Raw genomic sequence first — 144,179 nt, 5'->3', positions numbered from 1 at the left:
CTTTCGGCCTGTCCTTGTCCCCTCGCGTCTTCACGAAGGTCACAGAGGCAGCTCTTGCCCCGTTAAGGGAAGTGGGCATTCGCATTCTCAACTATCTCTACGATTGGCTAATCCTAGCTCATTACTCTCATTACTACTCCCGGTTCAGAGCATCTCTTTTCTCGGTTTGGAGTTGGACTCAGTCTCTTTGACAGCGTGCCTCATGAACGTGCGCGCACATTCGGTGCTGGCCTGTTTGAAGGCGTTCAAGCAGAAAACAGCGGTTCCACTGAAACTCTTTCAGAGGCTCCTGGGGCATATGGCATCCTCAGCGGTGGCCACCCCACTCGGGTTGATGCATATAAGACCGCTTCAGCACTGGCTTCAGACTCGAGTCCCGAGATGAGCATAGCGCCGCGGGACACATCGCGTGGTCATCATGTCGGTCTGTCATGGTCTCTTCAGCCCTTGGACCGACCTCTCATTTCTACGGGCAGGGGTTCCCCTAGAGCAGGTCTCCAGGCGTGTTGTGGTCATGACAGACGCATCCAAAACGGGCTGGGGCGCTGTTTGCAACGGGCACGCAGATGCCGGCTTATGGACAGGCCCGCGGTTGCGTTGGCACATCAACTGCCTCGAGTGGTTGGCAATTCTGCTCGCCCTGCAGAGGTTCCGTCCGTTGATCCAGGGCAAGCACGTGTTAGTTCGGACAGACAACATGGCAACAGTAGCATATGTCAACCGCAAGGCAGTCTGTGCTCTCGTTGTATGTCACAACTCGCCCGCCGTCTCCTTCTCTGGAGTCAGCAGCACTTCAAGTCGCTGCGAAACACTCATATACCGGGCGACCTCAACACTACAGTGGACGCGCTGTCACGGCAGGTTACCCTCAGGGGAGAGTGCAGACTCCACCCTCAGGTGGTCCAGCTGATTTGGAGTTGATTCGGACAGGCACAGGTAGACCTGTTCGCCTCCCAAGAATCCTTCCACTGCCCGCTCTGGTATGCCCTGACTGAGGCACCCCTTGGCATAGACACGCTGGCACACAGCTGGCCTCCTGGCCTATGCAAATATGCGTTTCCCCCAGTGAGCCTACTTGCACAGACTCTGTCTTCCCCCAAGGAGGAGGCAGACCCAGCCCTGACATTGCTGTGTCCGGTGCGCGCTTTACGCATCTATTTGGATCACACACAGAGCTTTAGGATCTCTGAGCAGCTCTTCGTCTGCTTTGGTGCACAGCGGAAAGGAAGCGCTGTCTCCAAGCAGAGGATCACCCACTGGCTCATTGACGCCACAGCTATGGCATATCATGCCCAGGACGTGCCGCCCCCGGTAGGGCTACGAGCCCATTCTACCAGAGGTGTAGCGGCCTCCTGGGCCCTGGCCAGGGGTGCCTCTCTAAAAGACATTTGCAGAGCAGCAGGCTGGGCAACACCCAACACCTTTGGAAGATTCTACAACCTCCGGGTGGAACTTGTTTTGTCTCAGTTAGTGGCATGCAATACAAGCGGATAAGCCCGGGATAGCTGGCCGGGTGTATTGCTTGCACATAGTGCCTTTCACCTCCGCTGAGCTGAAGATGCGCCATTAATTCCCAGTAGTGTTCACCAACTATGTTCCCTGATTGACTTCCTCCGAGCCCTGTGGCAGTCGAGTTTTCGGAGAGACTCACTGCCGGTCCAGTACACATGCTAACTAAGAGCCCTGTTCTGAGGTAGGTGCTTTGCATGTGGTGGTTCCCTGTAAGGTAACCCCATGCAATGTATATCTTCCACTAATTAGTTTCCCTGTTGGCAAACTGCATCTTTCTTGGGCAGAGCCCCCTCTGCCACAGTCTTCATGTTTGTAGCAACTCCTCCCCCGTTGGGTAGGATCTACCATGAGACTCTCCACATGGTCGGCAAGACCAATATATCCCCCCCTCTCTTTGGGGAGGTGTGGTCTCCGCGGTGTCCTCCCCTTGGGAGGGACACCCCCCGACTAGACTTGGCGGCCCAGTCGGATAATTCCCGTTGTTTTCTAGGGAATGGAAAAAAAGAAGGGGAAAAGAGGCCACGACTGGGTTAGCCCATCTCTATCTCTTGGGTAGTCGACTTGTCCCCAAAGGGCCGTTCGACATTCATAACTATGTTGGGGGAGGTTACGTGTTGGCCTGGTGTGCTGGCTACGAGGCATACAGCTGTCTGCCCATCACACACTGCCAGTTCACGTAACACAGTTCAGCCAGTTGCGGCGTTTTGTATAGGGACCACTAGTGTCACTACATCGACACAACGTCAAGTGAGTGACAGATAGGGAACGTCATGGTTACTTGTGTAACCTCCGTTCCCTGATGGAGGGAACGAGACGTTGTGTCCCTCCTGCCACAACGCTGAACTACCCGCTGAAATGGCCGGACCTTGTCTCGGCTCCTCAGCATAAAACCTGAATGAGTGGTTGCATACCAGCTCCTTTTATACCCGTATGTCCGGGGGAGTGACATGCAAATACCACTTGCCAATTTTCATTGGCCTTTTATCAAAGACCAGAGGTGTCTCGGGCTCCCAAGAGTGACCCCTAGTGTCACTACATCGACACAACGTCTCGTTCCCTCCATCAGGGAACGGAGGTTACACAAGTAACCAGGATGTTTCTTACGGAAATGGAAATTCAAGTGATCATATCATTGTGGGGCACTGGTGGATTCAGAGAAGCCTATTTGTATTGTAGCTTATACGGTTCCAGAGTTATGAGCAAAAACATGAATTAGCTGATTATAATGCAACTGTGTGGCCGATTGTCACAAAATTTGATATGCTGCTTTGAGTTGAGACCCTGCTTGTGTATAGTAATTTCCATAACCCTTGGCCATTCCCAGTATGAGTTATAAGGTGCTGAAATTTGATTGGCCATTGGCAGCCATTTTTAATTTGTCGAATTGATTTTTTTTAACAATATGTTAGCATTTGAACCAAAGAAGTTACATATTTAATTTGAACTTGACGCTCAAACAGCTGTAAAGTTATGACAATGTTTTAGTTGTAGCGCCCCCTAGGGGTGAAATTGTACTAAACTTTTCTGACATCTTCTAAACGTCCTGTTGACTATGTGTACCAAGTTTGGTTACTTTTGGAGTTTGCGTTGGGTAGATATTGATAAATTACTCAAATCGCGTTAAACTGAAGGAATTTAATCACTTAATTTTCTCTCTCTCTCTCTCACTCTCTCTCGTACTAACCACACACACACACACACGCGAACCCTCACAAACATTCTGGCACACATTTTTGGCTAGTAGATAGCTTCGTGATTAAGTTCAGCTTTGTCCCTAAGCTACCATTGACTGGTTTCTCTCCGCCCACATTCGCGGTCATATTCCCTGGCCGGAAGTCTCGCGTGACATACTCTCCACGAGAGTCACATCCGCCATTTTGTGCGCGTCCCTCCTTACACACACACACACACACACACACACACACACACACACACACACACACACACACACACTCATGTGTTATAGGATTATTTTGATTTCCATATCTAATCATATCACTGTTTAGTTTGTAGTTGTAAGTGGGAAGTTTATTGACTGCATTGTATTAATTATTAATTGATATTACTGCATAAATAATCTTTGTTATATTACAAAGAGAAGTGTTTTGGTTTGTTTTGCATACACCTGTGTCAGGCTGACAGGATGTCAGTGCTCGGATTCAAGCCTTCATTCATTGTTTTTTCCCGAAAATCGATATTCTTCGGATATCGATTTCCCTAAGAAAACGATCTAATATTGAGACTGTTATACTATCTGGTTATTAGTCCCTGGTTCCAGGGTGGTGCCCCGTCAATGTTAATCCTTATTAATATTCTATTGATTTTTGATAATTGGTAATTATGTTTGATGATTGTTGAATTTGAATGATCAATAAGCTAGTGTTAATTTTAATTAATGTTTCATCGATGTTAACAATTAACGATTATCTTTGATAATTGTTGATTTAAAGGATTAAAAAAAGCTAACACTGATTCTCATCAATGTTCTATTGATTTTAATAATTAATAATCATCTTTGATAATTATTAATTATTGCTAATAACCAAACTTGCTCCTAAACGTAACGCACTACATATACTGGAGCCCCGTATGAAGTTTTAATGAGTTAGATTCAATTAATTAATTTAAATATTAATTAATAACTAAAGAAATAATTATTAATTATTTTTGATAGTAACACTGATCTAAACAACCAGTAAAGCCCCACACTCTTAATTAATCTACAAACAGAGAAAAACTAAAAGTTTATTCAGTCAGAATTTATTCCTTGATGCTAACAAGCGAAGCCTGACAACTGTTTCACAAATCACATGCCCAAAGCCGAGCTTGTTAGCAGAAGCAGCGCGTGAGTCTGAGCTCCACCCCCTCAGGCCTTCAGAATTTCCACAGAATCCCTCAACAGTGCAAAGGAATGGGCAACTAAAGTCAGATTGTCAGATTCATCAGCCAATCAGATTGACTTATTTGTTCTTGTTGGGTGTGATCATTAGGATATTTCCCGGTCAAGGCCTTCTAGCTGGCCTTGAGTGACGCATTCACACTTTAAGTGACGTAATTGAAAGCGAGCGCAAGATCTTGCTGACGAGTTGACTGTCATTACTGCCGCTATCGCCATTGAGAAAGAGATCCTTATGGATTTAAAAACACGAGATGTTCTGCATGACCGTGTGATTGCTTAATTTATTAAACAGGAAAGGAGGACTGATTTTCACTTCAAGTAAATTGGTAAGTGCTTTTTGCATTGTTATAGCAACATCAGGAGTTTTCTAAGTGTAAATTAGGCTGCTTGAGCATTCAGTGTCAGATCAAGTTTTGAAAAGTAATGTTGCGTTCCATTCAACTCAGAAAGTCGGATTTTACAACTTCCTACCAGGAAAAGTGTAATGGAATGCATCTTAAAGTCAGAATTACAACTTGTAGGCTCGTGCAGAAATTCTCAACTCCGAATTCGCCGAGCAGGGGCATGATGTCACACAAACATGTCGACACTCAGGGAGATATTCAAAGTAAGTGATAAACATTCACTTTATTAAGTAATATTGATAAATGAGTTAATTTCCACATTACATGATATTAAAGCTTGTTTAACCATTGCCTGCAGAAACAGGTGTATAAAACATTATAATCTCTTTTGATAATCGTACACCTGAAGCACAAATGCTAGTGATGCAACATTGTTTATCAGTTGGGTTGCAAGGAGACATCTGTAATGAGAGTCAAACCCCTGCAAAGCTAACGGGAGCATTGCAGTTTTGTTTCTTAAACGTCATCTTCCGAATATCGGGGAATGGAATGCATTTATGGTCGGAAATATCAAGTAGGAATATCCCACATCCAACTTGAATGGAACGCAGCATAACCGTGTACCCTGACAAAACTAAATTTATTGCAAGCAACATTTAAATAGCAAATATTATTTGATTTTTCTAGGTATCATTGACCTCAGTAGATTCATATGAAAAATTAGGCTTGCTTGAGCATTAAGTGTCGTTTCAAGTTCTGGCTTTCGTGCGTGGACGTGTTTTTAAAATGTCAATTGGTATTATTAGTTAGCTGCGACATAATGTATGATGCCCAAAGGCATAGGGTGTCTTATTCATTATGAAACTGTGTTTTATTAATGGCATGAATCAAACTGAAGGCCTAGACTTTTAATGCACGGCCCGCCACTGATGAAAACATGAAAAAAATTTTTTGCTAACAAATATTCTAAATGATAATTTGTTTTATAATTACATTATTATTTTATGACAAGGGGTCATGAAATGGAGAATCAAATTTTCCTTGATATTTCCTTGAATTTCAGAATTCCAAACTACCTCCCCAGTCTAAAAAGTGAATTTATATTTGCCACCCTGCTGAAATGTCTCATTTTTAAATTTGTCTGTTTTTGACGTCATAAAACATTGCTCATTTGCATTTACACATCCCACAACATGCGTCATTGCACCCTTGGCCCTGGCCACTGGTGCATATCAAATCAAGAGAGCAGGCCTTGTGTGGCTAACTATTCCAAACAAAGAGCCTATTTTAAAAGACGCAGTGTCAAGTTACAACTCTGAAAATGAGAAGCAATTCTCTTTCATTCAGCTGCTGCCTCTTGTTCGTCATGGACTTGTTCTTTCACTGATCTGCGCTATTTTTAGTTGTTGGTGTATGAAAACATGATAGAATGATACTAGAAAATGGATGTGGATGTGTCTTCAGCGTGTTTTAGCATGGTTTTGTATGTTCGGCTCATATCATACCAGTCATAATACGATTCAAACTTTGCAAAATATCTGTTATTGAAGTGTAGGGCTTTACTGGTTGTTTAGATCAGTGTTACTCTCAGAAATAATTAATAATTATTTCTTTAGTTATTAATTAATATTTAAATTGATTAATTGAATCTAACTCATTAAAACCTCATATGGGGCACCAGTAAATGTAGTGTGCTACGTTTAGGAGCAAGTTTGGTTATTAGCAATAATTAGTAATTATCAAAGATAATTATTAATTATTAAAATCAATAGAACATTGATGAGAATCAACGTTAGCTTTTTTAATCCTTTAAATCAACAATTATCAAAGATAATCGTTAATTGTTAACATCGATGAAACATTAATTAAAATTAACACTAGCTTACTGATCATTCAAATTCAACAATCATCAAAGATAATTATCAATTATCAAAAATCAATAGAATATTAATAAGGATTAACATTGACGGGGCACCACCCTGGAATCAGGGACTAATAACCAGACAGTAAAACAGTCTCAATATTAGATTGTTTTCTTAGGAAAATCGACATCCGAAGAATATCAATTTTCGGGAAAAAAACAATGAATGAAGGCTTGAATCCGAGCACTGACATCCCGTCAGCATGACACAGGCGTATGCAAAACAAAACAAAACAAAACACTTCTCTTTGTAATATTAACAAAGTTTATTTATGCAGTAATATCAATTAATAATTAATACAATGCAGTCAATAAACTTCCAAATTACAACTACAAACTAAACAGTGATATGATTAGATATGGAAATAAAAATAATCCTATAACACATAAACTGCAAACAAAGTTGCTGGAAGCAAATCTCGGAAGCATTTCAGAGGTATTTCAGCTCCTGATGATGTCATGTTTGAGGGACGTTCTGTTGTGTGCCTCATCCAATAGGAGTTGAGAGTTCGATCCTATAGTGAGCAAGGCTTCATGGGATTTGTAGTCTGTTTTGGACTCCCATTGTTTGATATTGGCGCGATTTTTATCAGTAAGATTTACGACTTGGTGTGTGGGGGCTGAGTTAGGTTTTATGACTTGTGTTAGGCCTGCCTTTGTCTTCTATCTGAATACATGAGGCCCAACAGAAGGATGGAGTAGTTAAAAACACTTGGACCCAATTGCAAAAACTGAAAGTAAACCTTTTCATTCATGAATATTTCATATGTCATGACTGTTTTATAGTTTATGCTGCTGACACCCTGTTTACAACGGGTACGTCCGTTGACCTGATGCAACGGCTTGAGACTCTCTACACCGGGTGCATCGACACTTTAAACTTTATAACCATTTTTTTGTGTTGTTGGCAGTTGTAGCACCAGCGTGTGCAGGTCAAAATGGAATGGGACATCTGTTTACCATCGGCGCAATGTGACGCCACCATGGACGCTTCCATGGTAGACAGCATTATTGATTATAATAGGTTCTATTGCTTTTGACGCGATGCGACTCTCACATCCAGTGTAGATAGGGTGTGAGTGTTAACAGTTGTGTTTGAGATGAACAGCTTAATATATTCGGATGCAATGTGTTGGATGTGTGTTATGTGTAAACCCTGAAAGTTTGTTTTTATAATGTTTTGGTACTTATTAATTTTCTTTCGACTGAGTTTAAAAAATGGCTCTATTTGAGGGGCTGCACAATGTTAGCCAATCATAACAGTGGGCGTTTACATTAAAGTTTAAAGGAGGCACTTAGTCCAAAACTGAGCATTTCAGACAGAGGGCCAGAGAAGGTGCAAAATGATCATATGTTACTAAATAATGAAAAGCAAACAAACAAAAAAACTTTACTAACATTATCAGTGGACCTCAGGTAAGATAATGTAACTATCAAAAAGAGCATTTCATGACCCCTTTAAAACACGTGCCCAGATAGAAATGAGACAACATGCCCCAACTTGATTTTCAACAAATATCTTTGTTCTAAGAACACATTTAAACCTTTTGGTAAAAATCTGCATACATAATATAGCTGACCCTTGTCTAAATGTATGCCAGTGTGGTTTGATTATGTTTGTTTGTTTACCCAAGAGCTATGACAAACAATTGTGATAGTGTATATTTACTGCGGAGGGTAGAATTGACAAAAATTCTAATCAGTAGTGTTTTGATGAAGATTTCTGCAGAATAGGAATGACCATCATTCATAAAGTTCTACACATACTTTGCCTAATTTGATGATGCTTTCAGCAACCAGTACAACTGTAGTCTCAGCTCTGTTTAACACTTTTACCACATTTAAATCCATTCCAGAGAATTCTGAAATATTCCCACAAAATCACCATATATATATATATATATATAAAAGATTTTATCATGGCCTGGTTGTGGATCTTTTAAATTGAAAAAAAAAAAAAAAAAATGCACCTGTACATTATGTCCAGCCTAGCAAATGTGACTGGGCCAATTCAGCGTTGAACTCTACCTATTGTTCATAAGCAGACTATGATGCACAAGTGTCTTGAGACCGCTTGAGTGGATAACCATATGCTGTCACAAAAGACCAACAGAGCCTTGTATTGAGTACTGAGCTGAGCTGGGAGTTTTGTGGGAGTTGGGGAGTGGGAGGATGGGGAGAGATGAGGGATGGCTGGGGTGTGGGAGGGCTTGTCGATGTTTTTCAGGAAAGATACAATTCATGGATTTCTGAACCAAGCCTTCTTCTTGGATTCATTCTCTGGAGTGGAAGTGTGTGTGAGAAGAGAGCATGATAACTGGGCCGTCCGGCTCTTTATTGCAGTGCTGGTTAAATCAATGGCATATGTTGAGCGTGACTGCCTTGCTGAGCTGTCAGAATCTATGCTGCGCCTTCTTCAACTGGCACCAGTCCATTCAGCCACACTCTATCCACCACAACCAGCAAAGAGGTAAACAAACTCACCCCCGCAAATGTCAGAGATGTCAAAGGATGAAAAACCTGTGGGTTGCTCAATGATCACAAGAGATTATGACCCAAATAAGAGATAAAGACTTCAAATGTATTTTAATTGTTGCTTGTGTGCTCCAGAGCATTGAAATACTTTGTACACATTATAAACCCCTCATAATCTGTCCATGTAACTGTAATGGAGTACCACCGTGTTGGAACCACAATGCAAGCCAGTGACCAAATCTCATGTGGCATTGCTTCACAAAAGTAGCAATTCCATAATTTTTTTTTTTTTTTTTTTTTTTTTACAATTTCAGGACCTATTTTAGCACAATAGTGATGTTGTCAATCTAAACTTTAACCTCTGTCAGGTGCCAAAGAATAATGCGAAATTCTGAGACATCCAGTTACCTCAGAAATGAGCACTAATCAATTTTCCTCTGTAGATGAAGCACTCACTGTAATGATGATGATTTGTACTTTTGGTTTGCCAATTTATGTCTCAATGGATTGATTATCATTTGGGGAGATAACTGTATAATTCTAACTTGTTTATGGAAAGACAGATAGAACACAAATTTAATTTTTTCATTTTTCTTCAAATCATGATTAGATCTCAATGAAATACAGCCCTTGATTTTTCACTTCTCATGACTGTGATTTTGTTAATTACGTAAAAGTTGATTTTTTTTGTGCGCGCTGCATATTTGGACCCAACAGCCTAAATGGTATTCAATTAGTTCTGCACTGCTCTTTTCGATGGATAGGCCTCCAGCCTGATTACACTGAATGGTGGGTATTTCCTGTGTTTAAACCCACATATGGACTGAGTCACAGGCAGTGGCTGTAAAACTACTGTTTCTCTCCACTACATCTTCATTTCTCGTTCAAAAAGCAAAAAAGTATTCTGCTCTCTATCATTATTTTATTTCACCATGTCTGCTGTCCAAAAACTGTGGGAGGTTTTCAGCTACAGGCAGTTGTAGGGTGCAGCCAATGCAAATTTCAAGTGTGGCTAAATGTAGTTTTATTCCCAGGATCCCTCATTGTTTGAGTCTCTGAGCCACACCTACTGACCCATGGCTTGCCTTATCTTTTTCATTAGCTTATTCTAATTTGAAAAAAAAAAAAAAAAAAAAATGTGTGTGAAACATAAAAGGGTTCTGTTGGAAATCCTCCTTATGCAACCAGAAGCATAACAATCAAGTTTGTTCCACAGCGTGTGCTGACGTTGGGTTTTATGACTTGATTGATAAATACTGTGCCTATCCCATGAGTCAGTAGTCTAGGAACAGCCCACCATAAAATTCAGTAGTCTAATGATTAAAAATGATGGTACATATTTATAATTTTTTGCAAAAGGCAAAATATGTGTTTTGGACAGAGAGAGGCGAACATGACGTGTATGGTAACACTTTAGCCACAATTCACCTGTAGGCTTTGTGATTTTAGGTGGATCATGTTTACATTGTTTTTCATATGTTGTACACACATAATGCAAATCGCTTGGTAGAGTGAAATGAGAGATTGAGGGTGGGTAGTAGAGCCATTTTGGTTGCAAAAACCTCCACAAGGTCATTCAGAAGTAAAACTGATTTACACACACACCCACACATACTGTCCCAATATTTAAAGATTTTTATTTTTTAATTATAATTATTTTATTTTTTTATTTTTTATTTGGAATTTCACTGTTGAAATGAGCTTTTAATTGCCAACATGTTTAACTGTGTAATTACAAGCTATAAAAAATGAATAGTTCCAACTCTTAAATCTGTTTGAATAAGCTGCACTCAAAGCCTTTGTAGAATGCCAATAAACACACCTGTGACCACACATTCTGAAGAGTTCAACAGTCTGGTTCCAGAAGTAAAAATCCCAATAATGTTTTCCATAATGCAATTGATTATTAACAATAACATATAAACTCTTAAAGATAGACCTACTGTGAGCTTGTTACTTGGAGGTATATGCTTCTGTTGATGCCATTAATATGTGATATTTTAGCTTCATTTTTTTTAAATTTGCATTTAATAGAATTTCTGGTGGAAAACTACACTACCCATGATCCTGTTAAGAAAAATCCATCAATCAGAGAATTGCAGCACACAATGCGCCAACAGAGCTGTGCAGCGGCCACAGACTTCCAAAACGCATTGTGAATGGCGCAATCTAAAATCAAATCTAAAGACTCTCAGACTACTTATACATACAGTATATATGAATATTTTGTATAAAAATTTAAATATTTAGTTTCAATACTTACTCTCGCTGAGCACTTTATTAGGAACACCAGTACACTTACTTATTTATGCGATTGTTTAATCAGCCAATCGTGTGGCAGCAGTGCAATGCATAAAGTCATATAGGTATGGGTCAGGAGCTTCAGTTAATGTTCACATTAACTATCAGAATGGGGGGAAAATGATTTCAACTGTGGCATGATTGTTGGTGCCAGATGGGCTGGTTTGACTATTTCTGTAACTGCTGATCTCCTGGGATTTTCACACACAACAGTCTCTAGAGTTTACTCAGAATGGTGCCAAAAACAAAAAAACATCCAGTGAGTGGCAGTTCTGCGGACGGAAATGCCTTGTTGATGAGAGAGGTCTACGGAGAATGGCCAGACTGCTTCAAGCTGACAGAAAGGCTAAGGTAACTCAGATAACCACTCTGTACAATTGAAGTGAGGAGAATAGCATCTAATAATCCACAACATGTTGAACCTTGAGGCAGATGGGCTACAAAAGCAGAAGATCACGTTGGGCACTTTATTAGGACCATAGTGTTCTTATTAAGTGCTCAGTGAGTGTCTAATCAACATAATCAACAAGCTGATGTAATTTTTTCAGTGTTAAAATATTTTCTATCCCAGCTTAATATGCAGAGACAACTATAAGTAAACCATAAATAGGTTAATTTTCTTGAAAACTGTAAACAGTGTGTTTCTGTAGCACTATAAAAATGTGTGTGTTTGTTTTGAGTGCCCCGCTTAAACCCGGCAAAACAACATTACTCAACCAATGGCATGAGTTTGGGGCAGGACTATCTGACTGTTTGAACAACTGCAAGCGAGGGCCGTATTCGGAATGTTGTTTTAAAAAAAAAAAAAAAAAAAAAATATATATATACATATATATATATATAAATATATATATATATTTTTTTTTTTTGCAATTCTATTCAGTGGCGCAGAAATTAAATCAGCTTTAAATCTATAGTTTTATATTTTCTCATCACATTAACTCCATTACATCATTCAGAATGCTTCATTAGATTGTAGTTCATTCCTTCATAAAATGCGTTGAGAAAACTTGTATCTTTGTCTTCTTGTTAAATTTTCAAATACTGTACTTTTTTGCTTCAAATAAAAGTTTTTGATGTGATTCACCTCAGAGCTGGTTGGTTTGGTTCATGACTTGGAACAAGTTTATGAAGGAGTTTATGAAATCACTATGGTAAAAATGAGTAGGAAAAATACTTCCGGCTGAAAAAATGGGCGAGCACTGTTGCGCTCTAACTTTGCTGCATTACTCCAGGCTAATGAATTATTATAATACTTGAGGTATATTGAAGAATTGTTTATTCCAATTATTATTATTATTATTATTATTATTATTAATAATAATAATAATTGTATTTGCATTGTGCCTTTGAATATTTGTGTTTAAATCACTAAAATGCGCAGCCTCTCGTGGCTTTTTAAACTGATACATATACAATTCCAATAGTATTAGCTCTTGGATATATATAATGTCTTCAGGGTAAAAAGTGTAATCATTGTTAGCAACTAAGGAACATTAATGTCCTTCAGTCAGTATGTCAATATGGTTGGGTTAGGATGCAAACGTCACTGTCTACCATCTCCCATGCTATCTAAATGAGACATTGTTAGCTAAGGGTTGGGCTCATGAACATTGCCAGTCAATGCCTGGCTGTCATTTTCATCACTTTATTGTGGTAAACAGGAACAAGGGGAAGGGTCAAACACAGTTCACTGCTGACTCATCAAGACTTTATAATGGAGCAGAATTCTCAGGTAGATTTTTAAAATTTTAATGAGTTTTTCTATTGTCTTTTTGATTGTATTGTTTTATAGCTTTGCACACTGCAAAGGATACTCACTGCTCAATGTAGCAAAGATTATACATAAACAGCACCCTATTATTCTTTTTCACTGGGCCAAACAATTATGACACACTATTAATTTGTGGAAAGGAATCTGCTGTATGCAGTACATATTGAATTAGAATTCAAACTCATCTCCTCCAAGATGAAAATTCCTAAAAAGCATACGTTTATTGCATAATATTGTTGATTTAAAGCATATACTGCAGCAGTGATATTTGGTTAAGGTTTGCAGCTCTTTATTTTCCAGTATGGGCCTTGATGAGGTCAAACTGAAGCACGCTTTCTGCTGTGTTTTTTGCCCCTACCTGTGAAAGTATTTACTTTGGCTCTCAACCTTTATACCACATTTCAAAACCCAAACTAACAGAGTATTTGGATAGGCAAAGCAACTTATTAACATTTCTCAGTGACCTCAACCGTCCAAATGTTCTACGTTACCTTTTTTAGAAAATCCCTAACATAGAAATAACATGCTCAGCAGTTGAAAAAACTTCTTAAATGTTCTAAAAATTAAAGGCAATACAACACACATTACATGAGTGCTACCAGTTATTATTTTTACATTCAATTATAAAATGCAGGTTTTGCTCATTTTTCATTTTTTTTTTTAATTGTTTTTAGTCTGTTGTTTGTTTGTTTTTTCCTCTTATTAAGTCATTGTGTTACAAAGAAATGTATAAACTTTTGATGCTAAATATTAAAGTGACCGCATATTTTTTTGGTCTACATCAGCCGTTATCTTATGTCCAATCTCGTGATAACGTTATCACAAGATTTTAAATTTATGTTTACATCCTTATGTTGCTGGCAGGTATCCTGGTACGATATACGTGCATGTTTAATAAAAAAAGAATGGACTGAAACAGGACAAAATAACAAGGAGTGCTGAAATGACAAACTGATTACTAAAAAAGCGGATTTCTCCCTTTTGTGTATGGAAAGAAAACATACTTTTCGCTAGGTGTATGTTATTTTATATGTTCAGAAATTTGATAGATCACTCATTTAAAAAACATGCGTTGAAAATAATATGCAGCATAAAAAGTTATAACTGTGTTGTCTGATTGGTTATGGTAATTGCTCTATTTAGCCACAATAACTCAGGAGTCTTTGTTGCAAATGCAAACAAAGTCACAAAAAACAGATGGTGCTTCATATCCCCAAATTAAAAAATGCATGTTACTGAAAAAGGCATGTCCAAAACTGTCCCTATCCACTGAAATATATATTGCCATAACTTTGTTATATTTTTACGATTTCATATAAATCAAAAGTTATAGACAAGCTGAGACTAAAAGCGTTCATTCCGCCGGTGCTCCATTTAAGTAGCAGTCAGAGCACTGGGTGATACTTCTGTCAATATAACTACCTTCTGGTCTCCTCCCCTTGAAAAGAGCTGATACAGCTGCAGGAAACAATAAGATACACACCAGATCAACAAGAACGAGGGAAAAGAAATGAAAGGAAATTCACAAGTCTTTTTCTGCTTTCCTCACACTCTCTCTCTCTTTCCTTTTCCCTCTCGAACGTCTTTTGCCTTTGACACATCTGTATATCAACACACAGTAGTAGCGCATAGGAGTATTGCAGACTCGGAGGCCTATAAGCGATATAAAAGCACTAGATCAGTCATCTAACACTAAGAGGATGGTCTGCAATTGGATCCCTGAACATCTCTGAGAACATGCAAACATGCCCACTGATCACATCAATAACAAAGTTATTGATCATAAAGTTCAGACTAATCAAATCGAGACTTGCTTTGTTTGAAGTTAAATATGTGCTGCAGTGCCGATTATCTGTTCTGCTTTTGGACTTTGGTGCTGGCCACCCACTCAAAAGTACATGGAGGGAAAGTGTTATTTGTATTGTTAAATTTACATTAAGCCCATTTTAATTGCATCAGCTGCTAAACAGATCTCACAATAATGGCCCCAACCGAGAAAATAGCGATCATCTGTGGAAGGGCCTGCAGTATAATGGACAAACCCAATTAATCTAATCTTGTTGTGTTCCATTATGGCTGCACTTTATCATTTCAACAGATGGAGCATGAAGAAATTAAGAATGTGCTCCTGCCAAGCAGTGCTCACTCACAGACACATTTCTTTCTATGGTACAGTGTTTGCATCTGAGGCTGTCTGTATATCCTTCTAAAGAAGTGATCCACTTACAGATGAATAATGCAATCTTAACTGATTCTTTGACAAGAGATTAATTGAAGAAAACTTTTAGTTAGATAAGGCAAGTGGTAGAAAGTTATATATCTATGATAAAAATGACTGGAACTGCTGGGTTCATGCCAGGTCATCCAAGCGGCACTATGCTCAGCTGTAATTGATGAGGTCTGTTTGAATCGTGATGTGATGAAAAAAACAACTAAACACATAGAAATAGGTCAGTTATGTAGGTTACATATTGTGCAACACATTTTAAAGGAACAATCTCTAGGGGGCACATTTCATTCAATGTTACATACAGTAGATGGGCAATAGCTTGAAGGCAAGTAGCATACAAGTAGGATATTTTAGCAATTAGAAACATTTTTGCGATTATTTGAAGTCCCGAAGGCCATAACTTTAAATATTGATTCAATAATATTTAAAGCATAAATAAAATAGCTTTTTGTTTCTAAGACTCTACACATGCATGTGAGGAGCAAATTGGTAAATTTAATTCAATTAATTTAACCTATCAGAATTACTATAGGATCAGCAGGTCTGAATAAAAAAAAAAAAAAAATGTCAATGTTCTGTATCAATGTAAATTATAAAAAAGGACAGAAGCAACAAGTCACAACAAATCTGCCTGCTCTCAAAACACTAACCATAACCACTTTACCGTAACGTGAATAATTAAGGAATAAACATTGTAAATTGAGTAACAACCTGGTTGAAAATTGTATCACATGCAACTAATTAAGCTGGTAAGGGAACCACTTATATAAAGCACAAATTAAGACTATTTTTAATCTTGTGAAGCAACTCTTCTCAGTAGTACTGCCTGTAATGTCCTGCCATGTTCTTTGAACAACCCCTCAATTTTCAGCTTCCCTTGGTAGTTTGTACTGACATGGTATTGAAATTATTATTTCACCTAGAAGTGTAGTTCTTTTCTCATTTTTAAAATAGCAAATCACCCTCCCTAAAGCAACATACAGTTTTTACATAAGACTAAACAAGACCCCCTCAAACCTATTTCTACTTCTCTTGACAGATAAAAATTAATTATGTTCTAATTTAAAAAGATACATTTGAGCAGTCTTTGAGTCTTGAAAAGTATTTTGCAGTGGTAATGAGATGAGTAAATGGTGTACAGATGAGCACTGATAACTCAGACCCCTTATGGAAAAACTTTGAATAATAAGGAGGATTGAATTTAGGTTATTTGTAGAAAACATTAGGAAAACAAGGCCTATAGTCTCACACCAGACAATGTATCATGAGCCTGTACATAGAGTAGGCCTAGTATAAAAGTAAATATTTAAATTGCTAACTTAAAGTATAAATAAAGGGGGGAAATGTGAATCTGTGAATGCTGCATAGTTGTAGTTTTTCCAAGACCAACTGTTCCAGTATACCTTTATTTTCCATTTACTTCAGTGACAGTATCAATTTATAAATGTAAGTCTTAAATTTAAAAAGTCTTAAAAAGGCATTTTTTTTTTTATGAATTTTGAGTAAATATTGTCTAAAAATGTTTTTATTTATTTATTTATTTATTTATTTATTTTTGTGTAGCTCAGTTGCAATCATTTACTTGTATTGCATATTAAAATTATATCAGTCATCAGCCACCCTTCTCTCTAAACTTTGCATTGCTCATTGAAAAAAATGGCAGTCGACAGCTATTTTCTGTATTTTTATTTGACTTTACTTACAACTTTGAAGGACCTCAGGTTAAAAACAGTTACATTCACCTGGTCCTTTACATAATTTTGCCATGTGAACTAACTGGTAATTGTGCTAGAATATTTGTGTTCTCTCAAATTAGCATGGCATAGGAAGATTTAATTCATGGTATCAGTTTAACTAAACATGTTTTGTCCCACTGTAGCAGTGGTCATTAGTTTTGGTCTCACTGTACCATGTGTGGTTGACACTCTAGCCCTCCTTCTGGTTAGGCGTGTAGCGTCATCAAGGCTATGTGGTCTCATTACCCGGGTGGTGTCATTATATTGAGTTCAAGGTTGGGCTGCAGTAGAAAAGGAAATGTGCAATAATTTAAATTAAGAGCTGAAAGGCCTGGTTTTCTACTTGATCAAACTCAATACATTACTGTCATTTTACTGTTTTTGGTTTGTTTGGTAATACAAATGTCAGGCATAACAAAATTCATAGACTTTACAAATGTTATTAGTAAAAGACTTCAATGACACGTAGCACTTTAGAGTATAATGGGAATTGATAATATTGTTAAATCAGTAATTATTTATTATTTGTTTATAACCATAAAACACTGTATTTAAGACCTCAGTATTGCAGAATAATCACAATGGGACAACATTTGCATCTCCAAAAGAGCTCAACTCATAGCGACAAACATTTGGATTCTCCATGTCAACTATTAATGCATTGCAAGTTTTACATTTACATTTAAATGCAGTATATCCCAAAATTTAATTTAAGTTTTCAGACCTTTTTCTGTATATGGACCATTATGTTACTTTATCATTAAGGGTAATATATGGTGTTATTCTCTATTGGTGTGTAGTTCCGTTTTGGGGAGGGATATACTTGAAGCACTCAGAGTGATAACTGAATCAATTCCAAGACCCACAAAGCATTTCATCAAATGAATGATCCTAAATCAAAATGTGTTTTGGTACTACTTTGAAGTTTCTTCTTTTTACGCTTTTACTGGCTTGCTCTGTTCTCTCTTTCAGAGCAGTGTCCTTGGGCAGCCTTTCATGTACTGTGAAAATAGCATGCTCAATTTATCTTGAATTGTCTTCATATGTTGGGTCTAGGCCTCGATTCTTAAAGACCTCTTCTCTCCACCACTCCACGTCTGTGATTTAGCGTCTCAGTCAATGTTATGAAGACAATGGTTAGCCATTTTCATCAACTTCTGTTGTCAAGAACTGATACAATTTAGAGTTTTACCTAAACATTAATCTGAGCTCAATAGTGGACAGATATGTTTGTTACTCTCTGATATGATGTGATACTGCGTCAATCACAATTCAAATCAAATTGAAGCTAGTTTTGTTATACAGTGGCCCCAAAAGCAGCCTTGTCTCATAGAATGAACGTTACTATAACTACATTTTTGCAAACTGCCTTTTACGTGCCGCGTTCCACATTTAGCTGCAGTTTACCAGTGAAATTAACACTAGAGTCATTACAACAACTGTGCGTTTTATCCACTTTCACACAAATCACAACTACAATGGCTAATTATGACTTTATAAACACTTATTTTTCACTCTATTACTCACACCCTGCTATTTTATTATATCAATTCACTTTTACTCTAACGCATCATTTGGAAAAAAAACTAGAAATTTTAACGCTTGTACAGATACAGAGTAACCTACATTTACACATTTAAATTCCGTGCTTCTTACACATTTGGCTGCATTTTCTCTGTGAATTGTCCAGTGGGGTGTGCCAAAAATGAGTGAAATGGTGTGGTAATCAGACGAGGTTGTTAAGGTATTAATGAATGAATATTAGATGGAGGCTTTAATGAGTAAAACATGCTTTCCTTATCTAAAACATTAACCTAAACCTAACCAATAGTGAAATGAGAGGTAGATACAAAACAGACTTCCTTACCATTAAACAATGCCTAAATGGTTATGGGTAAGGATGTCTGTATTGTGTCTACCTCTCATTTCATTTAAGATCACTATTGGTTAGGTTTAGGTTAAAGTTTTGTATTAAGAAGGTATGTTTTACTCATTAAAGCCTTCATCTATTATTCACCATAAAAACCTCTTCTGATTATGACACCATTTCACTCACTTTTGGCGGCCCCCGCTGGACATTTCACCGGGAAACGGCAGCCAAATGTGCATTGAAGCACATCATTTAATTGTGCAAAAATGTTGCCACGGTTACATAATTTTCATGAGACTAGGCTGCCCGAAATGTACAGTAAGTCACACTTTATAATGTATGGATGATATTACATTGGATAGCAAAATATCAAACCAAGTTGCATCTGCTTACAAATTATACTAGATCTTTACCCAGAACTAACATTGCTTTTCTGAGCCATTTTTGCAATGTCTTTTAACCAACTCAAGGAATTGTATCCAAATGTCAAGGTGATTTTTAGTGGATGTATGAAGTCAGTTCCCCTTAAGTTCACAGGAGTCCATGTAGAGTAACCACAGTTGTTGCTCATCACAATAACCATAGGCATTTTCCACCAACGTTTAACAACTAGGAATTTTCCAGAAAGTATGTCTTCATTTTGAACAGTATTTTTGTAAAATATTTTGCTTGAAAATTGTGTTTGTGCTATCTTTCTTTAAAATAAATGGCACTTTGATATTTTGTTATCTAATGCAATGGCATTCATACATTTTAAGTGTGACTTAAGTGTTCAGATAAAGTATTTGTGGTCACTGTCTGTAGCCTGTGAGAGGTTTATGGTAATGTGGTGTTTATGGCAATTTTCTAAGTTTTCTACTTTTTCGGGGTGAGATCAGAGCATTGGCACTGGGCAAAGGAAACTCAATGTCCATTACATGTCATGGTTTATTCTTACACCCATGTGATCAGCAATAATTCCCTCAAACTACTATTATGATGTTCAGTATGGAAAACTATGTACCAAACGCCAGATGTATGTTTCAATATTGTGTTATATCTCAATTCGTAGTATTGTCCACGCCATCTTTCTTCCATGGTGTTTTCTTTCAGTCTTAAAGTCTGTTGTTTCAGTGAGACTAATTTGCTGTCAGACATGCGATGCTTTTGCAAAAGCAGGCAGACTCCAGAAATTATTTTATCCAAATAACCAAGCCCTCCTGGGCCATTGAGATGGGGACACAGAATGGCCTAAGAAGACAAAGCCCTCTTTTGAAGTCTGGAATGTTTTGACTGACTTAAAGCAGGCAACTGGAATGAACAGATCATTTTTACTGACCCATGGGATTTTTAACCATTTTCAGACTCTGTGAACAAAACATAGAGTAAATGCCTTGACTGATATGTGTAGGGTTGGCAATCACAAGGCAATGAGAGCAATGTGAAATTGATTTGGAGTGGAGAGTTGAGGATATTTTGTGGGTTTTGTCAACAACTGGGGTATAAAAAGCATTTTGTGTGGAGATAATGTGTTCTGTAGAACTTTTTTAGAAACATTGCATGTGCTTAAACCTCAGTAGAGAAAGTATTCACGCAAATTTACAATTGAAAAACAATTTCTGACACTTGATAATTACTATGGTTAGCACATATTATCAACTATATTTTGGAATATGTTCCTGTGGTTTGTTTATTCGTGATCTAGTTCTAGTACTGCACTGTGACTGCTAGTCTATAGGCACTTTTCCACCATTGGTCTGAACATTTACCATTGTTGAATTATGCCATTCTGTAACGATCTGGGCTCGTTGACAGTTATAGTTTCTTTTTTCCATTGTGGTGCTGCAAAATCAGGATTAGAATGGACTGACTGAGTGAGTGACCAATCAAGGGTCGACGCATCACTAAAGTGGTACCACCAGCATGGCTATCTGTCCTGAGTCTGGTTAGCTAACTGTGCCTAGTAATCCCACTTGGGAACGGCAGTCACAAGGCAAGTAATTGTACCGTACGTACCGAACCATGCTAAAGGGTAAATGCTACTGGAACCGTTTCTGTTCTGTGGAAAAGTGCTATATGTTTGCAATTAATTTGTCATTTTGATCTTTTAGTTTGTTTTGTTCTAATATTAGTACTTAACTTTTATCCTTATCTACCTGTTTAGTAGTTGTCAAAAATGCATTAAATATAATCCCTGTATTGTAGTTGCTTTCGCAAGAAAGCATCTGCCAAGAAAATAAACTATTTTGAAAACTAAACTAAAATCAAGCGTAGCATAAGTTCAGACAGGTCTCATGAGTCAAGCTCGCAATCAGCTGACGCTCAGCTGATCATGAGGTCTACCAGTACAATTCAGATGTTTATTACAGCAGTCCTATTAAATTCCTCCATTTATTTATTGCCTTAGCTGCCTTTCCATTGCATGGATTCAAGCTGAACTTAAAACCTTCCTCCATCCCCAGTTCCACGTCTTGTATGGCAGCTTTGCTTTTGAGTTTTCTCTACATCTGTCTTGTTGTTCTGCACTCTAAGACTACAATTGTTCACCAGTTTGGAATTCCTACCTCCTATGTTTTATTGCGCATTTTTCCTGATTTATTAAATTGATATACAGTATTTAAAATTCTTTATGTGTCCCTTTAATCTATTATGCAGTAAATTATTGTACCATTTTGCACTTTCAGAATGTTTAAAAATGGAACAATGTTGTAATAAATCTGTTCTGTTACCACTGGGGGTTTTTATTTGCTGCACTTCCTGCTCTGTCCATGCATGGCTGCATGGATGGGTGGAGAGCTTACCCAGAACAGAACCATACTGCTAACACCAACAGATTGCTTTAATTGTCTATAAGTGAATAAAGTGTTTATTCAAGTCAATTATTCATTTGACGGAAGTGGTCCTGACTGAACATAACTTAATGTTGTTACAGTATTTTTGAAAATAATTAATTTCTATTAATTGTTCATTTAAGAAACTTTTGGAAATTTGCACATACCGTATTTCCTAATGATAATCAACTGTGTTCAGCAATGTGAAAGCGTATTTTCTAAAGGTATTCATTTATTATTTTTATTTAACAGAATTAGTTGGCAGCAAAGGAATAACAATGAACGTCATGCTAATAAATCATCCTTATTAAAACTTGTATATGTGACAATTATTGGCAGAGTAGTTTAAACAAGCTTGAAAAGGCAGCCTTGAGTTAGGGGCACTTAAGTTTCCACCTTAATAAATAATTCACTACTCTACTGTCATGAGTTGCAGTGGGTTGAAATCCCTAATGACAGCTTTTTATAACCTATGACTCAGCAAGCCATTATGCTCCTGACATCTCGACACAGACCACATCCCTTCAGCCAGATCACTGTTCTCCCTTTCTCTCTACACAGCTCCTTATTCTTGAGTGCATCAATAAATTAGCTAAGCACTCCACTCTGTATATGAACTGAGTGTGAACACTTGCCATTAACACAGTGAATGATTAAGATGGATGTTTACAGGTTACCAGTACTCTGCTGAGGTTTCAACTTTATTTTATATGAAATGTAAAAAATGAATTATACAATATTAATTACTTGTTTTAATCTACAACAGAAAGCCAAAAGACTAATTTTGACCAAATTGTCATCTTGCTCTTTTAGTTTGTTTCACGCAAAGGTTTGTAAGTCTTCCCACAGGAAATTTTCATTGTTTAGATCATAGCTAAGGAGACTTATGGAGCTCTCTATTGTTTCACTTAAGACAATTGTTGACAGTAAAAGTAGAGCTACTAATTTCAAGTGGATAGTATAGCTCAGATAGTTTGGTCTTGGAAGAATTTGATGAGAAATGTTTGAGAGTGTGCTGAATTCTTTACCTTCTGATTGCAGACTTTGGTATCTTGGCTAATCTGAGCACAGTTTGAGACCTCTTCTGAAACTCTAGAGGAGACAAGAGAGATAACTGGGGTTTGAAGTTGTTCTCTATTTAACCTCATTGCTGTCTAGGACAATTCATTGAGATTTTAAAGAGATCTCATTTGTTAATTTTATTTGCATTGGTTCAACCCATACTGAAGTCACTTTGAGGCTAAAATACATCCCTGAATAGGTTAGTGTAAATATTTTCTCTGTTCTCTATTGTACCATAAAGTAGTCTTTACTTCCCACTGTTTCTATTTCTATTTGATGCATATCAACATAATTAATGTATCAAATTAATTATAGTAAAATTTTAAATGTGATAACCCACTGTTGGTATATCACTGTAAGTTTGCAAATTTTTGCCTTCTAAACATATAGTGAAATAATTGGCTATAAAAAGAACAAATAACTCTGAGCTTAATTAAGCCATTCCCACAAGTTAACTCTAGGATATAAATCTGGTGGTGGCAATTAAGCTTTTGACAATAAAGTTAGCACAGTGTAGCAGACATGGGCAAATTGGCCTGCAGAGTAATTTACTGTACAGTTTGCAGGTGTGGTCTCCTACTGAGCAGGAGACCACCGTAGGACCTGACGAAACTATTTGCTAGCATAACAGTTCTGGGAGAAGTCTACGGTCAAAGCAATCACTGCTACCGTGCCTAGGTATATATATCGCTACTGGCTATTACTGATTTTATCCAGTTTATTATTATCTTATTTTTTTTTCATACGAGAGATTGATGACTATTTTTTCAACTTTTTATTGTTGACCTATTTACGTCATTGACCTCTTTCCCTCGCTGCTAACTATTAATTATGAAATACTGTAGGTCTCGGCTATTTCGTTTTACAGCCTCTTCCTGTTAAACTTGGTGTGAAGGGCTGCTGTTTTAAATAGGTGTGTAAAGTCAATGTCGACTTAGTGCCCCCAGCCTCCAATCTCTTGCCCATTATGTCATATAGGGGTGTTAAAAGCAATACACTCCTGCAGTTTTGTTGTTTACTTGCATTTGCGTGATATCAATGTTCAATTAAAAAAAAATTACGGAACTGTCAGCAACTGCTGGCAAGAAGTTTGTTTGCTTTTCCTAAATCGTATTGTTCATTTTATGCCATAGTTTTTATTGTTTTATTTTCAGATATAAATTCGATTTTGAATCCCAAATTTTCAGTGTAGATTAATTTGCCATCTCTTATGAAGTGTGTATTTTGCCCACTGAGAAAATTGTCCCAGAGCACACTGCCCCCTCTGCTGCCCCCCAGTGCCTTTCATGAAGCAGTCAGCTCATGCAGATGAATATATTGCTGGAGGTAGAGCAGGGATTGTTTCCCTGGATGTCACAGGCTTATCAGCTTCTTGTTTAGGTCACTTCATTTGCTATCCTGCTGAGACCTCTGGAATAACTTATGCAGCCTTGATCCCTACTGTCAGCACCTCTCTCAAAGTGTGAAGTGATTTCAGCAAGGACTCTCGCAACTAGAAATGCCTGTGTTTCTCTTTACATTTAGTCTTTAAAACAGGAGCGTGCCCAAAATAATAAATGTCATTTCCACCTACTGAGTTGCAAGGAACATTTTCAGCAAACTGTGTACAAACAGTGAAGTCAGCATAAAGGTAGAGTGTGAATAAGTGTGTGGTACTTTGCTGTTACCACTTTTAGCTGTAAAACTGTAATGTGGATGTGAGGCATTTCACCCATTTCATTTCAACCGTGTGTGTGTGTGTGTGTGTATGTGTGTATACAGGTTTGGGTGGTTTACGAGGACATTTTTCTTTTTTTTGTAGGTTACAAACTGGTAATTACAGCATAAGGGTATTATGCTATAAATGTGGTTTATGAGGACATTTCTAGTGTCCCCCAGTGTTCAAAATGCTTAAAAATATACTAAACAATGTTTTTTTGAAAATGTAAAAATGCAGAAAGTTTTTTGTGAGGGTTAGTGTGAAAGCTCTAGGTTTGTGGGCAATGGAGGAGCCAGGAGACAGCGAACAGTTCAGGTCAGTGTCTTTATTTTTCAGTGGAACTGACATGGCTTATAGCCAACTCAAACAAAGGGACATTGGGAAGCAGCTTTCTTGCTCGTCCCTGGTGCTCTCTCTCCCCGCTCTGATGCCCTGGCGTACCTTTCAGGTCTCCCTCCACCATCACTATAATCAGAGACAGGTGTTAGAGTAATCATAACCCAGGTGATGATCCTTACCGCTCTCCCTCTCCCGCAGACCGACACATGACCATGCCCCCCCATGCCACAGTTAGGTTTAGGTGTAGGGTTAGGGTTAGGGGATAGAATCTATAGTTCATACAGTATAAAAATCATTATGTCTATGGAGAATCCTCATAAAGATAGCTGCACCAACATGTGTGTGTGTGTGTGTGTGTGTGTGTGTGTGTGTGTGTGTGTGTGTGTGTGGGCTGCGTTGTGTTGTAAAAAGAGACTTTTATCAGTACATAAATATAAAGGCCTAATATATAGCAGGGTATTCAATTAAAGTTCTGGAAGTCCACTCACTAATTTTCCTTTCCAGCAAAGATCAGAACAGTCAAAGGTCCCAAAATAACTGAAATTACATTTGCGTTTCAGGAATCAATATGTTGTACGGCTATAAAAATTTCTTTAAAATTCATTGTACATTTTCAAGTTGGCAACCATAATGCCTTAGTCTGTCCAAGACTGCTGATTTGTCCAGTATCCAGAATAGCAAATAATTAATTAAATTTATTCCTACATCGCTTTTCACAATACAAACCATTCCAAAGAAGCTTTACAGAGAATAGTGAGCAAGCCAAAATGAGCAGTGACCAAGACAAAGGTGAGTAGTCAGTGGCAAGGAAAAACTTTCTTTCTTTGTTTTCCATTTAAAAAATTTTTTAGTTTATAATGATGATATATAATTTGCATCCAGATGGAACATGTCTTCAGTCTGAATCTGGATCGTGGTCTGCTTATTGGTGACCTCTGATATTAGTATTGTGCATACATTTTTAAGTTCCTTTTTAGTCTAAATCTCCACTTTCACTTTTACTTTTACATCTGAATGTCACATGTGATGCCTGTTTAGTTTCCCTTTCACATCTGAAAGTGAAAGTAGAGATTTAGAGTAAAAAAAAGGACTTAAATAGATGTTTCTCACCCACATCTATCATATCGCTTCTGAAGATATGGATTTACCCACTAGAGTCATATAGATTACTTTTATGTTTCCTTTATGTGATTTTTGGAGCTACAAAGTTCTGACCACCATTTACTTACATTGTATGGACCAACAAAGCTGAGATATTCATCTAAAAATCTTTGTTTGAGTTTTGCTGAGTTTTAAAGTCATATACATCTAGGATGACATGAGGGTGAGTAAATTATATGATAATTGTTTTATTTTTGGGTGAACTATCCCTTTAAGACTAACATAAGTCATAATAGGAGGTGGAACTATCACTGTGCTACATTCTCACTAAAACCCATGTCTAATATTTGATCTTTATGGTTGTTTGAGTTGTGTAAATCAGGTTTGGTTATTATCATCCAATTGTTCAAACTTATATGGGTGGATCCTTCACACCACATCTCACAACACAGAAGGTTATCTTTAACACTAAACTGTAGTTACATAAGGAGTTGGAACATGGAAGAGCTATAGACACAACTATTTTACATCTTAACCATGAGTGTTGTGTTCTCATTAGCTCTTAAATTGGGCAAATACATACCACTACAAGCCTTTACTACACCATAATGTTGACTGACAAGTGCAGAGTCTATTTATCCCTTTTGCAACCCCTCTGACCACACTCACACACACAGACTGGCTGTTGCTGCCTGCTAACTCACAAATCAGGGACCAAAGGCAGCAGTTTAGAAGTTCACTTTTTGGAAGCCAGCCGGAACTGCTTAAGGGTTATGTCGTTTATCAGGAACAGGTGGTCCAAGTGACATCATTTTGGCCCAGTTTTGAGATCCTGAGATATTACAACCACATCATGCTGACAAAAACTCTACCATCCTGTCAATACTGTACAGGTGAATAATCTGTTATTAGAACATTTGCTAATGTGTGCTTTTAGAATGGGGACAAAATCATCTCTTCAACCATTAATAACTCATTTATTTTGAAAGTTGCACTTCCGCAGTTGAAGACCCAGCTCGGTCGTGAAAATGCTTTGGCTGAGATAACTATTTATGATCATACACTGTTAACTACTGGCACGTATGCTTTGGACTGGAATGCCATTCAGAATGCAGAAAATATATTTAGTTCTCACCAACAGACAGCAAAAGGCACCAGTGGGTCTAGCTCAACTCGAGAACAGTTATTTTTACCACAGTATGGACTTTCAATTATGGTAATGTGTTTTCTAGCCCCTTTAAGAACACTTAATGTCTCGCCATTTGCTGAAATGAAATATGACTGAAGATTTTCTGACAGATGCAAACACAAATCAAAGACAGAAATCATCAGAGATACAATGTTGCATTTTTACTGCGACAGACAGGATAATACTGTATGTCGTTATTTGTAAAATTAAATTAAAGGAATATTCAGAGTTCAATACAAGTTAAGCTCAAACAACATCATTTGTGGAATAATATTGATTACCACAAAAATACATTTTTATATGTTTTAAAGCAAACATCTGGGCTCCAGTGAGGCACTCACAATGGAAGTCAATGGGGGCCAATCCGTAAATGTTAACATACACACTATTTTAAAAGTATAGCAACAAGACAAACAATATGCGTGTTAACATTATTTTAGTGTGATAAAATTGCTTACTTACCTTTTCTGTGTAAAGTAATAGCCAATTTTACAACTTTGTTGCCATGATGATTTAATGCCAACAAACCCTAAAACAACTGTAAAAATTACGATTTAATAAACTTTACAACTCAAATAACACATTAATTTTAACAGTAGAATTAATGTAAGTGCTTTTATAAAATTATAAGCTTCACATTTCTGCTTTTAAACCCTCCAGAAATTGGCCCAATTCACTTCCATTGTAAGTGCCTAACTGACCTTGATTTTTGCTTTTTTTTAAAGAAAAGGAGGGACAAGTCGAAATTACTTTTTTGTGGTAATCAGTATTATGCCACAAATGCTGTCAACTGAGCTTAACTTATATTGAACTAGGGATATTCCTTTAAAACATTGTAATGTATTTCTATATTTTATTACAGGAGTCTTCAACCCCAGGGGGATCCACCAGTTATTGATCTCAAACTATTTTTTTTTTTTTTTTTTTTTTGGTAAATAAATAAATATCTAAATAAATAAAGTGTTAAACAAAAATGCAATATAATTTGAACTATAACAAAGATAATGAAGCTTATTCAGATAAATTTCTCACTGTCCCTCCCTCATTATAATGCATTAAGTAAAAAATATAAGGCATGTTTTAGTCTTTGTACATTTAATAATGATTATTTTAATGGCTTGCAATGTAAGCATCATAACAAAGTATGTAAATGCATTATGGTTCACATGTTATTATAGGCCAGGCTTAAAATGCAACACTCAATTTTATACCTGTAACAAGGAGTCCCTGCTTTGTTTCTCTATCCTTGGCCAGGAAAGGGTTGAAGACCCTATGTAAAACAGTATGTAAAAGGATTATGTTGACATATTTTATAATATATAAAACTCTAAATAAATGACATTTTTGCATACACAAACTGTTTTATAAGAGATGTTCATTGATTAGAGGCAGAACAAGGAACAGGAACCAGAATGAAATACACAGCAAACAAAAACGAAGGTAATGCTCAGCTGCTGCCAGTCTGAATGTACTGTACAGTATCAGGTGCATTTACTGCCCATTACATTAAGGTGCCAAGGAAGAAGCACAACAATGTCAGAAATTGGTTGCCTGAACAACAATCAATTATGCAATTTAGTGGTCAATATAAAAAAATATTTGATCATAGAATGCTGTGATTGACCAATTAAAATCAAGTATTTCAGGGTGTCATGCGTAAGAATGTCTGATATTTCTATTCTTACAACTGACACATGCAGTGCTTTTAGCTATTTCTATTTAGCTATATAATTTTATATTGCTTTTCTTTTTTAAATAAGACAATCAAAAAGATGCATAAATTGTTGAGCTTTCAGTTCATTCTCTTTTTTTTTATGTCATTCTTCCTTATTTTCATCCTTTCTAATTTAATTTTTAGTGAACTGACAGGGCGACAACAACAAAACAACAAATCCTTGCATATTTTAACTGCACCTGTAAAAGTGTTGTCAGTTCTCTCTGTTCTATTCTCCAAAGCCTAGCAAGACCACAGGTCAAACATGGATAAAATGTGAACAATGCACAGACTAACCTGAATGGCAGGAACACACTACTGCGTAACGTGTACCTAAGCAACTGAAATCCCTGTGTTTGTATTGACTCACATTCAAGCTATTCTCAAACGTCTGTCATTCTATTTATTTGCTGTAGTAATTGCATTAGACTTGTCATATTGGCCTGTTTGGTTTGTGTCAATGGCAAGGCAAGTAGGAAACAGAGATCTACAGATTTCAGTTAATTCGCAAGTTCTCACAAAGTCTAGCAACCTAATATCAATCTTAAAGTCATACAAACCTGTAAACCTGTATGATTTTCTTCCATGGAGCAAAAAAGGAGATATTCGGCAGCATGACAGTCTCAGTCACCATTCACTTTGATAGCATGGAAATGAAAGGGAATGGTGACTGTAGCTAAGGCCACGTCCACACTAATACGTTTTTGTTTTAGTCCACACTAATTATTTTCTCTGCGTTTTGGCCTTCCATCCACTTTGAGACAGCATTTTTGACAGAGAAAACTGAGCTTTTCGAAAACACACTCCCAAGTGGATACATTTGAAAACGCCATCTTCACATTGTAGTGTGGATAGGGAAAATGGAGATATCTGAAAACGATTATGTATTTATTGTCATGTGATGCAGTCATCTGATCCATTCAACCCAAAACAATCAAGATGGGGGCCCATGTTGTAGCCGCATTGTTGTGCCTGCATTTCACTTTGATAGCATTGTTAAAGATAATTGGTACTATGTACAACCTTCACATTGCATTCCTTCAAAGGCGACAAGAAGTTTTCTCGAAATTGTTTTCCAGCGATGGAACACAAGGACAATTGCATTTCAGACCGTACATGGAACGGCGATTTTTCGCATACGCAGTAAGGGGATTAATAGTTTTGATAGTACAGTTTTAGTGTGGACGAGCAACTTTTGGAAAATGCATGAAAATGTCAGGGTGGTTGGAGAGCGTTTCAAAAACACAGTTTTCAAATGTGTCAGATTAATGTGTACGTAGCCTAACATTCTGCCTATCATCTGGTTTTGTGTTCCATGGAAGAAAGTCATACTAGTTTGAAACATCATGAGGGTTAGCAAAAGACAACATTTTAATTTTGGGGTAAACTTCCCCTTTAAATCTATATATTTTTTTTCTTCTTTTTTGGGGGGGGGGGATTTTCTCCCCTTTTCTCCCCAATTTGGCATGCCTAATTCCCAATGCGCTCTAGGTCCTCGTGCTGGCATAGTGACTCGCCTCAATCCGGGTGGCGGAGGACAAATCTCAGTTGCCTCCGCATCTGAGACAGTCAATCTGTGCATTTTATCACATGGCTTGTTGAGCGCATTACCGCGGAAACCTAGTGCATGTGAAGGTTTATGCTATTCTCCTCGGCATCCATGCACAACTCACCACGCCCCCCACTGAGAGCAAACCACATTATAGTGACCATGAGGAGATTAACCCAAAGTGACTCTTCCCACCCTAGCAACCGGGCCAATTGGTTGCTTAGGAAGCCTGACTGGAATCACTCAGCACGCCCTGGATTCCTACTTGCGACTCCGGGTGTGGTAGTCAGCGTCTTTATTGCTGAGCTACCCAGGCCCCAAATCTATATTTCTTAAATCTGCATTTCAGATTAATGTAGAGAAATTACCAAATTGCCAAAGAAAATACCAACTTTTGGACATTTCCTTGAAAAACAGAGGCAATGCAACACTGTCACAACCTGAAATAATAAAAGGGTTTTACTAAACACATTGAGAAGTCATACAGACTAACTGCCCGAGGAGTTTAAATATAGTATCAAGATTCAGAAAGCCTTCATGCAAGTTAGATCAATTTCCTGTGATTTATTTTCAAGTTTTAATTGTCTTGGTGGAGCCTCCTTATTAGACTTCCAAACCCATTGAGATAATGAAACCTTTACCCTCCAGGCAGGCATCTTTTTTCCAATGACAGTAATTTACATATGATTTATTTAGAGAACAAGAGGCTCGGCTAATTTTATTTGGAGATTTTCCTTTGTTTTAAGAGTCATTAGCAGCTCAGCCTAATCTAATTTTGAAAATTTCATCAGGCCATTTTGGAAAACCTCTCTGAGCTCATCAGAAAGATGCATTTATTGCTAAGTGTGCTCTATTGCATTAGCTCACAATAAAGCGACCAGGGATTGCTACAGACGTTTGAGTGGAATTCAGTTAACACTCTGCCAATTCGTTTTTTATTGGGACGCAATCAATTTTTATTCATTTTAAAACCAAAAGGCCTTCTTTCATTGTATGCCATCTCCAGCTTATTATGAGGCTAAACAAATTACGCTGTTGTTTGCACAAAATGCTAATGTTTATGGCCATGATTTCCTCTTTTAAATTGAAGCCTATGCTTGAATATACATTGTGCTGAAATGAGATTCAAAGGCTTATTGCTTAATATGAAAAGTATAATAAATTTGTATATCACACAAAAATAAGCTTATACTTGCTATATACTTATACAATATACTTCAACTGATTGAGCACTTATAAAGAGAAAGCCTGGCCCAAACCCTTTTCATAGTTGTTTTCTCTTCAACCATGTGCTCAATTAAAACATTATATGCAACGTTATCCAGGTATTGTAATGTGTCATGGCGTGACATTCTCAAACAGTCATGCGTGACTCATTTAAACATTCCTCTATTTGAGCAGTGGTACTGTGACTCGACGTAAATCCACCTGTGTTATGATATAATTTCATTTGGGGTGAGATTGTGTGTGAGTGTGTGAAAAACCTTTAACATTTGATATCTGGAAGGCACAAAATGGCTTCAGCCGGAACATTACCTAGATGTGTATCACAGGCTCAGAGGAATTCCTCGGCTTCTTAAGTGCTCCTGAAGACAAGAGACACAAAAAAAGCTCCCTGCAAAGAAAGCTTCCTAATGGCTCCCACAAGACTGTGATATCATTTATTTTTCGGATCAGATGTACAAGTTGTACCCTTCATAATTTGTACAAAGCCACATTTGACCTCGGTGGAAAAGTAGTTCCATCATAGTATATTCGTCATTTTTGTTAATGTCGTTTTTTATAAAAAAAATTTTTTTTTATTTTATTCAGCATGTTGGCATTTAGCCCTGATGCACTGGTGTATCATTCCAAAGAACAATAGTATTCATATATTTTAAATAAGTGGTTCTCAACTGGTTTTGCTTCAGCACTCAAATTTTACGTTTGACATCAAGTCAGTGGCACCCCAAAATATATTTTATATTTAATTGAATTGTATGTTATTTTACCTTGCATAGTTTTGTGGCTTGTTTTTGAAGGGATAGTTCACCCAGTCATGAAAATTATCTCATCATTTACTCAGCCTCAGCCATCCCAGATGTGTGTGACTTCCTTTCTTCTGCTGAACACAAATTAATATTTTTAGAAGAATATTTCAATTCTGTAGGTCTGTAGGTCCACACAATGCAAGTGAATGGTGACCTCTCAAGCTCTACACAAAGGCAGAATAAAAGTAAACCATAAGACTTCAGTGGTTAAATTCATGTCTTCAAAAGTGTGGGTGAGAAACAGATCAATATTTAAGTCCTTTTTTTCCTATAAATCTCCACTTTCACTTGCACATTCTGAAATGTAAAAAAAAAGTATTGAAATATTGTTCTGTTTCTCACCCATTTCCATGAAGTGATTGCATCACTTCAAATAGATATATTAAACCACTCAAGTCGTATGGATAACTTTTATGCTGCCTTTATGTAATTTTTGGAGCTTCAAAGGTCTGGTCACCATTCACTTGCATTGTAAAGCCCTACAGAGCTGAAATATTCTTCTAAAAATCTTTGTGTTCAGCAGAAGAAAGAAAGTCACATCTGGGGTGAACTATCCCTTTAAGAATGAGGGCATTTCAAGAACCTGTTCATGTTGGCATCTATCTAATTTGGCTAGCTTCTACCAAGTAACAAATACATTTTCGCCAAAAAACAGTAGAGTTTTATTGGACTTTGATGTCAGCAACAAAATGTGTTTTCTGTATAAATATTATTATTATTTAAAAACAACTAAATATAATACGATTTTTAGCTACAGTATTTAGTCACACAATTAAATATTTCATTGCATTTTATTATTTGCATTTAGCATTGTTTTTCCCCTTCAGTCTGTAACCCTATTACAACAGACCTATGACCAATTTTTAGGTCGCAACCCACCATTTGAGAACTACTGTTTTAAATTAAATATATAGCCTGCCTGATAAGCCAGGGCTTTGGAATGCTTTTAATACACTGATGAGATGACAACTTATTATTGATTTGTTCTTATTCAGAAGAATCCATTAAATAATGTATGTGCCCATGTGTATAAGTTCCCACTCATCTGCCCCCTCAGCCCATTAGCAAGCACAAGTATCTCACAGACCTTCGAGGTCCTTGAGCTTTCATTTAATTAAATTATCTCATAATGAAATCTCCTGTAATGTGATTAATTTTAATTATTCATCAAGGGCTGATTTGAGTGAGAGACAGCGTGAATAATTGATTGCGCCTCTAAACATTTTTCAATTCATCACCTTTTGCTTTTGTAAAATGTACAATTTATTATTAAACAGCTGACTGAGCTTGGGGTCACAGATGCTGGGTGTAGGTGCCCTAAGGGTCAAACAGAGGCAGGATTGGTCAATTTAATGTTGTACAATCTAAACTGTGTTTGATTATGTGTTCAAGAGCTACATCAATACATTGAGTTAGGCTTTGTTTTTGTGAGGTGGCATGGCTCAGTAATCTTTAATTCAGTGTTTATTATTTTGTGTTGGGATCTATCTGTTTGAATTAGCTTTTATGAAAAAAAAAAAGGGGGGGGGGGAATAGTAAACATATTTTTAAATCATCTAAAAAAAGGGAAACATTTGTTTTGATATCTCTGCATTGTGTTGTTTACAGTATATCATAAATATGCTGTTTTGTGTTGATCATGTTACTCCATGTGGCAGGGAGCTCTAACTAGTTGGCACTGGAACCGGTTGGGCGTGTTCCCTTTGCATGACAGATTGCACCACGGTAACCTAATCTTATATTTCAAATTCTGCTCTCCTAGAGGGATAAAAATAAGATACAACTTTTGCACTCTTCTGCCTAATCAGCCACTTTTCTTCATGTATTAGAGATGTGTCTATGGTGGCCGTAGACAAGAATGTTGACTGCATAGCAGGCTGCCTCCTTTTATTAGAGGTTTTCAATATCTGTTCAATTATTCAGGCCCAAAGCAGCCGTTTGGTGGGACAGGATTTCAGCTAGCTTGTAATTTTGTAAATAGCATAGGCATCATGTGATGGGTCATTCGTCATGGTGGTAAATGCAGAAGAACCTCAGGAGACAGAGAACTGAGAGAGTGAGGTGTCACTTTGTCAAAGACTTGATTGTGTATGGTCACAATACTTTGCTATATGTGAAATATAAGGGATAGTTCACCCAAAAATGATATGTCATCATTTACTCACCCTCACGTCTTTCCAAACCTTAATTAATTTCTTTCCTCTGTGAAACACAAAAGGAGAAGTTCAGCAGAATGTTGACACGGCTCTTTTCCATACAATGAAAGTGAATAGTGACATGGGGCTGTCAAGCTCCAAAACTGATGAAAAGCTCAATAAAAGTAGTCCACATGATTTGTGTGCTATGGCAAGGTCCCTTTCATGGCAAATCAGTCCACTTAGCCACCATCTTGGGAACGCTTCCGGGGCAGCTATTTTCTATGGATACAAGCGGCATAAAAGTACAGCTCCTATCTACTTGAATGGGGAAAGACCCAAATCTCCAAAACTATTGGTCAATATTGCGATCAAAGAACATATTTCAAATCAGAAGTAAAGTATGATAACAATTGTGCTGCTTTAGCTCAAATCAAGCAGAAACCACAATTTGTCAGCTGGTCCAGCTACTATGCATGCATGTTCTCAAGTTGACTGACAAGTGATGTCTGTATCTAAAAGGTGATTTGCTCTTTTACTGTAAGAGGTGTTGTCCTTTTCTACATCCACCATATTGGGTGTTCCCATTTCTCCCATTTATTTGAATATAAGTGCTCCATCTCAGGCTAAATAATTTCTCTGGCCACAATAGCTGTTTGTGAAAAAAAGACTGAAAATGTCATTTTTATTCACTGATAATCCAATCTGGTCTCAAAGAGTCACATTACTATACCCTTCTGTTTCTGCAAAATTTATGTAACACATTGTATGTATCGTGGCAGTTTATTGGTGAAATAAACACTAGAGGCACTACAAAAACTATGAATTTTATTGCACACAAATCATGAGTAAAACGGCAGATTATCAGTTCATAAACATGTACTTTACGGCCTGTTCCTCACACAATACTATCTTATGACATCAAAGCACTTTTACTATAGCACTTGACTATCACTTCATTTCACCTCAGAATTGCCGCAATTCGTGTAATGAACCACATAATGCCATTTTGCAAAAATGTAGCCACAGTCATGTCATTTTTATGAGATCATGCTGATATATCCAAATATGGTGCATCAAGACATGACATGACATGCCAGGATTGACATCACTGATGCCAAACATCATTTGTTCTTGTATGTCTTGTAACTGATAATGAGCCGGCAAATTTGAATATGCGCTTTTTCAAATCGCATAAATGAGATTTGAGATCTACAGGCAAAGGGCAATATGTTCCATGAATAACGGCTTAAGTTTCAGTCTGTTCCTCCCAAAAAGCTATGAAATGATTCAGAAGACCTGGAAATAGCCCACAAGTTATATGAAGTACACTCATGGTCATCATTCACTTTCATTGTAATCACCATTCTACCTTTCATTTCACTTTGTGGTCAATTGAAGAAAGAAATTGGATTTTTGTGTCAGATTTGGAACAACACGAGGGTGAGTAAATGACATAATGACATAATTTTCATTATTGAGTGAACAATCCCTTTAATACAATTCTGTTTGGAGGGCACTATGTAAGAGGTAATATTTGCACATAGGTATGGTCCAGCAACAGGTAGATATCATGTTATTGTCTCAAATAGAATTAACCCTTTTCATCTTTCAAAATGTATTTCCAATCTCAAAATTGGCCTTACCTCACTAATCTACTATTCTGATATGCTTCTAAAGACAAAAATGACAGCTGTCTATGCTGAGTACCCATTAACATTAAAGCTGGGTGTCATTTCCATTCTTTTTGCGAATCTAAGCCAGGTGTGGCCAAGAAAGAGAACAATTCCAGTTCAGTGAATGAACAAACCCTCAATTACCCTGAATGTCCCTCTGGTAGGTTTCATTCAAGCAAATGGCTCCTCTAATTGGCCTGACCAGTCCTACCTGTTTCACATCCAAAGCCTGGACTATTCTTCTGCATTGTATCCACGGCAACAGGAAGTTTTGCAACCTATAAAAAGTTGCGAGTCATGTAACCGAGACTTGGCAGGGAGTGTTACCATGGTTCACTATTTATAGACCAATCTAGCAGGGAGCACCGACTTAGGCATATAGCTCTCAGCTGCTCAAAGGCGACACTTTGAATAACCGTTTTCTCAGCATTTGTTTAAAAATGAGCTGTTTTGCAGTGTTTTATTGTTAAGGATTAGAAAATGCTAATGCAATGTAACATTAAACGATTACACAAAGAATAAGATGACAGTTTAAGTCCCTCACTTGACTTGTTTGTATAGAATATGATATTTGTGACAAATACATTTTTCCTGTAGGCCTTGAATGTCTTTTTAGGTGTCAGTAGCTATGAGTGTACGGATTCATATGTTAGCCATCTGAGTGCAAATTTAGTCATCCTTCTCCTAGTTTATCTACATTTATGAAAGCCAAAAAATTGGCATGTGGACAGGCTGGTTATGTTATTGGATGCAGGGGATTTTATAACCCTTTCTGAAGGCATTCAAGTTGGCCAGGCATCATCCTTATTTTATTTTTATTTTCCTGTGTTTTTCCACAAAATGAAAAGTGTGACTCAACATCTCCAATAAACATTTTACCCACAATAATTCAAATGAAGAGCAGCAGGGATTCTGTGAGCCCCATTATTCAAACTCCCAAAAACGTTTTGGTGTATTGTAATGGAAGTGTTTCATAGTGTCTCTCAGTCGTGTTGAACCACAAGCGTGATCTTCAGTCGCCTGTTTTACTTATCTTTTTTGTTCGTGAAAAGGTGAAAAAATTATGCTTCTTTAATATTTTTTTTTTTTTTTTCCATATTAAAACATTTATCACATGTCCTCGAATAAAGACAAGATCATGGCCTTGAATAACTTTCCTGTAGATTTTGGTAGAATGTGTGATGGTGTGTATTTTGAGTGTGGTGCTAATGGCAGCAGTATTGCAGACAATAATTCTTTGGTATAAAATGATTAAATAGTACACATACTGTATATACTAAATTAATTCAAAATCTGGGGACAGATTCACAGAAGTATTAAGAAAAAAAAAATCCTGCATAAATTATAAGAAGTTTGTAAGAAGGTGTCTAGCGAAATGTTGATAGTTCATGAACATTCGTAAGTCTTTTCAGGAGTACAAAGATATTAATAACTTTTTTAGTTAGAAAATAAGAAGAAAATGGTTAAGAAGAATTTGTTTCATAAATCTGAAGTTCTCAAGAAAATGTAAAGTAGAAGTTCCCTGTTTTTAACACTTTTTTTTATTTATTTGTTATAGAGAAGGTTAAGAAGTCTGGCTATGGCACAATCCCAAAATTCTGAAAATGTAACATTTCAACAACAACACAAAAAATACTTTTTTTTTTAGTTAATCATGATTAATCACAGGGGTGGGCGATATGACCAAAATATCTTTTCCATACAATGAAAGTGAAAAGTGAATGAAAAGGTCGCTAAAAGTAGTCCACGTGATTTGTGTGCTATGGCAAAACAATATGAGTCATTTTATATCACGATAAAGATATACAGTATATCACGATATAGTATTTTTTGGGGGGGGGTCAATAGAACATTTTTAATATATTAAATAACCATATTGTACTGCCTATTTTTGGATTATCCTGTCAGTGTATTAAATACTTCTAAATACTTCCTCTTATATAATTTTCTCTTTATTTGGAACTTGACAATAGTCCAAGTAAAAAAAAAAAAAAAAAATCGATTTTAAATCATTCTTACCTTATGCTTAATTTCACATTATGCCACATTTCAGTCTGATATGTTGTTCAAATGTTCATATGTTATCTTGTTTATAAAGATATATGTCATATATCGTTTGGCTTTCATAATATTATTTTGCGTGCTTCATTTTGTGGTGGTAAAACAGATTGCTTGTATTACAAGTGATTATCATCTTGTGACAGTTTGCAGACAACATTTTCTGCTCTGTGTCGGCTTTTGTGAACCTACACCACAGATGTCACATCTGTTTTAATAACTACTCCTCTTGTTATTAAAACTTGACTTGTTTGGGAGTCATCCCGTTCTGTGGAGATGTTTTTCAGGATTTTTTCTGAGTCAAAAATTATTGAGAAGCGCAAACGATCCTGCTTTGTGCTGAAGCCTGCTGGACTCGCTCGCACTTATGTGCTCCAGAGATAGCACATGAAACACAGATGCACGTTTCAGATGAGAAGCATATTAAGCGCTTATGAAGTGCCAAAGTTGAGATAAATGTAATTGAATTGCTTTGGCGGCTGCAAAATTATCTTTTTATGCCATAAAATCTCTTTTCATGTTTCTTAAATTAAAGTCTCAAATGAAGTCCTGTCCACTGATAGATAAGCCAATACTGCACAAATGGATCTTTACATATCACGATAAACGCGATATAGCAAAATCTCTATCGATTGACATTTTATATTTTCGCCATGATATATATCATGGTATATCGTCATATCGCCCAACCCTATGTTGAAAGTACTGGAATTAGACACCATATATACTTTTTCTTTCAAAATGCATGTATTTCCATCTTAGAAAAAAAAAAAAAAAAAAACAGTATGTAACATTGTGGTTACTTGTGTAACCTCCATTCCCTGATGGAGGGAACGAGACGTTGGTGTCGATGTAGTGACACTAGGGGTCACTCTTGGGAGCCCGAGACACCTCTGGTCTTTGATAAAAGGCCAATGAAAATTGGCGAGTGGTATTTGCATGCCACTCCCCCGGACATACGGGTATAAAAGGAGCTGGTATGCAACCACTCATTCAGGTTTTATGCTGAGGAGCCGATATAAGGTCCGGCCATTTCAGCGGGTAGTTCAGCGTTGTGGCAGGAGGGACACAACGTCTCATTCCCTCCATCAGGGAACGGAGGTTACACCAATAACCACGACGTTCCCTATCTGTCACTCACTCGACATTGGTGTCACTAGGGGTCCCTACACAAAACGCCACAAGGCTGAACTGTGTTACGTGAACTGGTGGTGTGTGGTGGGCAGACTTGCTGTGTGCCTCATAGCCAGCACACCAGGTCGACACGTAACCTCCCCCAACACAGTTATGAGTGTCGAACGGCCCTTTTTGGGGACAAGTCGACTACCCAAATATAGAGACAGGCTTAACCCAGTCGTGGTCTCTTTTCACATTTCTCTTTTTCCACTCCCTAAAAAAGAAGGGGGATTTTCCGACTGGGCCGCCAGGTCTAGTCGGGGGGTGTCCCTCCCAAGGGGAAGACACTGCGGAGACCACACCTCGCCCAAAGAGAGGGGGGATATTTAAGTGGAAAAATACGTCACATGGTCTTACCAACAATGTGGAGAGCCTTCAAGGTAGTGGAGTTACTACAAACATGGAGACTGGGGCAGAGGGGCTCTGCTCAAGGAAGACGCAGTTTGCCAGCAGGGAAATGAACTAACAGAGGATATAGATCGCATGGGGTTAGCCTTACAGGGAACCACCACATGTGGAGCACCTACCCCAGAACAGGGCTCTTAGTTAGCGCGTGTACTGGGCTGGCAGTGAGTCTCTCCGAAAACTCGAATGCCACAGGGCTCGGAGGAAGTCAACCAGGGAACAAAGTTTGTGAACACTACTGGGAATTAACGGCGCACGTCTTCAGCTCAAAAGGAGGTGGAAGGCGCTATGTGCAAGCGATACACCCGGCCAGCTATCCCGGGCTTATCCGCTTGTGTTGCGTGCCACTACCTGGGATGAAACTGGTTCCACCCGGAGGTTGTAGAACCTTGTGAAGGTGTTGGGTGTTGCCCAGCCCGCTGCTCTGCAAATGTCTGTTAGAGAGGCACCTCTGGCCAGGGCCCAAGAAGCCGCTACACCACGGGTAGAATGGGCTCGTAGCCCTACCGGGGGCGGCATGTTTTGGGTGAGATATGCCATAGTTATGGCGTCAATGAGCCAGTGGGCGATCCTCTGCTTGGAGACAGCGCTTCCTTTCCGCTGTGCAACAAAGCAGACAAAGAGCTGCTCAAAGACTCTAAAGCTCTGCATGCGATCCAAATAGATGCGTAAAGCGCGCACCGGACACAGCAATGACAGGGCTGGGTCTGCCTCCTCCTGAGGCAGCACTTGCAGGTTCACCACCTGGTCCCTAAAAGGGGCGGTGGGAACCTTGGTCTCAGGATCACGTGAGAGTAACCCGGACCAAACTCCAGGCAAGTTTCGCTGACAAAGAATGCTTGCAGGTCACCTACCCTCTTGATGGAAGTGAGTGCAGTCAGGAGGGCAGTCTTCAAGGAGAGTGCCTTAAGCTCAGCTGACTGCAAAGGATCAAAGGGGGCTCTCTGTAGACCCTGAAGAACTATGGAGAGATCCCATTAGGGAACGAGGTGCGGTCTGGAGGGATTTAGCCTCCTGGTGCCTCTTAGGAACCTGATGATCAGGTCGTGCTTCCCTAAGGACTTACCGTCAACTGCGTCGTGGTGTGCTGCTATGGTGGCAATGTACACCTTCAAGGTGGAAGGGGACAGCCTCCCTTCCAGCCTCTCCTGCAGGAAGGAAAGCACTGATCCGACTGTGCATCTCTGGGGGTCTTCGCGTCGGGAAGAACATCACTTAGTGAAAAGATGCCACTTAAAGGCATACAGGTGCCTCGTAGAGGAGGCCCTAGCCTGAGTGATCGTGTCTACCACCGCGGGTGGTAGACCGCTTAGGTCTTCCATGTCCCATCCAGGGACCAGACATGGAGATTCCAGAGGTCTGGGTGCAGGTGCCAGAGGGTGCCCCGTCCCTGAGAAAGAAGATCCTTCCTCAGGGGAAATCGCCGGGGGGAGCTGTCGCGAGGAGCGTGAGGTCTGAGAACCACGTCTGGGTGGGCCAGTAGGGTGCTACCAGGATGACCTGCTCCTCGTCCTCCCTGACCTTGCACAGGGTCTGTGAAAGCAGGCTCACTGGGGGAAATGCATATTTGCGTAGGCCAGGGGGCCAGCTGTGTGCCAGTGCTTCTATGCTGAGGGGAGCTTTGGTGAGGGCGTACCAGAGTGGGCAGTGGGAGGATTCTTGGGAGGCAAAGAGGTCCACCTGTGACCGTCCGAATCGACTCCAAATCAGCTGGACCACCTGAGGGTGGAGAAACCTGCCATGACAGCGCGTCCGCTGTAGTGTTGAGGTTGCCCGGGATGTGAGTGGCTCGCAGCGACTTGAAGTGCTGTTGAATCTGGAGGAGGAGACGGCAGGTGAGTTGTGACATACAGCGAGAGCGCAGACCGCCTTGGTGGTTGACATATGCTACCGCTGCTGTGCTGTCCATCCGAGCTAACACGTGCTTGCCCTGGATCAATGGCCGGAACCTACGCAGGGCGAGCAGAATTGCCAGTAACTCGAGGCAGTTGATGTGCCAATGCAGTAGCAGACCCGTCCAGAGCCCGGCGGCTGCGTGCCCATTGCAAACAGTGCCCCAGCCCATCTTGGAGGCATCTGTCGTGACCATGATGCACCTGGAGACCAGTTCTAGAGGAACACCTGCTCATAGAAATGAGAGGTCGGTCCAAGGGCTGAAAAGACGGTGACAGACTGACGTAATGGCCACGCGGTGTGTCCCATGGCGCCATGCCCATCTCGGGACTCGAGTCTGGAGCCAGTGCTGAAGCGACCTCATATGCATCAACCCGAGCGGGGTGGCCACCGTAGAGGATGCCATATGCCCCAGGAGCCTCTGAAAAAGTTTTAGTGGAACCGCTGTTCCCTGCTTGAACACCTTCAAACAGGCCAGCACCCACCGGGTGCACTCGTTCGTAAGGCGCGCCATCAAGGAGACTGAGTCCAACTCCAAACCGAGAAAGAGATGCTCTGAACCGGGAGGAGCTTGCTCTCTTCCCAGTTGACCTGAAGCCCTAGTCGGCTGAGGTGTGAGAGCATCAGGTCCCTGTGTGCGCATAACACGTCTCGAGAGTGAGCTAGGTTTAGCCAGTCATCGAGATAGTTGAGAATGCGAATGCCCACCTCCCTTAACGGGGCAAGGGCAGCCGCTGCGACCTTCATAAAGACGGGAGGAGACAGGGACAGGCCGAAAAGGAGGACTTTGTACTGATACGCCTGACCCTCGAACGCGAACCGCAGGAAGGGTCTGTGTCGAGGAAGGATCGAGACGTGAAAGTACGCATCCTTCAGGTCTACCACCACGAACCAATCTTGATGCCAGATGCTCGCCAGAATGCGTCTTTGCATCAGCATCTTCAACAGTACTCTGTGTAAAGCCCGGTTCAGTACTCGCAGGTCCAAGATTGGCCGCAACCCACCGCCTTTTTTCGGTACAATGAAGTAGGGGCTGTAGAACCCTTTCTTCATCTCAGCTGGAGGGACAGGTTCTATCGTATCCTTCCGTAGGAGGGTAGCGATCTCCACGTGCAGGGTGGCAGCGTTTTCGCCCTTGATCAAGGTGAAGTGAATACCGCTGAACCTGGGAGGGCGCCTGGTAATTTGAATCGCGTAGCCGAGTCGGATGGTCCGGATCAGCCACCGCGACGGATTGGAAAGCGCAAGCCACGCGTGCAAATTCTGTGCGAGGGGGGCCAAGGGGACAACGTTGTCAGACGTACCGGCAGGTGGGGCCTCGCAGCGGGGCAGAGTGCGAGGTGCCACAGCACGTCGTGGCCGTGCTGAGTCTAGGGACATTGAAGCACTTACCTGGCTCCTTGTGACAACCCTCAGAACAGCCTGGGACGGGGGAGGAAGAGGCCTGTCCTCGTAACCCGTGGAGGCTGCCACATCGGGGGCGGCTGTGTGCCACAGCTGGGCGCTCAGGGGCGGTAAGGGCACCGCTGGAGCGCCAATCCTGCAAGAAAAAGCCTGTGGACGGTAGTTGTGGTGACGACCGTACACACCAGGTATGTGACCCAGGGAGGAAGGAAGCCGCTCTTTTGCTAAACTGTTGGGTACCGCAGCCACTTGGGCATGTTGCGAAATCAAACAAAAAGGCAACAAAAGATTTTCCACCTGGCCCTCCACCGGGGGATGGAGTGGTCTTCCTACCAGCTCCACGCGAGTGGGTTCCCTCGTCCCTGGGTTGCCCGTCTCAGGAGCGCTTCGAGGACCTCTGTGGGTTCTTCGGCGCCGGCTGTGAGACGGGTGGCATCGGCTTCCTGCGGTGGGCTCCACGCCGGGGCCGGGCCAAAGGGGCGGGCTGCGGCGGAGCCGGTGCAGTCACTGCAGGGGGACGCCCTTGGCGACGAGCAGACGGGGTGCGGGATTTTGAGCCGTGCCGGGACAGGATGTGCCGGATTGCCTCCGTCTGCTGCTTCACCATCGAGAACTGCTGGGCAAAGTCCTCAACGGTGTCGCCGAATAGGCCCGCCTGGGAAATGGGGACAGCAAGGAAGCGTGTCTTGTCGGCCTCGCCCATCTCAACCAGGTTGAGCCAAAGGTGGCACTCCTGGACCACTAGTGTGGTCATCGTCTGCCCGAGAGACCGCGCCGTGACCTCCATCGCCCGGAGGGCGAGGTCGGTCGCCAAGCGCAGTTCCTGCATAAAATCTGGGGCAGAACTACCCTCGTGCAGTTCTTTCAGCACCTTGGCTTGGTGGACCTGCAGGAGAGCCATGGCGTGCAGGGCAGAGGCGGCTTGTCCAGCAGCACTGTAGGCTTTAGCCGTCAGGGACGACGTGAGCCTACAGGGCTTGGACGGGAGCTTAGGGCATCCATGCCAGGTGGCAGCGCTCTGCGGGCATAAGTGCACTGCGAGCGCCTTATCCACCAGGGGAATTGCCGTATAGCCCTTGGCCGCCCCGCCATCGAGGGTAGTGAGAGCGGGGGAACTGCGGAGTCGGGGCCGGGCAGTGAAAGGTGCCTCCCACGACTTCATCAGCTCCTCATGCACTTCCGGGAAGAATGGCACTGGAGCGGGGCGCGGCTGCTTTGAGCGGTGCCGCGAACCCAGAAACCAATCATCAAGCCGTGAGGGTTCAGGGGAGAGTGGAGGGTTCCACTCTAGCCCGATGCTCGCGGCCGCCCGGGAAAGCATGTCCGTCATTTCGGCATCAGCATGTGACTGGGCGATCATCCCCAAAGGGGGAAGCCTGGCTGAGGCTTCTGCATCTGACTGGACAAGCCCATACGAAAGCAAGCCGCGACCGCAACGTTGCCATGGTCATGTTCTCGCAGTGAGAACATGAACCATTCACAAATGCTGCTTCCATGTGGGTTGCGCCCAGACACGAAAGACAGCGATCATGACCATCCGAAGTTGAGAGATAACAACCGCAACCAGGAATAACACACAATCGGAAAGGCATCTTTAGAAAGACGCGTCTTTAAAAAGACGTTCCGTGTGTGCGCTCTTTTAGAGAAATATACTCTTTTAGAGGGGAAAATTGCTCTTTCAGAAAATATACTCCCTAATTTTTCTGCTGAAGCGCCCAGGGGCGTTCTCTGCAGTGCACCAGTGCAGCGGAGGGAGAAGCCGCTGAAATGCACCGTCAGATCCAGCAGAGGTGAATGAACAGTGATATTCAGCTCAATGAGCATGACCGTTCGTCTCCGAAGAGAAAATCTGAATGAGTGGTTGCATACCAGCTTCTTTTATATCCGTATGTCCGGGGGAGTGGCATGCAAATACCACTCGCCAATTTCATTGGCCTTTTATCAAAGACCAGAGGTGTCTCGGGCTCCCAAGAGTGACCCCTAGTGTCACTACATCGACACCAATGTCGAGTGAGTGACAGATAGGGAACAATATAATGCTTTATTAACATTTTCCACACAAAGCCTTTTACAGTATAAAGATAGAAATTCACTAAAATAGCACCAATAAAACATGAAACATTTCCCAAAGTCTAAGTGGGTGTTTGACTAATTGAAAGAACTAGTCTCCCCAAAGGTTGCATATTCATTTCAACGCGCATTAAATCTCTTAAACTACCATCACCCACAATATTAATCTGCCGGTAGACTGTGGCTATCCACTTTGCTACAGCAATCGTGAAGCTGCATTCATGATTCGCATCAGAGCATCAACACCAGCATCAATCGTTGCTTCGAACTCCAAATGAAAAGCGCTTGCAGACAAAAACATCCATTCTTCGTTTTGGTGATAGTTAAGACTTGATGTGCTTCTGTGGTAATTAAAATGCGCCTTACATAGGCTAAGAAAAATACTTGATTTCTATCACAAGTCCCATCTGGGCTTGTTTTGTACATCAAATAGCGCTAAGAGCTCCTTTCTCCATCATTTTATCACTGGCAGGGAAGAGCTGTGACTCCAAGCGACACATAACAAAGGTTCCGCCCTCCCAACCAGTGTTTATGCTGGTTTATGCTGTATTAATGGTAAATGGGTTAATTGTGATTAAGAAAAATGTATGTGTTAAACTTGTAAAATTAATTGCATACATTAACACATTACTTCCGACAGCTATAATAATTAGATATCCCTTTAAAATGTTTTTTTTTTTTTCCTTTAAAATCATATTAGGGGATAGGAATGTTTCCCCAAATTGAAGAACAAACATTTCACATAGTTAGCATGACCACTTAATGATGTGTTACCCATGACGTCTGTCACTTGCCCCCACCCTGATGACTGCTTCCTGTCAGCATTTTGTTGTTATATTTCCATAAGCTGACAGTCAGAGTACAGTAGGCAATGTTCAGTTTAAGTTCAATGGGGCCTGTGAAGAGGATGTGTCATCAGGTAACTTCAAATACTGTTTTGAAACAACTTTTCCTCTTTGGCGTATCCATTATGAGGAATCCACCCTGAACATCCCATTCAGACGTGGTGATCTGATACATCCCAGTGAAGTCATAGAGCAAGTATACTACATGCAACTGAGCAATAAAACCCCTTTCCCTGTGGTTTAGCAGCCCAAAAAGAAATTGCATGTGATCATGTGTGATTGTAAAGGAAGTTCAGTTGATATGGACATCTGGAAAATGAACATCTCCGCTTTATTTGAACCTTGCTATAAGTGCACTACTTTTAAGTTTGTTACTCTTCAAGTATGTCCGTGGCACCCCACTGGTGTTGCAGTGGGATTTTGGCCATTATGTCAATCACTGGGGGGTCTGCATATATAAGATGTGGTTTGACATATTTGAGAAGAGTTCAAAGAGTGTTGGCCTGAAATCCCACAATGCTATTTCCATTTCCTCATAGAGGAAATCACCTTTGGAGCGCTGCGGCAGCTATGCTGAACACACGAAGGGGAAATATGGAAAGTTGGCACGTCAATCCGAGATCTCACAAAAACTGTAGGGGGAATTCACTAAGAATTAATTGTGCCTGCTGATAGCATCGGTTATTTGCACGCGCTGGCTGCATTGTTTTAGCGCCTGATTCCTAAAAGTAACGGTGCAAACATGCCCAATAATGTTTTTCTGAATGTAATTTTTGCAGTGTAATTCCAGATCTTGCAGATCAGTTCAGAGTACTAGCTTGTGGAGAATGCAGCAGATTACTGTAATCGGCACTAAAATGCAGAAAGTGTGCTCAATACACCTCTTTTTTTTATTTTATTTTATTATTTTATTTTTTTTAAATAATATTCTGTTGTTAAAGGAGGCATGTTTGCATTGAAAAGGATGACAATGACTTAATGAGGATATTCATGGCACAGTGCTATCACAAAGCTTTTAGTGCCTGGTTAAACTGGATAGTGAAAAATGTGTACCATTTTTAATTTTTAATTTTTTTTCTGAAGTATTGTGAACAAAAGTGGCACAACTGTCTCTGTAGATTTTTTATGTTACATGTTTGGTGCACTTGCCCTTGCAAATAGTTGGGTGCTAGATTTTTATTCTAACTAAAGTCAGCTGTCTTTGCGAGTTTTGCCAATTAAGTAGACAAGACCCAGAGCATTGTACGAAGTCACGAAGAGTTAGGCCACATTGGGGGATGCTATTAGCATGTGTCTTAGCTCTCTCATGCATAGTCCTAAACTGTTATTAACCTTTGGTTATTTTTGAACTTCTGGTCATGCTTCAAGTCACTTTATATGACGCCAGCATGATGGGAGACAACCGCTGGCCAGGCGAGCTGCTAATAGCTCTCACACTTCAGGGGCCGCTGCAGCATCTTGCTTGTCCTATAAAATGAATGGCATTCCATTTCCAGATGATCCAAGTGTTATTTGAAATGCATATGCATAAGGATAAAGAGGCAGGGAAGTTCAGCTGTTAAATGTCTAACCTAGAGTTAAAGATTATATGAAATCTACTCTCTGATAGCAACATGCCCTGCCATTATATATGGTAAACAGCACTGAGTGATTTAATTATACTTCTTAAATAGCCTCCTGATGAGCAAGTGTGGGATTATTTTTTTTTTATTTTTTAGGACAGATTGTTTCCAGTTGGTTCCTGGAGTCGGTAGGCCAAAGACAGGATTTTTGTTTTTTTACCACAGAGGTGTGGTTGAAAAAAGAAAATATTACCATACCTCATGATACTGTATCTCACACTGTATCTAAAGGCAAACATTAAAATGCAAAAAGATTAATCATACATGGCATTAGGTCAACACAATCTCTATTATATTTATTTGACCAAAATTCAATTTGTCAACAAGCTAATAATATAAATGCACAAAGCACATAAGTCCAATGCAGATGAATGAGAAACAATAGATAAAGATTGAAATATACTGTATATTACAGTTTTAAATCAATACACATAACATAAAGAATTACAATATTACACTGTAAAATCGAATTAGTTAACCTTATTTAAAAAAGCATGTAAACCGATTGCCTTAAAAAATCTAAGTAAATGTACTTATTTGGCAGTAAATGTACTTATTTGGCTGAAGTAAATTGAACTAGGAATAGTCCACTTTACTTGAGCCAAATAAGTATATTTACTTGATTAAGTAATTAAGGCAATTGGTTTCCTCTCTTTTTTTAAGTGAAGTCAACTTATTACATTTTACAGTGTATAATATCATGGCTCAGATATTGATATAATATTGCCATAAAATACAGTATTATTACCATGGTACTCTTTGAAGTACCATGTAAATACCATGCTTTATAAATATGATAATTATCAGTATCATGGTATATTGATAGTTAACATGTCGATAGACTTCTTTTTTTATCAACATCAAGATTTTAGGTTATAAAAAAATAATTTGAATGTATAAATATGTATCTTAGGTCCTTGTGTCTTTTTCAAGTTTTCCAAAAAATTTTGTCACCTATTTGATTTTGCTATTTACTTTTAAATTGTTCTGCAGTGTGACACATACACCGATCAGCCACAACATTAAAATCACCTGCCTAATATTGTGTAGCTCCCCTTCGTGCCACCAAAATAGCGCCAACCCGCATCTCAAAATAGCATTCTGAGATGATATTCTTCTCACCACAATTGTACAGAGCAGTTATCTGAGTTACCGTAGACTTTGTCAGGTCGAACCAGTCTGGCCATTCTCTGTTGACCTCACTTATCAACAAGGCGTTTCCGTCCACTGAACTGCTGCTCACTGGATGTTTTTTTGTTTTTGGCACCATTCAGCTAGAGACTGCTATGTGTGAAAATCCCAGGAGATCAGCAGTTACAGAAATACTCAAACCAGCCCATCTGACACCAACAATCATCCATACGATTATCTAATCAGCCAATCGTGTGGCAGCAGTGCAGTGCATAACATCATGCAGATACGGGTCAGGAGCTTCAGTTAATGTTCACATCAACCATCAAGATGGGAAAAAAAAATTGATCACATTGATTTAGACTGTGGCATGGTTGCTGGTGCCAGATGGGCTGGTTTGAGTACTTCTGTAACTGCTGATCTCCTGGGATTTTCACACACAGCAGTCTCTAGAATTTACTCAGAATGGTTCCAAAAACAAAAAAACATCCAGTGAGCGGCAGTTCTGTGGATGAAAATGCCTTGTTGATGAGAGAGGTCAACAGAGAATGGCCAGATTGGTTCGAACTGACAAAGTCTACGGAAACTCAGATAACCGCTCTATACAATTGTGGTGGAATGCTATTCTGAGATGCGAGTTGGTGCTGTTTTGGCAGCATGAGGGGGACCTACGCAGTATTAGGCTGGTGTTTTTAATGTTGTAGATGTTGTTTTTAATGTTTTTAAAGGTAGAAATATTCCATGTAGTCTACCAATTATTATGAGGTCATAAAATCGTCATGAATAATAATTCTAAAAGAATTAGCAAAATACTGATTAGAATAGTTTTAAAGGGAGTATTGCATGTCAAACCACATGGCATGTCAACTTCCCTAAAGTATTTCATCAACTAACCGCATATTAAATTACCCTAGTATTACCATCTGATATCATCACTGTACCATAGTACTGGCTCAGTACCTTTTTGTAAGAGAAGTGTAATCAAATGTCTTGTAATAAAACATCAAACATTTGTTTATACTGACAGATTGATTAATTTGTTCATAGCAGGTCTTTCCTAGTTTCACAATGCCTGCATTGCTTTAACCTATGATGACTACATATCAGTGAGGCGGCACTTTTCTAAGCTGTGGTATCATCTAGCAAATTTACACTACCCGCTGAGGACACACAAATCAAGTTCTCCCTTACACTGAGATGCAGTCATAGTCTCCCTTGTATTCCTCCCATGTGCCTTCCCCTTCCTTGGAACTGCTTACTGCCATTGTGCCCCAATCAAAGTGGCTTTCATCTGGCCATTTTAAACAGACAGCCAAAACCAGACATTTGCCTAATGTGTTTTTGTTATGTGGGCTCCGGGTTTCACAAATGTCAGCCGGCTGGGAGGAAGCAGTGGCTCTAACCTCTGTTGTTCCAGCGCCCTTGCCCCGCTGGGAGTTTTGCTGGGCTGAAACTAATCCAACCGCCGGAGAGCCGAAGTGTCCTCTCTGCAGGGGGAGAACCCATTCTGGGGGCCAGGGAGCGGCGATCTGGCCTCGGCACTCTGCTGACCTAGACCCAACTGGGGGAGGCAGCTGTGAAGGCTGGGAGTGCCACATTTTTGACCATGTCCATTGAGAGAGAGAGAGAACAAGTGAGGAAACTTAGACAGTTGGGCCAGCACTGACAAATGTTCCTATGGGCGCTGAGGCATATGCTTGCGTAGAGTCATTAGAAAGGGGGCTTTAAAATTTATTACGAAATGTACTGGTATTTCAGGGTGCAGCTGATTTAAATTTAGTAGTCCAACAGCCTCTCTCTTGCAGGAATTCAAGATTTCAGTTATGCTTTACCCGGGGCTGAGGAGTTTAAAAGGTTCCCTTAGTGGAAGAAATCAATAAATTATTCACTTTTATGTCTGTGCTCTATGCTCGATATGCATTCTAAAGAAGTCAATAGGTTAACATGCTGTCTGTTATTTTAACCCACATGTTCTGTTGAGATCAACTTTATGTTCTTTATTTTTTGGGGTTCCAGAGGTCCCAATGTTGTACAAATAAAAATAATAATAGTATTTTTATTTTTATTTAAAAAAAATTAAGATATATATATATATATATATATATATATATATATATATATATATATATATATATTCTTTTAATATTTTCATTATCAAAACCCAGTAGACAGATATTATTGAAGCTTTATCCCTTGGTTTCACCACGAAGCATACATGCACTTTCGTGTTGTATCTTTACATGGTCAATTTGACCCCAACAAAAAACAATAGAACAAATCAAATCAAACTATCAGGAGTGTCTTAGTCTGCACATCAAGAAAAATATTAGCATGTGAAAATGTATTACATTTATTCATGTTTTATATTTGGAATTTCTGAGACCCCTAATATGAACAAAAACATGGTAATTAAGATTTCCCATGGAGGACGTTTTATTGATGTTATAACGTTGACATATCTTTTTTTAAAACAGGATTTTTATATATGCATATGACAAATGTAGTTCCATATACAACAGTTGTGTTGTTGTACAGATAAACTGCAGGATACTATTATGTAGTGCTTGTGTAGACAGTGCTCAATAAGAAGCTGCTCAGGAAGGCAGTCTTTTAGTTGCTGTAGACACAGCTTGATTCCTACACTGAGGCATTGTGGGGTTTCATATGTCTGTGAGCACATTTGGTAGCTTAGTTTGTCAACAACATCAGCTCTTCCAAAACAGTGGAAATATGCCCAGTACATTGTAACTATAACAGACTAACATTTCTTTGACAATGCATTGTCTAGAATTGTCTTAATTGGGAAAAAATAAATAAAAGATGTCAAGGAGGCTACTTCAATCCTTGCCATTTTCCCTTTTCTCTTTAACAACAGCCAGTGGCCCTTGTACAGCATTTAAATAAACACTCTCCAATAGGGAGTATGTCCTGTATATCACCAAGATCCTCTGTGATGTTTCATTTTGAGTAATAGGTCTCTGTAGTTTGCTTGTTTAGCCTTTTTTCAGAGCCCTGGAGAGTAATAAACTGCCTTATTAAGGATCAGAGGGCCCTCATAGAACTTCACCAGGTGTGCTTGAATCCTCATAAAGCGCAGCCTGCAGTGCACTCATGGCTAGAAGTGTCTTTGTGCTGCTCTTAAACAAATGCTCTTATGCTGCTGGCTTTGACCGATTCTGCGTGTCACAGTTGTATAACCAAACCAGCCTAATCTGGCTTGCTGGTCTTAGCTGGCCATCCATCATGGTCAGTCTGGTCCATTTGCTGGTTTTAAAGGGGTTGTGTGTGCTTGACAGGCTGGGAGACCAGCTAGACCAGCTGATACCAGCAAACCAGGCATTTTTTGTTAAATGTAAACTCTCCGAATTCAAGATGTACAAAACATCAATGCATTTTGAAAGTCATACTCATGAGTTTACAAAAGAATAAATGTAACTCACATAATACAAAACATATGTAGTATAATTCTTTGGGTATCTCTCCAGTTTGTCTTGTCTGTGATTGCAAATTTTGAATTATTCCATGTCTTTTTGAGGTTAACCGGCTGAATTATTGTGATGAGGAAAAATCCAGTTGTATTTCTGCAGCGTAAGTATGAACATACTTTCAACAATCCTAGCATACAAGACAGACGAACCTGATGTTTGTTTATAGAGTAAAAGGGCTTCACTGCAGCTTTCATTCACCACTTGAAAGCTCTTTGCTTGCTACTAATTTACCTTCAGGGGCTTTAAAATTATCTGTCTGTGCTGTCGAAATCTTTATTGTGGTGACAACTTGTCATCATCATCAAAGATTGCCCCAGAGTGAAATGAAGACAGTATTTGAATAGCGGGCATGGTGCTTAGCAAGTTGATTTCATCTGATTGGTTCTCCTTTCTTCCAGTGAAATGAAGCTCTGCAGGTTGGATCAGCAAATGGAGTTTTGGAGATTGATGGTGCAGTCTGTGAAATCAGACAGGAGAAGAGAAAAACACCCACTGATGAGGCCGTGTAATCCATAAACCTTCTTGTACATCGTGTTCAAATTTAGCCGTGCCCATTACTTATGAATGCAATGGTACAGGATTGAGTTTTTCGATTAAGAGTTAGAATCCTTTTTATTTTTCATACCAATGCCTGATATAGAAATGATACACGCAAGGAATGTCTTGATGCAAGATGCTCTGAATCGAAATTACACAACACTGCATAATGCATATATATAAAATGGGATCTGCAAACATCCACTACGTCCACATCACAAAGTGCCATAGACCAGGGGTCTTCAACAGGCCCAACTAATTTTTTATTAAAATATTAAAATATGCGTTGAACCAAAATAAAAAATTAGAATGCTAAAGTTTAAAAGTTAATGTTATGCTAAATGTTTCATTGTCCCTTACATATTAATATGTTAATGGATTTGAAATGTAAGCATCATAACAAAGAATGTTATGGGCCAGGCTTAAAATGCAACACTTTATTTTATACTGTACAATGTGGAATACAGGAACTGTGAGGGTAAAACTTAGTATAAGACATTGTAAAAATACTATAATAGAAAACAGTGTTGCATTTTACAATTTATCTCAATTGTAATGTTCAGATACTATTACATATGTGATACAGTACTCTTTCTGATTATATAAAAAAATTGTCTGTGGTCTGTGTTTCATTGAAACTACAGGCACCATCAGTTGTGCTGTATGTAGAATGGTTAGGGTTTCTCAATACTGAATTATCTGAAATATTGCAACACATACTGTTGTTCCTTGCACCTGGTCAGACACACTAATTTGTAAGTGTTGATTTTAACATAGGTGCCATTAGCCTGATCTTCTGCGTGAGTTTATCTCATAAAGATTGTAATTCAGTTCTCTCCTGTTTCACCTAGTTGTCTTTCTTACATTGTTGAGAATGAAGTCACACTCAAGGGAGTTGTTTGTGCCTTGGTTATTCAATGCAAAAAAGAAAGAAACAAAAACTCACTATGATAGATAATCCAATATCAGCTGCTCAACTGCTTGAAAAATCACCTCTCAGCAACCTCTCCCATCTTCTACCTGTTAGAGGCCCTGAAACTTGTTTTCTTCTTGTCAATAGGAAAACATTTCACCTGTATTTTTTTTTTTTAGGTAAAATGTGTAAAACTTGTTTTCATTAGACAAAGACTGGAGTTCAAGTTTCCTATCTTGGGGGAAGCTTTAGAGTGTTATGTTCTGGGACTGCAGGCAGAAAAAGGAACTCGATCTTCCCCAAAGTGTGGCATTGTGTAAACACTTTTGTAGCAGTATCCAAATAAATCTATGGAATATACACGTTAAAATATAGGAACTGTGACGCTGTGGTACTAGTTTGTTCTTTTAATAAGAGTGTATGATCTCTGATCACAAAATAATCACTGTGTATTTTATTACAAAGTTTTGTCAGCTTGCTCTAAACACATATTGTCAATAATTTGAAGAAGTATAACCAGGCCCAGACAGAATCTACATATTTTTCATATTTTCTGCACTGATTTGGGGGGGAAATGTGTTATGTTCGTAGCTGAGAGAAAGTGCTACACTTTTATTGGTGTCTGAAAACCTAATCCATTTAGCCAAAGTATTTCATAAACATAATCGCAATAGGCGGGGGATGTGAGAACTTTGTTAATGGCATTTTAATTCTGCGGAAATCTGCGGAGCTTTCTGCACAATGATTCAATGTGGGCCTGAGTATAACTGAATGCACATAGAATCTGCTATACAACAGCAATAATGACATTCCAACAGGGCATCCGTTTATTGTCCTTCAGTTGAAGTACTTTAGTGAGTAATGAGTAGCTCATCTTCAGGCAGTTGGTTTTAGTGGCTCAGCTGTGGGCAATGCATGAATCATAGCATAATTATGTATTTGTGACATAATTTCTTGATAAACCCTGTGCAATGCAGGACACAGTGGATCCCCCGTGTGTCTACATTTCAAGTAGGCATCTCTGCAGCCTCCCAGCAAGACTGCAGGGTCCCATCAAGATAATCCTTAATAAAGAACGGCTTCACTTTTAATCTCACCCACTTCTCATATTTCTAGCTTGATATAGTTTTTGGCAAGTAATGTTTTAGCACTGATGTCAGTCTAGGACTATCAATGCATCTTTGTTAAATTCACTATAGGCACATACTAGGAACATTTCAAGCCTGATTGTCTAATTCTAAAGGGCCATTTTGCTAAGATTTTAGGTCTTGGGGAAAAATAAGTCTGCTAAGGAGTGATATCTAGAAGTGATATAGCTCTTATAGGTTGAAACTAAATCAACAGTTAAATTTTCACACACACACACACACACACACACACACACACACACACACACACACACACACACACACACAAACACACACTCACACATATATCACAAAAATAAAATAACAAAATACTTTATAGTTTAATTTCTAATAATATATATATTTATAAAACATGTATTATTGTTTTATTACCATTTAATAATTGTATGCTCTCACACAAAGCACAACTCTTCTCCCCCAGTCCATAGTCAGTATTATACAGAGTGATAAACAGTATATGAGAACTTTATTATTTACCTATATACAAGCAACTTATTTTTCCAAGATTTGAATTTACTTTTAATTTAGTTATGTTATTTATGGCAATTCACACTTCTTAATGAGTCTATATATCTTTCAGAATTTTTATCTCAGTCTTATTGAATAAGTGCTATTTATAGTTTATACGGTACAGTAATGTGAAACATACCTTTCAACATCTTTCTGTTGATGAAGATGACTTTGCTTGAGGGAAAATGAAAGTGTTTGCTTGGGAGACATAAACAACTTGGGCTAATTATTCTGTGCAATTTCAAAATAACAGCAAAATTACATTGAAAGTTAATTTTATATGAGAGAGAGAGAGGGGGCTATAACTCGATTGGCATATACACCCCTCAGCTACGGCAAATAGTTACTTGAGATTCCCTCTGCATTTATTAGTCTATTGAGTTATCAAGAGCCTCTTCAAAATGCGATATATTTAATTTTCAGAGGCTGAAACGTGAAACTCTGGGTTTTACCTGTAGGCACATCTGTAGCATAATCGCGTGTGCATTTGCATCTCAACTGCTTTAGTAACACAGCACATCTAGATGTGCAAAAGTCAAGCTTGGGTCTATTTATACTGAGGAGAGAACAGCAGAGGTTTGCTCATGCTGACCTGCTGTCCCATATAAGGCTGCTGTTTAATTGCGGCAAACCAACATCGTCAGTGTGTGTGTGTGTGTGTGTGTGTGTGTGTGTGTGTGTGTGTGTGTGTGTGTGTGTGAGCACGTTACCTCAACAACCAATTGCAAATTTTGTTATTTTTATTATAGGCCCCATATATATACTAAAGCACACACTGTCTTTGTACAATATAGAACTCGTTTCGGCACTTTATTTAAGTTATTATATTATTTTCTCCTAATTTTCTGTCCCTTTGACACTTTATGATAGGTAACTTTGAAATACTATACCACCAGAGTTTATTTTATTTTTCTTCATTTTTTGCTTTATTTACATTTTGATGTTACATTTGCAGTCCTTATTTTCAGAAGAAAAAAATTACATTTTGTATTTAAATGCACAGCACATCCGCAATTGTAATACCTGTCCTATAGAATGCGATAGACTGCATTTTATAGTATTCCATTGTGCGGGACTAGAGAAGGTAAACTTTGGAAACAAATGAAGTAATAATCTGGAGCAGACAGACGGCAGTCATTACACTGCAAACAGCAGTGAGCGGTCTACTTGTTGATGGAGGGCTTCCACTATAACGCTGATCGGACAAGCCAATTTGTTCCAATAAAATAAACTCCATCATTTACCAACTACATTTACTGAATGCATACCTACTGTGAATCTTTGTCAGGGACAAAACTGAACGAATCAGCCACAAAAAAAGAACTGAACTGGTTTGTGGCAGAAAAAAGAAAAGAAAAGAAAAATTAAGGGGAGAGGAAAAAAGCTGTGCCCTGGGGTTGTGTGTGTGCGCGGAGCCACAGGATCCAGAAGACTAGCAGAGACGCATAAAGGCTCTGCCATTTCATTGTCTTAGGATCACTGATACAATCTGGAGAAGAGCTATATTGCTTAAAGCTGTGAGTGAATGACATATGGAGGGCTAGTGTGAAGAAAACTCCCCAGTGCGTCCTCCAAACTAAAGTCTTCCTGTGAGAGAGAGCAGCAAGCAACTTTTTGTGCTTTCAAACTGCAAGATCACTCCCTCGCTCTCTCTCTCTCTCTCTCTCTCTCTCTCTCTCTCTCTCACACACACACACACACACACACACACACACTCTCCCTACCGGCTCTCTCTCTTTCACTCTTTTTTTTTTTCTCTTCCTCAGACACAAGCTAGTCACTGCCTGCAGCAGTAATCGGACAACTCTGTCTCTTGAGATCTAGCACGGGGCTCCATGGCTTTTTACCCTTAAAATGAAAAAGAAAAAAGCTGTCTTCTATCTGTAATCTATGTGTTTCGAGACAGAGAGAAGTTTTTTTTTAAGTTCTTCATTTGCTGTGGAACAGACAGACGCTCAACAGAAGACTGGGAAAAAAGGAGGAATAAAAGAAAAGTGCAAGGATTCTACCATAATTGTAGTGAGTACCATTTCGATAATTTACTTACAGTGTTTTTAGTTTTACATTTGGCATTTTGAGTTTCCGGTCTAGTTTCACTTTTAAACTTTCTCTGTCAATTGCAAACTTTGTACTTATGTAAATGTAGCTCAGTGTATTGAAACTGCCCATAATCAGAGTGCTTTTAAATTGAGACATTTTTGACCACATATTTTTATGCCCGTCTAATATCAAGATGACAGTGATTTTAAACCACTAATAACTTATCAGATAGACAGAGCAAATTGTTATTAGTGATCTCTCAGCAAAATATATACGTTTTAAAAAATCTGCTTAATCAATTTGATGTACAGTTTGGAACAAAATAGTGTAAATTTACTACAATAATTTATTAAAATATTTTTAAATAATATAAATAAAAAAATCAGGTTCTGACAACCCTGTCAATAACACCAATTCCAGAAAAGTAAAAAAATAAAGATAAATCTATCTATCTATCTATCTATCTATCTATATATCTATCTATTTATATATATATATATATATATATATATATATATATTGCTATAGTGTCTTTTGAAAGATCATTTATTAAAGGTTTTTATTATTATTATTATTATTTTTATTATTATTATAGCTATATTTACATATGAAGTATTTTATAACAATATATATATATATATATATATATATATATATATATATATATATATATATATATATATATATATATATTTTAATAGGACTGGTATTTTAGGGTATATGGAGTTCACATTCCCACAATTATAATATTTTTAACACTTTATTTGTAATTTTCGGATAAAGTAGGCACATGTATTTTATTTAAGAAATAATTTTATTTGAGTTACAGCAAAAACTTTTGATTATAAAGTCTTTTAGTGTGCAAGACAACATGTTGCTGTCACAGTTTGCCGCTCAAATTTAAATCCCCAGTGACCCTCTTTCACCAGAGAACTCACGCACCTGATTCACACCTTCAGCCGTTTCAAATCCACCTTTTTCCCTCTCCTTGGCCTTCATTTGTGGAGTACCTTTTTTTAAATACTTCAAAACAGGTGAACGAGTCACTGCAATTATACATTTTGGCCCTCCTTTGTAGTCTAGAATATCCTTCTGCTTAATAATTTTCCATTTTACATCCAACAAGCAAAACACAACAGGCTACCCACAGAAGATCCCATTCAGCTGGCAGAATAAACAAAACCAGTTCAGTTTTAGCAGTTGACATCTAATGCCATCTGGTGCAGGCAGGAATGCTTTAGGGTAGACAGACCGGCAGGCCAGGGTGCAGATTGGTATCTTGTAAGACATCAGCAGGCGGCCACCACAATACTAACAAAACTGTACATTTTTGAAGGAGTCTTGTTTTCTATACGAGTCTGTACATTAGTTTCTATGAAAATGTAAGGGTTTTATTTTATTTTATTATTTTATTTTTTTTATTTATTTTTTTATTTTTTTGTAATACGGTGAAATGAGTAATTAAGCTTTGCTTATAATTTTTTAAAAAGCTAAAATAGGATAATTCTTTATTTTATTTGGGAGATTTGACATAGTGACATAGTGTGCACTAATTAAGGAAAAATCACTTTGTCAAAAAGACCCCTTTTAAAACTTGCTTTTATTGTCATTTTATTAAAAAAAATCTTACTGCGGCAGCTGCTTTCCAACTCGCAATGTGTTAACAGTGTTGCCTCAAGCCACCCCTTTCTGAGTTCTTTTCACACAATAACCCTGTTTATCTAATTACCTCATAATGGGTTGCTTGATTCAGATTGTTTACACACTGTATTTGTTTTAATAAGGCATAAGTCTGACTGCCTTAAGCTCTTCCTGATAAGCCCCCATTCGTTCAGCCCCACAACATGCCGATGTTTGCTGAAGGCCCAATGTTTTCCGTATGTGTGTGGCCGGAGCCTGTTTCCGAGCTGGAAATAGAGTGTGGTGAAATACACAGGGTTAGTTAAAACTGCTACGTTCTACTGTTTATGAGACAGAGACAGCGGAAACTGACTGTGGCGATTAGCTGTTTACTTAATGCAGGAAAGTGTTATTTTGTTAACATGCACTGTTTGTCTCAAGAAAACATCACTCAGGGAGAAGGAAATAAGGGCTGAGAAGCTCAATTGATTATGGCTCTTCCACATTCACAAATTCCTTTGTGTTTGTTTACATGTAATCAAGGAGTTTGTTTACTTAGGCAGGGGAGCAGAGGATGAGCTAAACCTGGGCATCGTTTTTTTTTTTTTTTTTTTTTTTTTTTTTGATTTTAGGATGTTTGTGTAGATGCAGATTTTTGTAGTAAAGTTGTAAAAGACAAAAGCAATAGAAAAATATTTTTTACATTACATATTAATTTGTGCTTTCAAATATATCCACTTTTTAGTCACTGACATTCCAATCTGATTATATTTGTTCCTATTTTATTTTGAAAATGTATACATTTAAATAGGCTTTCTTCATACCGTATTGTATTAAGCAATATTTTTTTTCTATCAAAAATGAAAAGACAAGAAAATTATGTTATAATACATTAAAAGTTAATGCTTTATCAATACAAATGTACGTGTTTGCAGTTACACAGAGGTCAAGGTTTTTTTCCCCCTGTGCGTTGTGGTGGGGAGAACGTGATCAGAAGTGTCTCTTAAATCTTCTCTGATGGACACTCAAAGCGAATGAACTTCTGGAAATAATTTAGGAGGTTGAAGAGCTCAGAATTAACAGATTTAATGTAGCTGCGCTGTCCATCGCTCGAGCTCCATGTCAGACTGAACAAAATGGGAGAGACAAATTGCGCATCAACAAACCGCATCACACGTGTTAAGAATTAGAATTTTAATTGTATATAAAATTCTAAAAATGTAAATGTCTTATTAAATTTTAAGTTCAAAAATAAACTTTTTTCTGAATTTTTTTTTCTGAGTTTGTGTTGAAGTGTGCTTTTTGGACATATATGTGATAAATATGTCCTTGGCTTTGGTAATTTTGTGATTTTAATATGTTTGTGCATGTCCTGTTTACGAACCTCATACAGCGTCTATGGGTGTGTCAATATTTATTGATTGTCTTGAGCAGATAGTTTTCATGTCATAATTTAATTACATTTTGTCAGTATTTTAGTACATTCATATGGGGGGAGGACATGAAAGCATGTACCTGCAATAAAATTATCTCCGATGTTACAGTCACACATTTTTAGTTCTTTCTCAAATGTCCATTTTTTAAATAATCGAGTCAGTGTTTTGATGGTGGTGCACATTTCTTTGCTGCATACTCTTCAGTCGAGTGAAGTGTAGCATTTTGTAAACTGTGTCTAATTCTCGTGACATCTGTGTTCAATTGTTGTCTACATCGACATTCTTTGCAAGTGGATTTATTTTTCCTGGGCCACCATGTGGATTCAGCTGACCAGCTTAAGTTAGGATTAGTTGTTTTAAAGTTATTTTGATTAAAGCATTGTTTTTCAAAACAAGTAACTTGCAACACATGGTTGGCATAGTCTATAAAAAAAAAAAAAAAAAGGAATATTCATGTCTTGCCCTATAAAATTAAAATGTCATAAACTGTGGCTGGAAAGCAAGCAGGAAAATTTGAATAAACACTAAGATTTCATGAATAATTTGTGAATTTTGAAAATAATTATTCTGCTTTTATTATATATATATTTTAAAAAAAAATCTAATTCCAATTTAATCCTAAAATGAAGGTGTCATAAAGGAGTGTCATAAAGTTTTCCAATGAATATTTCTGCCCTGCTTGTTATTGACAGTTGTAAGGATTAAATGATTCAGGACAGCCTGTGGGCTCTATAATGATCAGTGTTAAAAGCCCTGCGGTGTTTGTCGATGGAAACGCAGTGCTTGAAATAAGCAAAGCGAGACAAAAAGCCATGCAAACAGTTGTGAGTGAAGCGTGTTTGGCTTTTTTGATGACACTTCCAATGTGCTCCTTTATTCTGAGAGCATCAAAGGCAGCTCAGTTCAGGTTGAATTAAAAAGAACATCAAAGATGCTGAATGCAGTCGTCTTTCTGTTTAAACAATAAATATTTAGCAGTACAGGAGAAGGGCTTGTTTTTGCTTTTAAAAGCCCCCCTCAAACCCCTCCCCTACCTTTCCTGTTCACCTGGTGAAATCACCTGCTGGATGAGAGGCTGTGCCATGAGACCAGCATGCATAATGCTTCATAACTTCTCAGCGCAGAATACAGGTGCACCACAATCCACTAAAAAGTCCCTGTTTCTTTATCCTGTGCTGATTTCTTAATCTTTCTTTCCTGAAATGTAAGGACTTATTCAGAAGTTCAGAAGTTTTGCTTTCGAGCTTTGGATTATGTTAGGAATATACTGTATGTAGACTATAAAAGTGTGTTAATATGTCTGGACAGTGTCGAAAGAGAAAGAGAAATTCTAAAACTTAACCATTATTCATCATGGCTCAGCCATAGTGGGAAGAGCTGGGGGCGAAAACACACCAAGACCAAACATCTCAGGTTACTACATCTCATGAAATCAGTCCACCATTAAAAATTCATCCAGGGATTTTTCAGACTTCTAACATTTTTGGTGGAAAGGCAGAATAAGCGTGACCTAGATCCATCCGCAGAGCAAACATTTTGGCCCATGTCTGGTCTAGTCTGATATTGAGTTTTAGCGCCTCAGGTTTACAGCTTTTCTGATGTGCATTGCTGTGGCTAGAGTAGAAGTGGACAGCAGAATGTAATCATGAACTAAAAAGAGTAATAGTGCCATTTGAAGTGCATAGAAAACATATGTGTCGCCATATGTTTGCCTTGTTCTTTTTCTCAGCCTTCAGAGATGAACTGAGTGGTATCTATAGTGGTTCTGTTGTTGCGTTTTCTCTGGTCACCCCCTGAATCCCTCAAAGCCTCGGGCAAAGTCACAATCATCCCCCCTGACCATCATTAGGAACTGTCAGAGTGCCAGGATAGGGAGAGCAGTTACATTTTAGATAGTGTCAATTGCAGATGAAAGATCTTCTGAAGATGCTAGGGGTGTCATGCTTGACTAGCTTCTGTTCAGCAAACTCCCATCCCCCCCCTCCCCCCAGTGGCAGTGACCTCAAGCAGGCGCCCCCACCTCGCTCACCCAAAACTCAAACTCCTGGATACCCCCCCACCCCCTTGTTTTCCTGCTTACCTTGGCTAAGCTGCTTTGCATGTTGATTGGGGGAGGACTAATCCAGTTTGCAGCTGTCGTAGACCAATGATGAATCACCTTTCCGTCATTTGGCTGTTCTCTCTCTCTCTCTCTCTCTCTCTCCGAGGGAGGAGGGAAGACCTGTAGTAGGAAACAGCGGCGGAGGGGGTGAGCCTACACACAATCTGCCTTTCTGTTTCACCAGCTTCTCTCTTCCCTTTCTGCGCGAGATTACCAAAAATGTTTTCTCAGACAACGTATATTGTGTCACGGATGGCTCTTCACAGTGACACCGAGCTGAAATAACAAGGAGTGATATTGTTTTTTAGGGTTCTGGCAGGTGGAAAAAAAAAACAATAGAGAGGGAGAGAGAGAGAAATAGAGAGAGAGAAAAGAGAAAAAGACGTTATTTGACACAGATGGTTCAGGCCCATCCAGTTTCAGGTAAGAAGGGAGCTGATTTGCCGCCAGAAGTATCACTGAGAAACAGTCACTTGTTTAGCAAAGTCCTGAAGTTTTCTAGAGGCTAATCAGGTGAAGTTAGTGCTTAAATGCTCGGGACTTGGAGGAAGTGTCTGGAAGTTTTTGTAAACTGCTGAAAGTATAAAAAAGTCAAGAATTAAGGAAGAGAGATGTCGAAAAATAGTGCTAAAGGGGGACGCACTCCGTTTGGGAAATGCATATTTGAATAATGTTAGCAGCAATGCACCAATTTAGGCGAAACATTTGACAGTTCTCGGTCAGGGGCGTTTTTTGAAAAGCAAGTTCCATTTTACAATCTCCATGGCATGGATTCTTTTTTACTAATTTTAGCTGCTACCATCTGTAACAGATATGTTATAGCAGATTAAGAACAACTGTTAAAAAGAGGTATGATAATCTACACTGATAAAATTTTGCTTATTTCCTCCTCTTAGTTAACTGTTTTGTTGATAGCAGTGACATAACCCTTTCTAATTGACTCTGACAGAGCAGTGTGCAGGGCATTGTGTTTGTTACATAATTAGCACAATAATGCTTTTCTGGAGACTAATGTGTGTTTTAGTTTTGCGGCTGTGCTAACAACACACACAAACACGCATGCATACATACATCCGACCGCAAACACACACTGGCCTGACCTTCCATTTGCTATGCATAATAAAATCCCGTGAGCGTACAATGGAGCCAATAGAATAATGTTTTCAGTGGTGTGGCTCTTAGTATATAAACAAAGAAACAATTAAGATGCTTGCCAGAGCAAACAGCATGCTTTAGTGAACTCTTCATTCTGTCTCATTGAGGTTTAAGGCCTCACAATCACACAGCGATCGCTGGGGGAAATGATTGTATGAAAACTGCACTGCACGCTACGGGGCCAGTGGTGGTTAATTTTAAATGCTTAAAATGAGAAAGTCAATCAATCATCAGATGTCTCATTAATTGCTAAATTTGTGTCAAATGTCATTTGATGTGCCTCAGGGGAATGCCCTTGTGAAGCGTATTTCTCTGGAGGGCCACTGGAATGCTCACATTAAATGTAGTTTATGTTTTTGTAAAAAATATTTTTTAAGTTAATTATTTAAATAATGGTGGAATTAAACAGTGCCCTCTTGTTTTGTCATTGCTCTGTGATATTATGTTTATTTTGTGGTTAGTAATTGCTTCTCTTTCTCTGAAGTATTTTTATATTTTAAACTACACAAGTATAATTTTGAATTATATATCTATATACAGTGTAGTTCAAAAGTCTGAGTCCACATGGCAAATATGGGATTCAAAATCGAACTTAAAACTGGAAATAAACTAAGTTTAATGCTTTTTAAAAACATTAAAACAAAGAAATGTTATAATGTTAAAGAAGAAGAATTTCTAGGTCACTATTTCTAAAAATCTAATTTGTTACATTGACATTGTGCTGGGATAACATAATCAGGTTTTGCACAAATTCATGGAGCCCAAGACAGCTCGAGTGAATTTTGCCATTAAAGTTAAAGGTGGACATACCAAATACTAAGACATTAATGCACATTTTTTCAAATCCACTTTTCCCTCAAATTGTTATGCTGATAATATAATTTATAAAGAAAGAGCTGTATAATATATATATATATATATATATATATATATATATATATATATATATATATATATATATATGTGTGTGTGTGTGTGTGTGTGTGTGTGTATAAGCATTTTCACAAGGGAGACTTTTAAGCCCAGCCAAATACTGTAGTATACAAACATATATAATTCCTTTCTTCTTCATTTTTCTTCTTTTTTTTTATGTAAATTTAAAATAAATAAATAAATGCAGTATCAAAATCAACATTTATGGTAAATAATTTACTGTAAATTAGCATTATATTTCATACCCCTGGTTGTAAGGCTAAATGTTAGTTTGTAGTGTGTGTGTGTGTGTGTGTGTGTGTGTGTGTGTGTGTGTGTGTGTCATTCAGTGCTAATGTCTGCTGGTCTGTGTATGATCGTCTGCCTGTCTCTGTCTTCCTCCCAGGTCTATGGAAATGCAGGATCTAGCTAGTCCACACAGTCGAGTAAGTGGAAGCAGTGAGTCCCCTAACGGTCCCAGCATCGACAACTCGCATATAAATAACAATTCCATGACACCAAATGGCACTGAAGGTACGTTTCTCCTGCCTCTTGCAGGCCGTATACCTTCATTACTGTGGATTTACAAGTGCTATAGCACACAGTTTCTCTCGAGTCGAGCACTTTTTAACCCGCACATTCCCTCTTTGTAGCATTTATGCCCCTGTTAACATTTATAAAGTTGAATCACTGTCCCTGACTTGTAATTTAACTACACTGTAAAATGTAGAAAATGTGCAGTTGTTACCTTAAGGAGGTTTTTATTTTTGATCTAATCCTTAAAATACTATTGTTGTCATAACCTAATGTATAAAAGCATATTTTTGTACTGAACAAAATTTTAACCTAAAGAAATGTGCTTCATGTGGTTAACTGTAAATTTATTGGTTTGATTAAAGTCAAAAATATGATTTAACATGTCTGAAACGACCTAAATACATTAGGTTACACAAACAAAAGTCATTTTTAAGGGTTAGATCAGGTAAATATAGCTTCATAAGTTAACAGTTGCACTTTTTACAGTGCAGGTTACCTGACAAATCATTTTTTACAGTGTACTTAGCTTTTTCACTCAGCAGGCTACACATTGTTGTTATATTTTAGTGAAAATTAATTGTATATTTTCAAATTACACTGAAATGTTTTTTTTTTTTTTTTTTACATAAAAATGTGCTTCATCTAAATTAACTGGTTTGATTCAAGTCAAAATATTATTTAACATCATTGAACCAGTGATCAACCTGAATAAATTAAGTTATACCTACAAAACTAATTTTAAGGATGAGATCAAGTAAAAATGTCTCTTTAAGGTAACAATTGCATGTTACTACTTTTGACATTGTATACATTAACTAAATACTGTTATACATTTAATGTCTTAGAATTTCTTTACCAGTGCGCTATAGCATTGCATAAATACGCTTCTTTATGTTTGGACTATATAAACTATACGTTTCATTATTTTTAGAGATCATTTTACAGCCCGAAAGATTTTTAATCAGTTCCGAAGTAGTTTACATCATGTAATCTTGACTGTGGTTTTGTTCCATTTCTTTAGTGATAAGCCCCAACCTGTGACAGTGCAGATTGTCATGTGTTCTGTCCAATTCTTTCTCCCTATAGGTGATAACATCACTATGCTTACCACAGCTGACTGGTTGTTAAGTTCTAGTTCACAGTCCGCTGCAGGTTTGTGCAGTTCTGGTGCAACAATGAAAGGACAATACTTGGCGTTATATCTGAAATTAAGCACTTGTTATGCATTCATTTTGCCCTACGGCAAATAAAATTTTATTTAATTACGTTCACAGTTGTGAAAACCCAATTCGATCTACGTACTTTGCTTCAACTATTGTGCCTTTCATTCGGCGTCTTGTTTGGCATTTTGTGTTGTGCTCTGGTGAATCTGTTGAAAGCATGGTTTGACACTTTTTGGCTATGATTCCAGACTGTCAATGAATGGTAAAGCTGTGGGCACGCGTAATGTGCATTTAGCTCTTTATTTGATGTTCAGCAGGACGGTTTTATGGTTATGTGTGGTATGTGATAAGACTTGACTGCGCTAGTTTCTGCATGCTCCGTGCCACTATTTTCCCGTATCCCTTCAAGAGGGGAGGGGGTGTTGGTGTGCATTCAAATCGCTTCCCATCGACATGTGTTTCCTTTGAGAGACGAGCATAGCTGCAACATGTTCGACATGACAAGCTGATGGCTACCTTAGCCATGAGGGATTTCAGTGGGCATGACTCTGTGCCCACATAGGGAATTTTGTTTTCATAAAAGTAAACCCTCCACCCCACCCCCTCCTGAGACAGAGATTAATTCATTTCAAAGATCCAGGCCTGTCTAAACGCTGTGAAATAGTCTCCGGGTTGCCCCCATTGTAGTTTGGAGAAGCTGGGTCAAACATATTTTATTTATCATGCATTGCCTTGACATATCAATTATGCTGCACGTTCATGCATTCCACAGTTTACTCCTGCCATTAAATTCCACCTTTTTTGCCTGTTTTCCCTTGATGCTACATAAAACCTTTCCGGTAAGAAATCAAGTGACTAATTGTGCAATAATGAAGCAATAAGCCACAAGAGGCTGTGCGTTACAGTGATTTTACCACAGTAAGGGGTGTTCTTACCCGTGATAAAATTACTGTAGTGCACAGTTCCATTAATTAATAATAATTATTGGAATAAACAATCTAATGTAGTTATCCTAGAGTAACTTTACCTGTTTAAATTTGCCAAGCAGTTTAGCACCGTGGCACGTTAATATACAATGTGCAATCACAGGTGGCCATATATAATAATAGAGTCGGAACTATCTGTTTTTATAATCTTAGGTCATGTCCACACTTATACATTTTCATTTGAAAATGCATTGATTTTGCTGCGTTTACAGCTTTCAATCCAAAAACGGAGACTTTCGAAAACACTCTTCATAACCGCATATTTAAAAAAAGATGACGTTAGAAAACGGAAAATGAAGGTTTCAAACTAAAATGAATTGGTGTGGTCGTGGCCTAAGGTTTAGATCACGTCCGAACTAATATATTTTTGTTTGAAAATGCATTGATTTTGGTATGTTTACAGCTCTCATTCACACTGGAACGGTGTTTTCCTCCACTGAAAATTGAAAGTTTCCTCTACCAAAAATGGAGACTTTCACAAAAACGCTGTTTATAACCGCATATTTTAAAAAAGAAAACTGAAAATGGAGGTTTCAAACTAAAGTGAATTAGTGTGGTTATGTCATTAGATTTAGGTCACGTTCAAACTAATACGTTTTCATTTGAAAACACATTAATTTTGTTATGTTTACACCACTCATCCACACTGGAATGGTGTTTTCCTCCACTGAAAATGGAGAATTTTGAAAATGCTGTCTAAAACTGCACATAACTGACGTTAGAAAACTGAAAACTTTTCAAACTTAAACAGATTAGTGTGTACATGGCCTTAGAATAGATGATTTGGCACTAACCAAAAGGTACATTTTCACTGGAAATTATTAATATATAATATATATTAATATATATATGTTCTATATTTTATTTTTTATTGTACTCTCAATTAGTTTTTGTACAATAAGTCAATCTTGTTCCACAGCAGTAGACTGAAGAGGTTTGTGGATATAAATAAGAGAATTCAGTATGGCTGTTGTCTTTAAATCAACAGAAGAGCTGTGTATTGGAAAGCAAGTGTCCTTCTCTTATTTATACAAGAGATTAACTTTTCATTGCCAGCCTCTTCCACAGTTTTCCACAGTGGGTTATAGCACCCTTACAAAACCCAACCACCTAATGAATACTGTTATCTGTGCCACATTGGCAGCCAATTAAACCTTTTGGATGAGGGCTTTACAATCTTTTTCTGATATGTTTTAAATATGCACATTACCTGAGATTAAGTATAGTTACTTTACAAGCACAGGGACCACAGGGTAGAGAAAGTATGACTGAGTGAGATATGAGTCTTGGGTAAGTGCTGTGTCACAAATGCGGCTCTCCTTCTGTTCGCAGTTAAAACAGAGCCAATGAGCAGCAGTGAAATCGCCACCTCTGTAGCAGACGGCTCTCTAGACGGCTTCTCAGGATCAGGTAAGACACACACATGCACACAAACATACACACACACACACACACACACTGCTGGTGCAAGATTATCTCAGAGATGGGTTACTGATAAGCAGAGGCCCAGGCAGTGTCCCTGTGGCTGGCTGGAGCTCTAGTAGCATAAGGCACTGCCTCAGTTCCCATGCCAACTCACGTTGAGTTATGAACACCCCCCCCCCCCCCCCCCCACCACCACCACTCTGCCCTATTTACCCCATCCCTGTAGCCCTCACACCCAACATCAGCTGTAGTAGAGCACCACAAAGCCAAGACTCCGAAACCTCGAATCGCCTTCCAAACCACGGAATGAACATTTATAGTTACAAAATATTAAATATTATTTTATTTATTTAAAATATTAAATATTAAAAATGTAAATCAAATGTATAGTTTGATAGATACAGAAAGAGTCAGAGAATGTAAATTAAGTGCCTATTTTTACTTCACTTAAAAAAACAAAAACAAACAAAAAAAAAAAAAACACAATGGAGCTTTTTGGAGCCACTAAAATAGCTCACTTGCATCGTGTCAAAAACGTTATACTCTCAATGGCATATTTTCAAACTAAAGCATACAATTTTAGGTAGATCTACTCCATGTTATAAAGTACTCCCATTACTTACTATGAAAATGCCAGAGAATGTGAGAACTCTTCATGGAGTATTACATTCCTGCTAATTTGTCTTGTTTCCCTACCTATTTGACTAAGTACCCAATACCTTAATGTTAGACTCATATAAATCATGGCCGAGACTTCTGTCTCTGACAATATGAATGAAATTGAGACATTTGAGACTGTTTGATACTCGGGGGATGCAGGAGTGCAGCGGTTCACTGTTTGTCCAGGCGCTGAAGTGTAGGGAGAAGCCCTCCATCTCAGGGTGTATAGAATACAGTTACATAGAGCAAAAGCTCCTCAGCTACCCTTACTTTAGATGTCACAGCCAATTATACACACAGGCAAGAGCTTCGTAATATTCATAATATTTCCCCCCAAAGAGAGACATCCGAACCCTACAAATGGTAATGCGCAAAAGACCTCGGTTTACATTTAGCCATCAAAAAACATAATAATAAACCTAATAATAATAATAATAATAATAATAATAATAATAATAATAATAATAATATATTTATTATTAGTATGATTTTAAATAATGTTCAATGGTAATAAATAAATAATAACAAAATTATTATTTGTTTATTTAATGTATAATAATATTATTATTAATATTAATATAAATAAACATTAAGGGTTTCTGTTTTGTTGTTTGATAAGAAAGGTACACTTAAAAGCACTAAAATTTGAGCCCTATACTCCACAGTTCCCGGACTGCAGTCCTGCATTCACTGGCACATCAAAAGCTCTCATATTGCTCTGTAGTGTTTGTGTGAGTTAACTGAGTGGCCCTCCACACCATCATTAAGGGCTGGGAACCACAGGGCCAGTGTGCATCTAATGAAAGCTTTTTATGTGTAGTACTTACCTGTAATCAGGCCTGCTGATTTCTTATTGTACTGTACAGCGCTCTTAAAGCCCTTCACTGACCGCTGCTATACATCATTCCCTGCTCTATGTGTGTGTGTGTGTGTGTGTGGACACCAGGCCTTTCCATTGTGTGTAGGTTTTTATGTATACAGTCTGCAGAAAACCTTCACATTTTACCTGATTATTTTCCTTCGTTATTGCTCTTCGTTTTTCAACCTAAAATAAGGTTAGTGAAATAAATAGTGTAATGCAGTGTAATTACTGTTTCCTTGGATTCCAGAAGTTCTGTTGGCAAAGAATAATATTTACCTTATTTTTTTAATGTTTGAATATGCGCTTGCCTCTTTTCTTTTTAACTCTCCACAGCCATTGGAACCAGTGGCTTCAGCCCAAGACAAACTCACCAGTTCTCTCCCCAGATTTACCCTTCCAAGTAAGGCTTCTTTTATTTTTCTTTAAAAAATAAGCAGCATCCAACTTCATTTGGGCCTTTAATTAGATCCTTCTGCCAGATCTTGGACTCTCCTGCTGCTTTGTTTTCATTGATGTCTGCAGCTCGCATACTCCAAAATCTGTTGTAATTATTATCTTGCAAAATTTTCCCCTACAATTAATTTTTCTTTCACAATGTATATGGCTATATATTTTCTCTATTTCACAGCTTGACCAAAGATTTATTATTAAGTAGCTAGTGTTGTCACGGTACCTAAATGTCAGTAGTCAGTACCGATACCAGTGAAATTTCACAGTTCTTGATACCAATTTTGATACCACAGAAAAACTGTGCTAATATGATAATGTGCTATTGAACACACTCCTTTAGCCTATTTAAAGATACATTTCAATGTAAATAATAAATGAAAAGATATGCATGTTTCCTTCAAGTGTTTCTAACACTTGTTTTTTTTTTTTTAAGTAGGGCCCTACTGAAAAAGTAGGGCCCTACTTTTAATTATTTTTCCAGAACTCAAATAAGCGTATGAGTATTTGAAAGCAGTCATGTGTCAGTAAGACAGTGTGCGGGTACTGAATTAAGTCGGTGCTCGGTACTACTGGTACTGTAGAATCACTGGTATCATTACATCTTTTTTATTTTAATACCAACTTGGTACCGAAGTACCGGTGACAACACTATAAGTAGCAGAATCACAGAGAATTTTTCTCCGTAATGGGCTTTTGAGTAAAAAAATGTTGTCTCCCTTTTCTCTTACTTTTGCTCTCAAATAGCAGACCTTATCCACACATTCTTCCAACTCCTTCCGCCCAAAATATGGCCGCGTACGGACAGACGCAATACACCACAGGAATGCAGCAGGCTGCTGCCTATGGCACATACCCTCAGCCAGGCCAGCCCTATGGAATTCCAGCCTATGGTAACAGCAGAAAGGGCATTTCAGTTTATTTTCTACCTGTTACCCAGGTTTTCATTTGCTCTACACTTAAGCAGACAAACGCAAAACAAAAATGTACCATAGTAACAACAGTTTCTGGCAAAATATCATAGTTACTAAATGTATCTTTACTACTGTAAAATCATAATAAATTAAGATGGTGTCTCCTTTAAGCAGTGTAATAAACTTTCAGAAACTTTATCATTTAATTTATGTTTTTTATTTTTTTTACTTATTGAAACTGTATTATTCAATGTTCATTGTCCATTTTAATGTAGATAATTGAAACGTCTTGGTTACTGTCGTAACCTCCATTCCCTGATGGCAGGGAGACACCTTCAGATCTTTGAGAAAAGGCCAATGAGAATTGCCGAGTAGAATTTGCATGCCACTCCCCCCGACATACGAGTATAAAAGGAAGGCTGGAATGCGGATTCATTCAGGTTTTTGCACTGAAGAGCCGAGACAAGGTCCTGGCCATTACAGCGGTGTAGTTCAGCCTGTGGCAAGAGGGACACAACGTCTCGTTCCCTCCATCAGGGAACGGGGGTTACGACAGTAACCGAGATGTTCCCCTTCTGTCAATCACTCAACATTGTGTCGATGTAGTGACACTAGGAGTCCCTATACGAAACGCCACAATGGCTGAACTGTGTTATGTGAACTGACGATGCAGGTGTAGACAAGCTACTGTGAGCATAGGAACAGACTGACTCGGACTGCACGTAGCCTCCCCAGACGCCCCAAAACTTCATGTAATTCCCAACAACCCTGAGGGGGGGAAGGAGACGTATCTAGTATGGGAGCAGGCCGCGCCAGCTGCGGCTTTTCTCTCTAAGTTTTTCTCTCCACAGAAAATTAGATTCAGCTGGGGCATTTAAATGCTCATAAAATGCACCAGGGAAGGCGTTCTTTTCCATTCCTATTCTTTCAGGGGGAAAAGACCCCGCGGAGGCCACACCCTACCCTAGGGTAAAAAAGTGGCGAATACATCATATGGGCCTAAGGCCGCACATGGAAGAGGTGCGGTGGTAGGTCCTGCCCTTTGTAGGGGAGGAGCTCTACAAATGCAGCGACTGGGGCAGAGAGGGCTCTGCCAAGGGAGATGCGGGTCTACCGAAAAGGGAGACCGTACCACGGAAGATACATCACAGGAGGTTATCGGGGTAACCGAGACCTGTGGAGCACTTACCCCAGTACAGGGCACATTAGCACATGTACTTGGTCCGACTACGAATTCCTCCACTGAATTCGTGAGCCAGAGGGCTAGGAGGAAGGACATCCAGGGTTCACAGGTCGCAAACACGCATGGGAGAGAAGAGTGCAAGGCTTCACCTTGTGGAGGGGAAAGGCACTATACACAAGCGGTACACCTGGCCAGCTGCCCTGCATAATGAAACTTACCTGTTCGTACCTGAAAGAACAAGGGACGAAACCGGCTCAACCCGGAGATTGTAAAAGGTATTGGGTGTTGCCCAGCCCGCTGTACAGATGTCTGCTAGAGAGGTGCCATTGGCCAGTGCCCACGAGAATGCCACACTCCTTGTGGAGTGTGCTCGAACCCACAAGGGGGTGGGCACGGACTGGGTCTGGTAGGCCAAAGCGATGGTGTCCACGATCCAGTGGGCAAGCCTCTGTTTGGAGACAGCGTTCCCTTTCCGCTGTCCACCAAAACAGACACCAAGAGCTGCTCAGAGCATCTAAAGCTCTGCGTGCGATCCAAGTAGATGCGCAAAGCACGCACCAGACACAGCAACGATAAGGCTGGGTCTGCCTCCTCCAGGGGCAGCGCTTGTAGGCTCACCACCTGATCCCTAAAAGGGGTCATGGGAACCTTGGGCACATAGCCTGGTCAGGGTCTCAGGATCATGTGAGAGTCTTCTGGACCAAACTCTAGGCACTCTTCGCTGACAGAGAATGCTTGCAGGTCCCGACCCTCTTGATGGAAGTGAGCGCGGTCAGGAGGGCGGTCTTCAATGAGACGGCCTTTAACTCGACTGACTCTAGAGGCACGAATGGGGCTCTCCGTAGGCCTAAAAGGACCACAGAGAGGTCCCATGAGGGAAAGAGGCACGGCCTAGGAGGGTTCAACCTCCTGGCGCCTCTCAGGAACCTGATGACCAGGTCGTGCTTACCGAGAGACTTATCTTCAACAGCGTCGTGGTGTGCTGCTATAGCAGCTACATAGACATTGAGAATGGAGGGGGACAGACACCCATCCAACTTCTCTTGCAGGAAGGAAAGCACTGACCCGACTGCACACCTCTGGGGGTCTTCGCTAGGGGAAGAACACCACTTAGCGAAGATTCGCCACTTCAGGGAATACAGCTGCCTTGTAGAAGGAGCTCTGGCCTGAGTGATTGTGTTAACCACTGTGGGCGGTAGATCAGTTAGGTCTTCCACATCCTGTCCAGGGACCAGACATGGAGATTCCAGAGGGCTGAGCATGGGTGCCAGAGGGTGCCCCGTCCCTGAGAAAGAAAGTCCTTCCTCAGGGTAATTTTCCAGGGAGGTGCTGTCACGAGGGGCGTGAGGTCTGAGAACCAGGTCTGGGTAGGCCAATACGGAGCCACGAGAATGACCTGCTCCTCTTCCTCCCTGACCTTGCACAGAACCTGTGCAAGTAGGCTCACTGGGGCGAACGCGTATTTGCGCAGCACCCGGGGCCAGCTGTGTGCCCGCACGTCTGTACCGAGGGGCATACCAGAGCAGGCAGTGGGAGGATTCCTGGGAGGTGAACAGGTCTACCTGTGCCTTGCTGAATCGACTCCAAATCAGCTGGAGTCTCCACTCTCCCCTGAGAGTCACTTGCCGTGACAGAGCATCTGCTGTGGCGTTGAGGTTTCCAGGGATATGAGTGGCCTGCAGTGACCTGAGTCACCGCTGACCCCAGAGGAGGAGGTGATGGGCGAGTTGCAACATGTGACGAGAGCGTAAACTGCCATGGCAGTTTATATAAGCCACTGTTGTCATGTTGTCCGTCCGGACTAACACATGCTTGCCCTGGATCAATGGCAATAGCCTCCGCAGGGTGAGCTGTACTGCCAGCAACTCGAGGGAGTTGATGTGCCAATGCAGGTGAGGTCCTGTCTTGGAGGCATCCGTCGTAACCATGACGCACCTGGACACTTGCTGTAAGGGGACTCCAGCCCGCAGGAATGCAAGGTCTGTCCAAGGGCTGAAAAGGTGGCAGCAGGAGGGCGTGAGAGCTACGCGATGTGTGCCGCGGCGCCATGCGTACCTCGAGACTCGGGTCTGGAGCCAGTGCTGTAGCAGTCTCATATGCATCAACCCGAGCGGCGTGACCACCACTGAGGATGCCATATGCCCCAGGAGCTTCTGAAAGTACTTCAGTGGGACCGACATTTCCCGCCTGGATAAGTTCAGGCAGTTCAGCACTCACATGTGAGGTGCGCTATCATTGACACCGAGTCTAACTCCATGCCGAGAAAAGAGATGCTCTGATCCGGGGAGAGCTTGCTCTTTTCCCAGTTGACCCGAAGCCCTAAACAGCTGAGGTGCGTGAGCACCAGGTCCCTGTGTGCACACAGTAACTCTCGAGAGTGCGCTATAATCAGCCAGTCATCGAGGTAATTGAGTATGCGAATGCCCACTTCCCTTAACGGGGCAAGGGCTGCCTCTGCGACCTTCATGAAGACGCGAGGGGACAGGGACAAGCCGAAGGGGAGGGCTTTGTACTGATATGCCCGACCGTCGAATACAAACTGTAGGAAGGTGTACCGCTTTGTCGAGGTAAAATCGAGACGTGAAAGTATGCGTCCTTCAGGTCTACTGCCGCAAACCAATCTTGATTCTGGATGCACGTCAAAATGTGCTTTTGCATCAACAACTTGAACGGGAGTCTGTGCAAGGCCCGGTTCAGAACTCGCAGGTCCAAGATTGGCCGCAACCTTTGGAACGATGAAGTAAGGGCTGTAAAACATCTGTCTCACCTCGGCTGGAGGGACAGGCTCTATCGCGCCCTTCTGTAGGAGGACTGCGATCTCCGCCCACACTGACGTGAAGAGAATGCTGCGGAACCGGGGTGGGCTCCTGGCTAATTGAATTGCATAGCCGAGCGAAGCTCCAAAGAAAAAATCTGAATAAATCTGCATTCCAGCCTCCCTTTTATACACGTATGTTGGGGGGAGTGGCATGCAAATTCTACTCGGCAATTCTCATTGGCCTTTCCTCAAAGATCTAAAGGTGTCTCGGGCTCTCAAGATCAACCCCTAGTGTCACTACATCGACACAACGTCGAGTGAGTGACAGAAGGGGAACTGAAACTTAGTAAATGTGATGCATAGTTTAATTTTAGCAGTTAGCATTTAGCATGTTTAGCATTTTGCATGTAGCATAAAAATTAACTTAGTGTAGATAAAAATGTTCTGATAACTGAATTAGGCTAATGCTTACTTCAGGCTTTTGTAGCTTCTATTCCCACCATCAACCAAAGTGTAGAACTCTGCTGAACCTTTTTTGCATCTGCAGACTCGTTCAGACAGTTTCTTATTTTATGCTAGTTTGACAGATATCAGAGATATGAAGAATTAAATTCAAAACGAGACGTTTACAGTGGAGTTACGCTATGAGAGCCTAGCTAAAGCTATAAAAGTCCTTTGTTTGTCCAAGGGATTGAATGTACTGAAACCTTTGCGAAAATATGCGCACAGATAATGTTGTTTAGGTAGAACAACCTCGAATACGCTCTAGAGGGTTTCGATGTTTGTTTGAGTGGAAGCAAATTGCAAACCTGCATTGGGCCTGGTTCAATCTAATCAAAAGACAGGTTTGTTTTTACTGTGACCAGCAAATTCTTTGCTGAGATTTGTACAAACTTTACAAAACCCTTCAATGCAAAGTTATTGCTGCTACCTCTCAAAAGGGATGGGCATATCAATCCTTAAAGGACTATTCCGGGTTCACTACAAGTTAAGCTCAATCAACAGCATTTGTGTCATAATGTTGATTACCACAAAAAGCAATTTCTACTCATCCCTCCTTTTCTTTAAAAAAGCAAAAATTGAATTTACAGTCAGGCACTTACAATGGAAGTGAATGGGGCCAATTTTTGGAGGCTTTAAAGGCAAAAATGTCAAGTTTGTAATTTTATAAAAGCACTTCTTCTATTAAAACTCATGAATTATTTGGCCTGTAAAGTTTACTAAATCATCATTTTACAGTTGTTTTAGGGTTTGTCGACATTACATCGCCATGGCAATGAAGTTGTAAAATTGGCTATAACTTTACACAGAATGGTTTAGTAAGCAATTTTATCACACTAAAGTCATGTTAACACATATATTGTTTATGTCTTGTGGCTGTACTTTTGAAAAAGTAAGTATTTTAATATTTATGGATTGGCCCCATTCACTTCCATTGTAAGTGCCACACTGTAACCCAGATTTGTGCTTTTTTTTTTAAGAAAAGGAGGGACAAGTAAAAATATATTTTTGTGGTAATCAATATAATGCCACAAATGCTGTCGATTGAGCTTAACTTTTATTGAACCCGGAATATTACTTTAAGTATCTATATGCTAAAAGTATTTATTTTTAATAGTGATTTTATTATTTGTTTTGTATGAAAGTAAACGTTTGTAAAAATAGAAGTCTCTAGGCCTATTAAATGTTTAAATTATGGCTTTCATATCTCATGTTAAATGGCTATAATTATCTATTTTATTCTCCATTTAATAGAGGTATCATTACTGGTATTGATGTGGCCGATATTAGCCTACTTGCAATAGTATCGAAAAGAAAATAAGTGGTATCGCCCATCCCTACCTCTAGTACCTCTACCATAGTTTGAACCATGGCCCAGTGAGAACTAAGCCACCGACTTTTTTACATGATTGACCAAGAGGAAGTAACACTGAGGATCGTGCATCATGCTGCTCTGGTGTCACTAACTGATTTAGGTCCATTGTGGGCAGGCATCAAGACAGAGGGCGGACTAACCCAGGCCCAGTCTCCAGGCCAGAGCGGCTTCCTCAGCTACAGTTCCAGTTTCTCCACACCTCAGACGGGACAAGCACCTTACAGTTACCAGATGCAAGGTCAGGATCTCCCCTCTCCTTTTCTCTTTCCCTTCTCTGGTGGAGTGGCAAAATAGAGCAGTGAATCCTTTCTGGCCCCCTTCAAAGGAAGACACAATTAATGGCAGATACGGACCAATTCATAACATCCCCGAGCAGATGGTTATATTGTGTTGTAGTTAGACACAGACTTTTTAGCATTAGGCCTTAAGAGAAACAACACAGATGGAAAAAAAAAATAGTTTTTTTTTTTTTTTTTCCCTTTAGGACTACTCCTTTCCCCCATGGTTTGGCTTTGTGCTTGCCCATGGATGTTCTTAAATATGTTTGCTTTAGAGAGAACACCCTGGACTCTTTAAGGTCACTGCATGGAAGTCAATTGAGCCCTTGCGTACTGCGATTTAAATATGTATCTAGTGAACTGTCTGCCACCCAGTTTTTTTTAGAAGACATTTTCTCAGCTCCAAAGCCACCAGTCTTTTGCTGTCTTTCTCCTTTTCTCTCTCCCCCTCTAGTGTTTTCCTTCATGCCTCCAACGTTTAGTGCCGTTTTGAGTTCTCTAATCTCCAAATAATGTGTGACAGTAGAAACATCTTCATGTTTTTGAAAGCTCTCCAGAGCATCTCACAATAAATAATGTGTCATCTGCAGTCTGTGGAAGCTTCTTTTCCATGCCTCATAAGTAAAAACTGCTACTGATAATCATGCTTCAACACCAGGCCTGTAAATGTTACGCTGGCAGGAACACTGCAGTCTAAAGGTCTTTTCAATTCCAATGAGACAAAGGGTTCCCAGTGTCAAACACAATTTTTGCACCAAATCTATTCACACTGGTAAATGTGGAATTTTCTTGGAATGCGAAAATATTGTCATTCTCTTTGTTATCTGTGGTGGAAATTTTGTATTATAAATAGTTCTTTAAGGAATGATTTGCTCAAAAAGAAACATTCTTTCATGATTTACTCACCTTGGTTTCATTTCAAACTTGTATGGTGGTGTTTTTTTTTTTTGGTTTTTTTTTTTCATGGAAACCAAAAGGAGAGATTTTGAACAATCTTTACACTGCTCTTTTCCACTGTAAACAATCTTAACATGGCTCTTTTCCATACAAAAAAACACCATAAAAGAACCATAAAGGTAGTCAAAGCTCATTCGTGTCTGCGTTCATATTCAAAAAGAGTTGTTTGTTGTCACTGACACCAAACTCCATTGGTTCTCTTGTGTGTTGAGCTTGGCGCACCAGTTTGAATATGCAAAATGGAGCATGAGATAATAGCGCTACAGCAAAGGGAAAGATTTTCATCAAATACCGACTTATATTTCGGTCTGGTGAGTAAATAATGGCAGAATTTACATTTTTGGGTGTACTATTCCTTAACTCTGAATGACAGCACTTGTCTGGTGTCATTTGACAACGACAATATGCACTGAGTTTGCTGTCATAATGGGCCATCCTGTGCTGAGTTGGGTAGTAACGTGCTACATTTAATTGAGTAACTTTTTGGGAAAAATGTACTTTTATGAGTATATTTAAAGGTGGGTATTTTCAATCTTACTCAAGTAAATTTCTAATAAAATTGTTTTACATTTACTTTGTTACAATGGGCAGCGTTCCTGTTGTTATATTACTGATTTTTATTTAATAAGTTTAAATAAATGTGTAATTTATTGAGATATTTTTGAAAGGGACTTTTACAACAGCGGAACTTTACAGCAGCGCTCTGTCACTCGAGTCGAGCTCTTCACTGCAGCTGGAGCAAGCCTGCCAAATAAAAGCTCTCTTTGCTACACACCATGAAAAAGAGTATTTTCGTCATGCAGTGCCTTCATTTTACACCAAGGCAAATGGATATTTCAAGATTAAAATTGCAGCACAATAAATTTTGCCGATTATGATAACGTGGGCTTGTCTGTGTCATTGTCATTTTCAGGGTGATTCTGTAACTATGGGCTCATATGACCTCAGTTTATAAGTATACATTTTTATATCAGTGGTGCAATATATCAGTTCCTAAATCCATGTAAACATCTGCGTTAAGTGTAAATGTGTTATGCTTTGCGGATTGTGTGCTTGACTTCTGGAGTGCGAGCTGACAGTATGTCTGCACCTGCACAGCATTTCTGCATTTGACAGATGCGGCACGTTTTTCTCATGGACAACAGAGCTCTGAACTTAAATAAGCCCAACATGCTTCCAAATACAGATATAAGTTGCAGTTTACCTTTAGTGAACAGAACTAATGATCTAAATTCTTTCAACACTGAAAATACTGTAACTACACTGATCTAATAATCCATACAGGACTTTAAAAAGCATAAGGACTTTTGAAATAGTGACATAGGTGTTAATAAAGCATGATCTTGTTTTGTTTTATTCAGCATTACATATAATTGAGCCTGTGGGACATTGTTTACGTTTTTCACCATAATAATTACTAGAAACTGGTTTACAAACTTCTCTTCTAATTGACAGATTTGTCCAAATCTGACAAGCGTCCTTAAAGTGATAGTTCAACCATAAATTAATGTTCTGTCATCATTTTCTTGCCCATATGTTGTTCCAAACCTCTGTGACTTTGTGTATTTTGTGGGACCCAAAAAATATGTTAGACAGAATGTTAGAGTCTGACAGTCTCAGTCACCATTCCCTTAAAATATGGAGGTAAAAAACATGCAGTGACAGTAAATGGTGACTATAAGGCTTACATTCTGTCTGACATCTCTTTAATTGTTGCATTGAAGAAAGTCATATGGTTTGAAACAACATGAGGGTGTATGATGACAATTTCCATTAATAATAATAATAATTATTAGTAGTATAATTATTATTATTCTATAGTACATGTTAAATGTGTATTATGTAATGGAATATTGGGGCATAATTTTCCATTATGTTTTATGTGGTTGTAACAAGTTACTCACTACTTGAGTATTCTTTTAATTGGATACTTTCTTACTCTTACTCAAGTAGTTTTTTACATTATTACTTTTACTTTTACTTGAGTAATAATTTTTTTAAAGTAATTGTACTTGATTAAAGATTTCGGGTACTCTAACCATCTCTGATTCTCGGAGACCACGGTGCCTTCAGTTCAATCTGCCATACATAGCCCACACAGCAATAAAATACATTAGCCCCTAACTGCAAAAGCAGATGACAGATGACAGATGACCATTAACCAGGCCAGTCTGTCCCTATCGGCTTCCTCTCAATGACTTATCGATTGGGCAGGTCTGGGCTCTGAGGAAGAGCCGAACATGATGGCCAGGCCTAGACCACCATCTATACGATACCAACTGCTGTCCTATAACCCCAGCAGAGCCAGCCTGCACCCAGCTGTCAGAGGGAATACAATTAAATTAATGTTTTTTTCCATGCTCTTTCATGTCTAATGGAACGGCGCTGGGTGTCTGTGATCAGGATTCAAAAATGTAACGCAGAAGTACCTTCCTGGCTTAGATCTGGTGAGGTCTTGGAGTTGTCGCGCAGTGTTGCATTACTAGAGATTGCACAAAATAGGAGGGAATTATCGGAATTGTAACCAAACTATAGCAACACAATTTCAGAAAAAAAAAAAAAAAAACTAATTAATTACATGGCTGTAATTGTGTCTTTCATAGTGGAGATTAGGGGATTACATGTATTCATGTGCCGCTGATTTAGATCCCGATTCACTACAGGAACTATGCAGATCAGGCAACGGCACAAATGCACAATTCTGATTTCGCAGACTGATTCTGAGTGCCTTATAGCGGGGTATGCAGCAGAGCACCGTGATCTGACACACTCTGCCAGGACTGATCAGCACCACTACCTAATGTGATCCAGTCGCCTGTATCATCTCTTTAACATGCCGAAAGTGAGCATCACTACACCACGCATCTGGATAAATGCCAGGTTATACGCAGTGCCAGTCCTAGCCTTTTGGGGGCCCTAAGCAAAACTTTGCATGTCCATTCCCATTCTCGTTTCACCTTCTTGGCGCTTTGTTCTGCTCCTGATGGGTAGCTTCAAAGCCATAGCCATGTCAATCTTATACTTTAATGATGTATAATTTCCATGCCCATGTCCGAAATAGAAATGAAAAAATTACTTATTACAATTATAATTAGTAGTCCCCACGACTACTCTACAGTCGATATTACATTTATATTTCCATGTTATATTACATTTTTACCATTGTGGTTATGTTTGCATGAAAATAAATTCCAGTAAAGTCTTCAACAGCATGGAGGCCCCCTGGCAAATTGGGGGCCCTACACAACTTGCGTAGTTTGTGTAAAGGTTTGTGTCATTTTACCGCCTGCTTTCATCTTGCAGTGGAAGTACGATGTAAATTGCGCAATCTATAATAAGGCTAATTTACATTAAAAGGAGGCGTGTTTGCATGGAAAGAAATGCCAATAACTTAGTTTAAATACTTAAGATGCAAAGCATTTTCAGTGCTGAACATGCCTGTTTAAACTTGACTGTGGATGGTTATTAAATAAGACACAGGTTTTTGCGCTTAAATACCACGCACAAAAGGGGTGCAACTGTTCAGTGAATTCGCCCCACAGGGTTGTTGGATCATCATAAGTGGAGATTTGCTACATGCCAATGAATTTTAAGACTTCTCAACTGTTTATTCACTTAATACATCCAAACATAAATTCTGAATTAATTTTCCAGTTCACACCAGTTTGTGCTTTGCTTCCTTTTCCATAAGCCTAATGGCTCTACGGCATGAGTAGAGTGAGAGAGACAGGCTTCTCTGATTTTCTCTCAGAGTAGATGATAATTACAGCAACAATTGGGCCTCCCTCCATTATGCACACAGTGTGAGAGGAGCAGCAGACTGCTTTTTAAAGAAGCCCATCTGGACTTGATCGCTTGCTCCCTAGAGAGGCCTACAAAACTTCTGCTACAAATATTGTGCACTGATGATAGACATAGCCCATGGCAAGAGGACTGATCAAGCACAGCAAATGGACTCCCAATTGGCGAGGCCATAAGGAGAGCCAGTGTCTCGTCTTGACTGAACTAACTGGAGCAAGACAGAGTGAAAGGGGGGAGGAATGGGGGCTTTTTGCCCCTGGGAATGACCAGACCTCTCCCCAGAGTCATTCTTTAGGGACTGGAGGGGGTCTTGCTTGGCTTTTTTTTTTTTTTTTTTTTTTTTTTGTGGCTCCATACTCTCTGGAGTCAACTGCTATCCTACATCTCTTGGCTTTTATGACTTTTTGAATTGTGGATTTAGCTAATTTGTTGTGCAGTGGTAGTTTAATTTGTTTCGCTTTATGTAAGATGTGAGGGCCCAAGTCTAGAGAGGTATGCAATGATTTTTGGAGCACCTCTTGCTGTTCTTTGCAAAAGAAAAGAAAGAAAGAAAGAAAGAAAAAAGAAAGAAAGAATGAATGAAAGAAAGACAACTGAGACAGAAAAAACAAACAAAAAAGAAATACAGTAGCTGGTTATTCCAGTCACTGATGTAAATAGAAAGCTGTTCTACATTTGTTACAGTCTGAGGGGGTTTCTTGTCATTTTTTTGTGATGACCGGAAGTTAAAAGAGTTTACTTCTGTTTGTTTTGCTGAACAAATGTGCATTTACGCTTTTATTTATACACATTGTATTCATTTTAAGGGCATTTCACATTGAGATGGTTGTTCAGTGATAACTGACGGCTCTAGTGAACCAATGAAGTTCCTCATACAATCTTTTTAAAAACGTGGGACTTCGTAGCTTAGAGCCTGTTAATGTTAGTCAGCAAACAAAAACTGCTGGAAAAAGGCTTATAACAACCATCACTCACAATATTGGGTTTAAAAAAAAAAAAAAAAACAGATTTAAAACTGTAATAATGATTAATGAAGGGCTGTTTTGTCTATGAGAATTTAAATGTGATTTGAGCTCTGTGAAATTTGTTGAGGTCCCATTAGTAGCACTTAGAAAAGCAATGGGGACTTTACGTACCTTCAGGCTGTCTCAGTCACTATAACTCATGTCATGTATGTTATTAAGTCATTAGCTGCTATCTCTCCATATAGAGATTTAATTACCCAGAAGGTGCTTCTTTTGACCACTCCACCCTTCCCCTCTAGTACACAACAGTTGCACTGTCTGTCATTGTAAAGGTAGCGATGGATGAAATAATAGACCCAACCCCCTTTCCTCTTTCTTTCCGACCATCATCCAAGACCATATCACTGATATGGATAGAAAAGAGATAAAGCCACTGTTATATCCCACCCACAACACACACACACATGTTGGTGCGGCTATCCTTATGTGGACTCTCCATAGACATAATGATTTTTAAACTATACGAACTATAGATTCTATCCCCTAACCCTAACCCTCATAAAAACTTTCTGCATTTTTACATTTTCAAAAAACATAGTTTAGTATGTTTTTTTTTGTTTTTTGTTTTTTGAGCGATTTGAATTATGGGGACACTAGAAATGTCCTCATAAACCACATTTATAGCATAATACCCATGTAATTACCAGTTTGTAACCTAAAAAAATTTCTTCGTAAACCACCGAAACCCGCCCACACACACACACACACACACACACACACACACACACACACACACACATGTTGGTGCAGCTATCCTTATGAGGACTCTCCATAGACATAATGATTTTTATACTGTACGAACTATAGATTATATCCCCTACCCCTACCCCTAAACCTAACCCTCACAAAAAACTTTCTGCATTTTTACATTTTCAAAAAAAGTAATTTAGTATGTTTTTTAAGCAATTTGAATTATGGGGACACTAGAAATGTTCTCATAAACCACATTTATAGCATAATACCCATGTAATTACCAGTTTGTAACCTAAAAAAATGTCTTCGTAAACCACCCAAACCTGTACACACACACACACAAACACACACACACACACACACACACACACACACACACACACATACCCACCCCTCATGCCCATATAATACCTGTAATGCTATGTTTTAAAATGCTTTAAGTTGGTTTAGATTTTAACATAAGATCTCTTTAATGTCTCAATTATTTTTCCCAGACAACGAGATTAAATGGAGATTTACAAAAACCTACTGCTTCTCCGATTTTTCTCCTTCAAAAAAGACTCCTAATCTTACATATGTTTTACCTAGACTAGAGTTTCAGAAGAGATTAGCCACGATACCAAGTGTGCAATCAAAAGTCAGAGATTTTAATATGAACTCATGAAACATTTCTCATCAAAATCTCCCAAGACCTAATTATCTGAGCTATACTGTCCACTTTATAGTTCTGTACTATTACTGTATGTCAACAATTGTGTGTTTTTATTTCTTCTAAGGAATTTTAGGAGAAACATCTGAAACAAAGATGATACTTAATGGAGTTCTCAGTTATGTTTCACTTAAAGCTGCACTACATAACGTTGTGCTCTCTAGGCACATCTGTTGTTGAAACTTAAAATTTCAAGCAATTTGAGGAAGAACACTAAACCTATGTCTTGTTCTGGCACTGCTCTTCTAGCGGATGAATCTCATGATTTGAGCTTTGTCTGTGTGATCATGACTGGAGATATTCAGACCCGGAGTCATAATGTGCTATTTTCATGTTGATATTATGTTATATGATTAAACATTTAAAACTGAAATATTACTTGCTTTGATGAAGATAAACAACACTCGTATTCACATATTTTGAATGAATTCATTTTACACTCATAGCGCTTTTCTGAGACTACACTCAAAGTGCATTTACATAAAGAACAGAGGACTCAATCACCTCTATCATTACCAGTATATTTTAATATAATTTTTCAAGTGTTTTATCTACTATTAATGTTTGTATTGTACTACACTTAGCAATTTAAGATGTGAAACTCGTGATATGGCTGATACAGGTTCAATGGAAGACTTATTATTGTTATATTATATTGTACAGCCTCAGTTGATAATGCAAGTGAACCGTAATACTAAAATAGCATGTCTATGAATGCACACAATAACACAGTAAACTAAAAACATTAAATAAGGATTCAATAATGATGGGGATAAAATATCATTAAACATGAAAATTATATGCTTAAAAATGCAATATAACAGTTAACATTCAATATCAGAAGTCATAAATATTAGTGAACATGTCACAGTAACTTCCCCCGACAACATACTGTAGATACATCTTGGTCGGTTAACACATGAGTATTGTTCGATTCATACAAGCATACTTACTTAAACAACCGATTCATACTTCAACAACCCGACCAGACAACATATCCAAGCATTTAAGTAGGTAAACAACTTCGCCAAATGGATAACGGATAAACATCCATCCAGATTGTTGTGATGATGTCCTGAACTGTGTGAGTGTAACTGACTGAACTGTAGTTTCTTTCTTCTTTTTAACGGCTACTCACAAACTAAAACATTACCGCCATCTACTGTTTACATGGGAACGAGACAGCCGGCACTTCTTTCCTGTTCACGGACATGATGTAATGACGCAAGGATGTACGTCATAAGCCAGAGATTTCGCACCAAATCGAAAGCGACAGCTCAAAATACAAATAATTTTTATAAGTTTACCTTAGTGAATCAGGGTAAGGTAAGAACATTGTTTTGAACACTGATTGTTTATGTACTCAGTCAATAATTGCGATTTGTTTATTTTTAGCCAAAAAATCTTACATACTGCAGCTTTATGTCTTAGCTATTAAAGAGCAACCTCTGGGCAATAAAATGTTCTTTTTGGTTGCTTGCCCCCTAACAATTAAAAAAAATGCCATTTATTTTAAAGGTAGTGTTATATTCCACAAACTTTTTCACCCTGTGAGTCATTATCTCTCCATCGTTTCATTTTTTTTCATTTTGTACAAATCAGATAGGCATCACTTGAAAACAAGCCTTATGTCTATCACGTCTGATTAGATTTTACACTATCTTACTGTGCTGTTTTCATTTTATCCTGCTGCATTTGTAGATAACTCACCATTATGTCTCTTGCACTCGTAGGAGGCAGTTTTACAACAACTTCAGGGCTGTATGCAGGAAGCAATTCCCTCACAAACTCAACTGGATTCAATAGCACACAACAGGTAGCTGTAATTAAATTTTCATCTCTGAAATCTCTGACTATCTAGTCTGTAGTGTGTGTTGAAATTGTATTTCCTCTGTCGCATTTTGGCATTTGGCAATATTTTCTCCTACCTCATGGAAGCCTTTATAGAACATATGTACACTTGCATTATTCACATGATATGAATCAATTTAAATGTCTTGACCACTGTATGCAAGGATTACCTCTTGCTCTTCGCACTTATGAATTATGCCACATCGAGAGGATAAAGAAAAAAGTGAAGACAGACTGCTGTCCAGATGTAGCACACAGAAGACATATGTTCACGTTTACATCTTGGAATATGCACTGTAAAGTAGCAGTGTTGTGATGCTGCTATCTCATATTACGCCCTTGATGTCTTGTTGCAGGAATACCCCTCCTACCCAGCCTTTGGGCAGAGTCAGTATGCGCAGTATTACAACAGTAGCCCCTATACCTCTCCCTACATGACCAGTAACAACACCAGCCCCACCACGCCCTCCACCACTGCCACCTACACACTACAGGAGCCTCCATCAGGGATCACCAGCCAGGCCCTCTCAGAGCAGCCTACTGGTAAGTGGGTTTGGCAAATTAATCTGGAAAATATGAGTTACGGGAGGACCTAAAATGGCATGTTGTTACCGTTCTGATACGCAATTGGCTAATTTGGTGAAACGAAACCCTGGTGGCGACATTCTGCAGCTTATTGCCTTTATTGTGTTTAAGGTGCCGTTACTTACAACTTACATTATTGAGACAATATGGCCAGTTATTATGTTTAGGTTTGGTCCGCTAATGAAAATAGTTTCAAAAGAAGCCAAAGCAGGATTAACTATTGCATGTTGCTGTGAACAGTGAAACGTACCAGTTCAGTTATGTTGAATATCAGCACTCTTTGGATGCATCTTGGCCTTTCAAATTAGAGGACCAGAACCATCTGTTGTATAATTTTGAATTATTTCATTCAAAAATGTATGGTATAGAGCACCACACCCCCATTCCCATTACTATATTCTGAATGGTATCTGAGGTATAAACTGACCTGATAAACAGCATCTAAGAGAATGTGGGAAGCAGCTACTGGATGAGATAAACGGATCCAGCCACAATGTTGAGTTGTGAAGGTGAAAGCCTTTTTTATTTGCCTCTTTTGATATACTTTTTGCCTTTCTTTTTTCCTGCAGGAGAGTACAGTACAATCCACAGTCCATCAACCCCCATTAAAGATTCAGATTCAGATCGATTGCGTCGGGCCGCGGAAGGAAAGTCACGTGGCCGGGGAAGAAGGAACAACAACCCATCCCCACCTCCTGACTCTGACCTTGAGGTACTGGACCGCTGCCTCTCTGTCAGTGTGTCTCATACTGGCTGGAATAGGAGAGTTAGAATTAATTACTCTTAAGAAATTTTAAGCTATGTAGAAACATTGCTTTAAACCAGGGGTCCAAGAAAGTACTACTGGTTAAAAAAAAAAAAAATAATAAAAAAAGTAAAACTGTTAGGCTCATGTTTTTAATGAAGGTTATGAAGTATTACTGAGAAATTCAAGGGTTTGTTTTTATAATGGGGTCCTTAGGTTGGCGAGTTTGGTTGGGGGGTCTCTGGGTCTGTAAAAGTTGATGACTCCTGATCCATTCTACTCTCTATTTCTTCTTAAAAATTAATTAATTGACATGTTTTAAAGTGCTTTATATATTAGTTCATATAAGTTCACATTTAAAACATTAAACCTGTTTTTGTTGCTTGGTTTGTCCCCAAATCAGTTTGTTCTAAGCAGAGAATCTTTAGTACCACTTTAGTTCTTTTTATCATACAACCCCAACCCAAAAGTTGGGACAGTATGAAAAATGCTAATAAAAACAAAAAGGAGTGATTTGTAAATTATATTCACCCTTTGCTATATTGAAAGCACCACAACTACACATAATATGATGTTTTACCTTGTGAATTTTATTATATTTATTTTTTGGGAAAATGTAGAGTAATTTCAAATCAGGTGACTGCAACACACTCTAAAAAAGTTGGGACGGGGCAATTTATGACTAATAACAATATGACGAGTTGAAATAACAAGGCGATGTGAAACAGGAGATGTTAAACAGGTGAGGCAGTTGTGTCAAAGTACTGTATACTGTATAAGGAGCCTCCAAAAACAGCTTAGTCCTTCAAGAGCAAGGATCATTCGAGACTTGTCAATTTGCCAAGAGATGCTTCAGCAAATAATCCAGCACTTTGAGAACAATGTTCCCCAAAGACAAATTGGAAGGATTTTGGGCATTTCACCCTCTACAGTGCACAATATAGTTAAAAGATTCAAGGAATCTGGTCAAATCTCGGTGTGTAAAGGGCAAGACGAAAACCACTTCTAAATCCTCATGATCTCTGATCCTTCAGATGTCACTGTCTTAAAAAATAGCATTCATCTGTAATGGATATCATGAACATGGCCGCTGCATCCACTGATGCAAGTTAAGACTTTACTATGCAAAGCAGAAGCCCTACTTCAATACTGTCCAGAAGCGCTGACGACTTCTCTGGGCTCGGTCTCATCTTAGATGGAAAGTAGAACAGTGTAACTGTGTTTTTTGGTCCAAAGAGTCCACATTTCAAAAAGTTTTTAAAAAACACAGCCATCGTGTTATCCGGGCCAAAGAGGAAAAGGACCATCCAAGCTGTTATTAGTGTCAGGTCCAAAAGCCAGTGTCTGTATGGGCCAAGGGTGTGTTAGTGCCCATAGCATGGGTAACTCGCACATCTGTGAGAACACCATGAATGCAGACAGATATGTACAAATTTTGGAGAAACATATACTGCCATCCAGCACCATCTTTTCCTGGGACGTCCCTGCATTTTCCAGCAGAACAACTTCAAACCACATACTGCCGGATTATAAGTGCATGGCTGTGTAAGCAGAGAGAGTGGGTGCTAGATTGGCCTGCCTGCAGTCCTGACCTGTCTCCAATTGAGAATGTGTGGCACATTATGAAGAACACCATGTGACAACGAAGACCCTGTACATTTGTGCAGCTAAAGACCTAAATAATAGATGAATGTGGGAAAATTCCACTTTCTAAATTTAACAAACTTGTGTCTTCAGTGCCCAAATGCTTAATAAGTGTTATTAGAACAAATGGTGATATTTTACAGTGCAAAACACTCGACTGTCCCAACTTTTTTGGACCGTGTTGCAATCATCTGATTTGAAATTACTGTACATTAAAAAAATACAAAATAATAATAATAATAATTAAATTCACAGGTTAAAACATCATATAATGTGTATTTGTAGTGCTTTCAATATAGCAAAGGGTGAATATAATTTACAAATCACTCATTTTGGTTTTTATTAGCATTTTTCATACTGTCCCAACTTTTTCGGAATTGGGGTTGTATTTGATCTGTATAATTCAGAACATTGTTATGGCCTTTTCATTAACATTACCTGAATTGCAAGAAGGTTTTGCCCCCATTAGCAAGCTGAGATCATAGCATGTTAACAAATCCAGTTAATTAGTTTGTTGCTATTGATTGTGTTAATGCATTGGGGGCAGGAGATGGATGGTGTGCTAGTGGTTTTTCCTGCAGTTGTTGGGTGCGATGGTGACCATCAGTGCTTAATATCTGCAGATCCCAGAGCGCATGAATCTATGCACCCTTCTTATTGACAGTCAGATCATCTCGCATGCTGAGTGAGCCATTGATTTTGCTCTTTCTTTTCCCAGCGTGTGTTCATTTGGGACTTGGATGAAACAATCATCGTTTTCCATTCCTTGCTCACAGGATCTTACGCCAACAGGTTCGGCAGGGTGAGTGATGGATTTTAACAGAATACATAGGAAAATATTGCAACAAAGTTTAGAAAAACATGCAGAAAGAGGGACTGTTTGGGTACAGCTTCGAGGAACTCAGCATTCAAGTAATTGTTTCTTTATATATATATATATATATATATATATATATATATATATATATATATATATATATATATATATATATATATAAAGTTAATAAGGCCTCGTAGGCATTCAGCTCGGACTGCAGCTGTCTGAGTTATGTGGCTGGTACAGGCGTGGATTACAAACCAGTTGCACAGAGAATGTCCATTGACACTTCTTAAGGGTTTTTTGTCCTTCAGAAATGCTTCATTGTTAGGTTTAATTGCAGGGTTCCCGCGGATCCTTAAAATGTCTTAAATTCAGTTTTCCAAAATTTAAGGTCATAAAAAGTCTTAAATATCTTAAATGATACAACAGAATTTATAATTTTTATTTAAAGAGGTAATAAGAGGACAGAAATCGTGATATGAGCTAATGTGATTATCAAATTTAAAAAGAATACAACTTAATTAAATAAATGCATGCGCTGCATCCTTCATAGTGAAAATGCTACACTGGTGTATTTTCTCCAAGCACGCAGGGGGCTTGAGTGTTTTCAGCTGTTGCAGAGCAGTTCGCAATCATTAAGCCATGTCGGAAATTTATGACAAGCGATCACTTATGATCATCTGTTGATGATGATGATGATGATGTAGTGTTGATGAAATATGACAATGTTTCTTTTAATTGTTTATATTGTAATATGTTGTAGATTATTGTGGGAGTGCATATTTTATATCCCTTATTTGTTTGAATGAGCAGCTGGAAGCAGTGAAGCGCAAACATTTCAAAATAAGAGTCCCCGGTGTATTTCAAATTTAATGTGATATATATGTGGAAAACATGTCCTGAGTATTTTAAACTTGCATATATCCTACCCTGTTTTACTGATAAGCAATGTTAAGGCCATGTTGAATGTGTGCTCCAGCCTGTTTAAGTAGGAGTCTGTGTTTGTGTTGGTTTGTTTTGATATGAGGATACGGTATTAATTTTATTTGTTCAGGTCTTGAAAAAGGTCTTAAAAAGTCTTAAATTAGATTTTTGAAACTCTGCAGCAACCCTGAATTAAGTGTTTGCCCTAACTGCAATGGGGTTATTCTGTTATAGCATAGCAAGAATAGAGAACTTGGTGGAAGTCAGTAAAGAAACATTTTCTTTAGAGTTGGACTTCAATATATTAATATTAATATATTTATGTATAAGAATTATAGTGTATTCACGTTATTAAAACCGTCTTATTAAGGCATACTACCAAATTTAGCAAGTTCAAATGGGTCATGAATATGAAATGAGAACTTGTTTACTTCTGCACTCATTGTATTTGTTATTTTATATACAGTAAACCATCATAGGCTATATTTGAACTTTCAAAACAAACAATTTGGGAAGTATGCCAGTCTGCAATTCTCAGGCTTTGTCAATGATCTCATTGCTTTATTTAACTTGAGGCGACTGCTCCCCGAATTCACCAGATTACAAATTTATAAAAATAATGCATTTAATGCAGCTGTAATCTGAATTCAATATGCATGTGCTTTTGAATTCTCTTTGTGTCTGAAGAATGTAGAATTTAGCTGCTTCCTTGTTTGAGGGAATAAATCACAAAGTTGGCACTTTTTGGCTGGGGTTCTTGAAGGGTTTTTCTTTGTGGTGACTGTAGATGACAGCAGCGCTCGTATGTCAGTGGAATGGGGCCCGGCGGCCGGTTTGTTCTCTTTGTTCCTCAGGCAGGGTGTTTGATGGGGGTGGTGTTTTGTTTTAAGGGTGAGGGAGTCCTGGCCCTCGACCCTGCACTGTTTATTTACTTTATCTCGGCTGAGCATGCTGGGTAAAGAAGCGAAACTCTGAGAGTGCCTCAACACAAAAAGTCTTGGCATCTGCTCTTGAACACTCTCACACACACTTCAGCTGAGCACATACTTCAGTGCATCCCTCTGATTTTAACCAGTCATCAATTATATTGTGACAGCAATTCTTAGCAGTTCTTTTTCTTTCTTTCTTATTCATTTTCTTGCTTGCTTTCCTTTCTTTCTTTCTTGCTTGCTTTTTTCTTTCTTGCTTTCTTTTTCCTTCCTTCCTTCCTAGCTTTCTTTTCCCTTGCTTCCTTCTTCCTTGCTTCCTTCCTTCCTTCCTGCCTCCCTCCCTCCCTCCCTCCCTTCCTTCCTTCTTTCCTTCCTTTGTATTTTTTCCCTGCTTCCTTCTTCCTCCGTCCTTCCTTTCTTTCTTTCTTTCTTGATTGCATTCTTCTTCCTTATTTTTTGCTTCTTTTCTTTTTCCTTCCACCCTTCCAATCTGTCTTTCCTTGCTTCCTTCTTCCTTCCTTCCTTCCTTCCTTCCTTCCTTCCTATCTAGATGTCTTTTTCCTTGCTTGCTTCTTCTTTCCCTTCTTTCTGCCTTCCTTTCTTGCTATTTTGCTTTCTTTCTCATTCATTCCTTCGTTGCTTTCTTGTTTTCTTTTTCCTCACTTCCTTGCTTCATTCCTTGTTCCTTCCTTCCTTCCTTCCTTCCTTCCTTGCTTCCATCCTTCCTTCCTTCCTTCCTTCCTTCCTTTCTTCCTGGCTTCCTTTCATTCTGTTTTATGTCCTATTATTTGTATGTCTATTTATACTCTTACCTTGTTTTATATTCTGTGTCTCACTGTAATGTTCTTATTGCACTTGTTTCTCCTATCACCAAATAAAATTCCTTGTGTACATGAGAACACTTGGCAATAAAGCTCATTCTGATTCTGATTCCTTCCTTCCTTCCTTCCTTGCTTCCTTTCTTGCTTTTTTCCTTTTCCTTCCTTCCTTCCTCCCTCCATTATTTCATTCTTTCTCTCCTTTTTTCGTTTGTATCTCCCCCCCCCCCCATTCTCAAAATCTAATTATACATTGCCCTCCTACCAGAAATATGCTGATCCCATCTACTCTGCAACATCACAAACCACATAATGCTCTCTTAAATCATATCAACACACTCATCTCAAACCCTTACATTAAAATCCAAGGTGCTTCACATTTCTCAGATATGAGCCTTATATGACATAAACAGTAAGAAAACCCACCGAAATGCATTTCTTCCAGGCAGGCTGTTGAGGAAGAGCTCTATAAATAGAGCTGTGCTGGAGAGCTCACTGCTTTGGTTATCAGTTATCCTAATTGGCATCAGAGCAGCTCACTCCCATAAAGCTGATGGCTCAGGCCAGCTGTGTGGCCATCAGCCTGGAGGGAAAGTGTTGGGGAAGGGAGGGGGGTTGGAGGGGAGGACTTGGCACCCTTTGGGTGGCACTGATGTGTGGGGACAGGTGGCTGTGAGAGCAGAAGACCCTCTGGCACTCTGGCCTGCTTTTATTCTTAACTCTCCTGCTGAATGATTGTTTAGATTTAATTGGAGAGCATTCGTAGGATCGGAGAAGTGCACTTTGTATACCTCTCACCACCAAACCTGCTTTTATTAACTGTCAGATACATAAGCAGGTGTTTATATGAAGTTGACTGACTGGCAGGCTCAAAATAGGTAGGAAGGTTGGAATATTCAAAAATTTTGTTTAGGCTGAGTGCTTTATAAAGAAAGGACCTAGTTTATGCTGTATACTGTATCTAAAAGTTGTATAGCTTTCATATCTAAAAGTTACATGAGAACAACTCATTGAAACGGTGTTAACAAATGTATAAAAGCTGCATTAGGTTAACCTCATGTTCGGTTTGCTGTGTGAGAGACCCCACAGCCCTTTAATAGCTCAAAAAGCATACTTAACATTGAAGTATAAGGTTGATTATAAACAAAATTTTAACTAGATAACTTGCTATAAACATCCTCCATGATAAATATTCTGAATGATTATTATTTTTACATTTACATTGTTGGGGTCTCTGGGAGCCCAAAAATAAAGACCCATAATAAAGTTAATCTCAGTTGAACATAAGGGTTAATTATTCATTTATTTATTTTTTCACTCTGTGTATGACATCAAGCACTTATTTGTGTGGTATCATCACCAGTATACTAATTTTTATAGTTGTTATGCACAGGTTTCAAGATTCAAAAGTGTGCGAACATTTTCTTAATAAACCCATCAGTGGCATTGCTGGTGTTCTGTTCTACTTGTGTGGTTTCCCCTCCCGCTGTCCGCAGTTAAAACATTTTAATTGTTAAGTATGACATGTAATCAGTAAAAAGCTCAGCCGTTTCTTCAGGTGGCTTTAAGCTCTAATCCCTGAAGCAGAGCTTTCTGACTCAGCACAGCCGTACAGACACTGGAATAAATCCCTTCCTTCAGTTTTCCTCGCGTTCCACTCTCCTTCGCACACTCATTGAGAGAGTGGCCACTGATTAGAAAAATAAGCCCATGTGCAATGAAGATTACAAAAGATTATTGTAAACTGAATACTTGACTAATTTATGAATCTCAATTTAATAAGCCTGGTGGCCTTTTTAAACTTGTCCTACAGTGTTTCTTTGTCTCAACAGTGTATACTGACACTCTAAATGCAATTAATAAAACAAATGTTTACAGTTGTTTGCAGACAACACATGAAACTAGGACAAGATAGTGAACTCCAAGTGACCACTTTGTAATCGAGCACTATATTTAAGAAATGACAACATATAAACCTGACAGATGCAAAGGCAAAGGCTTTTTATTTTTAATCAACATCAAGATTTTAGGTAAAAATGTATATGAATGTATAAAAGAAAGTGTATGTTTTAGGTGCTGGCTGGTTAACATTCCTTTTAAGTTTTTACTGTTTTTTTATTGTTTTATTGCCTTCACTTGTTCATTTAAAATGGTCCTGAGGTGTGACAAATCAACTTTTAAAAAGTATAAATATTCCATGTAGTCTCTCAATTAATATAATTGCTTAAAAGCTGCATGCATGATAATAAATAATTAACAAAATGCTGTTTAAAATAATCTTAGATAGAGAATCGCATTTTTACACTGCAGTACATGTCAGCTTCCTAAAAATATTTAATGTCAACCACATACAATTTTGTAATTATGAAAACGTGATCAGTATTATTTGTGATGAGCTTCTTCAATGAGTGTTGACTAGGTTTTAAAGGGAAAAACACTCTGCAATTGATTCATTAACAATATAAAGATCAGTCACTCCCATCATTGACAGCTCTAACACAACCACTGAGATCACCATTACTGCCAGTATTGCATTACCATGGAAACAAAATACAATTTTAAAAAAGTCCATTATATTTTAAGTGAGTAATCCATTTTGATTACTGCCAATGCACAGGTTTATACATCACTTGGTAAAGCTGTTCTGTGTAGGAAAAAAATGTGCATCTTCCTCTTACGAAGTTTCTATTAAATTCCCAACATGAACCATTTACGAATAGTTGGAAAAAATGCTAAATTTTTCTCTGATATGAGCAAATTGTTTGGGGGAAATGGGGTGAAATGTATCGGTAATGCATAGAAAGATGATCTAGGGTCTGAGGTATGTGGACAGTGATGTATTTATGATGACACGTTGACCTCAATTTCATTTTAGCTCATCGGCGAATGTAAGACCAGTTTTTACATTTAAAACTTATGTGGCTCACCCATAGATTAACCAAAAAGTAAAATTCTCTAATCATTTACTCTTGTGTCATTCCAAATCCATGTGACGTTTTAATTTTTCTTCCATGGAACACAAAAGAGGTGTGTTAGAAACTGACAGCCTTTTAACCTTTTACTTTTATTGTCAGGAAAAAAGTGAATGAAAGTGAATGGTGACTCATTCTTCCAAACATCTGCTTTTCTGTTCCACGGTAGAAAGTCATACCGATTTGCAACAACATAAGGGAGAGAAATAATGACAGATTTTTATTTTTATTTTTGTGTGAACTATTCCTTTAAGTACATTTCTAGATCAGCTAGAACTTTCTATATATTTATTGCAAAGACATTATATACTTTATATATTCTGTCTTTTTTATTTAGAATATATAATTAATTGCTGGATACATTTTTGTTTTGTTTGTTTTTTGTAGGATCCACCAACGTCGGTGTCATTGGGACTAAGAATGGAAGAGATGATCTTCAACTTGGCCGACACGCATTTCTTCTTCAATGACTTAGAGGTAAGTCACTTTAGGAGATATCCCTATTTGTTTGTGCTTTACATAGCTGGCTTCATCCCCTGCGAAGCATACTTCTAAGGCTGTGATTACTTTTCCAGCTTGCTCTCTTTGCGGCAATATTTAAAACGCAGCCCCAAGACGTGAATAACTCATAACTGAGTGTATACATTACATTACGAGCAAAAGAGCAGTCCATTAAAATTTAAGCCATAGCATCAACAACCATTTAATAGCAGGGTGCCTCTTTCTCGCTAACGTCCCTCAGTTTTGAAGTATTACCTCGTAGCCCACGGGACACTATGAATTTTACATGTGCTGTCAGTCTCCCTGGCCCGCGACCCCCCACCCCCTTCTCCCTGCCACCCAGGCCAATTTGTCAGCTTCTAATATTTCTGTACGAGCGCTGACTGTCTGCGTGTCACGCTGTGTGCTTCGTGTCTCTGTCCATCCCAGCCGCAAACTCTCAGTCACGGTCTGAAAACTGCTTCTCTGCCCGCTCAGCCTGATTCATGTTGGATCAGTGTAAAATCTGCCCCTGGGGGCAGTTACTGAGAGGGTATCTAGGTGTCTGTCTGCCCTGCCTGGTGAGAGGTGAAAATGAGAGCGGCGGGGTCACTTATACCAGTGATTGGCAGCGCTCCATGTGTTCATATAAGTAAAGTTCAGTTTGACCATATCTGGTGTTGCTCAAGCTAGCACATCATTCAGGGTTTTGGACGAATCATTAATGTAGCCAATTGAAATGGCATCAGGCCTGAAAATATGCACTGTGAAATACTATAACAAATCTACGAACCCTAAAAGGAAATGTTCATCCAAAAAAGAAAGAAAGTAATATTCTGTATTTATTTACTCATCCTCATGTCGTTCCAAAGTTGTATTACCTTCTTTCTTTGTGGAACACAAAATGTGTAATTTTTAAGAATGTTCTGGTCACTTTATTACAACTACAGTGAATTGCTTTAAAAAGGATGCGAAAGCACCATAAAAGTGTCATTAAAAGTGCCCTATCTGACTTATGCGCTATATTACAAGTTGCCTAAAGCCAAACAATAGCTTTTTAAATCCATGTCCGATTTATGAACAAATTATTATTTTAACCTCCTGAGACTCAAGCTTAACTGCGTGTGCATTGTCCACTTCCCTTTTTGATTTGTAACTAGTATCACCTAATAAACATGCAAAAAAAAAAAGAACAAAAAAAATCTTGAGCAAATAGTTGTGAAATTTTAAATAATACCAAGCTATAGAAAGTCAGATTTTTTCATCAAATTGTTTATGTTTCCAGGAGTATTGGTTATTCATGTTTTGAGACATGACAGACATTACATCAGAAATTAGCATAAGTAATTCTGACACAAGTAATGGCTAGCATCGTCCAATCACTGCCAACCATGTTAACATAAAGTTATACATTATAAATTCCGAATCTAAGTACTGATTACCATTGTCCCATGTCTGCCAAACATGTTGAGTGGTCCAAACATCATCTGCAGCCTGAAACTGAACTTTTGGTTGGATTTTAGGAGTGAATGCACTGCATGAAAGCTATAGGGTGCTCCCTTGCTCCCTTTTTAGTGAATGACTTAACCTCCAGTGTGCTGTCTGTCTGCACTGGTCTCAGAACAGTTTGAAATGCACCTTATTTTCATTCTTACTCCATATAAAGCAAACATTTTCAGCTTTTGGATGAACCCATTGATTCTCAGTGTGACCATGCACAGTAAATATAGGATTTGTAAGCAAAAAATGTGCTAAAGTACACATTAGTTTACATTGTGTTTAGCAGCGTGGCATTTCACGATAAATCACAAACATTTTTAAAATGGCATATGGGATGAAACTGGAGACTTAAACATGTTTTCAATGTAAAAACTTAATGAGGTTTCTTACCAGATGTAGTTTTGTTGACGTTTCTCCCAAAGACAAACTCTGCTGTGATCGGCACCATGTTGTTTTGTGACATGACTCCGTACAACAAATGTTTAACCCTTTACTGACATTCCAGAGACTTCTGAACTGAGATCAGTTGGTTTAAATTATGCATTGCGTATAGCAAAGTCAAAATACTACAACCACACATGTGTATGTGGGGTCGCATGAGGTTAAGTCAGATTTTTTCATTAAATCGGTTGATCGTAATATTTCATAGTAGTAGTCCATATGACTTACGCACTAAATTCCAAGTCTTCTGAAGTCATATGATGGCTTTTGGTGAAAAACAGACTAAATGTAACTTTTATTCACTGAAAATCTTGACATTCACCCTTGCGCGTTCATTAGAGTAGTAGTTATGGCGGATTCATAAACAAATTGTTCAGACCGGATTTGTGAACCGGATTAACCAATTAATTGAAAATCTTACTTAGAGATGCATTAAAGAATGGGATGTGGGTTTAAAAAGCTATAATTTGTCTTGAGAAGACTTAGAATATAGTGCACAAGTCTACTTTTATGGCACTTTTTCATCACTTTCTAAGCTTGAAAGCTCCAGTCAACATTCATTGTAAATGCATTGAAAAGATCAACCAGTACATTTGTCCACATTTCTCCTTTTGTGTTCCACGGAAGAAAGAAAGTCATTTGGGTTTGGAACGACAAAATTTTAATTTTTGAAAATGAGGAAAGTGAACTATTCCTTTAAAAAGACTTGCCCAATCTGTTCTTACTAAGCCTGCTGCACCCGTCCTGGCCCAGACACCGCTGGCGAGCCGCTCTACTTCGTCCCCAGAACCCGACACCACTGACCCATTGATTTTCCTCTGTGTCCTGCTCGTGGTTGACCCTGCAGAGGAGGAAATGTTTTGTTTGATACTTAAGTGTGAGGAGAACTGTTGCGAGTCTGCCAAGTCTCATTAGTCAACAGCCCTGCTCTGCTTTTCCTGCCACAAGAACCATGGAGAAAGAAAATGTTTGTGCTGCCCGAGACAGACGAGTGACGGGGAGATTCCAATCGCACTCATCTTGATCAAAGTTAATTGGCAGCAATTGGCTGTTAAATATTTCAGTATGTTTGGCTACATCGAATTGTGCATGCTGTACATTGTATAATGGATGTGCCCCTGCCATTCCAAATAAAGATATATAAAAATGACTGTTTTGTGACAAAGCTTAAATGTGGCTTTTTCACAACATCTGTCCTGTATTTTGATTTTGTTTCATGTGTTTAAACTGCTTGCATATGAATTGGCTGTCCAAGCATATTGTAAAATGATTGGATTGTGCAATGCACAGTTTTTCCTGTCTGGTATATCTCAGCAACGGAATTATTACATTTAATTTTGACACTTTAAAGCTAAGGACATTTCTCTTAAAATTACAGTTGCATGCAATACCAGAATACTTTGCTTTCTGTAGTGTAAACCGCAACAGAAAGTTTTCTCTGAACTGAAAGGGTTGTTCAGAGGAACAAAGAAAGAAAACAGAACTGAATTGGAGGAGAAATCCAAAGGAATCCAAACTGTAAATATCACCACAGCAGATGTATAGTTGAGCCTTAAAAAAATGCAAATGCACAGTCTAATTTAGTCAAAGCCATAAAGGGCTTTCCCTCTGCCTTTACAGATACAAATGCCTAATGGTGTTTGCAACGCCAAATTGACAACTGTGTGACTCGTACACAAATGTGCGAAGGCCAGGCAGTGCAGTCCTTAAATACACCATCAGCCTGATTGATACACTCAATAGCTTTTGTATAACATCCTTTCCCTTGCTCCTTAGCTTTTGGTTTGTGCCAAGCCATTGCAATACACAATTCTGGCAATAAAGTAGCTAGTAAGAAGCTAGTAAATGCTGGTGGTGTGTAATCCACATAGATACATTTTCTTGTGGTCATGTCCTGTCTGATTAAAGCGTCGGTCTGTTTAAGTGAAATGTGGGGTTATGTTGCATTGTGTTATACTATTAAATGCAGTTGATGGGTTGTGTTATTTGTTTGCTGTTTTCACCCACTTTCTTAAGTGTGTGATTAAATTTCCATCTGTGCTGATAATTATTGATAAAGTACTGAAATGAAAATGGCATGCCATAGGGGACATGAAGGATCTACTGTACTTTACAAACACACACACACAACACTCTCTACTGACCTTGTAATACAACACTGAATGTCAAAGTATAGAGGCAGAAGTCTTTAGAAAAACAGACAGTCTTGTTTTTTTGGCTCACTTAATTATTGATATTGTACAATTTCAGAATATATTTCATGCTTGTCAGCAATATGATCCTTGTATTGATTGCAGTATACTGATTCAAATTTCTTCCTGAGAGGAAGATGTTAGTGGTTATTTTCAGGAGCCAAAAATTTCATACTAAAAAAGAATGGGCATAATGTCTGTGGAAAATTTTGCAAATAATATTATTGAAATGTTAATTGAAATATGTTCCTTCCTGTGCAATCCATGGCACATATGTGCAAAATATTTCTTCCAGAAATTACCATGCTCATTAGGTTTTTTATATTTATATTTATAAATAGAAATGTGTAAATTGTACATAATTAATTATTACATTTAAAAATATTTTTAAAGTAAATTTATAGAGTAATATTTATGCTCTGTTCATTCAGTCATTATTTTAATCCGAACATTTAATTTAAACTGTATTTTTTCACTTTGTTATGTCACTTTTATGTATTATACTCACTACTGTAATTATTATATACACAACTATTATAGTCACTAATATATTTTGTCTTAATACTAAGTATAAATAAGTAAATGTATTAAATAAAATACTTTCAGTGTCACTTCACAATTTTGCCTTGGAAAGTAAACCTCAGTAAAATTAAACAAATGTATCATGCTTTAATTTGTTAAAATACTTTGTGGTATTTAGGAGACAATATAGCACAAGAAATAGTATTTTTCTTTTACAAACTTCATTATGGAACCTACAGAAATGTATTCTGTATAAAAATAGATCAAAAGTTAATTTTACAGGATCAAACACTTTTTCCATCCCTATGCATAAGAACACAGAAAGAGGCTCTGTTTTCTTGGAATGATTCTCTTTAGTTATACCACAACTGGTTGTACCAAAACTCTTGTACGCAATTACCCCTAGCTTATGCGATACGCAATGTGCCGTACCTGAGAGTGAGGACATTTTAGGGATGAAAGCATTCTTGTGTTTTCGGTGAGAGGTGGAGTGCGGGTTACTGTGTGGGAATGTGTGTCTCAGGGGCCCGGCCGTGCTCCCTCACAGCAGGGAAGGGCCACGGCTCGCCAGGAGAGAAAACAACACAGAGCCGTCTGCAGGACAGAGTTCTCCTCCCTGACTCTGAGCTCTGCTCGGCTGAGGTGGGAACGGTTTCAATTATCCCTGTCCATACCTCTGCAGATGCATACCTAAAGCCAACCCAGTGACACTGCAAAGTCTGGGACATTTTTTCAGCACCCAAGGATGGTGGGGCTTCACTTATCATTTTACAATGAGCAAGTGGGACTGAGGAGAGGTGTGAAGTTCATGTGTGATAGTTTGTGGTTAAAATGTTTTTACAGTCAGAATGAAAAATATATTTATTACACTCAAATAAAAAAAATTTCACTAAAAGTTTGACATTAAAATGTCACTTTGGAATTTGAAGAAATAGTTCACATAAAAATCCAAATTCTATCATAATTTACTCACCCTCATGTTGTTCCAAAATTTAATGACTAGGTAATATGTTTGTTTGCATCTTTTTGGTGACTGAGGCTGTTTGATTCTGCATAACCTCTTTTTTGTGTTTCACGGAAGAAAGAAAGTCATACTGGTTTGGAGCTAGATTAGGTAAATAATGACCAAATTTTCACTTTTTTTGTGAGCTATCACTTTATGAGCATCAGCGTTTTAGTATAACATCTTTCCATTGCAATTCAGCTATCTTAGTTAGTTAAATTCTGTTCTTGGTTATCTTTATTTAATATACAGTATTTCTGGCCAATGCCACAAGCAAATGTTCCATTAGAATTCCTGGAGCTCTATGGACCAAACCAAAATAGAGGAGTGACTCTTTTGAAAGTGAAATAAGTAATTATCATAACTTTCCCTACGCGTGTTGTGTGTTTGGGAACAGGATTTGACTCTGTGGATTTAATGTGTTTTTGTGTCTAGACGCAGGTAGTGTCTGTTGGCTGTCAGTGCTCCAGAGGTCCCCTGGCAGGAGCCCTAATGTGTTTTGGAATGACTAAAGAGAGAATGGAGAGCTTTTAAAGTCAGCTTGTCTATCTTCTCTCAGCTTCGGCCCCCTCTTACCAACAGCCCACAGTACTTGGGCCTAAAAGCAATAAGGGTTGTGTGTCTATGGAAGATGTAGTGTTACAAACAATGTGATGACAAATGATGATTTAGAAATGGATTGCTCATCCTCAGTGACTAACACCTAACACCTGTCTAGAAGTTTTTCAGACAAAGAAATGTTTGAAGGCAAAGTACAGTACCTCTGATAAAACAAAATGTGAAAAAAAATTTTTTTTTAGAATTTAATATGTCAATATAATCCTTATGTCATCAGAGGATTAATAAGAGCAAGTTTTTGCTTGTCTTTCTAGTTGGATAGACATTTGTTTTAACTGGCATCACATCTACAGGATAAGACATCAATGCAGTATTGTGCATTGGAACATTTGGCTTTAGTACCTGTGTGTTGAGTAGACTCTTTATTAGATGTCTTTACTAGAGCATTTTTTATTTTATTTTTTAGCATTATGTGGAGTGTTCATACCTGCATTTAATGCTTTTGAGGTATTCTTACCAGCTGAGCTCCATACAACTTTTCCATTATGTTCTCTCCAACAAACTCACTTTATTTGAATCGACGTGACTATTTTCCATTTTAATATGAGAGTGTGAAAAGCCTTGGTTTTAGGAAACCTATGTTTCCAGAGAACTTTGTTTTACCCGGCTGTTTGAATTCCATGACTGTTCAAGCACAAACTGTGGATTGGAATGAAGTGGGTTTGAAGAACTCTCTTTGTTCTCCATATCCTGTGTCTGACCCACAGGTAAGCTGCCCCCCTCCCTTTCTCTCTCTACCTCTCTATCTCTCTCACCATTGCGTGGGCCAACTGTGGTGGGAAAGTGAAGGGGGGGCCAACACTAGGGTCATGAACCCCCCTCACAGTCAGGGGGATGACAGACCCTGCCAATGGAGTAGTAGCATTGAGAACCTGCGAACCATGGATTGGGCTTTTTCACATGGACTTAGCTTGTAGACTTGGAGGAATGTTGTGATGATGGCTGTAATCACTCACACTGTGCCTTTGTTACCTGGGCTGCTCACCTGTGTGGGGAGCCGGTTCCTCTCCAGACTCAAGCTCCATTCCAAAACGTAGTGAGCTGCCTCCAGAGGCAGAAATTTAAGGTATCATAGGCACGCTAGTGTCGTAATTGCTGGTTCAAAAGTTGGGTAGCTTAATTATGCTGCCTCCTGTGATAGCTCATTTTGGCAAAATTCAAAGGTATCATCGTTATGCTTCTCCGGTAAGGCAACACCATAATTCACTATGATTATAAAGCTAAAATGGGGAATGAATTGAGAGAAATTTTAATTATAAATATACATAGAATCCATTCAGTACTGAAAAGTATTCAAAAAAATGGTTAAACATAATAGAAAACTCACTATTTTACCCAAAATGTGTGTGCTTCGTATATTTATGGTCATTATATATCGCATCGTTCCTCTCGTGTCACTTGTATTGAAATAAAGTCACATCTTTAGCGCGTTTTGCATTAAGAGTGCTATCTGAATGACTTGTGAAGTTGCTGTCTATGTAGAGCTTTCCAAATCAGTCACTTATGAGGTTCCAGGACAGTTAGGAACCGTTCACACCAAACAGTCCATGCTATTTTTCAATTGTTTCCATTCAATATTGAAAAGTAGGTAAAAATCCAGTGCTCAAACCCCCTGCTCACGGGACAGATCGCCAAATATGTTTACTATTATTCCAAGGATTATATGAGCAAGCGAACTTGTGAAATGATGCGTGGAGTTGTCGCCTATTTAAAGCTCACCAAATCAGTCACTTATGAGGTTCACTGACAGTTAGGGGCTGTTCACACAAACATGTTTTTTCTTTGTTCTGTGCTGTTTTTCAGTTGTTTTTTCTATGTAAACATGCGATAGATGGACATCTTTGACCGTTGCGTTCGCAGACTCGCTGTTTTTTTTTTTTGTTTTTTTTGCGTCTCATGCACAAGTGCCACATTTTTAGACACTGTGTCAAGTTAAAAAGATCTTGTCTTCATACACCTGTGCTCTTTTCTATTTGTTTGGTGTAAACGACCCCTAAAGATGCTGCCATAGAAGGCTAATGTAGGCAGTGAGGCATGCTCACTAGGTTTTGGAACAGACCTTAAGGAAGCCATAGAGCTTCAATTGAGTTTATGGTCTGCTGAAAGGCACGACCAGGGATGAAAGCCTGTTACCCCCTGTGAAAAAAGAGAGAAAGAGCTAGGAGAAACCAAGAGGTAGCCAGAGAGAGTAATGAAATATAGATGTTTCCAACTTCAGCAGCAGGACGAAAGGGAAAGTGAGGTCTGTAGTTTTAAATGATCATTTTCTTTTTTGACATTCTCCAGCTCGCTTCTGAGCAGTCAGCAGCAAAGCCCTTCCTCTGGCCAACAGGAAGAATCAGCCAGTCCAGCCTGATTGCTTAATGACAGATGCCAGGCGAACAAAGAAGGCTCTGATAGCTTGCATAAATGAAAAGGTTTTTCTAGACCTGGATGGTCAGAGGAGGAACTGAAAGGAAAATGAGAGTGAGAGAATGGAAATAGAGAAGAGCTGATTTAGAGGTGTTTATTTGGTAGTTTGTTAGGCCCCTCTTGCAGTTTCCCACAGTTATGCACAGTAGCTCTTTATGGATTTTCTTTCAATTTTTTTCTTCAACCAGAACTTTCAGACAGTTGAATGAACAAGAGAAATGAAAATAATAATAATAATAATAATAATAATAATAATAATAATAATTACAACAACAAAAAAACCCACAAAAAAAAAAATATATATATATATATATATATATATATATATATATATATATATATATATATGAATTAAACAGAGGGACAAAGTGTTTGTATAAGACATAATTATGTATGGATTGCAGAGGAGGATCTTTACACAGCCTACAGTAGAAACATCTGGTCTTATTTAGGAGCGACTCTAGGTTTTGTAAAAACCACTAGTTGGTGAAAGAGGAGTGGAGAACTACAACCAAAGAACAGTCAAACCTATTTGCACTGGATTAAGCTTGGTTTTCATTACCTCAACCATCTCTGAGCACATTTTCTCAACTGAATTCCTACAACCAGCTCTCAGTTAATCTACTTTGAGGTATACATCATGCAATATTTAGAGCTTTTATATACCCAAGATAACACCTTCTTGAAGATACCTTCAGCCACCCTTGAAGATCAACCACATGCTGTACTTAACCACATAAAGCTGGCCCATCCTTAGTTATTAGGCTTAATGGTGTTTACGAGTGCTTAAGAAGCTGCCCTAATGAGTCTCATGAGTTACTGTAAGACATTAGAACCAGTCGGCTCCATTAGGGGCTGGGTGCAACTACCAGAGTGGCAGTCAAGTGGTTTATGTGGGCCCCAGCTGTGTGTTGTAATTGCTAGAGGTTCTGAATTCTTTCTCTGCCCTCACTTTCATCCCAGAGGTCTAGAAGCCCACAACACAACTGTTAATTGTGTGTCGTAATAACCATTGAATTAAAAGGCAATGTAAACATGCGGTGGTTCCGACAAAGTTGGTGGGATGTGAGACTCTAACATGCCAGCTGCCCATATTCTAAGGAGCTTTTCAGACGTGTTCTTGCATTTAAAAAGCAAATGGCACAACATACAGGGGCAGTGGTGGCTCAGTGGATAAGGCTCTGGGTTACTGGTCAGAAGGTTGGGGGTTCAAGCCCCAGCACTGCCAAGATGCCACTGTTGGGCCCTTGAGCAAGGCCCTTGACCCTATCTGCTCCAGGTGTGCTGTATCATGTCTAACCATGTACTCTGATCCCAGCATAGCTGGGATATGTGAAAAAAAAAAAAAAGAATGTTACTGTATATGTGCAAATGTGTGATAGATAAATAAATACAATAATTATTAAAATTTATAATTATACAGGTGTCCTGAGACGGTTGAAGTTCTTTAAACTTGACACAGCATCTACAAAAACATTCCTGCATAAGATGCTGAAAAAAACTTTTTTTCAACCTGGTCTCAAAGAATCACGTTACTATACTATACACGGCTCGTGGTTGCTTGAGCAATTGCATTTTTCATGAAACACATTTGCTTCTATTACACTATCGTTTAGGTTTAAGGTTTAGGGTAGGGAGGTAGGGTTTGTTGATTTACAACTCGATAGAGCATTAACATTAAAAACCTAATCTGTTTGGGAGAACATTTAACTAGCTTTTAGCGCCACACAGTTGGCATTTCACTTCGTAATTCACGCAATAAATATAATGTACCAACTTTTGCAAAACTTTGCCACATTCGTATAATTTTTTATGAGATATGGCTGTATTTTTAGTGTTTTTTATAATCAGGATATCAATACCTTGGACATTACTTTTTCTCAAATAACTATACACGAACACATATCACATATTTTGTCATCGTAATGATTAGTACCCAAGGAAAAACATTACTACGTTTTCCAGTGAGTGAGCCATGATTAAACATTGTAACGGAGGCCCCAGTATTCTGTAATGATTTTAGCATGTCCAAAGGTCCTCTCTTTAAAACAAATTGGGACTTCTCAAGTATTACAGATCCACTGCTGACTATCTAGAAACAGATTACACAAATAGCTTGAGGTGTTCCTGAGCTGTGGCTGCAATTGGCAGTCCATCTCTTGGCCCTGCAACACTCCCAAGTTCTCCATGTGAGGTCACCCTGACTCCCCCCACGAACCCCCCTCCCCCTTATCTGAGCTTGTGGAACCCTGAAGAGGAGGAGCAGGGCACAGGGTCAAAGTCTTTTCCTCTTTGGATCTCGGGGCTTGCTGGGAGAGGCTAGGCGAGAGAATGGCTACATTAGAGCCGAGGTTGGGGGTCAAGATTTTAATTCTGTTAAAGAACAGCTGGTTTGAGTTTCTCATCACGTCGGTCTCCCCTCCCTCTCCCCACAAATCCAGAGAGATGAAAAATTTGTTCAGAGGGGAACTAGTAAAATAAAAAAGGTTTACGGTCTGAAGCGCTTACCCCTACCCTGGTGTAGCATTAGACAGGAATGCAATAACGTCAGCATTTGGCCAGGTTCAGATTGAGTTAAAACAAGGAAGTCCTTTTTGTATTTCAGTGTCTAAACAAGCCATTGAAACTTAATTAAACGGCTTCAAGTTATGGAAAGGAAATATTCAACAATAGCTCAATCGAAATACTACCTTCCCAGTTTCGACTACCAAGTGTATTGTTGAAATACGAGTGGTGGTTTAAAGCTTAAGTGTGTAATTTCTGCGACACTCGTGTCACTAAAAGGAATTGCAAAAATAATCACTGTTTTCTAACAAATTCTAGAAAACTCCACCCGTCCTCCATTAGTTGTACAAATGAATAGTCCCACCCCAAACTCACCCCATTGGTCAAGCCAATGTTGCCGTGTCAGGCTGCTCAAACTAACAGGAATGTCTTGACACTTTTTGCTACACTTTTGGGGGAAATAAACCTACAAATGACTTACTTATAGTTGGGACTTCATATTATGCTGGGACTTTTTATGCTGGGACTTTTCATTCATTTACATGACAAGAAAATATATAAACACTCACTGAGCACTTTACACCTACTTATTCATGCTATTATCTAATCAGCTAATCATGACAGCAGTCAGTGCAATTTATAAAATCATACAGATACGGATCAGGAGCTTCAGTTAATGTTCACATCAACCATCAAGATGGGGAAAAAATTTGATCTCATTGATTTAGACCGTGGCATGATTGCTGGTGCCAGATGGGCTCGTTTGAGTACTTCTGTAACTGCTGATCTCCTGGGATTTTCACACACAACAGTCTCTAGAGTTTACTCAGAATGGTGCCAGAAGCAAAAAACATCCAGTGAGTGTCAGTTCTGCAGACAGAAGCACCTTGTTGATGAGAGAGGTCAACAGAGAATGGCCAAACTGGTTTGAGCTGACAGAAAATCTACAGTAACTCAGATAACCACTCTCTACAATTGTAGTGAGAAGAATTGCATCTCAGAATACACAACACGTCAAACACTGAGGCGGATGGGCTACAAAGCAAAAGACCACGTCGGGCACATTATTAGTACCATAGTGTTCCTAATAAAATGTTGAGTGATATATATATATATATATATATATATATATATATATATATATATATATATATATATATATATATATATACAGTTGTGCTCAAAAGTTTGCATACCCTTGGAGAATTGGTAATATATGTACCATTTTTAAAGAAAACATGAGTGAGCAGGCAAAACACATTTCTTTTATTTCTTATGGGATTCATATTCAACTGTAGGTTATAACAGAATGGCACAATCATAAAACAAAACATGGCAACAAAGAAACAAATGGAATGACCCCTGTCCAAAAGTCTGCATACCCTTAGTTCTTAATATGGTGTATTGCCCCCTTTGGCATCAATGACAGCATGCAGTCTTTTGTAATAGTTGTCTATGAGGCCCCAAATTCTTGCAGGTGGTATAGCTGCCCATTCGTCTTGGAAAAATGCCTCCAGGTCATGCAAAGTCTTTGGTCGTTATGCATGAACCGCACGTTTGAGATCTCCCCAGAGTGGCTCGATGATATTAAGGTCAGGAGACTGTGATGGCCACTCCAGAACCTTCACCTTTTTCTGCTGTAACCACTGGAGGGTCAGCTCAGCCTTGTGCTTAGGGTCATTGTCGTGCTGGAAAGTCCAAGAGTGTCCCATGTGCAGCTTTCGTGCAGAAGAATGCAAATTGTCTGCCAGTATTTTCTGATAACATGCTGCATTCATCTTGCCATCAATTTTCACAAGATTCCCCATGCCTTTAGAGCTCACACCCCCCCAAAACATAAGTGAGCCACCACCATGCTTCACAGTGGGGATGGTATTCTTTTCACTATAGGCCTTGTTGACTCCTCTCCAAACATAGCGCTTATGGTTGTGACCATAAAGCTCTATTTTGGTCTCGTCACTCCAAATTACAGTGTGCCAGAAGCTGTGAGGTGTGTCAAGGTATTGTCGGGCATATTGTAACCAGACTTTTTTGTGGCATTGGCGCAGTAAAGGCTTCTTTCTGGCAACTCGACCATGCAGCTCATTTTTGTTCAAGTATCGTCGTATTGTGCTCCTTGAAACAACCACACCGTCTTTTTCCAGAGCAGCCTGTATTTCTCCTGAGGTTACCTGTGGGTTTTTCTTTGTATCTCAAACAATTCTTCTGGCAGTTGTGACTGAAATCTTCCTTGGTCTACCTGACCTTGGCTTGGTATCAAGAGATCCCTGAATTTTCCACTTCTTCATAAGTGATTGAACAGTACTGACTGGCATTTTCAAGGCTTTGGATATCTTTTTATATCCTTTTCCACCTTTATAAAGTTCCATTACCTTGTTACGCAGGTCTTTTGACAGTTCTTTTCTGCTCCCCATGGCTCAGTATCTAGCCTGCTCAGTGCATCTATGTGAGAGCTAACAAACTCATTAACTATTTATACACAGACACTAATTGCAATTTAAAAAGCCACAGATGTGGGAAATTAACCTTTAATTGCCATTTAAACCTGTGTGTGTCACCTTGTGTGTCTGTAACAAGGCCAAACATTCAAGGGTATGTAAACGTTTGATCAGGGCCATTTGGGTGATTTCTGTTATCATTATGATTTAAAAAGGAGCCAAACAACTATGTGGTAATAAATGGCTTCATATGATCACTATCCTTAAATAAAATGCTTTTTTGCATGATCAGTCATAGTTTCAAAATCAATGCTAAAATTTCACAATTTCTTCCAGGGTATGCAAACTTTTGAGCACAACTGTATATATATATATATATATATATATATATATATATATATATATATATATATATATATATATACAGATGATTTTTGGAATGCCCAAGTCACCACCTGAAATTTCTTTGATTTAAATGTTCAAGCCCAGCTTACTAACATCAATGCAGGGGTACAGGGAGAGGGGAAGGCTGACTATAAATGGAAAACTAATAACAGATTTTCAGTCTGCTTTCTCCAAAAAGCTGGCCTCAGGCTGTGTTGGTGTGTGGCTCGGCAGCAATCAGAGGTCATAATTTCATTGGCGGTTAGCATCAGGTTCAATTTTTCTTGTACGTTACATTTACCAGAAAGTCTGGTTTGTGTTACTGTGAACACTGGCTGAATCGGCTCTTGAGCTGCAGAATCATTCTGCTTCTCCAAGAAGTGGAGACCCTGAAGGGGGTTCAGATGCTCTCATTATCCCACAGCTATCTCTTTGTTCAAGCACCACTCTGGACTAACTGACCTGACACGGAGAGAGAGGCCACTTCTGCCTTCCCAAAATGTACGCTGGCACACTGATCCTGTCCCAAATGATTTTATGTACCGGCAGATGTATATATCACAAGATACCCCTAGTGGTAGAGGCCAAATAGGTTGGACCACCAGTCCCCTGATGATGGTGTTTATTTTTATTAAGATTTAGCAGGTGTGGGGGGTTAGGGGCTGGAAGTGGTTGAGGGCTGATTTGAGCTTTCGGGAGAGAGCTTAGGCTTCAAATGGGAATTCCACAGTTGTTGACATTATTCACTTCATGGATTCAAGCTGCCAAATAGCACCCAATTTTGCACATGAAAACCATTCATCAAAGCTGTGTATTTTAATTAATCCCGGCTTACCATGTCCATCCTTTGTTTTTCTTTATCCAGGAGTGTGATCAGGTTCATATCGATGATGTGTCATCAGACGACAACGGCCAGGATCTAAGGTAAAGTTGGCACTTTATAGTACACATTTCTTAGTTTTGGGAGCCCTCAGCCCAGAGATATTGCTCAGAGGTTGCTTTTTCAAAGCTCTGGAGACTTCATTGAATTCTCTGTTATGTTTTATTTCAGTATCAACTTTGTCTCAGATGTTTATCCTAAAAATCTATTGGAGAAATACAAATAGATGCAAAGGAGAGTTGATATACAGAAAACGGACGTTCAGACTGAATGCATTCTTGCATTAAAAAAAGCAAGATGCAGCTCAACAAATGGAGCAGAATGCACACCGCATTTTTAAAAGTTTAAGTTCTTTGACTTGACATGCCATTTTAAAAATGCGGCACTCAATGCTTGAGAGCTGATAATGGTGCAAAAGTCAAAGACATCTGCATGTTTACAAAAAAAACATGCAGAAAGAAATACAATTGGAAAAACAGCAAAGAAGGATGCATTAATGCATTCAGTGTGAACAGCCCCTAAGAGTATAGACCTATAAAGATTATGTGGATAGTAAAGTGCGGATAATTTGAGAAATGTTTGAGTTTATATTGAAATTTCTGACTTCGGATAACCGACTTTGGTATTTGCAAATGTGTGAACAGTAAGAAGTCTCTGATCTCCTTTAAGTCTTATTGCTGTCTTGGAGAAGCAACTGAGATATTAAAAAAATTCATTTGTGATTTTTCTTAGCTCAATAGGTATTCTCTCTCCTTTCTGTTGGCACTCAATGCTTGAAAGCTGATAATGGCGCAAAAGTCAAAGACATCTGCATGTTTACAAAAAAAAACATGCAGAAAGAAATACAATTGGAAAAACAGCAAAGAAGTATGCATTAATGCATTCAGTGTGAACAGCCCCTAAGAGTATAGACCTATAAAAATTATGTGGATAGTAAAGTGCGGATAATTTGAGAAATGTTTGAGTTTATATTGAAATTTCTGACTTCGGATAACCGACTTTGGTATTTGCAAATGTGTGAACAGTGAGAAGTCTCTGATCTCCTTTAAGTCTTATTGCTGTCTTGGAGAAGCAACTGAGATATTAAAAAATTTCATTTGTGATTTTTCTTAGCTCAATAGGTATTCTCTCTCCTTTCTGTTCAGTACGTATAATTTTAGCACAGATGGATTTCATGCTGCTGCCACTAGTGCCAACCTGTGCCTGGCCACTGGCGTAAGAGGAGGTGTGGACTGGATGAGAAAGCTTGCCTTCCGCTACAGACGAGTAAAAGAAATTTACACCACCTATAAAAATAACGTTGGAGGTAATCCCCCAATAAACTGCTTTGCTAAAATTGCTGGGGAGGGGATGGTGTGTCGACATATGCACTCAGTTTTTCTAAAAACCTCTTATGCAGAACCACTTGGTCAGGGTAAATTTTAAAATTTCTGAAAGTATTTGCAGGTTGGTCCAACTCAAACAATGTTTCTGTTCATTTCAGGTCTGCTTGGTCCAGCCAAAAGGGAAGCCTGGTTGCAATTGCGAGCAGAAATTGAAGCCCTGACGGACTCCTGGTTAACACTGGCACTGAAAGCACTAACATTAATCCACTCAAGGTAGGCCTTAGCACAAGCAAATTATATAGAGCCCATCTCTGTTATACATAAATCAGCAAGAGGCATGAATAGTATTGGTGAGCTTTATACCTCAGTATCTCAAAAACACTTCTCTAGACTTAGCCACTTCATTATTTTGAAAGATAGCATTTTAGAGCACTGATTAAAGAATACTTCACCCAAAAATTTTGCCATAGTTTATTCACCCACATGTCATTTCAAACCTGTATGACTTTCTGATGCAGAACACAAAAAAGAGCTGTTTTGATGAATATCCCAGTCTGTCTTTTCAATACAAGGGCAGCCAATAATGACTCACTTTGAAGCTTAAAAATGACCCAAAAGTATCATAAAAGTAGTCAATCCGACTTGTGCGTCATATTCCAGGTCTTCTGAAGGCATGCGATAAGTTTTGAAATGTAAGTAATTTTTCAGTAAAAATCTGTTCTGCGTCATGAGCACTATGTGAGAAGCTCGTTCACAGAGACTCGCGTGTTCACTCTAGAACTTTTGCTTAGCGCTAAATACAAACCACGCTCAGTGAATGATCTTCTCTCATGCATTAATGAATGCACAACAGACGTCAAGATTTTCACTAAAAAATTACTTGCGTAAATTTCATCTTTATTTCAACATTTTCATTGTATGCCTTCAGCAGCCTTGAAATATGATGAAATTTTCATCTTAATTTTGACTTAATTTTTAACTTATACCTTCACTATGATGCAGATTTCTTCTTAAAGCTGAGGTATGTAACTGTAACTTTCGGGCAAGGCAGGACAGGCTGAAGACATGTACGGATGAGGATGAGACGATGATGAAGTGAGAACCCAAGTGCAGTTTTATTTTAGAAAGTGCAATAAATCCAAAAATGTGAATCCAAAACAAAACAAACATAAATGACTTGACTTGACATCATTACATCAACAATACTCGACAAAGGACTAGAGAGCATGATGGCTATAAATACACAGACTAGGTAAACTTAAAGTTAACAAGACAACCAATGAAAACACAAAACTGATAACAAGACAATGAAACATAAACCAATAACAAGACTAAACTAATAACAAGATAACAAGACTATAAACCAATCAGAAAAAGACACATGAACAAGAGGGAGCCAGGTTAATCACATGACTAGAAAAGGAAGTGAACTAATTTCAAAATAAAAAACCTGAAAACACGAACAAAAACACATTTAAACATGACATATCCCCCCCACAAGGGGCGGCTCCCGACACCCAAACATAAACAAACAATAGAGTTCAATAGGGAGCTGGGGGGGGGGGGTCCTTGAGACATGGCCTGACGAGACAGGACATAGAGCATGGCCTGGCGAAACAGAACGTGGAGTAGGAGACCAGGGCAGAGCTGGTGGTGGGTTTGGGGGCAGCTCCAGGAAGGGAGCGGGGACCACAGAGCAGGGACAGTGTCAGGAGTCCTGGGAGGTGGCCACAAGACAGGAACAGGTCAGGAGGCCTGGGAGGTGGCCACGGGGCAGAGGGGACAGAGTTCTGGGCTGCGGCCGCTGGACAGGGTTCAGGAGGGAGCGGCTCAGAAGGCTGAGCCATGGAAGACTCCGTGGCCATGAACACTGGCAGTGACAGGGGAACGGCCTCTGTGGCCATGAACACTGGCAGTGATAGGGGAATGGCCTCCATGGCCATGAACACTGGCAGTGACTGGGGAACAACCTCCGTGGTTGTGAGCACGGGCAGTGCCTGGGGAGAAGGAGCCCTTCTTCTCTTCCACTTTCAGACGCCCATGAGCACAGCTGTGGGAGAATCAGAAGGCGGAGTCATGGGAGGTTCAAGGGGCGGAGCCATGGGAGGCATGATGAAGGAAGTCTCCAGGACTACCAAGGCTGGGGAGAAAGTGGTCTCCGTTGAAGGGAGCTCGGAGACCACTTGAGCCATAGTGGCCCCCCAAAAAAATTCCTCTAGGGCTGGAGCTAGCTCTGGGATGGACGAGGCTTGCAACACTGGCTTTGGGATGGTTGAGGCTTGCAATGCTGGCTCTGGGACGGACAAGGCCTGCAACGCTGGCTCTGGGATGGAAAAGGCTTCAAGAACTGGCTCGTTGACCATGGCAGGCATGGGTGTTGGCTCATTGCCCATGGCAGGCGTGGGCTTTGGCTCGTTGACCATGGCAGGCATGGGCATTGGCTCGTGGACCATGGTGGCCATGACAAACTAACTGTTGCCCCCAGCTCTTGACAGAACTCTGCCCAAAAACATGACACAAACTGGGAGCCTTTGTCAGAAACCACGTTGACCGGGAGGCCATGAATACAGAAAACGTGATTTATGACTGCTACCTCTGTCTCCCTCGCTGAAGGTAATTTGGGGAGGGGAGTGAAATGACCCGCCTTCGAGAACTGGTCCACTACAGTCAAAACGACTGTATTGCCATGGGAGGGGGGGAGACCAGTTACAAAATCCATGGCCCACTTCTGCCCACGGGGACCAACTAAAGTCAGTGCGCGTGGAGATCAGTCAGCAGCGCAGGGAGTTGGCTAAAGTTGCAAATAAATCTCCGGTAAAAGTTGGCGAAACCCAGAAACCTCTGCAATGTCTTGCGAGAATCTGGGGTTGGCCACTCAGTGACGGCTTTTACCTTAACCAGGTCCATACGTACTCCCTCAGATGAAACAATGAACCCCAAGAACGGAACCGACTGTGTATGAAAAGCGCACCTCTCCACCTTGACAAACACCCGGTTCTCTAACAGCCGCTGAAGCACCTGCCTGATGTGCCGCACAATGGTCCTGCATATTCTTGGGAGAAGATCAGAATATCATCAAGATAAACAAAGACAAAACAATCGACCATGTCACTAAGCACGTCATTCATAAGCCCCTGGAAGATGGCGGGGGCATTGACCAATCCGAAAGACATAATCAAATATTCAATGTGCCCCCTATGAGTGTTAAATACCATCTTCCACTCATCCCCCTTCCTGTTACGAACCAGGTGGTAAGCACTGCGTAAGTCCAACTTTGTAAAGACAGACGCCCCCTGCAAGTGTTCGAAGGCTGAGGACATCAACGGCAACAGCGAACAGTAACAGTGAACAATAAACTGGCAAAGAAAGAGGGGAAACACAAGGAATAAGTAGGGAGTACAGTCAGAGGGAAGCAGGTGGAAGCGGGCATGTAATTCATCACCGTGATTAACATCTCCCCGGGACCGATCAGCATTCCCATGGAAACACAGATCACGCATGCCGGCTCCACCTGTGAGAAATGAGGGAGAGAAAAACAAGCAACAGAGTGAGCCGGCACGCATGCCGGAACTGTGACACTATCTCTTTGTCTGACCAACGGTGTATTCAGAAAGCTGTTTTTAAAACAAAGTGTTATTTTTGCAATTCCATTTGGTGCAGAAATTACATATTCATGTTCATTTGCATTGTATGGCTTCAGAAGACATGGAATATGATGCACAATTACTTGATTTCTTTTAAAGGGGGCATTTACACTTGGTCACTTCATGCGTTTTTGATTGATCGGATTGCTATCCAACTGAATAAGCACATTCCATTTACACTTGGCCATGTAAATCTGTCTCTGCCAAACAGATATAAATTTCCCACGCTATATTCAACTAAACAGAGTTCACTTCTGTGATTATGCTAATGCCAGGCAAGGCATTTAAATTTATTATTTGATTCCAAGTGACTATGCCCAGTGCATGTGTGTGTGTCTGTGTGTGCATGCTGTGTATTTTTCCCCTCGGGGCTTGTCATAGGTAAGATATGTCCATGCGCGTCATCTGCTCTCATTGTCATTGTTTAAGTTTAGTCTGCAATCTGCATCAAATAAATGAAGTAAAAAGTTCTGTCACTCTTATAACGTGCATCTGTTTCTTAAATTGGCATTATTTTTGCATGATGTGACCCCTATGCAAATACTCGGTAGCACCTATTATGTTTCACATTTCCCATATGCTAACGTAGCACTGTTTGGGTGGAATAGAGTTTACATTTGTAGCTTGAACAGCCAGATGCATTTACACTTGACCATATTTTGAATGAAATGCATCTCAGACCACCTCCGGAGTGATCAGATTTATATATGTTTTGGAGGGCATTTACACATGGCCTTTTCATGCTCGGATTGCTATCCAATGAGTAAAAAACAGAGCTGACAAAATTAATGCATTAACGCATGCGATTAATTAAAAAGTTTAACGCATACATTTTTCTTAATTGCAATTAATGCATTTAACGTTAATAAAGCATGAACCAGCAAAAACTCTGGTGAGACTAGAGCGGAACCTTTGTGATGTGTGCTCCCGGAGTCATTACACTGATGGACACACCATAACACACAGAGCAGCAATGGGAAAAGGTCTCTTAACACTATTTGTATGTACAAAACAAACCCATATGGGATTTGTGACAGAAAGCAAGTGCTTTGCAGCCTCTATAAGGCACAATTTAAATACTACAGAAGCAGGTTAAGTCTTAACTATAACCAAAATGCAGAATGAGACGTTTTTGTCTGCAGCACTTTTTATTTGGAGATCAAAGCTGCACTTGATGCTGGCATTGACATGTTCAAGCAAATCATGTAGCAAAGCGGGTAGCCACATTCTCCCGGGTGATTAATATTGTGGAGGATGAGAGTTTAAGAGATTTAATGCCCATTGCAATGCATATGCAACCAATGGGGAAACTAGTTCTTTCAATTAGTCAACCTCCCACTTAGACTTTGGGAAATGTTTAATGTTACTTAAATTGGTGCTATTTTAGTGCACTTCTATCTTTATACTGTGGAAGGCTTTGTTTGGAAAATGTCAATTAAGCATTATATTGTTGCATATAGTTTTGCTTTCATTCCTAAAAAGGAAATAAATGCATTTTGACAAGAAAATAATTAAAAATAGTCCAATTTCAGCACTTTCTAAATCTGTGATAAATCATGATTAACTATGAAAGATTATGCGATTAATCACGATTAAATATTTTAATCGACTGACAGCACTAGTAAAAACACATGAAGTGACCAAGTATAAATAACACTTTTGATATTTTGGGTCCTTTTTTAAGCTTTAAAATGAGTCACTATCAACTGCTATTGAATTAAAAGACAGATAAAAAATATCATTTTATGTTCCACATAAAGTCAAACGGGTTTGAAACAATATGAGGGTGAGTAAAGTATGACAGAATTATAATTTATGGGTGAAATCATTTGCAAACAATTGAAGATCCATTAATCACAACAAAATTGCCTGGTGTGTTTTTGATCATCTTGTCATTTGTAAAGCCCCTGTTATTCTTGTCCATCCTCCTGCACTTTAGCTTGACAGAATTTACCTTTCAATTACAGGTCAAACTGTGTGAACATCTTAGTGACCACAACACAGCTTATACCTGCCCTTGCCAAGGTCCTCCTCTATGGCCTGGGAGTAGTATTTCCAATTGAAAACATTTATAGCGCCACAAAAATAGGTAAGTGTTGTGATGTTGGCAGCAATACTAACTACTGTACATGTGTGTGTCTGGGTCCTGAGAATGGACTCTTCATGTGGGCTATTGGAGTGTGGCCGTAATTACTGTGATATTATGTGTAAACAGCGTGAGACACATGGCATGGGATTGGGTTAGGCCGCAGAAGTGGCGGACACACGAGAGGGTTGATGTTCAGGAAGAGGCCTAATCAGGCTGAGATTATTTTCTTGGAGCTCAGCCTGAACTGGGCCTCTACTTTTCAGGTCTACATATGAAAGCACTTCGGCAAATTTATGTCATTCCACTTTCTTCTTGGCCTCCACTTTTTTAAATGCAAAATAAACACCAACCTTCACTTTGGGACTTAGTCAACCAAATGCACCACTTGCACAAGATCGCGTGGTTGTGAGCACCATGCCTCACAAACTGGCATTTGCATGTGAGGCTGATTTAGCTTGTTAAACTCCATTTGTCCCAGATCCTGGGAGGAATAAGACACACTTAATGCTTTTCAGACAGCCTTTATCTGGGCATCGATCTTATCGAATCTCCAAGCCAAGGCAAAGTGTTTACACTGCGTAATTTTGTGTAACTTATTGCGTATTTAAAGAGCCCTCACAAGGGCTGGGTCATGGATGTAACTTCCATGCTTTCCACAGCACTAAACCTGTTTCTCCTCTCCCCAGGAAAAGAGAGCTGCTTTGAGAGAGTTATTCAGAGGTTTGGGAGGAAAGTTGTTTATGTGGTGGTGGGGGATGGCGTGGAGGAGGAGCAAGGCTCGAAAAAGGTATGAACTCTATACCTTTTTTGTTTGTTTTTTCCTTTAAACCTTCAATTTTTTTAGTCTGTTCCCTGAAAATGAATCTAACATTGTAATCAGCTCAACTACCCTGACAGCTCAAATGTAAAGGCAGGCAAGATGACATAATTACATGTCCCTGCCTTCGACTATGCCATTTTATTGTGTGTAATGCAAGACAAGTCCTCTCAGGCATGTTAGAGGGACCAGCTCATAAATATAGCATGCATTTAAGAGGCGTAAATAATTGTTCGATATGTTTAGGATATTTAGTGCAATGACAAGCATTGAGGAATGACGAACAGAGATATTTGGGCAAGCACTCATTGTTGTTCCCCACCTTTTGTTGTTCAAACAAGAAGATTTATATTACCTGCTGTTTGTTGATGAGAAGCGTGTATTCAGAATGCCTGCCAAGTTTTTATGTAAACCCAGTGCCATAGGTATAAACCACAGAACCTTAAATTATTAAGTAATTAATTATCGAGGAAAACTGGCATGTTGTTCAGACAAGTTAGAAATAGACACATAAGAATGAAAGAGTGTTAACACCAGTCTTTATTATATCGTGCCAAGTGATTAGTTCCATGTTTTAAATTAATCATGCAAGGAATGCGAACAGAGGAAGTTTAGAGAGGGCAAAGCTGCTCGTCAGTTTTACATGTCAGTCCCCATTTCCTCTGAGACTGAGGCCTTTAGTGTTTAGTTGCAGAACAGGAGATTTTAATAAGTCCTTGGCACTTTACAGAGTGCAATGTTGAAACCCGGGCAAATCTGGCTTGATATAAAATGGCACAGTTTTGTCAGATACAAGACGGGTGTCAAAGGGTGACTTTGTATGAAACCAGCAAAGCAAAGTCAAACCTTTGTATGTATTTTTTTTTCATCCTCTTGAAAGAATCCCAGAAAACAATTCCCCTAGTTAATAACTCGACGAGGCAAAGGCAGATAACATCTCTGGCTTTTAAAGTTAAAAGCAAAGACAATTTACAAAACAAAATAAAAGAGTCTTTTAAGGGTCAGTGATAACTTCTCTAAGTGGAACATATGCCTGAGAGAGGCTTTACCTTTGATAAGACTCAGTAATGGTTTGTGTGTAGAGGACTCAGAGCTGACAAGCTTCTTTCATTCCGACAGAATCATATTTCCCTCTGGCCTCTCCCAGGAACAATGCCTCATTTGCAGTGTTGTCTCCAGCTAAGTTTGTGCAGAGGTGCTGTATATACTGTAAAGTGCCTTTAATAGTTATTTCCCACCAGGCCTTTATATGATGTCCTGAGAAGAAGCAAACCTTTCACACCATAACACTAGATTCATTTTTCTAATGGGACTTACCTACTTTTTAAAAGATTCTTAAAGTTTTAATGAAAAATTCAAAATGTCAGAATAAAATATAATGACATATTTTTATAACTACAGCGCCTAAGTGCAACTATCAACATTTTAACATGCACTGAAACACTGATTTTTTTTTTCTAATGGGTTTTCCCTTATTAAACTTCTCAAAAGATTCTTAGTTTTATGACAAGTGAAAATTGTAAGAATACAATTTTACATAATAAATGTGGACATATTTTTTTTAACAATCAAAATTTTATCTCACACTGTAGTACCAGATGCCTTATTCTTATGGGCCTCCCCCATGGCCTCTTTCTTAAACTTCTAAAAATGTCCTAAAGTGCAAAATATCAGATAAAGATTTTTCATAATAAATGGAAGGGCATATATATATATATATATATATATATATATATATATATATATAAAGTTGCCATTTGGATTTAAATAAGCAGATACTTAAGAGCCTATGATTGGATCATTATTGCTGTGATTAATATGTTTCAGCTGGCAACAATTCTTTTAACCCTAACTGATACAGTGTGTAGCTTCTCGTTTCTTAAACAACCGTGTCGGAAGATGTATCCCGGGGTTGTGGAAAAGATGTTACTGTGTTTCAAAAGGGGCAAATTATTGGCTTGCATCAAGCAAAGAAAACAACTGAGGAGATTGCTGAAATCACTGGAATTGCGTTAAGAACTGTCCAACGCATTATTAAAACCTGAAAGGATCGTAGTGAACCGTCAGCTTCGTGGAAGAAATGTGATTGGAAAAAAATCTTGAATGATCATGATTAGAGATCACTAAAACACTTGAAGTCACATTGTAAAAAAATCGACAGTAGAACTCATGGCTGTGTTTAATAGTGAAAGTAAAAGCATTTCCACACGCACAATGAGACTTACAGAATTGGAACTAAACAGCTGTGTGGCCACAAGAAAGCCACTTGTTAGTGAGGCTAATCGGAAAAAACAACTCCAATTTGCTAGGGAGCGTAAAGATTGGACTGTGGAGCAATGGAAAAAGGTCATGTGGTCTGATGAGTCCAGATTTACCCTATTCCAAAGCGATGGGCACGTCAGGGTAAGAAGGGAAGCGCATGAAGCGATGCACCCGTCATGCATGGTGCCCACTGTACAAGCCTCTGGAGGCAGTTTTATGATCTGGGATTGCTTCAGTTGGTCAAGTCTAGTCTCAGCAACATTATGCAGCAATAAAATGAAGTCAGCTGACTACCTGAATGTACTGAATGACCAGGATATCCCATCAATGGATTTTTACTTCCCTGACGGCAAGGTCATATTTCAGGATGACAATGCCAAGATTCATTGGGCTCAAGTTGCGAAAGAGTGGTTCAGGGAGCATGAGGAATCATTTTCAAGGCAGTTCAACGAAACATTAGAGTATGCATCTTTATTTGGCCAGGCAGTATATATATATATATATATATATATATATATATATATATATATATATATATATATATATATTTATTTATTTATTCATTTATTTATTTATAATTTATGGATGATTCTCACGATCCTGCCAAAAAAATTCCTGATCCTATTTTACCACAAAAAAATAAAAATAAAAAAATAATCTGTATTTTTCCAATAGAAAATTAAACCTATTTTAGGGGCAATTTTTAACATTGTGACATACAATTTTATGACAGATTTTTGCCCAATTCTCATTACCGCGGTGGAAAAAAGATGGTTATTACGATATTCTCATTACCGCAATGTGAATATATATTTAAAATGTAAAGTTTTTATACATCATAGTGGAACTTACTTGGTACTGCCTTTCATTTTCTCAGATTTTAATTTAGAAAATTATTGTACAACAGCATCTTTTTTTATTGTAATACAGTAAAAACGACTGCATTACGGTAATGAGAATCATCATTGAAAACAACGGGAATAGTATTTATTTTCCATTAAATATGACAAGAACATTTTCTTGACAGGATTCAATTATTTTATTTTAATATTTATATTATTATAATATTTATTTTTGTTTAATAAAATATGAATAATATGGCACAGAAACATCTGTATTTTCTCAATGGTATGGTGCCACTAGTTTTAAAAAATTTGTGTGATGTTATGGGCCATTGAGGATGTTCAGACACCACTCGTGTCATGGGCATGATTGTTTTTCAAAGTGAAGTGTTCATTGGAGCAATTGTGTTTGCTTTCTCCTTTCTTTAATTTCAAACAATCTCTCTCTCTCTTTGTGTGTCTCTCCAGCACAACATGCCTTTCTGGAGGATCTCTAGTCACTCTGACCTTATGGCCCTGCACCACGCTCTGGATCTGGAGTACTTGTAGCACTATGACAGCCGTACCTTCCAGCCCCACTTCGGCTCTATCGCCCGGCCTGTGCGCAGGCCCTGAAGATCCACACCCCACACCATCATCAGCATCGCCAGCCCGCTGTGTCGCCCAAGTGTCTGCGTTCCAATAGTACCAGACCCCCCTAAAAAATTTCATATAACGTAGAGCGAGCAAAACCTAAGCGACACACTCTGCGTGTTGACATATGGCTGCAATTCGTCTTAACCTTAAACCTTTTCGAAGTGGAGGAGAGTGAATTTATGGCGCTGCAGCTGCTGGCCCTGGTTACTGTGAATTGGCTTTTTTCTAAAGCCATCAAAATGTTTTACAGCCCTGTCTGTGCGGGGGACTTGGCATGGGTTCACACCTGTGACAAAAACTGAGCTACCGATACCTTTGGAACTTAGCGGGAGTCCGATACCTCTGCGACTCGGTGTAATCTTCCTCTCTGTTTTGTGTCTTTATGTCTCCGTCTGTCTCAACCAATGGTACAAAGACAGTAGGGCGTGGCCCCATCGTTTTTCATGTTCCGCCAGCCCTGGTTTGATAACCATTGCCCTTGATGTCCTGCGCTTCTTATTTATAATCTGAGACTTTGTGGAGCGGCACTGGCCTAAAAAGGCACCTGATTTGAGTGACTTGTGCCTTTTCACATGACAAAGTACTTTGATTCCACTACACCAAGAAGTTTTAATGGAGGAAAATGGATTTTCTAGTAATTTAAGGAAAAACTTTATTTACATTGCGGAGACAATCGTGTACAGAAGACATTTTGTGTGTGTGTAAATTTGTAATCACTGGACTATTCCTTCCTATATTGATTAAGGTACATGCTGTGGAAAGGTGGCAATGTGTTTTTCTTTTTCAAGGAAGTACATAAAGGCATTAGCACACAGTAGCTTGTGTAAAGCCTGAAAGTGTTGATGTGTTCATGGTTTCATTCAATAAATAAATGTAGATAATGGATTTTTTGTTTTGTCATGACCAAAAGCATGGATGTCAAGTGTCAATACTTTCTTGTTTTCTTCAGTGATGATTGTTTTTCTCCTTTGTACCCTTTCCTTTCTCAAAGTCATTGAGAGATTGTGTCCGAATAGAGACGCAAGAATCTCTCCACAATGAAAACTGTCTTGGTTGGGATTTCATATAAGACTGATTTCTAGAGTGTTCACAGTCCCAAAGGTAGCTCACAACACAAACTCCAAGGAAGAACCATCAAGGATTACATAAGCAACTTAATAATAAATATGCGTTAAGAACTTAATTATCTGAATGTCAAGCTTCAAACTGAGTGTAAATGTCTGTATCCCCAATACTATCTCCTGCCTGGAGCTGGGCATTAACCCTTAACAGGCATTTAAAACAAGCTTAAAATAGGTTTTATTATCTTTTGTACCAGCGCTAAACAGAAATTATTGTACAGCCAGTGTAATTTTGTATGAAGTAGTCTTTTTATTTTTATTTTGAAATGTGTTCTGTGTCCACTCGGAAATCGCTGTAGTCATTATGCGTATTGATAGTGCTTAGGTAACTGTGGACAGGGAAACTAGCTCTTTGACTTTAAGAAAGAAAGCCACTACTCACTGACACGAGCACACTTATGCACCTACACGCACACACAGTGGAGATGAGAACATACAAGTGCTATTGACTGTGAATTTCTCCAGCTAACTCGATCTGTTTTTAATTTTCCCTCCCGGCACATGATGTTGATCGGCTCCTGCAGGTGAAATCTTCTTCTCTAGCTTAGTTTTTCTCACCACATTTACAATTTCACCCCTCTTATTGCATCCCCCCTCACCCCACCTACGCTCTCCACCCCCCATATTGGGGAATCACGTTTTGCTGCTAGAACACGGTAACAGTAGACATGGGAAATGTTTTCTGGGTTTAACACAGCAAGCTTTTAAAAATAAATAAATAAATAAATGTTGCAATCATAATGCAAACTGGAAATAATGTACAATATGTGGGCCTCATGGTGAAACACAGTTTGTTGTGTCTGAAAAAAAAAAAAAAAATAAGTGTACAGATTTTTTTGACATTATTATTTGATTGTTTAAATTAATAAAAACTGATTTGTGAACTGTTACCAACATTTTTTTCCTTTGTGCAAGTGATTGAAATGGTGGCTCTGCAATTTTCTGCTATGAAGGTTTTATTTATTGAGTGTTTGGTCTTGTGACCAAATGCCCCTAAAAGAAGGTGCTTTAGCTATTTTTATGGAGGGAAAACTTGCTTATATCAATATAGAGGATCGACTGATGTTTGTTTTAATATCATTATATTAACATTTTACAAACACACACACACACACACACACACACACACAAAGAATCATATATAAGTTGTTTTAAATCTGTTTGGATGGAAATGTGGATTCTGTGTGGCCTTATATGTTGTTAGGTGGTCTGCGATTCAGCAATTCAACTTTTGACGGATTCTCAGACAACATGTCATGTGTTGCACTTTTGTTTAAAACATCATAACTGATGTAATGCTATATAAAGTTCTCCTTTCCTCTGCTCTCTGTACAAAGTAGATCATTGAGTGGGATTTTAAAGTGTACATTTAAAACCAATGTGTTCAGTTTGCATGTAAAGACAGGAAACAGGAAATCTGTAGCCTTTCTGTATTTTTATTAATCATTTTGTCTGGTTGCCATGTCTAGTGGCTCTTCGTAACATATAGGAATCCTGCAGTCAAAGACCTTGTACTGTGTTAACAACCACAGTCATTCATTTTAGGGACTTGTGCCACAAGATATGATGGATATATATTGCTGCAGTCTAAAATTATCACAGTAACACATTGCAAGTGTGATGACTGACAGAAAAACTGCGTGCACATTAAGTGTTTTTGTGTGTTTTTATTCTTCAACATCAAGATATTTGGTTTACGAATGTCTTAGTTGTAACTGGTCATTATTTCTTTTACATTAATTTTACAGTAAATGGTTATGCAGTGTGACAAATGAGTTTTTCAAAGTAAAAATATTGCATGTAGTCGCTCAATTCATAAGAAATCATAAAAGCTTTATGCAAAATAATAATACAATAATTATTAAAATGCTGTTTGAAATAGTTTTAGCTAGAGTACAGCATGTCAACTTTCCTAAAGCATTTAATATCCCCAAAACTGCCCATTTCTTTTTGTTCAGGAAAGCTAGGCATTATTAACTGCTGTCTAATTATACTTTTTTTTATAACAATGCAAAAAGAAGCTCTGATTTTTTGCTTTAGCAATGTCTGAATTCAGAGGTGAGGAATGAGCAATAAGCATATTACACGGCCACCACAGATTTGTCAGTCGGGCCATTTGTATTATTCTTGGGCAAAGTTGAGCAAGGTGAAACCGTCTCTTAATTGTGATTTTTCTTTGCAGCATTGCCAAATGCTTCCAATAACAGCTCCTCACAAATGTTTCCCTCAGTCTCTGTGTGTTTTTCTAAATGCACAGCTCAGCCACTTGCAGTTGGGAGTTGAGTTGGTTTATATAACACATGAAAAATATTTATGAAGCTGATTTTATGAGATGGCCAAAATGAAGATGTAACAGGAGACTGGCAGAGGAATAGAGGCTTTTCTGCAAGAAGGGCTCTGAAGAATTAAGCATTCATGGAATCTTATTTTAGACAGATCCGTTCTTTAAAATTGAAGGCAATTATGTTTTCAGATGGCATCTAAGCGATATTCCAGGGGACTCAAAGGCAGCCAGGAGCAGCAGATACTGTAGGGTTGTTATCCATGGAATGTAACAAAACAATACAGCTTTTCCCACTTCTCAGCAACTGAAAGACAAAATACAGTCTTTTGTTCCCTATGATTTCCTATCTTCTGTCTGCGCCACTACTACAGTTTGTTCTTTCTTTCTTTTTCTTCCTTTCTTTTTTCTTTCTTTTTGCATTTGCTTTCCTTCCTTCCTTCCTTGCTTCCTTCTTTCTTTCTTTCTTTCTTTCTTTCTTATTGTCTTTCTTATTTTCTTTATATTTTATTCTTTTGTCTTTCTTTTTTTTCCTTCTTTCCTTCATTCCTGTCTTTCTTTTTGCTTTTCTCTCCTTTCCTTCCTTTTGCTTTTTCCTTCTTTACCTCATTCCTTCTTTCCTTCCCTCCTGTCTTAATTTTCCCTTCCTTCCTTCTTTCCTCATCTGTCTTCTTTCTTTCTTTCTTTCTTTCTTTCTTTTTGTCCTTTTTCTGCCCTTATTGCAGCAAAATATGCCCACTGTCACATTGAAAAGAATATCTGCCACCTTTTTAATGCTGTTTTTTTTTTCTTGAAGATTAAATAAATTTCATGCAGATTCACATAGAAAGAGCCACTTCTAGTGCATCGTAACTGAACTAATATTATATTACATACATATCAAACATTAAAAACTTGTTCCGTATGAGTTACTTTACAACCAGAGGGTCTATTAAAAAGCCCTTGTTCCCCCCAGATGTGGTAGCTAATGTGTTTCAAGCTGAGGGAGTTCATTCTGTCTTGTACACTGCAGACAGGAGAGAGAGAGAGAGAGAGAGAGAGAGAGAGAGAGAGTAATAAAGAACTTGCACTGTACATTCCTCCATCTGTTCTCCAACAGTAACATTATGAAACTACATAAGTCAGTGGTGCCTGTCATTTTACTGCCATTGCCTTTAATTATGATGTTTGCTTTTGGGAAAGGAAAAACACATTTGAAGTTATTGTTGCCTCTCTTCATGGTGCGTTTTGGACAGGGCGATTTAGTGCTCAGAGTAAAGACTCACTTAAACCCTCCCATAGAGAGACCCATCCTGCCATTACAATTATATGCCTTACTGCTAAACTGGGACTTTTTGTTTGTTTGATTGTTTTTATTGTGTGTGTGTGTGTGTGTGTGTGTGTGTGTGTGTTGGGGGGGGGGGGACTTTAAAGTACTTTAAGGACCTTCACTGCAATCTGCAGCAAATGCCATTTACAATCGGGGTCCAAAAATCTTAGACCACATTGAACATTTACGATTCAAAATCTAATTTAAACCTGGAAATAAACAGTAGGTTTTAGGATGTGTAAACCAAAAATGTAAACCAAGGAAATGTTATGACATAAAATGAATAAGTACATGCTGTCATTAAAGCAAAATGGGTACATACTGTACCTAAGAAATTCTGAAATTCATCAAATGATTTGTGATACTAAAAAAAAAAAAAATTGAATACAATTATCAAAATGCTAAATAGAAGCATTCTCACTACTGCTCGATGACTTTTAGAGAATTTAGAATTTAAATTTAGAGAAAGGAGTCAAAGTTCCTCAACCACGAGGAACCTTAAATTTGGCTCAATCAACATATTTTTGATTTATCAGTGAAACTGTAACTACACAATGGAATGGTTAAACAAGTCTTAGAGGATGTTTTTCAGTGCAACACCAAAGTGGTGCTTTGTTAGACCTGTCCTCCAAACCCTCCACTGTGTAAACATCACAGCCTATTACAGGGGCCGGTCCTTGTTTTATAGCAGCCAAGTGTTGGGCCTAGTCATCAGGCCTGTCATAAGCTTTACTCAAGTTGTTACTTATATTTGTGAGAGCATTCGGCATTGGCTTTCCCTTCTCCCGTTCGCAACCTCCACCTGCACTTGCGGTCAAACTGCACACTCAGTGTTATTTTGTAGGCCCACCAAGCAGCGAGTGGCAGTGAGTTATATGGACAGCTCCGGGTTCGTTTTGGCAGCGTGGAGCCGATGACTCTGGCTTCCCCTGCTTTGAGATGTAAGCTTTTACATCTCCCGGGACTTAATTTGGCCAGCGAGCTGTGCTCAGACCTCCCGGTCTGGTGTTAATTGGTCAGACTTTCTCCCGGTATGGCTCGGACTCGCTCCAAGCCCTTTCTCAGCTGGCCCGTGTTACAACCTCTCTGTGAGTTTAATAAACTTTATGTCGTCCGGTTAATAAAACAGCGTTGTGTCCCGTCTTGGCTTGTTTTTCCTCGATAAGTCATGGGATTTTTCCTCCCTCTTCCTTTCTCCTGTTTCTCTCTCACACTATGTCTCTCTCCACGGGCAATTTCAGAGCAACGCCTCGGAGGCTAAAATACACTCCGTTAGAAGTGGATCACAGGTTTTTTAATCTCTCTATAAAACTGTATCTCCTACTGCCTTATTCTTCTATTGTGTCATGCAGGGGTGTAAAAAGTAAGGGAGATACATGGGGCGCAAAATTAATGCTTATAATGGACAACACTCCTACAACAAGTCTCAGTTGCCTCCACTTCTGGGACCACCAATCCATGCATTTTATCACGTGGCGCGTTGTGCATGACACCGCGGAGACTCCACATGTGGAGACTCATGTTACTCTCCGCAATCCACATGCCCCATTGAGAGAGAGAACCACTAATTGCGACCACGAGGAGGTTACCCCATGTGACTCTACCCACCCTAGCAACCGGGCCAATTTGGTTGCTTAGGAGACCTGGCTGGAGTCACTCAGCACACCCTGGATTCGAACTTGCGACTCCAGGGGTGGTAGTCAGCATCAATAATTATTGTTATAATTAATAGTTGCCTAACAACAACAACAACAATTCAGCAAATAGGAAGTAGAAATTCATAGATATGATTTAAATATGAAATAAATGACGTACACATTTAATTACAAAACCTATTGTTTTTATATATACTATATTTTCAACGTGAATTATAATTTTTTACTTTATAGCTGTCCTATCTGTAGAAGTAGCAGGCGTTTAGAATAAAGTTTAGCACAAAAACTGTCAATGTTTCTCACTTCGTGCTCATAGTTTTGAATGAATGCATCACATTCAGTCGGGCGGTCACATATGGTCTAGTCGCACATATACACTACCGTTCAAAAGTTTGGGGTCTCCTGCCTGAAATGTTTCTCATGATCTTAAAAACCTTTTGATCTGAAGGCATATGCTTAAATGTTTGAAATTAGTTTTGTAGACAAAAATATAATTGTGCCAACATATTAATTTATTTCATTACAAAACTAAAATTGTATTTAAAAAAAAAAAAGTTTTTGAAATGGATGACTTGGACCGAATAATTAAGAAAAGCAGCCACTTAGTGCCCAGCATATAGATGGGAACTCCTTCAATACTGTTTAAAAAGAATCCTAGGGTGATACCTCAAGAAGTTGGTTGAGAAAATGCCAAGAGTAAATTTCTGCAAAATCTAGGCAAAGTGTTGCCACTTTGAAGATGCTAAAATATAACATAGTTTTGATTTAATTTGGCTTTTTTTAGTCACAACATAATTCCAATATTTCCATTTCTATTATTCCATAGTTGTGATGGCTACTATTATTCTAAAATGTGAAAAACATTTTTTTTTAAATAAATAAAGAATGAGTAAGTGACCCTAAACTTTTTAACGGTAGTGTTTTTCAACGATTTCGAGGCTCAAATCAGATCCGAAATTCCACCTCTGCAGATGAACGGAACTCCACACAGCAGCCGTGCAACACTCCATTTGAAATGACTGACCTCTGGTCTGTCATCTGTCTATTGTCATATTCAGTGAAAATGCAGCTTCAGTCTAGTAAGACAGAAGAAAATGATCTGGAAAAATGTAATGAGTAAAAAGTGCTATTTTTCTTTGGAAATGTTATGAAGTAAAAGTACAAGTATTCAGTTTAAACTGCACTTGAGTAAAGTACAAATCCCCAAAAAATAATAAGTATAATACTCAATTAATTTTAGTCAATTACTTTACACTCCTGGTGTCATGCTCACTTGGTCTCACAGTAAAGCATTACATTAAGTCAACTTTAGATTTGTAAAATGCTTCCTTTTCTTTCTTTCTTTTTTTTTCTATATATATATATATATATATATATATATATATATATATATATATATATATATATATATATATATATATATATATTACATTTGCTCTTGCAATAAAAAAATAAAATAAATAAATCAATCAATCAATAACAACAACACTATCAATAGTAATAATAATAATAATAGTAATAGGAATAATAATACTAAAATCAAGTTATAATCATAATAACAAGTTGTAATAACAATAATATTACAGTAACAAGTGATAAGCAATATTTAGGGTCGTCAGAAATCAGAAATGTCACAATACAGCTAAACATCATGAGCCTTATACATAAATGTGTATGAATTAAAGAAATAGTCAAAATAAAATTTCAATTAAATAAAACAAACAACCATGTAAAAAGGTGTACCAGAGATGTCACAATTAACATCAGTAAATCCCCTTAATCCTCTGGAAGAGATTGTATGGTAGCAAAATATGAAAGGAAGGGTTGCCAGACATAAGAGAAATGAAGTGAACCTCTAATTGAATATTTAATCTTTTCTAAATCCAAATATAACATCAAGTCCTGAAGCCAATGTGCTGCTTTAGGCAGATTTGAAGACTTCCAATGCAGTAGGATTTGCCTGCGAGCCAATAAGGATGCAAATGAAATGACATTCAGTTGTCTATAACTCCAGCAAAACATCACACATTTTTGAGAGTATTTTTAAATATAGTGGACCAAAACAAAATCAATTTAGGGCAAGACCAAAACATGTGTATTAAATCCGCAACACCGGTCTGACATCTTAAACAGGTGTTATCAAAATTCGGATTAAAGGAAGATATTCGGGCCCAGCTCAGGTGTAAATGGTGCAGAAACTTGAACTGTATTAAGTTAAAACATGCACAAGTAGTATTGCAATTCACTCTTTGCAATGTGCTACTCCAATTTTCTTCTGAAAGTTCTATTCCCAGCTCTTTTTCCCAGTTACTCTTGATCTTATCCATTCCTATATTATTTATAGACATGAGCATTGTATATACATGTGAACTAGAACCTTGCAAAGCAGGGGTGCTTCTAGGAGAAAATCTGCAAGGGACCTCAATGGAATATTCGGGAATAATGGAGCGTTAGTTTTAAAAAAAATGATGGACTTGAAAATACCGAAAAAGTTCTGACTGATTGAGATTCAATTTGGAACGCACAACGTTAAAGTTAGCAAATATGCCATCTATATAAAGATCACCAAACCAGGCTATGCCCTTGTTCTGCCATTGTATAAAAGCAAAATCTAGTTTGGAAGGCAAAAAAGTGTGATTATAACGTATTGGGCTTTGAAACAGAAGTGTTTGTCTGAACTGGAAATGTTGACGTAGCTGAGTCCATATCTTAAGAGTAGAGTAGACAACAGGATTAGATGTACATTGTACAGTTTTAATAGGTAAGCTGGATGTGACTAGGGCTGGTAAAGAAGTTATGCAAGATTTAGATTCTGCCACACACCAGTCGGTGTCTGGTGAGTGCATCCAATAAACTATCTCTTGCACATGAGCCGCCCAGTAGTAGTATAGAAAATTAGGAAGAGCTAAACCCCCATCATTCTTCTGCTTCTGAAGAAACTCCTTCCGGATCCTAAGAACTTTTCCATCCCATATAAATCTAGAAATGTTATCTACCTACCTATCTACAGTGCTAAAAAAGCTTTTAGATAAAAAATAAAAAAAATATGGGGAAAAATGGGGAGACACCGAAATAAATATAAAAATCTAGGAAGGACAGTCATTTTTACACAATTCACCCTGCCTACTAAAGACAAATGAAGAATTCTCAATTTTAGGAAGTCAGATTTAAGTTAGGTTAAAAGTGGAGTAAAATTATTTTCATAAAGACCCTTGAAGTTACATGTAAAGTTAATGCCCAAATATTTAAACCCAGACCTCACTATGTGAAAAGGAAGAGCGGTATCAGGTATATTCCAATGTATTAACAGGCATACACTCACTTTTGGAAATATTTAACTTGTACCCTGAAAAAATACCAAAAGTGTGTAAGACATTAATAATGTCAGTGATACATGATATTGGATTTGAAATGCAGAGAAGCAAGTAATCTGCATATAAGGAGAGCTTTTGCTCCTCACCCCATCTTCGAATACCATAAATAGAAGGTGAAGCCTTAAGCATCAGTGTGTAGGGCTTTACTGGTTGTTTAGATCAGTGGTACTATCAGAAATAATTAATGATTATTTATTTAGTTATTAATTCATATTTAAATTAAATAATAGAATCTAACTCATTAAAACCTCATATGGGGCTCCAGTAAATGTAGTGCGCTACTTTTAGGATCGGATTTGGTTATTAGCAATAATTAATAATTATCAAAGATAATTATTAATTATTAAAATCTACAGAACATTGATGAGAATCAATGTTAGCTTTTTTAATCTTTTAAATCAACAATTATCAAAGATAATCACTAATTATTAACATCGATGAAACATTAATTAAAATGAACACTAGCTTATTGATCCTTCAAATTCAACAATCATCAAAGATAATTATCAATTTTCAAAAATCAATAGAATATTAATAAGGATTAATATCGCCGGGGCACCACCCAGGAATCAGGGACTAATAACCAGATAGTATAACAGTCTCAATATTAGATTGTTCTCTTAGGAATATCGACATCGATTTTTGAAAAAAAAAAACAATGAAGGCTTGAATCCGAGCACTGACATCCCTTCAGCATTTGACACACTGTATGCAAAACAAACCAAAACACTTTTCTTTGAAATATAACAAAGTTTATTTATGCAGTAATATCAATTAATAATTACTATAATGCAGTCAATAAACTTCCAACTTACATCTGCAAACTAAACCGTGATATGATTAGATGTGGTAACCAAAATAATCCTATAACACATGAGAAAGGTGTGTGTGTGTGTGTGTGTGTGTGTGAGAGAGAGAGAATGTGTGTGTGTGTGTGTGTAAGGAGGGATGCGCACAAAATGGCGGACGTCACTCTCGTGGAGATTACGTCACGTGAGATTTCCAGCCAGAGAATATGGCCACGAATGTGGGAGGAGGGAAATCGGTCAATGGGGTCTGCCAGTTTACCGCGTGTATCTGCTTGTATGAGAGCTTAGGGACAAAGCTGAGCTTTGTCACGAAGCTATCTACTAGCCAAAAATGTGTGCGAGAATGTTTGTGAGGGGTCACGTGTGTGTGTGTGATTAGTACGAGAGAGAGAGAGAGTAAAGTGATGGCCCCAAAGCCGGTTTCACGATCGTGAGAGAGAAAGCAGCTGTTAGTTTATCACTCAGAGACGTGGTGGACGGCTAGTAAACCGTCCCGCGGTCTTTGATTCTTTAATGGATAAACTCAGTGTGCCGGTCTCAACCGCGATGGCGGAAATGCACAACAGTCCAATGTGGTTGGACTACAACACAGCAGATCTCATTCGTGATGATAGTACATTACAGTAATACCTTGAGTATTAGCCGCAATGAGCGGACTCGGCGGTCCGTAAACTGTACAAGCAATAACCTTGATACACAAGAATAACACACTATAATATGCTATCTCTGCCCAGATGTAAGCCTCTTACTTGAATTGCATGAGGATGCAGCTAGAATGTGTGTTCATCCGTCCTTTAACTCCGACTCGGTTCCTCGAGGCTCGGGTGATGATGGGAGGCCGTTTCCTCGCTCTGTCGGTGGGCGGTACGGCTGCTGATTCTTGGTGGGCTGGCGGAGAAATCAGTGACGTCGACTTGATTGAAGATGGAAGAGAAATCTTTTATCTCTTCACTTCTGCAGGTAAACGGATGAAGGTGCGGATTGCTCGGCGGTCTCCTATGGATCCGTTAGAGTGTTTGGTGGAACACAGAGTAATCTCAACTCGTCCAGCGAGATGGAGATTGTATGGCCACAGTTTCAAGTCGGACATTACTTCCTTGTGCCACGAGGCTACACCTGAGAGCAGCGATGAGCTGCGTCTACACACGGCGAGCAAAGTTGCTGGAAGCAAATCCCGGAAGCATCTCCCTGATGACGTCATGGTTGAGGGGCGTTCTGTTGTGTGCCTCATCCAATGGGAGTTGAGAGTTCGATCCTTTAGTGAGCAAGGCTTCATGGGATTTGTAGTCTGTTTTGGACTCCCTTTGTTTGATTTTGGCACGGTTTTTATCAGTAAGATTTATGACGGAGTATGTGGTCAGGCTTTTACGACTGTTAGGCCTGCTTTTGTCTTCTATCTGAATACATGAGGCCCAACAAGGGATAATGGTTTTATTGTAATAGGGAACAAAAGGCGGCTTAATGGGCACCCCTGACGTGTACCCCTTGACAGGGGGAAATTTTCTGATCGCAACTTATTTGTAACTTATTTGTAACTTTGTCCATTCTATGAATTTGGGGCCAAAACTAAACCTTCCCATTGCAAAGAAAAGATAGTCCCACCCTACCTGATCAAATGCCTTTTCTGCATCTAAAGACACTACAACTTCAGGGATATTTTGAGATGAGGGAGAGTAAAGGACATTAAGAAGACGACGGACATTAGTAAACAAATGCCGACCTTTTATGAAGCCAGTCTGGTCGGTCAAAATAATATTAGCCAAGGGGGATTCTAATCGAATAGCTAGTAGTTTTGCTAGAATTTTGATGTTGGCATTTAACAAAGAAATTGGGCGATACGAACTACACCTAGCTGCCTCCTTACCAGGTTTCAGTAAAAGTGTAATCGGTGCTTCAGTAAGAGACTTTGGCAGGGTACCTTGGGATAGAGAATGTTTAAACATATTGAGTAGAAGGGGAGATAATTTGGCAGAAAACTGCTTATAAAATTCAATGGGGAATCCGTCGGGCCCAGGGGCCTTGCTACTCTGCATCGCTGAGATAGCATTAGAAACTTCCTCAAGTTGAAGAGGTCGATCTATATCTTCTTTTTATTCAGCTGAAATTGTAGGAATCTTTATTTTATCAAAAAACTCTGTCAGCAGTGACTGATAACCAGGTGCCTCTGATTTATAAAGGTTAGCATAAAAATCCTTAAAAGTGTTATTGATTGTGAGGGGATTAACATACAATTCACCAGTTTTGTCGTCAATTTGGGAAATATGTTGCTTTGCCACTCTAGATCTAACTTGATGAGCCAGGAGTCGGCCCGCCTTTTCCCCATGCTCATAGAAAAAGCCTCGCGACTGAAGGATTAGCAGCTCTGTGCGAGATGTTGAGTGTAAGTTAAATTGGTACTGAAGTGAAATCCGTTCTTTATAAAGTTCAGGTGTAGGAAATGTAGAATATTGACGATCAGTTTCAAATATTGCATCCATTAGCTGTTGCTGTTTTCTTTTCCTCTCTTTATTAATGCAAGCAGAATATGATATAATATCTTCTATGAGCACAACTTTAAGTGTCTCCCAGAGGAAGGAGGGAGAAACCAGCTCAGATGAGTTAGAATCTAGAAAACTGTCAATAGAGTTAGACATGAATTGGCAAAATGTTTTATCTGTCAGCAATGCAGAGTTTAACCGCCAAAGGCTGCCAGTGAAGTTTGGGGAACAATGGCTGAATATTCTTGAATAGCAACAGTGTACATGTGAATAGAAGGAAAATACCTTGCTGTGGGGGTTAAGAAAACACCAGGGGTATAAACACCCAGTCTAATTCATGAAGGCTGACAAATCGATTGCCATTTTAGAGAGAGCGTGTGGTTTAAGGTTGGAGCGGTCTAAAATTGGGTCCATTACACAATTAAGATCTCAACCCAAAATCAAATAATGGGAATTTAAATTAGGCAGTGCCAAAACAAGTTATTCACAAATCCCCCATCATTCCTGTTAGGGCCATAAACATTAACATAGCAAGTATGAAACTGTTGTCCTGAAACGATAATATAACGACACTGAGGGTCAGCGATGATGTTAGAGATGGAAAACTGGATTTTTTAATGTATTTTTGTAGCTGTTCCTCTTGCATTTGCGTTAAACTTAGAATGGAAAATTTGACCCACCCATGGTTTCTTTAATCTTAGGTGATCCGAATTAAGTAAATGTGTTTCTTGAAGAAAGGCTATATCAGTTTTAAGACATTTAAGATTAGAAAAAATCTTAGACCGCTTAACAGGACCATTTAAACCTTTAACATTCCAGGATGTAAATCTAATTGATGACATTCCGGTCATTCTTCCCCCACATGAAACACTAGTCATTATTTACTATAATAAAAATAAATATTGAACCTGTGACTCAAAATGAATACCAGACTGTATTTCATGACATCCCTGATAACAACCGAGAACCATTTCAAAACAGATAAAATAACCCTTACAAGAACAGATACAAAAGAAGATAAAAAGAAAGAGAGAGAGGCAGTAACCCAACCCAACATTAGAACACTTTTTCCTATGTTTGCCTGCCCAACTGAGGCAAACTGCAGGACTCCATTAACGCTACTCCACTTCGAGTAACCTATCATTACTTTAACTCTACTATTGAGCTCCCGTCAATGAAAATGTTATCATATGAAATACCACAGTTGTTTATAAATAAGAACAGTAATCAAATGCCCAACAAAAGAAAAGAATGGGGGTCTTAGACCTTACACACGTGTATTACTGTTAGCAGATTTGCCCCCGGGGCAAAGGCGATGCAATAAAAATTTGAAAGCTGGCACAGCTGACATGAACATACCAGTTCGTTCCGTACAGTTAAGTCAAGTCTACTTTTCTACAACAGTGTTTATGTTGATCCAACGTTCATGGAAGTCTTTGGGTACAGATGCTGTGTCAAAGGGGACAGTTTCCCGCTCGTATGTCAATCACAGACAGGCAGGATAGGGAAACCTGAAGCAGATCATTTTCTGAAAGAGTATCGCTTTGATGTTTCTGAAAGCAGCGCGCTTTTTGGAGAGGCTCGCACTTAGGTCCTGTGTGGCAGGGTAAGCCAGAGACAGACACAGTGGGTGTGGGGTCAAGCCTCGGAGAGGCATTTATTGGAAACAATAGTAAACGTAAAATGTCCAAAAGGGGTAATAAAGTGTCCAAGGGGAAATAATGTTCATAATAAAAGGGGGAATCTGGAATCCTCGCAGTGAATGGGGCTCTGTGAAAGGGGTGGGGTAGTGTCCGTAGGATAGCCCAGGCACGGGCTGGGTCAGTCGGCCGCTCACGCTCCCCTCCAAAGTCCACGGCGCATGGGGCGGCGGTGTCACTGGCGGCATGTCTTCCCAGGTGTGCTTCATTCACCGCTGACCAAACAAGGCTTATTAATTATGCACCACTTCTCACTCTCCCACCAAACTCCCATCATGAGCCTGGCTGAAGGGCACCCCTAAGAGGCAGGGTGATGATGACGAGCCAGAGGGGCGGATCATTCCGCCACACCGGGTAAAATCTCAGCAGCTTTCCTCTGTACTGCAGTTCGTGTTGTCTCTCCCAAGGGGAAGACACCACAGAGACCACACCCCGCCCAGAGAAAGGGGGGAGGGGGGGTACTTCAAGTGGAAATACATCACATGGTCTTACCGAGTCTTGTTGGGAGTATGTCATGTGGAGAGTCACATGGTAGGTCCTACCCAAGGGGGGGAGGAGTTTCTACAAGCATGGCGACCGGAGAAGAGGGCCCTCTGCTCAAGGAAGATGTAGTTTACCAAGAGGGAAATTATTTTACAGAAGATAAAACACATGGGGTTACCTATGGGGAACCACCACATGCGGAGCACCTACCTCAGTACAGGGCCTTACCAGTGCACTTACTGAGCTGGCAGCGAGTTTCTCTGCAAACTCAACTGCCACAGGGCTAAGGAGGAAGTCATCCAGGGATCACAGTCTGTGAACACTACTGGGAGTAGTGCTAAAGCTCCGTGTGCGATCCAAATAGATGCGTAAAGCTCACACAGGACACAGCAATGCCAAGGCTGGGTCTGCCTCCTCCTGGGGCAGTGCTTGCAGGTTCACCACCTGATCCCTAAAAGGGGTCGTGGGAACCTTGGGCACATAGCACAGTCGGGCTTTCAGGATCACATGAGAGTAACCCGGACTGAACTCCATGCATGATTCACTGACAGAGAACTCTTGCAGGTCCCCTACCCTCTATATGGAAGTGAGCGCAGTCTGGAGGGCAGTTTTGAAAGAGAGTGCCTTAAGCTCAGCTGACTCCAAGTGCTCAAAGGGAGCTCTCCGTAGACCCTGAAGAACTACAGAGAGGTAACACGGGGGAACGAGGCACGATCTAGAGGGGTTCAACCTCCTAGCACCTCTCAGGAACCTGATGATCCCGGGGAACCCGTGCCCATAGAAATGCCAGGTCGGTCCAAGGGCTGATGAGGCGGCGACAAATCAGCGTGATGGCCATATGATGTGTCCCGCGGCGCCATGCCCACCTCGGGACTCGAGTCTGAAGCCAGTGCTGAAGCGGTCTCATATGCATCAACCCGAGTGGTGTGGCCATTGCTGAGGATGCCATATGCCCCAGGAGCCTCTGAAAAAGTTTCAGTGGAACCGCTGTCCTCCGTCTGAATGCCTTCAGACAGTTCAGCACTGACTGTGCATGCTCGTTCTTGAGGCGTGCTGTCATCGAGACCGAGTCCAACTCCAGACCAAGAAAAGACATGCTCTGAACCGGGGATAGCTTGCTCTTTTCCCAGTTGACCCGAAGCCCCAGTCGGCTAAGGTGCCAGAGCATGAGGTCCCTGTGTGCGCATAGCAACTCTCGAGAGTGAGCTAAGATCAGCCAGTCATCGAGATAGTTGAGAATGCGTATTCCCACTTCCCTTAGCGGGGCAAGGGCTGCCTCCGCGACCTTCGTGAAGATGCGAGGGGACAAGGATAGGCCGAAGGGGAGGACCTTGTACTGGTACGCCTGGCCCTCAAAGGCAAACCGCAGGAAGGGTCTGTGTTGAGGTAGAACCAAGACGTGGAAGTACATGTCCTTCAGGTCTACCACCGCGAACCAATCTAGATGTTGGACACTCGCTAAAAGGCGTTTTTGCATCAGCATCTTGAATGGGAGTCTGTGCAAGGCCCGGTTCATTACTTGCAGGTCCAAGATTGGTCGCAACCAACCACCTTTCTCTGTAGAACCCTTTCCTCATCTCAGCTGGAGGGACAGGCTCTATTGTGCCCTTGCAGGGCACAGACAGGCAGGGGTCAAACACCAGCAACAGTAATATCCAAGGCAATCCAGAGGCAGATGGCCAGGAGACCCAGAGGACCAGAGCAGATCAGGCAAATGGCCAGGACATCCAGAAGATCACAGCAGATCAGGCGGATGGCCAGGAGATCCAGAAGTCCAGAGCAGATCAGCTGGATGACTAGGAGACCCAGAGGACCAGAGCAGATCAGGTGGTTGGCCAGAAGACCCAGGAGGCCACCTCAGGGTAGGGGCTGGATCAGGAGGCCTGGTTGATGGCCACCGAGCTGAAACAGGGTCAGGAGAGCTGGGTGGTGACTAGAGACTGGAGCCATGAAAGGCGGAGCTGTGGGAAGCTCAAGGAGCGGAGCCATGGAAGGTGGAGCCATGGCAGGCTGAGCCATGGGAGGCTCGAGGAGCAACGCCGCAGAAGGCGGAGCTGTGGCAGGCTCGAGGGGCAAAACCGTAGAATGCGGAGCCATGACAGCTCGAAGGGTGAAGCTGTAGAAGGCAGAGCCATGGCAGGCTCGAAGGGTGAAGCCGTAGAAGGCAGAGCCGTGGCAGGCTTGAGGCTAAGAGTCCAGGATGACTGGGAAATGACCTCAGTGGTCGTGGGCATGGATAGAGTCTCGGGAGCGACCTCTGTGGTCGTGGGCATGGACTGAGACTCGGGAACGACCTCTGTGGTCGTGGGCATAGACAGAGACTCGGGAATGACCTCTGTGGTTGTGGGCGTAGACAAAGACTCGGGTACAACCTCTGTGGTCATGGGAATGGACTGAGACTCAGGGACGACCTCTGTGGTCAAGGGCGTGGACAGAGACTCGGGTATGACCTCTGTGGTCATGGGCATAGGCAGAGACTTGGAGACGACCTCTGTGGTCATGAACATCGGCATAGTCTCGGGAACGACCTCTGTGGTTGTGGACATGAGCAGAGACTTGGAAATGACCTCTGTGGTCATGAACACTGGCAGAGACTCAGAGACAACCTCTGTGTTCGTGAACATGGGCATAGTCTCGGGAACAACCTCTGTGGTCGTGGAAATAAGCAGTGACTTGGAAACGACCTTTGTGGTCATGAACACTGGCAGAGACTTGGAAACGACCTCTGTGGTCATGAACACTGGCAGAGACTCAGAGACAACCTCTGTGTTCGTGAACATGGGCATAGTCTCGGGAACAACCTCTGTGGTCGTGGAAATAAGCAGTGACTTGGAAACGACCTTTGTGGTCATGAACGCTGGCAGAGACTTGGAAATGACCTCTGTTGTTGTGAACACTGGCAGAGACTTGGAAACATCCTCTGTGGTTGTGAACACTGGCAGAGACTTGGAAACAACCTCTGTGGTCATGCACACTGGCAGAGACTTGGAAACAGAAGCCTTTCCTCTCCTCCTCCTCCTCTGGATGGCTGAAGTAGGCAATGCAGGCTCTGGGGTGGAAGAGGCTGGCAACGCTGGCTCTGGGACAGATGAGGCTGGCAATGCTGGCTCTGGGACGGACGAGGCTGGCAACGCTGGCTCTGGGGTGGACGAGGCTTGCAACGTTGGCTCTGGGATGGCCGAGGCTGGCAATGCTGGCTCTGGGATGGACGAGGCTTCCAGCTCCTTGACCGTGGCAGGCGTGGCCGTTAGCTCGTTGGCTGTGGCAGGTGTGGATGTTGGCTCGTTGGCCATGGCAAGCGTGGGCATTGGCTCACTGATCGTGGCAGGCGTGGGTGTTGTTGGGCCTCATGTATTCAGATAGAAGACAAAGGCAGGCCTAACACAGTCGTAAAACCTAACTCAGGCCCCCACATAAGTCATAAATCTTAATGATAAAAACCACGCCAAAATCAAACAAAGGGAGTCCAAAACAGACTACAAATCCCATGAAGCCTTGCTCACTAAAGGATCGAACTCTCAACTCCTATTAGATGAGGCACACGACAGAACGCACCTCAACCATGACATCATCAGGTGTAGAAATACCTCTGAAATGCTTCCGGGATTTGCTTCCAGCAACTTTGCCCGCCGTATGTAGATGCAGCTCATCTCTGCTCTCAGGTGTAGCCTCGTGGCACAAGGAAGTAACCATACAATCTCCATCTCGCTGGACGAATTGAGATTACTCTGTGTTCCACCGAACACTCTAACGGATCCGGAGACCGCCGAGCAATCCGCATCTTCATCCGTTTGCCTGCAGAAGTGAAGAGAGAAAAGATTTCTCTTCCATCTTCAATCAAGTCGACGTCGCTGATTTCTCTGCCAGCCCGCCGAGAATCAGCAGCCGTACCGCCCGCCAACAGAGCGAGGAAACGGCTTCCCGTCATCACCCAAGCCTCGAGGAACCGAGTCTGAGTTAAAGGACAGATGAACACACATTCTGCATCCTCATGCGATTCAAGTAAGAGGTTTACAGTGGTGTGAAAAAGTGTTTGCCCCCTTCCTGATTTCTTATTTTTTTGCATGTTTGTCACACTTAAATGTTTCAGATCATCAAACAAGTTTAAATGTTAGTCAAAGATAACACAAGTAAACACAAAATGCAGTTTTTAAATGAAGGTTGTTATTATTAAGGGAAAACAAAATCCAAACCTACATGGCCCTGTGTGAAAAAGTGTTTGCCCCACCTGTTAAAACATAACTGTGGTTTATCACACCTGAGTTCAATTTCTCTAGCCACACCCAGGCCTGATTACTGACACACCTGTTCTCAATCAAGAAATCACTTAAATAGGACCTGCCTGACAAAGTGAAGTAGACCAAAAGATCTTCAAAAGCTAGACATCATGCCGAGATCCAAAGAAATTCAGGAACAAATGAGAAAGAAAGTAATTGAGATCTATCAGTCTGGAAAAGGTTATAAAGCCATTTCTAAAGCTTTGGGACTCCAGAGAACCACAGTGAGAGCCATTATCCACAAATGGCGAAAACATGGAACAGTGGTGAACCTTCCCAGGAGTGAAGGCCGACCAAAATTACCCCAAGAGCGCAGCGATGACTCATCCAAGAGGTCACAAAAGACCCCACAACAACATCCAAAGAACTGCAGGCCTCACTTTCCTCAGTTAAGGTCAGTGTTCATGACTCCACCATAAGATAGAGACTGGGCAAAAATGCCTGCATGGCAGAGTTCCAAGACGAAAACCACTGCTGAGCAAAAAGAACATTAAGGCTCGTCTCATTTTTGCCAGAAAACATCTTGATGATCCCCAAGACTTTTGGGAAAATACTCTGTGGACTGACGAGACAAAAGTTGAACTTTTTGGAAGGTATGTGTCCCATTGCATCTGGCATAAAAGTAACACCACATTTCAGAAAAAAACATCATACCAGCAGTAAAATATGGTGGTGGTAGTGTGATGGTCTGGGGCTGTTTTGCTGCTTCAGGACCTGGAAGACTTGCTGTGATAAATGGAACCATGAATTCTGCTGTCTACCAAAAAATCCTGAAGGAGAATATCCGGCCATCTGTTCGTGACCTCAAGCTGAAGCGAACTTGGGTTCTGCAGCAGGACAATGATCCAAAACACACCAGCAAGTCCACCTCTGAATGGCTGAAGAAAAACAAAATGAAGACTTTGGAGTGGCCTAGTCAAAGTCCTGACCTGAATCCTATTGAGATGCTGTGGCATGACCTTAAAAAGGCAGTTCATGCTCGAAAACCCTCCAATGTGGCTGAATTACAACAATTCTGCAAAGATGAGTGGGCCAAAATTCCTCCACAGCGCTTTAAAAGACTCATTGCAAGTTATCGCAAACGCTTGATTGCAGTTGTTGCTGCTAAGGGTGGCCCAACCAGTTATTAGGTTTAGGGGGCAATCACTTTTTCACACAGGGCCATGTAGGTTTGGATTTTGTTTTCCCTTAATAATAACAACCTTCATTTAAAAACTGCATTTTGTGTTTACTTGTGTTATCTTTGACTAATATTTAAACTTGTTTGATGATCTGAAACATTTAAGTGTGACAAACATGCAAAAAAATAAG

The 144,179-nt window shown here is 39.4% G+C and overlaps 1 protein-coding gene across 8 annotated transcripts; it reads left to right on the top strand.

The window, feature by feature from the left end:
• The first annotated feature begins 57,141 nt into the window (after positions 1-57,141).
• On the top strand, positions 57,142-125,559 carry eya1 (EYA transcriptional coactivator and phosphatase 1). Of its 8 annotated transcripts, none has more exons than XM_051683083.1 (18): positions 57,142-57,585; positions 65,237-65,364; positions 66,454-66,519; positions 68,849-68,926; positions 70,797-70,863; positions 71,661-71,803; positions 77,742-77,879; positions 86,838-86,920; positions 87,312-87,498; positions 88,110-88,252; positions 90,648-90,731; positions 96,780-96,869; positions 111,753-111,811; positions 112,913-113,073; positions 113,251-113,365; positions 118,704-118,825; positions 119,512-119,612; positions 123,215-125,559. In XM_051683083.1, exons 2-18 carry the CDS (start codon positions 65,241-65,243, stop codon positions 123,293-123,295), a joined length of 1,842 nt encoding a protein of 613 aa, XP_051539043.1. In that variant the 5' UTR covers positions 57,142-57,585; positions 65,237-65,240; the 3' UTR covers positions 123,296-125,559. The 8 variants fall into 8 exon arrangements, with proteins under 8 accessions (XP_051539043.1, XP_051539044.1, XP_051539041.1 ...); XM_051683084.1 differs by having other exon boundaries at positions 71,658-71,803; positions 77,757-77,879; XM_051683081.1 differs by having other exon boundaries at positions 71,658-71,803.
• Positions 125,560-144,179: the final 18,620 nt, after the last annotated feature.

The sequence above is a fragment of the Myxocyprinus asiaticus genome, chromosome 41 (assembly GCF_019703515.2).
Source record: "Myxocyprinus asiaticus isolate MX2 ecotype Aquarium Trade chromosome 41, UBuf_Myxa_2, whole genome shotgun sequence".
Classification (NCBI taxonomy): domain Eukaryota; kingdom Metazoa; phylum Chordata; class Actinopteri; order Cypriniformes; family Catostomidae; genus Myxocyprinus; species Myxocyprinus asiaticus.
Note: the sequence above shows the minus strand (reverse complement) of the source record. Positions and strands in the feature narration are given on the sequence as shown.

Excerpts from the sequence above, each read along its gene's own strand:
- eya1 (XM_051683081.1), top strand. The coding sequence starts at position 65,241 with ATGGAAATGCAGGATCTAGCTAGTCCACACAGTCGAGTAAGTGGAAGC. Across the intron at positions 96,870-111,752 it reads TCTTCTTCAATGACTTAGAG|GAGTGTGATCAGGTTCATAT; the intron begins GTAAGTCACTTT and ends TTCTTTATCCAG. Across the intron at positions 111,812-112,912 it reads GACAACGGCCAGGATCTAAG|TACGTATAATTTTAGCACAG; the intron begins GTAAAGTTGGCA and ends CTTTCTGTTCAG.